The following is a 144,179-nucleotide window of genomic DNA, read 5'->3' as shown; positions in this document are numbered from 1 at the left end:
CCCCAGTGGTTCTGAGGGGATTTCTAATGGTGATGTATTTTGTTCTGAATACAATTGCTCCATGGACACCTTATTTCTCAAAAACCACAAACTTTTATGGAAAGATGTTGGGAAATAGTTATTCCTTAGTTTAATTAGATCGATAGCCAGACAAAGTTACAGGCAGACAAACAAAGACAGAGAGCAAAACTAGAGTTTGGTACAAGCAGAGTTAGAGAGAGACTATAGTTGGAGATATTAATTAACTGAAACATTCTCGATCGTTGATTTCTCTTGGCTGTTGTTGTTTAATTAGCTGATGTTGCTGGAGATGAGTCCTTAAATGGAACACCCGCCTCTTATTCAACACACACGCACGCATGCCTCTCTCTCATTAAATACCAATGGGACAAGAGTGGATGAGAGTCAGTAATTAGCTTGTTAGCCAGAGATGAGCTGCATCACAAATGGCACCCTATTTCCTAACGCTGAAAGTGTCAAATGTACACTATTGTCAGTAAACATGAGTCCCACTGTACTGATGTTAAAATAACACTTTTGAAAGTGTTAAAGATGTAACTCTGTTGCAGTGTTCCCCATTTGACTCTCAAAATGTTCAAAGGAGCTCGAATGTGGTGTTTGCATAGCTCTACTCTAATATGCAACACCTACAGTGTAAAACATAACACTTGATATAGAGTAAACTAGACACACTTTGCTTAGTGTGTGTCGCACCCCCTTGGGTTGTGCCGTGGCGGAGATCTTTGTGGGCTATACTCGGCCTTGTCTCAGGATGGTAAGTTGGTGGTTGAAGATATCCCTCTGGTGGTGTGGGGGCTGTGCTTTGGCAAAGTGGGTGGGGTGGGGTGGGGTGGGGTGGGGTTATATCCTTCCTGTTTGGCCCTGTCTGGGGGTATCATCGGATGGGGCCACAGTGTCTCCTGACCCCTCCTGTCTCAGCTTCCAGTATTTATGCTGCAGTAGTTTATGTGTCGGGGGGCTAGGGTCAGTTTGTTATATCTGGAGTATGTATCCTGTCCTATCCGGTGTCCTGTGTGAATTTAAGTATGCTCTCTCTAATTCTCTCTTTCTCTCTTTCTTTCTCTCTCTCGGAGGACCTGAGCCCTAGGACCATGCCTCAGGACTACCTGGCATGATGACTCCTTGCTGTCCCCAGACCACCTGGCCGTGCTGCTGCTCTAGCTTCAACTGTTCTGCCTGTGATTATTATTATTTTGACCATGCTGGTCATTTATGAACATTTGAACATCTTGGCCATGTTCTGTTATAATCTCCACCCGGCACAGCCAGAAGAGGACTGGCCACCCACATAGCCTGGTTCCGCTCTAGGTTTCTTCCTAGGTTTTGGCCTTTCTAGGGAGTTTTTCCTTGCCACCGTGCTTCTACGCCTGCATTGCTTGCTGTTTGGGGTTTGAGGCTGGGTTTCTGTACAGCACTTTGAGAAATCAGCTGATGTATGAAGGGCTATATAAATACATTTGATTTGATTTGACTTGGCTACACTTTCTCACTGTAAGAAATTAACACCTGCAGATTTACAGCAAATCATTTTGGGCTGTTTTAGCACTAGGGCGTAAAGTCTATTCACATTTTTCATAGGTTGCCTTTTCATGGTAGTTAAATTCTTTACTTTTAAAGGCCTGGGTCTTTCACCCAGGTGAGTTTTAGGGTAAACGTTATTATGAAAATTAAGCTATGACAATATATTACATATATCAAAGCCTTAATAGCCTAGTTTTACCTTAACGCAGTGGTGTTAGTAAACTCCTGGTGTACTGGCCACATTAGTCATGCAAATCACATTATGTTGAGTTGCAAAGGGATGTGTAATTCCTATTCAAATCCAGCCAATTAGAATTCAATAGACATTTTTATTAAGAGAATTCATATAGTTAAAACACGACCTAAAACATTGAAACCGGAACAACCATTTCAGTAACGGGTGCAATAAATATATCTAACTGAATGCAGTAGTTTAGAAACATGTATGTTATTTATCTTTGTGTAGCATAAGATGAATCAATCAATGTACATGCAAAAACACTGATAATAAAAAAAATGTAAAGCTCATCCCGCAGCAGAGCATGCTGGGAAATATGATTGTAATGGGGTGTGGTTTTGATGGGACTTTTTTACTCTCCACAGTGTAAAACAATACCTTTGGTTATTAAAACTAACACTGGGGTTTATTTTACCCACTAAATGTTAATTTCACTATTACAGAATTTACCTCCTGAATCAACACTAAAAATGTTACACTGAAAAATTAACACTGGTCAATTTGTTGTGTACAGAGCAAATTCTTCAGTGTTAAAAAAAAATAACAATTTAACACTGAGTGTTAAATAAATACTGAAAGTGTTGAGTCTGTGGAACCATATAGACACCAGAACAGTGTTAAATTAACACACTGCTAAGTGTAAAGCTTTATTCAAATATTTCCCAGAGTGCCTTGTCTTTCAAGAAAATTGTAAAGGTACCGATCTATTTGTTAGTGACAAAGACGTGGTTGTTGCATACATCCATTTTCATTCCTATTGACTTCACAAAGTAAGATCATAAGTGAATATGTCTCATAGTTTAGTCTTCCTAACCCTGGCACTTCATTGAAGAAGAAGACTACTTTCTAAATACAGGTTGCAGATGAAAAAAAATTCCAAAAGTTGGATATCCCCACACTGCCTGGATTCCAATAGGAACTACACATCACTTTGCAAGCCAGCATAATGTGACTTTCAGGCCTGATGTGGCCAGTAAACCACACGTTTCAGGCCATAATTGTATTGCACTCTCAGAAAAAAGGTTCAGATTTGTTCCTGAAGGGATACAAACACTTATCACTGTATGGGTACCCTGTAAGGTTTTCCATTGTACCCCAGTTCATACCTCAGGCCACATCAGGCCTGCAAGTAGGTTGAACCATTTCAGGTGACTTTCTCAAAATTGGTTTTCCTGCTTCCGTGTTAAGGAAACGAATTTCTGGAAAATTGCAACCCTACCTGCAAATCACATTACGCCGGCTTGCAAAGTGATGTGTAATTCCTATTGGAAACCAGACAGATATTCAACCATTGGAATTTTTATTCACCTGCAACCAGCATTCAGAATGAGTGCTATATTTAGGAAAGTAGTCTTCTTCTTCAATGAAGTTTAATGGTGCCTGGCATTCAATAAATGTTGCATTACCGCCACTTACCAGAATGGAGTATAACGCCCTTATACATTGCTTGAAAATACAAATAAATCAACAAATACCCATCTAACCCTACACTCACTAAAAACCCACCACCCTACTCCAATATTTAAATCTATCTAGTCCTACGGACGGGGCACCACCACTCAACACACCCTGTAAATATTCTGATGTCATGTCTCATACACCCAAATACCTGTCTGCAGCTGCCACCACAACCTACATTTTCTGTGACTTACGTTCCATCCCTCGATCTGGGGCTCCACGCAAGATCTCACCCAGTGGGGTCAAAATGATCACAAGAACGGTGAGCAAAAATCCCAGAACCACACGGGGGGACAAAGTGAATGACCTGCAGAGAACTGGGACCAAAGTAACAAAGCCTACCATCAGTAACACACTACGCCGCCAGGGACTCAAATCCTGCAGTGCCAGACGTGTCCCCTTGCTTAAGCCAGTACATGTCCAGGCCCGTCTGAAGTTTGCTAGAGAGCATTTGGATGATCCAGAAGAAGATTGGGAGAATGTCATATGGTCAGATGAAACCAAAATATAACTTTTTGGTAAAAACTCAACTCGTCGTGTTTGGAGGACAAAGAATGCTGAGTTGCATCCAAAGAACACCATACCTACTGTGAAGCATGGGGGTGGAAACATCATGCTTTGGGGCTATTTTTCTGCAAATGGACCAGGATGACTGATCCGTGTAAAGGAAAGAATGAATTGGGTCATGTATCATGAGAGTTTGAGTGAAAACCTCGTTCCATCAGCAAGGGCATTGAAGATGAAACGTGGCTGGGTCTTTCAGCATGACAATGATCCCAAACACACTGTCCGGGCAACGAAGGAGTGGCTTCGTAAGAAGCATTTCAAGGTCCTGGAGTGGCCTAGCCAGTCTTCAGACCTCAACCCCATAGAAAATCTTTGGAGGGAGTTGAAAGTCCGTGTTGCCCAGCAACAGCTCAAAACATCAATGCTCTAGAGGAGATCTGCATGGAGGAATGGGCCAAAATACCAGCAACAGTGTGTGAAAACCTTGTGAAGACTTACAGAAAACGTTTGACCTCTGTCATTGCCAACAAAGGGTATATAACAAAGTATTGAGACAAACTTTTGTTATTGACCAAATACTTATTTTTCCACCATAATTTGCAAATAAATTCATTAAAAATCCTACAATGTGATTTTCTGGATTTTTCTCATTTTGTCTGTCATAGTTGAAGTGTACCTATGATGAAAATGATAGGCCTCTCTCATATTTTTAAGTAGGAGAACTTGCACAATTGGTGGCTGACTAAATACGATTTATATGCATTTTATAAATATTACAAAAGTGTATAAATAGATCAGATCACCATTTTATTTTTTAAGAATGTGAAATGTCAGAATAATAGTAGAGAGAATTATTTATTTCAGGTTTTATTTCTTTCATCACATTCCCAGTGGGTCAGAAGTTCACATACACTCAATTAGTATTTGGTAGCATTGCCTTTCAAATGTTTAACTTGGGTCAAATGTTTCGGGTAGCCTTCCACAAGCTTCCCACAATAAGTTGGATGAATTTTGGCCCATTCCTACTGACAGAGCTGGTGTAACTGAATCAAGTTTGAAGGCCTCCTTGCTCGCACATGTTTTTTCAGTTCTGCCCACAAATGTTCTATGGGATTGAGTTCAGGGCTTTGTGATGAGATGATCCAGTCATGAGATGTTGCTTCAATATATCCACATAATTTTACTCCCTCATGATGCCTTCTTTTTTGTGAAGTGCACCAGTCCCTCCTGCAGCAAAGCACCCCCACAACATGATGCTGCCACCCCTGTGCTTCACGGTTGGGATGGTGATCTTCAGCTTGCAAGCCCCCCCTTTTTCCTCCAAACATAATGATGGCATTATGGCCAAACAGTTCTATTTCTGTTTCATCAGACCAGAGGACATTTCTCCAAAAAGTACGATATTTTCCCCATATGCAGTTGCAAACCGTATTCTGACTTTTTTTATGGCGGTTTTGGACAGTGGCTTCTTCCTTGTTGAGCGGAATTTCAGGTTATGTCGAAATAGGACTCGTTTTACTGTGGATATAGATATTTTTGTACCTGTTTCCTCAAGCATCTTCACAAGGTTTTTTGGTGTTGTTCTGGGATTGATTTTCACTTTTCGCACTGAAGTACATTCATCTCTAAGAGACAGAACGCATCTCCTTCCTCAGCTGTATGATGGCTGCGTGGTCCCATGGTGTTTATACTTGCAATTGTTTGTACAGATGAACGTGGTACCTTCAGGCGTTTGGAAATTTCTCCCAGGGACGAACCAGAATTGTGGAGGTCTATAATTTTCTTTCTGAGGTCTTGGTTGATTTCTTTTGTTTTTCCCATGAAGTCAAGCAAAAGGCACTGGGTTTGAAGGTAGGCCTTGAAATATATCCACAGGTACACCTCCAATTGACTCAAATTATGTCAATTAGCCTATCAGAAGCTTCTACAGCCATGACATCATTTTGTGGAATTTTCCAAGCTGTTTAAAAGCACATTTAACTTAGTGTATGTAAACTTCTGACCAACTAGAATTGTAATACAGTGAATTATATGTGAAATAATCTGTCTGTAAACAATTGTTGGAAAAATTACTTGTCTCAAGCCAAAACTATAGCTTGTTAACAAGAAATTTGTGGAGTGGTTGAAACATGAGTGCTAATGACTCCAACTCCAGTAAACTTCGGACTGCAGCTGTATTTGTAAGATGATCACACTGTCGGACTGAACACAAATATAGTCATTGGTGGAAACTCTACAATTGTATTAAAAGACAAGGCACTCTGGGAAATATTTGAATACGCCTCTATACTAAGCGGTGTGTTATTTTAACACTGATCTATATGGGTCCACAGACTCAACACTTTTTATAGCTGTGTGTGAGTTTTCTGTGTATGCATGTAAGCCCGGAGAGGCTAAATGTCTTCATGTTAATTAACGGTCAATTACCTTGGGACCGACAGTTACGGCTGACAACATTTCATGACCGCCACAGCCCTAACCCCCCCCCCCCATGCATTTTTCACGCTGAGAGAGTCAACGGAAATTAACTCAACACAGTCGACTAACAACAACACCACACGTTGTTGATTACGCTGTGGTTAAATAACACTTCATTTATTCACTGCATGTGGTGTCACTTTCAATTCCGCTGGTGTTAACCTCAACAGAATCAACATTCCAATATAACATTCACAACACATTTTACAGATTTTAACGTCCGCATCTTTTCTGTGTGGACTATTTCTAACCAGATCCCGCTGTGTGATGTGGTCAAAAGTAGTGCACTATATTGGAAAGAGGGTTCCATCTGAATCTTAACAATGCTTTTCTTTCTCTCCCTTTGTTTGTTTTAGTTACCGTAATGAAGTTGCATTGGGAACATTTGAGATATTAAAAGCGATCTGTGTAATTGTTTGGTTTGTTGAAGGCAGTTGTCTGTATTTCCAACATTAACCTGTGTGTATGTGTTGGGAATATAGTCGTGTGTGTGCATGGGAGGAAGAAGGAGTGTTAGGAATAGAGTTGTGTGTTCATGGAAGGAGTGTGAGGAATAGCAGACCTGCCATCCCTGTCCAACTTTTTTAGAGTACGAGACACGGGCGGCAAATTGGATCACACCTGGTTCGGTTCGGTCCTCTAGGTATTTACAAAACATAAATAAAATATTCATACTAATAAGTACAGAACATATAAATAAATATATGTTTTGTGGAATTAGCACAGATTATCCGTATGTTTATCCCATTACATGTACAGTGTAGGAAGGTGATAATTATCTACAACGTTTTTCTTCACACATGTCCCCAAGTTTAGTCTCTAATGTAGAAGAACTTGTCACCTCTCAAACAGGACCAATCTCTAGGGCCAGCTCACAAATATTGGCTATTTAGACACGGTTCCTAATCAACACTAACAGCAAAATCATTTTGAAAACATAAAAACAAAAACAAATGATGCATTGACACAGACTGGCTACACAAGACTTAAGTAGGCTACCGCAATGCTCAAGTAGGCTACCGCAAGACTTAAGTAGGCTACCGCAATGCTCAAGTAGGCTACCGCAAGACTTAAGTAGGCTACCGCAAGACTTAAGTAGGCTACTGCAATGCTCAAGTAGGCTACCGCAAGACTTAAGTAGGCTACTGCAATGCTCAAGTAGGCTACCGCAAGACTTAAGTAGGCTACTGCAATGCTCAAGTAGGCTACCGCAAGGGGAATCTGACCGCTGTTCACTAGAAGAGTCCCGTGTTTCAGCCTATGTAAAGGTGCCTCTTGTATTTCTTTGCAGCTCATACATCATTTCAGATTTTCGGAATTGAAAAAAATCTCAAATGTATTGCAAAGACATTTTAGAAGCATTACCTCTATAGCTAATACTGGACACGCAATCATTCTTAATCAGTCTTCTAAACTCCCGACTCCAAGAAGTTTATATTTATTTTGAATCATACTTTTATATTGCTTTTTGTGACGTGGATCATAATTACAGTTACAGTCTTGCGTGATCAGGTTGCGTGATCCTCGTAATGTTACGTGTAAAATACAACTAATGAGACGCAGAATTGTATATCACCCTCTCACAAATGCTACCAGTTATTTTTCATATTTGTATGTCATTTCTTTCACTAGCAAATGCGAGTGAAATGCTGGCACTTTAGAGCCCACTGAATGTTATGTCTTATGTTCGCTAAACATTAGCTTGAAACAATTAGTGTTTACCTTTCCACAACACACAGAGTCGAAAAGGGATTCGTCTATATGTTTACGTACAGCTGGCAGTCGGCAAACTCAGCATCACAACAAACAGGAGGAGGGGCAGACTTGGCGTAGCTACATCGAATAAGGATGTATTCATCTCCATGTCCATTGACACAAACTCCATCTATGTCTATGTGCTGTACAGTCGTGGCCAAAAGTTTTGAGAATGACACAAATATACAGTTTCACAAAGTCTGTTTCGTCAGGTTGTATGATGGCAATTTGCATGTACTTCAGAATGTTATGAAGAATGATCAGATTCATTGCAATTCATTGCAAAGTCCCTCTTTGCCATGAAAATGAACTGAATCACCAAAAAAAAAAACATTTCCACTGCATTTCAGCTCTGCCACAAAAGGACCAGTTGACATCATGTCAGTGATTATCTCGTCAACACAGGTGTGAGTGTTGACGAGGACAAGGCTGGAGAGAACTCTGTCATGCTGATTGAGTTCGAATAACAAACTGGAAGCTTCAAAAGGAGGGTGGTGCTTGGAATCATTGTTCTTCCTCTGTCAATCATAGTTACCTGCAAGGAAACACGTGCTGTCGTCATTGCTTTGCACAAAAAGGGCTTCACAGGCAAGGATATTGCTGCCAGTAAGATTGCACCTAAATCAACCATTTATCGGATCATCAAGAACTTCAAGGAGAGCGGTTCAATTGTTGTGAAGAAGGCTTCAGGGCGCCCAAGAAAGTCCAGCAAGCGCCAGGACCGTCTCCTAAAGTTGATTCAGCTGCGGGATCGGGGCACCACCAGTACAGAGCTTGCTCAGGAATGGCAGCAGGCAGGTGTGAGTGCATCTGCATGCACAGTGAGGCGAAGACTTTTGGAGTATGGCCTGGTGTCAAGAAGGGCAGCAAAGAAGCTACTTCTCTCCAGGAAAAACATCAGGGACAGACTGTTATTCTGCAAAAGGTACAGGGATTGGACTGCTGAGCACTGGGGTAAAGTTATTTTCTCTGATGAATCCCCTTTCCGATTGTTTGGGGCATCCAGAAAAAGCTTGTCCGGAGAAGACAAGGTGAGCTCTACCATCAGTCCTGTGTCATGCCAACAGTAAAGCATCCTGAGACCATTCGTGTGTGGGGTTGCTTCTCAGCCAAGGGAGTGGGCTCACTCACAATTTTGCCTAAGAACACAGCCATGAATAAAGAATGGTACCAACACATCCTCCGAGAGCAACTTCTCCCAACCATCCAGGAACAGGTTGGTGACTAACAATGCCTTTTCTAGCATGATGGAGGACCTTGCCATAAGGCAAACATGATAACTAAGTGGCTCGGGAAACAAAACATTGATATTTTGGGTCCAAGGCCAGGAAACTCCCCAGACCTTAATCCCATTGAGAACTTGTGGTCAATCCTCTAGAGGCGGGTTGACAAACAAAAACCCACAGATTCTGACAATCTCCAAGCATTGATTATGCAACAATGGGCTGCCATCAGTCAGGATGTGGCCCAGAAGTTAATTGACAGCATGCCAGGGCGGATTGCAGAGGTCTTGAAAAAGAAGGGTCAACACTGCAAATATTGACTCTTTGCATCAACTTCATGTAATTGTCAATAAAAGCCTTTGACACTTATGAAATGCTTGTAATTATACTTCAGTATTCCATAGTAACATCTGACAAAAATATAGAAAGACACTGAGGCAGCAGACTTTGTGAAAATCAATATTTGTGTCACTCTCCAAACTTTTGGCCACGACTGTAGCTTGAGAATCGGGATGTTGGATTTACTCAGTGGATATATTTTTTATTAAAATGTTTGACTTTTTTTTTTTAAATAGATAAATCAGGCCCTATTCATTTATGCATACTTTTAACTCGAATCTCGTACCTGCGTACATGGACAGAGACTTACGTAGTTGGTACGCAAAATGCGTGCATGTTGACAGGTCTGGAATAGAGTTGTGTGTGTGCATGGAAGAAGGAAGGAGTGTTAGGAATAGAGTTGTGTGTGTATGGGAGGAGGGAGTGTTAGGAATAGAGTTGTGTGTGTGTGCATGGGAGGAGGGAGTGTTAGGAATAGAGTTGTGTGTGTGTGCATGGGAGGAGGGAGTGTTAGGAATAGAGTTGTGTGTGTGTGTATGGGAGGAGGAGGGAGTGTTAGGAATAGAGTTGTGTGTGTGTGCATGGGAGGAGGGAGTGTTAGGAATAGAGTTGTGTGTGTGTGCATGGGAGGAGGGAGTGTTAGGAATAGAGTTGTGTGTGTGTGTGCATGGGAGGAGGAGGGAGTGTTAGGAATAGAGTTGTGTGTGTGTGTATGGGAGGAGGAGGGAGTGTTTGGAATAGAGTTGTGTGTGTGTGCATGGGAGGAGGGAGTGTTAGGAATAGAGTTGTGTGTGTGTGTGCATGGGAGGAGGAGGGAGTGTTAGGAATAGAGTTGTGTGTGTATGGGAGGAGGAGGGATTGTTAGGAATAGAGTTGTGTGTGTGTGTGTGTATGGGAGGAGGAGGGAGTGTTAGGAATAGAGCTATGTATGTGTGGGAAGGAGTAGCTGAGTTAACTGGTCGCAGCACAAATTGGTTTTGGTGGCAGTGGGGACTTTGAGTAAGTGACGTTAGACTGATAGGTCCTTGTCTCAAAAGAAACAAAGAAAATATACATTATATTGAAACCAGTATAAAGGAAATTTTACATTGTGCATCTTATCTTTGGTGTCATAACAATCCTTGGTTCCTGTCTGTGTCTGGTCAAGCGATCGGGGCCTTCCGGAGGAAAATCTGTCAGAACGCCCAGAATATGTTATTTAAGTAGGAGACGGAACCAGTGGGTTTAGATAGCAGTACATAAGGCTCTATGTAAAGAACACCCTTAGGGAGCTCATTTCAGACCGGTACTTATGCATCTAAGTTTGACTGTGACCTCTCCAGCTTGCTGACAATAAATCTAATATTGACTTTAAGTGTCTTATGTAAGAATTTCCACAACACCAGTGTAGACTTAATGTCTCTTGCTGAACTCAGTCTGAAGAAAAGAAAAAAGGAAAAAGGAATAAAAAATAGAGAGGGGAATTGAAAAAATGGGCAGAGATCATACATTTTGAGTTCAGATTTAAAACTCAGTCTGTGTGTGCTTCTGTGCATACGTGTAAGTGCGCGAGTGTGCGAGCGTGTCTTTGTAGCATAGGTAAATGAGTAGGAAACCATCTTGTCTCAGTCAGAGTTCAAAGGGTCTCTCTTCTGTTCCTCTCTGTATCTTTACTGATCTCTGTGTTCTCCTGGGGCACCATTACTGAGATAAGTGGTTGTTCCCTGCTCCTACAGCTGCTGCTCCTGTTCCTTGATCTCCTCTACCTAGCTCAGTGATTAGCGGGGGGGGGGGGGGGGGGGATGGAAAATGAAAGAGGCTGTCTCGGTGGCATGGCTTATTGGAGGTGGGGCTTTCAGATATTTCTTCTTGGCCACCTGCTAGAGTAATGTTAGAGTAAATGTCATTCCTATTCATCATGTTAAGTTTGTATACTGCAAATGTAGAATTTTCTTGAATATTTACGCATATTACATATTCTAATATTATATTAATAACATGACTTAATGATATTACTTAATGATATGACTTAATAATATGACTTAATGATATGACTCCCCGGAATTGTCCCCATCTCTTTTCTTCGGACCGATTAGAGAACAGTGCTAGTAACAGTGGCTTGACCCTGGCTGGCGCTGTTCCCCCTGACTCCCAGAGGAGGCTGCTGAGGATGGAGCCACCAATCGACATGGAGCAGCAAGAACAGCAACAACAACCGCCAGACCACGAAGCAGATCCGGCTGGGATTCAGCAACAACAACCGCCAGACCACGAAGCAGATCCGGCTGGGATTCAGCAACAACAACCGCCAGACCACGAAGCAGATCCGGCTGGGATTCAGCAACAACAACCGCCAGACCACGAAGCAGATCCGGCTGGGATTCAGCAAAGCAGATCTCCAGAGAAGTATGGCCTGTGTGCTGTCTGACCTCAATTGCCTGGTGAAACCCCCAGGGCTACAGAAATCAATTGAAGCCAGTTTCAAGACACCCCAGAAACTAGAACAGTTTTGGTTAAAATACAGAAATGGCTAAGATTTAGCCCTGTTTAACATATTCAAAGCATACCCCCTTTCCGAAACATAATCTGAGGTAGTTACAGAACAGCTTCACAATGAATGCATTCAGGACTATGACATACACTTTTGGTTAAGCAGGTCCGCCACCCTCGAGTCAACTGCTAGGAGGGACCTGGACGAAGGCAACATCTGGACTGGGGCACAAACATTTTATTATGAAAAAGAATTCAACCGGAGTGGTTGGAGACCAGCACCTCTCAAGTACCATCATGCTGGGGGACAACAGGGGCAAACTAAGGCTCATATTATTAGTATTTTCATGTGTACATATGAGACACGCCAACTATATGTATTTTAACCAGTTATATATGATTAAATGTGTAGTTGAATGTCGAAAGCTATCGGCTAACTAGCTTAGCACTAGCCTGACAGTCTATGGTGTTTTGTTACATTGAATATGTATGCATGCCTCTTCTATCATTTAATTTCCTAGTAGCCAGTTTAAAGAGAAAACACTGGTGTACTATTGTAGCCTATGTAACACAAGTGTATTATTTTAGTGGTTTTGGACACCACCACACCATATTTGAATAATGAATAATTAAATGAATAAATTAAAGCTTCTCTCTCTCTCTCTCTCTCTCTCTCTCATATATATATATATATATATATATATATATATATATATATATATATAATTCCAATGGATATCCAGTGCAGGATATGAGTGGTTGTAATGGATGAAAACCAGTGTGGGAATGTGGACTATTTATGATAAGGTTAAGTTTAATTCAAAGAAGGGGTCAGCAACCCAGTCCTGACTGTGGTAGTTCTGCGGGGTTCCTGTATAATTACGTATTGGAGATGAGGGACCTGGCTTGGTGCTATAAACTATGTCCCATCTTACTTATCCTGCTCTTCCATGACCTCATTGCAGCAAGTTCAGGATGGGCAGGCTGAGCCGATATTCATCTTCCAGAATCTCAACGATTACAACCGCAGGTTCTTAGGCCAGCCCAGATCTCTCATGGATCGCCTGCGGGAGGTCCCCACGCTGCAGCGCCACGCCTTCAGGGATACTTCCTGGTTTGGCCTAGTTTTTCACAATGCTCATTAAGAAATGCTAGTGGCCATGTTAAAGATTAAGTTCAGGCACTCATTCCGAATGGTTGAGGTAAGGGTTCGATTTCCATAGTCTATTTGCCAAAATCTAAGGATTTGGATGTCTAACATACTGACATGCAGAGCTCTCTGGGTGAGGGTCTGTCTTCAAGTCTTTAGTGGGCAATGAAGTCCCTTCCATCTATACGATAGATTACAAGCTATGTACAGGTGCAGTCAGGTGGCAGGAGGGGTGGAGTGCATGACACTCCATCCTGGATATGACAGAGTTTGCCTCATAGGTCCAGCAGTTCAACAACTACAGGCAGATGTGAGAAGCAGGAGGATGGCACTCTTCTCATACTGAGTGAAGCCTACAGAGTAATATGAGAGAATGCAATTGCTGAAGTTACGTAGATATTCTAAACAAAGTGTTTTGAATAACTTTCAAGTGTAACAGTTCCATGTAGAATAAACCATACTACACATAATATTGTAGAATCAGTGTTCTGCTAATAAACCATGTGTAAATATTACTCTTGTCTTCCATCTTTTATTGTCATTCCCAGCCGTTAAATATTCTGTACCTATCAACAATTTGTCTGGTGGTGCTGGGACTATCTTGCCAAACATGTCAGCTGTCATGCCTTCCTGTGTGGTGTCCCATATCCCCCCCCGCCCCCCCTTGTAATGACGTGTGTGTAGGTGGCATGGAAGTCAGGCGCAGGAGAATCGAACTTGGTATAAATTGAGTTGTTTAATAGACTTGACAATACTCCATGATAAAAAATACAAGATAAATAAAAGTGGGTACAAGAACCCACTCTCCATTCAGAGACATCAGCATCAAGCCTGTCTGTCAGTCTGGACTCACTCACATCATCTTGCAAGTATTCACTGTAGTGTTTACTGTAGGCTTGGGCAGTCTACTGTAGGCTTGGGCAGTATACTGTAGGCTTGGGCAGTATACTGTAGGCTTGGGCAGTATACTGTAGGCTTGGGCAGTATACTGTAGGCTTGGGCAGTATACTGTAGGCTTGGGCAGTATACTGTAGGCTTGGGCAGTATACTGTAGGCTTGGGCAGTATACTGTAGGCTTGGGCAGTATACAGTATACTGTAGGCTTGGGCTTGGGCAGTATACTGTAGGCTTGGGCAGTAGGCTTGGGCAGTATACTGCAGCTTGGGCAGTATACTGTAGGCTACTGTAGGCTTGGGCAGTATACTGTAGGCTTGGGCAGTATACTGTAGGCTTGGGCAGTATACTGGGCTTGGGCAGTCTACTGTAGGCTTGGGGGCAGTATACTGTAGGCTTGGGCAGTATACTGTAGGCTTGGGCAGTATACTGTGTAGGCTTGGGCAGTATACTGGGCAGTATACTGTAGGCTTGGGCAGTATACTGTAAGCTTGGGCAGTATACTGTAGGCTTGGGCAGTATACTGTAGGCTTGGGCAGTATACTGTAGGCTTGGGCAGTATACTGTAGGCTTGGGCAGTATACTGTAGGCTTGGGCAGTATACTGTAGGCTTGGGCAGTATACTGTAGGCTTGGGCAGTCTACTGTAGGCTTGGGCAGTATACTGTAGGCTTGGGCAGTATACTGTAGGCTTGGGCAGTATACTGTAGGCTTGGGCAGTATACTGTAGGCTTGGGCAGTATACTGTAGGCTTGGGCAGTATACTGTAGGCTTGGGCAGTATACTGTAGGCTTGGGCAGTATACTGTAGGCTTGGGCAGTCTACTGTAGGCTTGGGCAGTCTACTGTAGGCTTGGGCAGTCTACTGTAGGCTTGGGCAGTATACTGTAGGCTTGGGCAGTATACTGTAGGCTTGGGCAGTATACTGTAGGCTTGGGCAGTATACTGTATATACCATACACCGGTTTATTTGGAAATAGCCACTACCAACAATAGCGTTAAAACTATTTATAAAGCAATACATTTTAATATTTGTAGTTACTTTTTAAGGAAATACCTGAGGTCAACTCGGGCAATATGTGAGGACATGAAGCAGTTTTATTTTTGTTTGCATTCGATAGCATATTTAGCTAGCAGCCTCCATGGAATTTCTCTATTATCTCTGGTCTCCACAATCACCGACTACTCCCTTCACAGAACAGAGCAAACTGGCTCTAACAGAATAAAAAGAGGAGAGCTTCATTAAATAGTACCAGCAAAACACCAGTATCAGCATAAACACTGAAGAGGCAACTCCAGGATAATGGCCTTCTGGGCAGATCTCCTTTGTCCAGTGTCTGTGTTCTTTAGCCCAACAATTTTTATTGGCCAGTCTGAGATATGGCTTTTTCTTTGCAACTCTGCCTAGAAGGCCAGCATCCCGGGGTCGCCTCTTCACTGTTGACCTCGAGACGGATGTTTTGCGGGTACTATTTAATGAAGCTGCCAGTTGAGGACTTGTGAGGCATCTGTTTCACAAACTAGACACTCTAATGTACTTGTCCTCTTGCTCAGTTGTGCACTGGGGCCTCCCACTCCTCTTTCTATTCTGGTTAGAGCCTGTTTTGCGCTGTTCTGTAAAGGGAGTAGTACATAGGGTTGTACAAGATCTTCAATTTCTTGGCAACTTTTCACATTGAATAGCCTTCATTTCTCAGAACAAGAATAGACTGACGAGTTTCAGAAGAAAGTTCTTTGTTTCTGGCCATTTTGAGCCTGTAATCGAACCCACAAATGCTGATGCTCCAGATACTCAAAAAGGCCAGTTTTATTGCTTCTTTAATCAGGACAACAGTTTTCAGCTGTGCTAACATAATTGTAAAAGGGTTTTCTAATGATCAATTAGCCATTTAAAAATATAAACTTGGATTAGCTGACATAATATGCCATTGGAACACAGGAGTGATGGTTGCTGATAATGGGCTTCTGTACGCCTATGTAGATATTCCTAAAAAAAAACATTCCCAAACTTTTGAACAGTAGTGTATATTCACTTGTTCATGCGTGGACGGACCAGTCCGGACAATCTGCAATGCCTCTATGTAAATTCACATGACTCTCTCATAACACACACACACAAACACAACATACGTTGCTGCTACAACAAAAAAATGATCTGGCGGCTCAGCCACTTTATACCTTATTGTATGCATATACAGTTGAAGTCGGAAGTTTACATACAAATACATTTAAACTCAGTTTTTCACAATTCCTAGCAATTAATCCTAGTAAAAATTCCCTGTCTTAGGTCAGTTAGGATCACCACTTTAAAATGTGCATCCTTACGTAGACCTAGCCCCACCCACATCCGTTCCACACATCAAAAGGGGTTGGAGGCAAAGGAAAAACAAATAAGTGCTACCAAATATAACAATATGCATTTCATAAATATGACAAAAGTGTATAAATAAGCTCAGTTAGGATCACCACTTTGTTTTAAAAATGTGAAATGTCAGAATAATAGTAGAGAGAATGATTTATTTCAGTTTTTTTTATTTCATCACATTCCCAGTGGGTCAGAAGTTTACATACACTCAATTAGTATTTGATAGCATTGCCTTTAACTTAGGTCAAATGTTTCGGGGAGCTTTCCACAAGCTTCCCACAATAACTCTGTCCTCCTGACAGAGCTGGTTTGAGTCAGGTTTGTAGGCCTCCTTGCTCACACGCTTTTTCAGTTCTGCCCACACATTTTCTATGGGATTGAGGTCAGGGCTTTGTGATGGCCACTCCAATACCTTGACTTTGTTGTCCTTAAGCCATTTTGCCACAACTTTGGAAGTATGATTGGGGTCATTGTCCATTTGGAAGACCCATTTGCGACCAATGGGTCTTTAACTTCCTGACTTCAATATATCCACACAATTTCCCCTCTTCGTGATGACATCTATTTTGTGAAGTTCACCAGTCCCTCCTGCAGCAAAGCACCCCCCAGGAACTCCACCCCCCCCGTTCAGCTGAAAAGGTGGCGCAGGGAATGCAAAAATATTCTTAGAAATATTTAACCTCCACACATTAACAAGTCCAATACCTCAAATGAAAGATAAACACCTTGTTCATCTACCCAGCGTGTCAGATTTTTAAAATGGTTTACGGCGAAAACACAACATATATTATGTTAGACCACCACCAAACCAAAAATCAATCACTAACCTCTTGAAAATCTTCATCAGATGACAGTCATATGACATGTTACACAGTACATTTATGTTTTGTTTGATAATATGCATTTTATATCCATAAATCTCGGTTTACATTGACGCCATGTTCAGGAAATCCTCCAAAATATCCGGAGGAATTATAGAAAGCTACGCCAGATAACAGAAATACTCATCATAAACTTTGACTAAAGATACATGTTCTACATATAATTAAAAAGATACACTGGTTCTTAATGCAACCGCTGTGTCACATTTTTTTTTTACGTTACGGAAAAAGCCTACCATGCAATAATCTGAGACGGCGCTCAGACGTAACAATATTTCTCCGCCATGTTGGAGTCAACAGAAATACAAAATTACAACATGAATATTCCCTTTGATGATCTTCCATCAGAATGTAGTGCAAGGAGTCCTAGTTCAACAATAAATCGTTTTGTTTCATAATGTTCAATTCTAGTGTCCAAGTAGCAGCATTTGCTACCACTTTCAGCTCAAATGCCCAAAAAATGACTTCTGGTCCAGGATAACTTTGCATCAAAACTTCCAAATGACATATTACAGGTAGAAGAAACTGGTCAAACTAAATTCAGAATCAATCTTCAGGATGTTATAATCATATATATATCCAATAGCATTCCAACCAGATCATTCGTTTTCATCTGGGGCTGATTGGAACAGCCGAAGCACTCAAACGCAAACGCGCCTCAACAAAATGGAAATCTTTTGCGACACCTACTACTTTCCTTCCCATTAGGTCAAAGTTCACAGCAAATGCTCCATTACACTTTCTACAGAATGAGGACATCTAGTGGAAGACATAGGAAGTGTTTCCAGATCCATAACTTGTTAGGAAGGGAGGGGGCTATGACGTCAAAGTTGCTCCAACTTTCAGGATTTCAAAACTTGTTTGGAAGATTGCCTGCCCTGTGAGTTCTGTTATACTCACAGACATAATTCAAACGGTTTTAGAAACTTCAGAGTGTTTTCTATCCAATATTAATAATAATATGCATATATTAGCAATTTAGGACAGATTTTGATGCAGTTCACTATGGGCACGCAATTCATCCAAAGGGGAAATACTGCCCCCTATCTCTAACTACAACACAATGTAACTCCAAGTAAATCACACTTCTGTGAAATCAAACTGTCCACTTAGGAAGCAACACTGATTGACAATAAACTTCACATGCTGTTGTGCAAATGCCTTTGTGCAAGGTGGAGCAGGAGGAGCACTGCCAGAGCCCTGCAAAATGACCTCCAGCAGGCCACAAATGTGCATGTGTCTGCTCAAACGGTCAGAAACAGACTCCATGAGGGTGGTATGAGGGCCCGACGTCCACAGGTGGGGGTTGTGCTTACAGCCCAACACCGTGCAGGACGTTTGGCATTTGCCAGAGAACACCAAGATTGGCAAATTTGCCACTGGCACCCTGTGCTCTTTGGGCCCAATTTGGCAATTTTCACTTAGGGGTGTACTCACTTTTGTTGCCAGCGGTTTAGACATTAATGGCTGTGTGTTGAGTTATTTTGAGGGGACAGCTCATTTACACTGTTATGCAAGCTGTACACTCACTACTTTACATTGTAGCAAAGTGTCATTTCTTCAGTGTTGTCACATGAAAAGATATACTCAAATATTTACAAAAATGTGAGGGGTGTACTCACTTTTGTGATATACTGTACATCAATAATTATTTCACCTCTTCCACACTCACTTTACAGAATAAAACAAATTAAATGCTTGTCTTTCATAATTTTAGGGTTATACTTGTCAATGTTTGTTGCTGGCATGTCATACCTAAATTGTCTATTCTTGCCAAAAAACATAATAATAATTTAAGTTATTGGCAATATCAGTGGGTGTTGTGATGAATGAGCCATCTGATTCAATAAATGATGGAGCTGAGTTTGCCTTTTTGCTCAAAATGTAATTTATTGCACTCCAAAGCTTTTTACTATTATTCTTTATATAATTTATCTTTGCTAAATAGCATTATTTCCTTTTGTTCCTTAACATTGTTCCTCAACTGCAGTTTATGATATACCATTTTCTAGCTCTGAGTCTATACTTTTATCCAATGCAAAAAACACAAATCAAATCTTGCTACATAAGACCAAATTGAGGAGATGAGTCCCATTTGGCAAATCTGATCATAACTCTAGCCTCCTGATTCAAGCTTTTATGCAAAATCTCTAAGTGGAAGTAGCAGTGATTGTCTCCACAATGACAGTATAAGTAGCAGTGACACTTTCAATACTGAAGTGGTCATATAAAGTGAATGCTAAGCTACAGGACTGTTTCACTAGCAGGGATAGGAATATGTTCAGAGATTCTACCGATGGCATTAAGGAGTTTACCACATCAGTCACCCCCCCCCCCTTTCATTAATAAGTGCATCGACAACATTGTCTCCACAATGACAGTATAAACATATCCCAACAAGAAGCCATGAATTACAGGCAACATCCTCACTGAGCTAAAGGCTAGAGCTGACACTTTCAAGGATACAAATCTGGACGCTTACACGGAACCCAAACAAGCTGCACGACTGCGCCTTCGTGCATAAATGTATTTTGTCCCCCCCACACCAAATGCGATCACAACACACAGGTTAAAATATCAAAACAAACTCTGAAACCAATTATATTAAGTTGGGGACAGGTCAAAAAGTATTAAACATTTCTGACTATTTAGCTAGCTAGCTGTTGCTAGCTAATTTGTCCTGGGATATAAACATTGAGTTGTTATTTTACCTGAAATGCACAAGTTCTGTACTCCACCAATTAATCCATAAAACGGTCAACCGAATCGTTTAGAGTCATCTCTCCTCCTTTCAGGCTTTTTCTTCTCTTGACTTTATATTGCGATTGGCAACTTTCATAAATTACAAGTATTATCGCCAACGACCTATTTCGTCTTTCAGTCACCCACGTGGGTATAACCAATGAGGAGTTGTCACGTGGGTACCTGTTTCTATAAGCCAATGAGGAGATGGGAGACGCAGGACTTGCAGCGCGATCTGCGTCAGAAATAGAACTGACTTCTATTTTAGCCCTTGGCAACGCAGACGCTAGTTGGCGCCTGAGCAGTGTGGGTGCAATAATAGAATAACACAGATTTCTACATTTATTTTACAACGCGAGCGGTGTAGTCAGCCTGTTATAAGAAATCCAGCTACGCCCTCCGACAAACCATCAAACAGGCAATGCGTCACTACAGGACCAAGTTCAAATCCTACTACACCGGCTCAGACGTTTGTAGGACGTGGAAGGGCTTGCAAACTATCACGGATTACAATGGGAAACCCATATGTGCGCTATCCAGTGACGCGAGACTATCAGATGAGCTATACTGAACAACAACAAAAAAGCAACATGCAACAATTTCAAAGATTTTAAGGAGATACAGTTCATATAAGGAAATCAGTCAATTGAAATACATTCATTAGGCCATAATCTATGTATTTCACCTGACTGGTCAGGCGTGCAGCCATGGGTGGGCCATGGAGGGCATAGGCCCACCCACTTGGCAGCCAGGCCCACCCACTGGGGAGCCAGGCCAAGCCAATCAGTTGTTTTTCCTCACAAATTGGCTTTATTACAGACAGAAATACTCTTAAACACCCCCTGTCAGACGATCCCGAAGGCGAAGAAGTGATGAGGAGGTCCTGGGCTGGCGTGGTTACACGTGGTCTGCAGTTGTGAGGCTGGTTGAACGTACTGCCAAATTCTCTAAAATGATGTTGGCAGCTTATGGAAGAAAAATGAACAATCAATTCTCTGGCAACAGCTCTGGTGGACATTCCTGCAGTCAGCATGCCAATTGCATGCCAACTCCCTCAAAACCTGTGATATCTGTGGCATGTTGCTTGAAAAAACTGCACAAATTGCACACTGCCTTTTATTGTACCCAACACAAGGTGTACCTGTGTAATGATCAAACTGTTAAATCGTTTTTTTGATATGTCACACCTGTCAAGTGGATGGATTAAGAGAAAGGAGAAATGCTCACTAACAGGGATGTAAAGAAATTTGTGCACAGAATTTGAGAGAAATACGTTTGTTGTGCATATTGAAAATTCCTAGGATTTTTTATTTCAGATAATGAAACATGGGGACCAACACTTTACATATTTTTATGTTCAGTGTAAATACCTTTTGTGCTCGCTTCGAGGCTAGCAACACTGAACCCTGCATGAGAGCACCAGCTGTTTCGGTCACCAGTGTGATCACGCTATCCATAGCCAATGTAAGACCTTTAAACAGGTTAACAGGATGCATACTCAGAGAATGCGATGACCAGCTTGCAAATGTCTTCCCTGACATCTTCAACCTCTCCCTGACCCTGTCTATAAACCTACATATTTCAAGCAGACCACCACAGCATCAGACCACCACAGGAAGGACAAACTGTAAAGCAAGCAGACACAATGGAGCTCTAAACCCAGAGGTCAATGTTGGTACTTCCCTGTGGCCTGCTCGCTCCAGGTTAAGGTGTGATCTTTAGTCCCTCCTCTGCTCCTCGTCTAGTGGTCTGATGCTGCGACTGGTGCTGGGAACCGGGATCTGGATTAGTGCTAGGGCTGTTGCTGAATCAGCAGAGGAGAGAAAGGACAACCTGTGGAGCAAGTAGACAAGCAAGGGATCCCTGACCCAGAGGTCACTTGTGTCACTCCCGTGTGGTCCGCTCTCTCCGGGTGACGGTCTGATGTTTGGTCCCTCCTCTGTGCCTCTTCCAGTGTTATTGGAACTGGAACTGGTGTTGGATCTGCAGAGGAGAGGAAGGCAACCGGCAGAGCGAGAATACGCACCTGGTAGCTCAAGACCCGGAGGTCAATTACGGTACTCGGTAATTGAGGGCAGTGGGGCATTGGTGGGTTTGGGATTTGGGTTTGTGCGTAGGAACTGGGACAGGTTCTGAAGAAGTGGCCCCCTTTTCCGCACAGGTTGCGGGGGCGTGTGGAGGTACAGTCTGAGGTGGGATGGTTGTCTATATAGAACTTGCAAATGATGGCTGCGGCCAGGTGGCCCAGTTGAACACAGTTCCTGCACAGGTTAGGCATGCTGTATTAGTGGACGAAGCCTCTGTTGTTTCCCAGGTTGATGGTGCTGGGGAGATGTTGGGCTCCGCCCACTGTGGTTAGGTCTGGTCTTAACAGGACCAGCAGGACCCTCCGAGCCGCTGACTTGAGGGTGGCGAACCTGCTTAACCAAACTTGTATGTTGTAGTCCTGGATGCATTCATTGTGAAACTGTACTGTAACTACCTTGGATTCTATGTTGGAAAGGGGGTTTGCTCTGAGTTTGTTCAACGGGCTGTTGTCTGGTCATTTCTTACTCAGGCTGTTGGTCCAGTACTGCTTCTGGATGCTGGCGGGGGACTGGGGAATCAGGCCACGGTTATGCCACTGTTATGCCACTGTTTTCTTCATCCCCAGTCCTTCAAGTGTTTTTTATTTTTTTTATTTTTTTTTTCCTTTATTTAACCAGGCAAGTCAGTTAAGAACATTCTTATTTTCAATGACGGCCTGGGAACAGTGGGTTAACTGCCTGTTCAGGGGCAGAACGACAGATTTGTACCTTGTCAGCTCGGGGGTTTGAACTTGCAACCTTCCAGTTACTAGTCCAACGCTCTAACCACTAGGCTACCCTGCCGTTGGGTGGTCCATGGGCTGGGGAGTAAGGTCGGTCGCTGTCAAGCCACTGTAACCTTCCATTTTTCTCTAGTCCTTCCGGTGTCGGGTGGTCCGTGAAATAGGGAAACAGCACTAGCTGCGATCAAGCTACTGTTACTAGTACTGTCCCATATGCCTTCGATGGAAAATAAAATATGAGAGAGAGAAAGTGGAAGGACTAAACACCATAAAATCCTTCTGAAGATAAACCAGAGCTGTAAAGAGTGGGTGGGACATAGGGAGTATATTAAAAGTGTTTATTATTTCTTCCATTGGAGAAGTATGTTTCTGCATGTCACCTCTGTCGCTAAGCAGTGACTCATCCTCTCAGCTAGGGTTGTTGCGCTTTAGTTGGATGTCTGCCCGGGAAGAGGCGGGGCACCAGGATCTCTGTGACATTTTAGCTGTAGGCAGCCTGACCCCTTGACCTAGCATGCAAATCAGCTTGTGTGGATTGTTCAAGAATGCTGGTGGTGTGTGGGTGGAACTGATACACTCAGGGCTCTGGGGCTGAACTCCTCAACTCTCCGTCATTTCTTCAACTCTCAACTGGCAAAACCAACTCAGCTAACAACCAGCATTGTCTTCTCAACTCAATATTAACCTGGAAGCAACCCAACTCTCAAACGACACAAACTAACCACTAACAAAAATACTCAAGCGCAAATACAGCGGTTCTAAACATAGGCTACATAATAAGAGTTCCCTGAATACTAGATCAATTCCCAACATATTAGACTACAGTACTCTACAAAAGAACACTGCATCTCAGTTGGTCCAATTATTAGAAGAAAACCAATATGTTGCATCTCTGTTTAGCAGACAGATTTAGGGCAAACATATTGATCTTATACTAATAAGGCCCACATTTGGTGTTTAGTTGAATTGAAGCAATTTTCCTGGAAACAAATTGTGAGTCAGTTTTCTCAATGGGATTTCAGTTTGTCCAGACTTGTTAATATAAATAGGTTCATACAAAGTATGAGTTCATTCAGTGAATTGATTCCCAGATGCCCAGCTGACTCCCAATGGGGAATCAATGAGTTGATTCGCAGATGATTCTCTCTATAATAGGGGAATAAGTAAGTGGATTCATAGATGATTCCCTGTATAATTGGGAATCTGTGAGTTGATTCCCAGATTACTCCCTTTAAAATAGGGTAGTCAAGCACTGGTGGGCCTGCAAAGACTCACAGAGGCCTGTACAAGAGGGTATGTTACGAGAACACTGCATCTATCTATTATCTCCCAGTCATAATACAATCATCTCTGTTGTAATGGGGAATATTGCCTTGCATAACTCACTCACAACCCATTTGCAGAATGAATTGCAGTATTAGGCTCTGCACGTCCCCAGCGGCGAGTGCAGCTCTTAACAATAACAGATTTCATTAAGTTCACTTGTTTACATCCGAGACACCAATGATATGCAAGAGAAGGAGGCAGCCACACAGAAAGACAGGCAGAGGCTCTCACAGTACAGGGCTCAGAAACTACAAACGTGGGCGAGTGAGAAGATGGCCTTTGACACTAAGATCATGTTGATAATCCTTGTGTTTGGCCTCAAGTCACTGCTCAGGAACTGTACAGGCCTGGGTGAGAGAGAGATACACTATATATACAAAAGTATGTGGACACTCCTTCAAATTAGTGGATTCGGCTATTTCAGCCACACCCGTAGCTGACAGGTGTACAAAATCAAGCACACAGCCATGCAATCTCCATAGACAAACATTGGCAATAGAATGGCTTACTGAAGAGCTCAGTGACTTTCAACATGGCACCGTCACAGGATGTCCAACAAGTCAGTTCATCAAATTTCTGCCCTGCTAGAGCTGCCCTGCCCTGCTAGAGCTGCCCTGCTAGAGCTGCCCTGCTAGAGCTGCCCTGCCCTGCTAGAGCTGCCCTGCTAGAGCTGCCCTGCTAGAGCTGCCCTGCCCTGCTAGAGCTGCCCTGCCCTGCTAGAGCTGCCCTGCTAGAGCTGCCCTGCCCTGCTAGAGCTGCCCTGCCCTGCTAGAGCTGCCCCGCCCTGCTAGAGCTGCCCTGCTAGAGCTGCCCTGCCCTGCTAGAGCTGCCCTGCCCTGCTAGAGCTGCCCTGCTAGAGCTGCCCTGCTAGAGCTGCCCTGCCCTGCTAGGGCTGCCCTGCTAGAGCTGCCCTGCTAGAGCTGCCCTGCTAGAGCTGCCCGTCAACCCTAAGTGTTGTTATTGTGACGTGGAAACGTTTAGGAGCAACACCAGATCAGCCCTCAAGCTCACAGAACGGGACTGAAACGCGTAAAACTGTCTGTCCTCGGGTTGCAACACTCACTACCAAGTTCCAAACTGCCTCTGGAAGCAACGTCAGCACAATAACTGTTAGTCGGGAGCTTCCTGAAATGGGTTTTCATGGCCGAGCAGCCGCACACAAGCCTAGGATCACCATGCACAATGCCAAGCGTCGGCTGGAGTTGTGTAAAGCTCACCGCCATTGGACTCCGGAGCAGAGGAGCAGAGTCTCTATGGGGGTGCCACAGGGTTCAATTCTTGGACCGACTCTCTTCTCTGTATACATCAATGAGGTCGCTCTTGCTGCTGGTGAGTCTCTGATCCACCTCTACGCAGACGACACCATTCTGTATACTTCCGGCCCTTCTTTGGACACTGTGTTAACAACCCTCCAGGCAAGCTTCAATGCCATACAACTCTCCTTCCGTGGCCTCCAATTGCTCTTAAATACAAGTAAAACTAAATGCATGCTCTTCAACCGATCGCTACCTACACCTACCCGCCTGTCCAACATCACTACTCTGGACGGCTCTGACTTAGAATACGTGGACAACTACAAATACTTAGGTGTCTGGTTAGACTGTAAACTCTCCTTCCAGACCCATATAAAACATCTCCAATCCAAAGTTAAATCTAGAATTGGCTTCCTATTTCGCAACAAAGCATCCTTCACTCATGCTGCCAAACATACCCTTGTAAAATTGACCATCCTACCAATCCTCGACTTTGGCGATGTCATTTACAAAATAGCCTCCAATACCCTACTCAACAAATTGGATGCAGTCTATCACAGTGCTATCCGTTTTGTCACCAAAGCCCCATATACTACCCACCATTGCGACCTGTACGCTCTCGTTGGCTGGCCCTCGCTTCATACTCGTCGCCAAACCCACTGGCTCCATGTCATCTACAAGACCCTGCTAGGTAAAGTCCCCCTTATCTCAGCTCGCTGGTCACCATAGCATCTCCCACCTGTAGCACACGCTCCAGCAGGTATATCTCTAGTCACCCCCAAAACCAATTCTTTCTTTGGCCGCCTCTCCTTCCAGTTCTCTGCTGCCAATGACTGGAACGAACTACAAAAATCTCTTAAATTGGAAACACTTATCTCCCTCACTAGCTTTAAGCACCAACTGTCAGAGCATTTTACAGATTACTGCACCTGTACATAGCCCACCTATAATTTAGCCCAAACAACTACCTCTTTCCCAACTGTATTTAATTTATTTATTTATTTTGCTCCTTTCCACCCCATTATTTTTATTTCTACTTTGCACATTCTTCCATTGCAAAACTACCATTCCAGTGTTTTACTTGCTATATTGTATTTACTTTGCCACCATGGCCTTTTTTGCCTTTACCTCCCTTCTCACCTAATTTGCTCACATTGTATATAGACTTGTTTTTTTTACTGTATTATTGACTGTATGTTTGTTTTACTCCATGTGTAACTCTGTGTCGTTGTATGTGTCGAACTGCTTTGCTTTATCTTGGCCAGGTCGCAATTGTAAATGAGAACTTGTTCTCAACTTGCCTACCTGGTTAAATAAAGGTGAAATAAAAAAATAAAAAAGAGGAAACGCATTCTCTGGAGTGATGAATCACGCTTCACCATCCGACAGTCTGACGGACAAATCTGGGTTTGGCGGATGGCAGGAGAACGCTACCTGCCGCAATACATAGAATGCATAATGCCAACTTTAAAGTTGGGTGGAGGAGGAATAATGGTTCGGGCTAGGCCCCTTAGTTCCAGTGAAGAGAAATCTTAATGCTAGAGCATACAATGACATTCATTTTGTGGAAGGCCATTTCCTGTTTCAGCATGACAATGCCCCTGTGCACAAAGCGAGGTCTATACAAAACATTTTAGTCGAGATCGGTGTGGAAGAACATGACTAGCCTGCACAGAGCTCTGACCTCAACCCCATCGAACACCTTTGGGATGAATTGGAACACCGACTGCAAGCCAAGCCTGATCGCCCAACCTCAAATAATGCTCTTGTGGCTGAATCGAAGCAAGTCTCCGTTGGAATGTTCCAACATCTAGTGGAAAGCGATCCCAGAAGAGTGAAGGCGCACACACACACACACACACACACACACACACACACACACACACACACACACATACACACACACACACACACACACACACACACACACACACACACAAATACACCACACATTTTATGAGAAAGTGTCCTGAGAATAATAATAATGTCACACACTATCCAACACTTTCTAATAAGACTTTATTCACCTGTCACTGCATATAAAAGCCTGACTCCATTTTCAAAGCGGACCCTTGACTACTGGTACAAATTGTAGCTGATGATGCACCTGGGGAAAACCCACCATGGGATTCATTTACTGTGACACATTTCTACTCACCACTCTCCTCAGACAACCAGGCCTAGAACACATACCGTTAACACATACCGTTAACTTGCCCATTGACTGATGGAGAACCAACCCAGTTAGAGGCTGCAGGGAGGTTGGTTTGATAGAGCTCATTTCAGCCATAAAGAGATGGTTCATGTACAGTGTATTCGGAAGTATTCAGACCCATTTACTTTTTCAACATTGTGTAACGTTACAGCACTATTACATTTTTGATTTTTTTCTTATCTCATCAACCAACACACAATACTCCATATTGACAAAACAAAAACAGGTTCCCCGAAATGTTTGCTAATTAACAAACAAAACTCCCCAGAAATATCATATTTACATAAGTATTCAGACCCTTTGCTCAGTACTCTGTTGAAGCATCTTTAGTGGCGATTACAGCCTCGAGTCCTCCTGGGTATGACGCTACAAGTTTGGCACACCTAATTTGGGGAGTCTCTCCCATTCTTCTTTGCAGATTTTCTCAATCTCTGTCAGGTTGGATGGGGAGCGTCGCTGCACAGCTATTTTCAGGGCTCTCCTGAGATGTTCGATCGGATTCAAGTCCGGGATCTGGCTGGGCCACTCAAGGACATTCAGAGATTTGTTCCAAAGCCACTCCTGCATTTTCTTTGCTGTGTGCGTACGGTCGTTGTCCTGTTGGAAGGTGAACCTTCACCCCAGTCTGAGGTCCTGACAGCTCTGGAGCAGGATTTCATCAAGGATCTCTCTGTACTTTCCTCCGTTCATCTTTCCCTCCATCCTGACTAGTTTCTCAGTACCTGCCGCTGAAAAACATCCCCACAGCAGGATGCTGCCACCATCACCATCACCATCATTTGCAAAGAGCAAATCAGCACAGTTCAGGAAATATAGGAAGAAAGAGGAGGAGGGGGGTATCCACAAAGCACATCAACAGTGATAAAATAGTTAACATGTGTCAGAGACACTGCACAGCATGCACTGCAAAGTGTCAGATTGATTTTTTTATGTATGTTATTATTCCTGTCTCCCGCTTGGAAGGCAATGAATGCTATATTACTATATTATGTAATTATAATAAATAAATCAGAATTCAGATCAGTGTCATATAAAGCTGTTAAATGTATATGATGTGCTCATCACTCTCATCTCTACCTGGGGTCAGTCTCTGTGTGTCTAGCTCATCTCATCTCTACCTGGGGTCAGTCTCTGTGTGTATAGCTCATCACTCTCATCTCTACCTGGGGTCAGTCTCTGTGTGTCTAGCTCATCACTCTCATCTCTACCTGGGGTCAGTCTCTGTGTGTCTAGCTCATCACTCTCATCTCTACCTGGGGTCAGTCTCTGTGTGTATAGCTCATCACTCTCATCTCTACCTGGGGTCAGTCTCTGTGTGTCTAGCTCATCACTCTCATCTCTACCTGGGGTCAGTCTCTGTGTGTATAGCTCATCACTCTCATCTCTACCTGGGGTCAGTCTCTGTGTGTCTAGCTCATCACTCTCATCTCTACCTGGGGTCAGTCTCTGTGTGTCTAGCTCATCACTCTCATCTCTACCTGGGGTCAGTCTCTGTGTGTATAGCTCATCACTCTCATCTCTACCTGGGGTCAGTCTCTGTGTGTCTAGCTCATCACTCTCATCTCTACCTGGGGTCAGTCTCTGTGTGTGTAGCTCATCACTCTCATCTCTACCTGGGGTCAGTCTCTGTGTGTATAGCTCATCACTCTCATCTCTACCTGGGGTTAGTCTCTGTGTGTGTAGCTCATCACTCTCATCTCTACCTGGGGTCAGTCTCTGTGTGTGTAGCTCATCACTCTCATCTCTACCTGGGGTCAGTCTCTGTGTGTGTAGCTCATCACTCTCATCTCTACCTGGGGTCAGTCTCTGTGTGTGTAGCTCATCACTCTCATCTCTACCTGGGGTCAGTCTCTGTGTGTATAGCTCATCACTCTCATCTCTACCTGGGGTCAGTCTCTGTGTGTATAGCTCATCACTCTCATCTCTACCTGGGGTCAGTCTCTGTGTGTATAGCTCATCACTCTCATCTCTACCTGGGGTCAGTCTCTGTGTGTATAGCTCATCACTCTCATCTCTACCTGGGGTCAGTCTCTGTGTGTCTAGCTCATCACTCTCATCTCTACCTGGGGTCAGTCTCTGTGTGTATAGCTCAGTCTCAGCTCTCACTCATCTCTACCTGGGGTCAGTCTCTGTGTGTCTAGCTCATCACTCTCATCTCTACCTGGGGTCAGTCTCTGTGTGTGTAGCTCATCACTCTCATCTCTACCTGGGGTCAGTCTCTGTGTGTATAGCTTAAGTGTGCAGTGAGAGCCTTAAAAAAACAATATCAGACGTAGGAATGACCTGCGATCTGGAAAACAAAAACTTGCAGACATTCTCAACGACATTCTCAACGACAAGACATATGAGAGACCACTCTCTCAGGTAGGTCTCTATTACTACACTCTAAAAATGCTGTGTTGTTTGGTTGACCCAAATGCTGTGTTGTTTGGTTGACCCAAATGCTGTGTTGTTTGGTTGACCCAAATGCTGTGTTGTTTGGTTGACCCAAATGCTGTGTTGTTTGGTTGACCCAAATGCTGTGTTGTTTGGTTGACCCAAATGCTGTGTTGTTTGGTTGACCCAAATGCTGGGTTGTTTGGTTGACCCAAATGCTGTGTTGTTTGGTTGACCCAAATGCTGTGTTGTTTGGTTGACCCAAATGCTGTGTTGTTTGGTTGACCCAAATGCTGTGTTGTTTGGTTGACCCAAATGCTGTGTTGTTTGGTTGACCCAAATGCTGTGTTGTTTGGTTGACCCAAATGCTGGGTTGTTTGGTTGACCCAAATGCTGTGTTGTTTGGTTGACCCAAATGCTGTGTTGTTTGGTTGACCCAAATGCTTGGTTGTTTGGTTGACCCAAATGCTGTGTTGTTTGGTTGACCCAAATGCTGTGTTGTTTGGTTGACCCAAATGCTGTGTTGTTTGTTGACCCAAATGCTGTGTTGTTTGGTTGACCCAAATGCTGGGTTGTTTGGTTGACCCAAATGCTGTGTTGTTTGGTTGACCCAAATGCTGTGTTGTTTGGTTGACCCAAATGCTGGGTTGTTTGGTTGACCCAAATGCTGTGTTGTTTGGTTGACCCAAATGCTGGGTTGTTTGGTTGACCCAAATGCTGTGTTGTTTGGTTGACCCAAATGCTGTGTTGTTTGGTTGACCCAAATGCTGTGTTGTTTGGTTGACCCAAATGCTGTGTTGTTTGGTTGACCCAAATGCTGTGTTGTTTGGTTGACCCAAATGCTGTGTTGTTTGGTTGACCCAAATGCTGGGTTGTTTGGTTGACCCAAATGCTGGGTTGTTTGGTTGACCCAAATGCTGTGTTGTTTGGTTGACCCAAATGCTGTGTTGTTTGGTTGACCCAAATGCTGTGTTGTTTGGTTGACCCAAATGCTGTGTTGTTTGGTTGACCCAAATGCTGGGTTGTTTGGTTGACCCAAATGCTGTGTTGTTTGGTTGACCCAAATGCTGTGTTGTTTGGTTGACCCAAATGCTGTGTTGTTTGGTTGACCCAAATGCTGTGTTGTTTGGTTGACCCAAATGCTGTGTTGTTTGGTTGACCCAAATGCTGTGTTGTTTGGTTGACCCAAATGCTGGGTTGTTTGGTTGACCCAAATGCTGGGTTGTTTGGTTGACCCAAATGCTGGGTTGTTTGGTTGACCCAAATGCTGTGTTGTTTGGTTGACCCAAATGCTGTGTTGTTTGGTTGACCCAAATGCTGTGTTGTTTGGTTGACCCAAATGCTGTGTTGTTTGGTTGACCCAAATGCTGTGTTGTTTGGTTGACCCAAATGCTGGGTTGTTTGGTTGACCCAAATGCTGTGTTGTTTGGTTGACCCAAATGCTGGGTTGCAGGCGTTGGGTCACTTAGTATGGTTGTTTTCTTTAAAAACTGCTGGGTAATTGGTGCTGGTTATTGGTGCTGGGTTGTTGAGCTGTAACAAAGCAGTCAGATCAGAAGACTGGAGGTGTAGTTTAGTAGGGGTTTCAGGCATATATGTTTAACTACCCATGAGAATAAATGTCATTCCTGTTCATCTGTTGTATTGTAAAGTTAGCATGTGTTAAGATTGAGCGTTGCCATTTTTTTTTTACAGATGTACCGGTATATGAATTTCATTTCAACCTTTCTAGTTTAAATACCTGCTGCTAAGTCAACCCAGCATGACATTAAAAAATACCCAACTGATGGTTAAATGAACCCATGTTTGGGTAACCCTAACAACCTCATGTTTGGTTATTCACACTCAACTGACTGGGTTAAAACAACCCATTGTGTGTTTTGTCCAATATTTAACCAGTGCTGGCATACCAAATAACCCAAATGGGCTTGTTTTTAAACCATGCATATTTTAGAGTGTACAAAGGAATAGTTCCATTATGTCAAATAGCTCTATCTATGGCTTAAAACAAGTCATACATAGCGGGGGTAATATAATCAGAAAGTTAATACACCATTGCATGATACTCTCTTACCTAATTTAAATAAGTATCACCTTGTAACCAACATCAGAGAAGGTGTGTTTGTCCAGGGGAGTGGCATATATAGCTAGATAGCTACTCTACTGGTGCCAACATTTGACTGTAGGGTGTCAGTAAATATATGTAATTAAAAGTTTACACTATTCATCGATGGCAAAGATACTTTGTCACCCTTTTCATCTGTGTTTGGTTTTAGCTAGTTACTGGCTCGCTCGGTCTTCAGCCAGCACAGAACAAAAGGGGGGAGAAGGTTTGTTCAAAACTGGCGCAGTTGTCATGGGAAAACATTCATCACTGCTGCTGTGAATTGCATCACAAGAGACATGCCAAATGGGAGATGAAACAATTGACAGCGTTGATGCAATTTCAATGCTGTTTGAGTTGCTTTATGTGTCACCAGATTTTGATGAGATGATTTTACTGCTCACTGCATCCATGTTTTTTTGACATAGGTGTCCCAAAGACCTGTCAGACAAGGCAAGCTCATGAATATAAGCTCCCTGCCCACTCAGCCTGTCTTTTCAAACTTCCTGGTAGTTAGCCATAAGAATTTTTTTTAAATATTCCTATCTGCAAAAAATATTCTGGGTGATATTTTAGTCTCTCAAAAAGCTATTTTACATAGGAATCAGAATGTCTGTTGGGGACCTTGAATTCTCTGAGGTGAGAGCAGTCAGAAGAGGATACAGTGGCACCTAGTGGTTATGCTGGGTTATACACTCATGAGAGAAAAAAGCATAAAGCAGGGAAGATATAAGAGTGACTGTATTCCTGCCTGCATTCTCCCCCAGTTGCAAACACACAGCCACGATGAGATTACATTTAGTTGTATGGAGGACGAAAAGACGATCACCGCGTACAAAACAACAATATCTGAAAACTACAGTCAATTGGGGAATTGGAACAGATTTATGTTCCCACCACAATTTCACCTCCTATAAAATCCCTATTGAATCCTGAGGACCTAATAAATGTGCCCGTGACTATCTCTAGTCATGTTATTAGAAGTGCAGCAGTACTAATGATTGCTGCAGCAGCAATAATATCAGTGATCTTACATTGTGTACAGACACATTTTTAGAATTGTTGAATCAACTAAGCGGCACACTTTAGAACAGCCAACATGTCTATTTTCTCCATTTACATTTGAAATTAATGAATAAATTAAGTCTGTGGAGAAATATGCTGAGAAGCAGAGCATAGTCCCCAAACGAATCAGGCTGTACCCAACAACTGAGAGCATTGCAAGTTTATGATTAGTTTATGGTGAATGTTTATTCCCTCCCTCCATTCTTCCTTCCCCCTTCGTTTCTAAATTTAACACAAAAAAACGTTCTTTATAGAACCAAAAAGGCTTTTACCTCTTGCTTTATATATGAAACCCCTAAAAGTTCTATATAGACCTTTTCCTGAAAAATGACAGTAATTTACTGTAATTCAGTTTCACTCCTGCTGAATACAGTACAATTAATTTTGGAGCACCAAAAACCTTTGGCTCATTAAGTCATTTTGAGGCGTACCTTGCACCAATTAGTGAGAGTGCTGCACCAATTGAAGTGACGTGGTAGTAGTTCCCTACTAAAGCGCACCACCACAAGCAGAAAAAAATAATTAACAATTCAATTCATAGATGAGTGGCAGCAAGTCTTAACTCTTAATGGTTGAGTGTTTTGTTCCCTATAGTCCCTGCTACTTTGAAGTCTTTGTGAAGTCTACAAGTGAAAGTGATATAAAACACCCATACTGCACACATAAAAAGCAAAAGCCACAAGTGTTTTTCATTTGTACTATCAGTGCGTAGTTGGTGCTTTGTGTGCTTATTCAAATGATGGTTTGTATGTACTGTATTGACGCAAAAACACACTTTTTTAACTTCTTAAGGTAAAGGGGGCAGCATTTTCACTTTTGGATAAATAGCGTGCCCAATTTCAACTTCCTGCTACTCATGCCAAGAATATAGGATATGCATATTATTAGTAGATTTGGATAGAAACACTCTGAAGTTTCTAAAACTGTTTGAATTATGTCTGTGAGTATAACATAACTTATGTAGCAGGCAAAACCCTGAGGACTAACCGTTCAGAATTGTTTGTTTTTTTAGGTCTCTGTCTGTTCACTGAGTTCTCATTGGCAAACAATATTTCTTAGGAACTTGTTTTCAGGTCCTACCACTTCCACTGGATGTCACCAGTCTTTGGAATTTAGTTGAGGTTATTCATTTGTGCAATGAAGAAGTAGGGCCATCCTGGAAAAGGGTAAGCTGTTGACAGTTGGTCAAGACTTGAAAACTAACGTTAGTTTCCTCTCATCCTCTATTGAAAACAGATAGACCCGTCTTTAATTTGATCGATTATTAGCGTTTAAAAATACCTAAAGTTGTATTACAAAAGTAGTTTGAAATATTTTGGCAAAGTTTATAGGCAACTTTTGAAATATTTTGTAGTGACGCATTTTGGAAGCTGTTTTTGTCTGGATCAAACGCGCCAAAAAGTTTTACATTTTGAATATATATGGACGGAATTAATCGAACAAAAGGACCAATTGTGATATTTATGGGACATATTGGAGTGCCAACAAAAGAAGCTCGTCAAAGGTAAGGCATGTTTTATATTTTATTTCTGAGTTTTGTGTAGCGCCTGCAGGGTTGAAATATGCTACCCTCTTTGTTTACTGTTGTGCTATCATCAGATAATAGCTTCTTATGCTTTCGCCGAAAGCCTTTTTGACATGTTGGCTGGATTCACAACGAGTGTAGCTTTAATTGAGTATCTTTCATGTGTGATTTAATGAAAGTTAGATTTTTATATACATTTATTTGAATTTGCCGCGCTGCATTTTCCCTGGTTTTTGGCCAAGTGGGACGCAAGCGTCCCCTATACCATAAGAAGTTAATCTACCCATCGTGTCCAATTTCAAAAAGGCTTTACAGCGAAAGCACAACATATGATTATGTTAGGTCAGAGCCTAGTCACAAAAACCCACACAGCCATTTTCCAGCCAAAGAGGAGTCACAAAAAGCAGAAATAGAGATAAAATTAATCACTAAACTTTGATGATCTTCATCAGATGACACTCATAGAACATCATGTTACACAATACATGTATGTTTTGTTCGATAAAGTGCATATTTATATCCCAAAATCTCAGTTTACATTGGCGCGTTACGTTCAGTAATGTTTTGCTTCCAAAACATCCAGTGATTTTGCAGAGAGCCACATCAATTTACAGAAATAGTCATCATAAACGTTAATATAAGATACAAGTGTTATTCCAGAATTAGAGATATACTTTTCCTTAACAACCGTTGTGTTCTGTTATACTCACAGACATCATTCAAACCGTTTTAGAAACTTCAGAGTGTTTTCTATCAAATACTAATAATAATATGCCTATATTAGCAACTGGGACTGAGGAGCAGGCCATTTACTCTGGACAGCTCTGGGCACCTTTCATCCAAGCTACTCAAAACTGCCCCTGCAGCCATAAGAAGTTAAATCCCAGAACAGTTGCCCCTCTTCCACGCCCCACACCACCGTCCACGCCTCCAGCACCAGCCAAGGCCGATGGACACATTCTCTACCCCCCTCCCTCTTTCCATTTCTCTCTACCCTTACCTCCCACTATCACTCTCAGAGAACCAGCACCAGCCTAGAACCTGGAACCATCCACCACAAGAGGGCGGAGGGGGGACCAAAGATCACACTTTCACCCGGAGCGTGCAGGCCACAGGGAAGTACCACCATTGACCTCTGGGTCCAAGGCTCCCTTGTGTGTCTGCTTCCTCCTCAAGTTGTTCTTCATCCCATGTACAGACTCAGGTCCCGACCCAGCACCTGCATCTGCCCCAGTTCCCGGTTCCTGGTTCCTGATTTTTTTTCACGATCTCCAGCACCAACTCTTTCCCTCCAGTCCTGGCCCCAACAAAGGTACCAACCCAGGTTTTCCTGGTCCAAGCCACAACACTAGCACCAACCCTGGACACAGCACAGACCAACCACAATTGCCAATTCCTTAATGAATAATAGACTGACTAAATGGACTGACAGATTTTCTGGATAATTTTTTGTTTGTTTCGTTTGATTGAATGACCGTTTGTTTTTCCTATAATGAATTGATGACTTACTGTTAAAAAAGTTGGAATAACCAAATAAATTGACCTATAATATTAAGATGATTTATTATATATTATAATAACAACGTATACTATTGTTTCCCACCAATGGATTTACATGAGGATTTAGGTTTCTTCTGGAAGGTAATTTTATTTAGTTATGCATAAGTCAAACATGATTGAAATGGAATTCAAGTTAAAAAAGTCTGGACGCTCAAGGCTGTCGGCCAGAGGGAACAACCAGGGCTTAGACAGACAGACACACTTAGCCTGGCCAAGGAGCACTCACAAAACAGTTGGTATTAATATTAGTCATTTTTCATACTTTGGCCCTTATATTTTGATCTGGTTTCCTTCAAATATCATCAAATATTATGATTGTATTTTGACTGTACATGACTTTTAACATGTCATAACTATGCAACAGAAAAGATAAAGGTCAGGGCACTGTGCATGCCAGCCAAGTTCTTTCATACCGATCTCGACAAATCACTTTTGTATGGACCTCGCTTTGTGCACAGGGGCATTGTCATGCTGAAACAGGAAAGGGCCTTCTCAAAACTGTTGCCATGAAGTTGGAAGCACAAAAGTAAGCAGCCCAAACTATGAAAAACAGAAATTTGCAACCGAGAACAGACGATTTTTACATGCTATGCGCTTCAGCGTTCGTTAGTCCCATTATGTGAGCTTGGTGGCTGAGCCGTTGTTGCTCCTAGACATTTCCATTTCACAATAACAGCACTTACAGTTGACCGGGGCAGCTGTAGCAGGGCAGAAATTTTACAAACTGACTTTTTGGAAAGGTGGCATCCCATGACGGTGCCACTTTGAAAGAAACTGAGCTCTTCAGAAGGCCATTCTACTGCCAATGTTTGTTTATGGAGATTACATGGCTGTGTGCTCGATTTTATACACCTTTCAGCAACGGGTGTGGCTGAAATAGCCGAATCCACTAATTTGAAGGGGTGTCCACATACTTTTGTATATATAGTGAATATACTGTATATATACAGTACCAGTCAAAAGTTAACACACATCTACTCATTGAAGGTTTTTTATTTATTTGTATTATTTTCTACATTTGTAGAATAATAGTGAATACATCAAAACTATGAAATAACACATATGGAATCATATAGTAACCAAAACATATATTTTACATTTTAGATTCTTCAAAGTAGCCACCCTTTTCCTTGATGACAGTTTTGGACACTCTTGGCATTCTCTCAACCAGCTTTACCTGGAATGCTTTTCCAACAGTCTTGAAGGACTTTCCATGTATGTTGAGCACTTGTTGGCTGCTTTTTTTTTCCTTCACTCTGCGATCCAACTCATTCCAAATCATCTCAATTGGGTTGAGGTTGGGTGATTGTGGATGCCAGGTCATCTGGTCCAGCACTCCATCACTCTCCTTCTTGGTCAAACAGCCCTTACACAGCCTGGGGGTGTTTTGGATCAGTGTCCTGTTGAAAAACAAATGATAGTCCCATTAAGCGCAAACCAGATGAGATGGTGTATCGCTGCAGAATGCTGTGGTAGCCATGCTAGTTGTGTGTCTTGAATTCTACGTAAGTTACAGACAGTGTCACCAGCAACGTTTCCCCTCAACCCCACCCATTCATCCTCCATGCTTCATGGTGGGAACCACAGATGCGCAGATCATCCGTTCACCTTCTCTGCGTCTCAGAAAGAAGCAGCAGTTGGACCCAAAAAGCTCAACTTTGGATTCATCAGACTAAAGTACAGATTTCTACCGGTCTAATGTCCATTGCTCGTGTTTCTTGGCCCAAGCAAGTCTTTTCTTCTTATTGGTGTCCTTTAGTAGTGGTTCTTTGCAGCATTTCAACCATGAAGGCCTGTTTCACGCATTCTCCTCAGAACAGTTGATGTTGAGATGTGTCTGTTACTTGAACTCTGTGAAGCATTTATTTGGGCTGCAATTTCTGAGGCTGGTAACTCCAATGAACGTATCCTCTGCAGTAGAGGTATCTCTGGGTCTTCCTTTCCTGTGGCGGTCCTCATGAGAGCCAGTCTCATCATAGTGCTCGATGGTTTTTGCGACTGCACTTGAAGAAACTTTCAAAGTTCTTGAAATATTCCACATTGACTGACCTTAGTGTCTTAAAGTAATGATGGACTGTCGTTTCGCTATGCTTATTTGAGCTGTTCTTGCCATAATATGGACTTGGTCTTTTAACAAATAGGGCTATCTTCTGTATACCAACCCTACCTTGTCACAACACAACTGATTGGCTCAAACGCATTAAGGAAAGAAATTCCAGAAATGTACTTTTAACAAGGCACAGCTGTTAATTGAAATGTATTCCCGGTGACAACCTCATGAAGCTGGTTGGGAGAATGCCAAGAGTGCAAAGCTGTCATCAAATTAAATGTTGGCTACTTTGAAGAATCTCACATAGAAACATATGTTTTGTTACCAGATGACTCCATATGTGTATTTCATAGTTTTGATGTCTTCACTATTATTCTACAATTTAGAAAATAGTCAAATTAAAGAAAAACCCTTGAATGAGTAGGTGTCCAAACTTTTGACTGGTACGGTATATGTTAAAATCTGATATCATTGATGCAATTTCAATGTTGTTTGAGTTGATTTGTTGATCATCAAATTTGCTTGAGATGATTTTACTGTAACTGCGTCCAAGTTGCTTTACATAGGTGTCAGTCAAGGTAAGCTTATGAATATAATCTCCCCGCCTTCTCAGCCTTTTCAAACAGCATGGTAGTTAGCCATACTTTTCAGAAGGCCTGTTCAGGACCTTTAGTCACTCTTTAAACCTCATTACAATTCCTGACTGTGTTAGAGAGAGCAACCATCGTTATTATTGTTTTTTTTCCCTCAGTTCGCAGCACACACATTCTTACCTCTATTCCCTGTTCCAAATTACATTTGGGTGTAGTTTATGACAAACAAACAATCAAACGCAGACCATTTGAATGTATGCCGTACAATAGAGAATTATTCTGTGGTCCAAGCACAAATGTACAAAACAAAGCTCTCTTCTTTTCTTCTTAAATTTGCCATTTACTTTCTTATTCGAAAATTACAATGTAGTGTAAACCCTTGACAAACAGCAGCCATTATGCAGCCTGATCTTGTCTCCTACAGTAACCAATTTACACTGAGATTGTGTTATACATTCAGCAATGAGAACTCCGGCAATATGATCTCTATCACACACACACACACACATACATACACACACAGGTCCTAACCGGTATTGTTTTACAGTAAAACACAGGGGCATACACCCCCTGGTGTCAAAGTAGAGCATCACAGACAACAGATCAGAGCACAACAGAGTCAGTACCATGTGTACCTCAGTGTGAGAATAGTCTTTGGGTGATGTCTCCCTTCTTCACTCTTCTTCAGTTTAGCAGTGTACAAGGCAATGCAGTAGGCTGAGGAGAGAGAGAGTAGCTGCCATAGTTTTGTCTCCCATCCAAAACAACAGACCTCTCACCGGTCTCACTCACTGGCACTCTCCTGGAACTCACCTCCCATCGATCTCAGTGCCTGTCGATCTCTCTAAAGTCCCAATCTCATGAGCTGATTTGTGTTCCTGTTAGTTGTGTTCTCTAGCTGTGTTCTCTGTCCAGACGACACAGCTAAACGTATTTGAATTCATTCAAAGTATTTTGTATGTTGTATTACACTAGACTGAACTACACTCCAATGTATTAAGTAACGAGATTCTTTCGAAAGCTGTAATTTGTATTTTCAAAATACAAAATACTTTCTTTATAGCTGGTTCACAATTTTGTGGCCCCCTTTTACATAGTGGTATCACACTATGGTGTGATAAGAGCGTCTGCTCTGTATGTAAAAAATGTATAGTCAAAATGAACAATTGTAAAGCATGCTGAGTATAACTCTAATGAGCTCCGCCCCAAAACAAGGCCAATGACAGTACCCAGTGTGTTTTGCAGTTGTTCATTTTCACGTACAATACCAGTCAAAAGTGTGGACACACCTACTCATTCAAGGGTTGTTCTTTAATTTAACTGTTTTCCATATTGTAGAATAATAGTGAAGATATCAAAACTTTGAAATAAATGTCTTCACAAGGTTTTCACACACTGTTGCTGGTATTTTGGCCCATTCCTCCATGCAGATCTCCTCTTTGGCCTCCCATCCTATTCTAACCACCGCTTTGTATTCATGTTACCTGATGAAATTGCTGTATAATATGATCTTATTGCCATATAATGCACATTCAGATGTCATAAATCAATAAATCAACACTGCAGAACTCTCCATGTCCTTTGCCGTGCCTTGATTGTATTACTGTTGGTGATATCTGGAAATGTGCATGTACACCCAGGCCCATCTACTGTTGCAAGCCCCAATTCTGACATGTGCTTTGATATCTGTTTCACTGATTTCTGCTCTCGTAAAAGACTAGCAGTTGTAAAAGCCTGGGTTTTCTGCATGTTAACACTAGAAGCGTATTACCTCAAATGGATCAATTGGAGGTGTGGGTTTACAGCTCCTGGTTTGACCGTGATCTTGCAGAGTTACTCCACCTCAAGAACTGCATTTGGCGAAAGGTTCGGCACAATCATACTCAGGCTGACTGGCTCTCGTTCAGGCAAAAGAGAAATAAGTGCACTCAGGCTGACTGGCTCTCGTTCAGGCAAAAGAGAAATAAGTGCACTCAGGCTGACTGGCTCTCATTCAGGCAAAAGAGAAATAAGTGCACTCAGGCTATCCGGAAGGTCAAAGTTAGAGAACTTTAAGGAGCAGTTCTCTCTCTGTGGGTCTAACCACAAGAAGTTCTGGAGAAGTTTAAAGACCGGGAGAATAAACCCTCCTCCTCACAGCTGCCCATGTCCCTTAATGTTGATGATGTGGTTGTTACTGACAAGAAGCACATGGCTGAGCTTTTAAATCACCACTTCATTAAGTCAGTATTCCTATTTGACTCAGCCATGCCTCCTTGCCCGTCCAACATTTCCTCATCTCCCACCCCTTCTAATGCGACTAGCCCCGTTGCTCCTCCCTCTTTTTCCCCTGCCCCGCTACAAAGTTTCTCTCTGCAGGCGGTCACTGAGTTTGAGGTGCTAAAGGAGCTCCTTATACTTGACCCTCAAAAAAACATCTGGGTCAGATGGTTTAGACCCTTTTTCTTTAAGGTTGCTGCCCCTACAATCACCAAGTCTCTCTCTGACCTTTTTAATCTGTCTCTCCTCTCTGAGGAGGTTCCCATTGCTTGGAAGGCAGCCACAGTTCATCCTTTATTTTAAAGGGGAGCTGAAGCTGATCCTAACTGTTATAGTCTTATTTCTAATATGCCCTGTTTATCAAAAGTGTTGGAAAAACTTTTCAATAATCAACTGACTTGCTTTCTTGATGTCTATAGTATTCTCTCTGTATTCTCTCTGGTATGCAATATTCTCTCTGGTGTGCAATCTGGTTTCCACTCAGGTTATGTATGTGTTATTGACTTGGCCAAAGCTTTTGATACGGTAGACCATTCCATTTTTGTGGGCCGGCTAAGGAGTATTGGTGTCTCCGAGGGGTCTTTGGCCTGATTTGCTAAGGACCACTCTCAAAGAGTGCAGTGTATGAAGTCAGATCAGCTGCTGTCTCAGCCACTGCCTGTCACCAAGGGTGTACCCCAATGCTCAATCCTAGGCCCCACACTCTTCTCAATTTACATCAACAACATAGCTCAGGCAGTAGGAAGCTCTCTCATCCATTTATATGCAGATGATACAGTCTTATACTCAGCTGGCCCCTCCCCGAATATAAAAAAAAGTTCTACAACATAGCTTTCTTAGTGTCCAACAAGCTTTCTCTGCCCTTAACCTTGTTCTGAACATCGCCAAAACAAAGGTCATGTGGTTTGGTAAGAAGAATGCCCCTCTCCCCACAGGTTTGATTACTACCTCTGAGGGTTTAGAGCTGGAGGTAGTCACCTCATATAAGTACTTGGGAGTATGGATAGACAGTACACTGTCCTTCTCTCAGCACATATCAAAGCTGCAGGCTAAAGTTAAATCTCCTCTTTCACTACAGCTGCAAAACTAACCCTGATTCAGATGACCATCCTATCCATGCTAGATTACGGAGACGTAATTTATAGATTGGCAGGTAAGGGTGCTCTCGAGCGGCTAGATGTTCTTTATCATTCGGCCATAAAATTTGCCACCAATGCTCCTTACATGACATATCACTGCACTCTATACTCTTCTGTAAATTGGTCATCTCTGTATACCCGTCACAAGAACCACTGGTTGATGCTTATTTATAAAACCGTCTTAGGCCTCACACCCCCATATCTGAGATAGGACCACTCTCGCAGCAGCGCCTCTTCAACCTCAGGAGGCTGAAGAAATTCGGCTTGTCACCAAAAGCACTCACAAACTTCTACAGATGCACAATCGAGAGCATCCTGGCGGGCTGTATCACCGCCTGGTACGGCAACTGCTCCGCCCTCAACCGTAAGGCTCTCCAGAGGGTAGTGAGGTCTGCACAACGCATCACCGGGGGCAAACTACCTGCCCTCCAGGACACCTACACCACCCGATGTTACAGGAAGGCCATAAAGATCATCAAGGACATCAACCACCCGAACCACTGCCTGTTCACCCCGCTATCATCCAGAAGGCGAGGTCAGTACAGGTGCATCAAAGCTGGGACCGAGAGACTGAAAAACAGCTTCTATCTCAAGGCCATCAGACTGTTAAACAGCAATCACTAACATTGAGTGGCTGCTGCCAACACACTGTCATTGACACTGACCCAACTCCAGCCACTTTAATAATGGGAATTGATGGGAAATGATGTAAATATATCACTAGCCACTTTAAACAATGCTACCTTATATAATGTTACTTACCCTACTCTATTCATCTCATATGCATATGTATATACTGTACTCTAGATCATCGACTGCATTCTTATGTCACTAGCCACTTTAACTATGCCACTTTGTTTACTTTGTCTACATACTCATCTCATATGTATATACTGTACTCGATACCATCTACTGTATGCTGCTCTGTACCATCACTCATTCATATATCCTTATGTACATATTCCTTATCCCCTTACACTGTGTATAAGACAGTAGTTTTGGAATTGTTAGTTAGATTACTTGTTGGTTATCACTGCATTGTCGGAACTAGAAGCACAAGCATTTCGCTACACTCGCATTAACATCTGCTAACCATGTGTATGTGACAAATAAAATTTGATTTGATTTGATTTGATATCTACTGCAGCCCTCATCCTCCACATACAACACCCGTTCTGCCAGTCACATTCTGTTAAAGGTCCCCAAAGCACAGACATCCCTGGGTTGCTTCTCTTTTCAGTTCGCTGCAGCTAGCGACTGGAACGAGCTGCAACAAACACTCAAACGGGACAGTTTTATCTCAATCTCTTCATTCAAAGACTCAATCATAGACACTCTTACTGACAGGTGTGGCTGCTTTGTGTGATGTAATGTTGTCTCTATCTTCTTGTCCTTTGTGCTGTTATCTGTGCCCAGTAACGCTTGTACCCTGTTTTGTACTGCTACAATGTTGTGCTGCTACCATGTTGTTGTCATGTTTTGCTGCCATGCTATGTTGTTGTCTTAGGTCTTTCTTTATGTAGTGTTGTGTTGTGTTGTCGTTATGTGTGTTTTGTCCTATATTTTTATTTAATTTATTTTTATTCCCAGCCCCCGCAGGAGGCCTTTTGCCTTTTGCTAGACCGTCTTTGTAAATAAGAATTTGTTCTTAACTGACTTGTCTAGCTAAATAAAAGGTTAAATAAAAATAACAAAATATGGACTTGGTCTTTTACCAAATAGGGCTGTCTTCTGTATACCACCCCTACCTTGTCACAACACAACTGATTGGCTCAGACATATTAAGAAGAAAAGAAATTCCACAAATTAACTTTTAACAAGGCACACTTGTTAATTGAAAAGCATTCCAGGTGACTACTTCATAAAGCTGGTTAAGAAAATGCCAAGAGTGTGCAAAGCTGTCATCGAGGCAAAGGGTGGCTACTTTGAAGAATCTCAAATCTCAAATATATTTGGATTTGTATAACACTTTTTTGTGTTATGATTTCATATGTTATATTTCATAGTTTTGATGTCTTCTACAATGTAGAAAATAGTTCTAATATACAGTGGGTGAGACAAAACATGTATTTTTAGCTAATTACGTTTGTAACCAGTTTATAATAGCAATAAGGCACCTCGGGAGTTTGTGGTATATGGCCAATATACCACGGCTAAGGGCTGTATCCAGGCACTCAGCATTGCGTCGTGCCTAAGAACAGCCCTTAGCTGTGTTATGTTGGCCATATACCACACCCCCTCATGCTTTATTGCTTATACATATTATAGTCATAGCAAGTAAGAAGTTTCTAAGAATGTTGTATCTGTTCGGCCGGCTACTTGCAAATGTATTTGAAAATACAAAATACATTTATTCTAATTCAATTTCAATACTTTGCAAAATATATATTTTTTAATTATACCGGGTATTCCAGAAAGCCGAATTAGTGACTAAGCGAGATCAGTCAAACCAGAACTAAGTCAGAATATCCGGTTCCAGAAAAGAGCTTGAAAGAGAGCCTGATCAGAAACCATAGCAACGAATGCTCTGAAGCAAACCCGCTACCTACTAGGTTAACTTGATCTTAGCCTGTCCTGGTGAATAAGTACTGGACTTCTGCGCAAATCGGGTTCTGGTTCGTCAATATGGCCAGTCCCTTCTTGGAAAATCCACTTGACATTGGAGCCTGCATTGTTCATTGTGCTTTACAAAGGGTACAAATTATTGGACCTCGAATACATCATTCATCATTCAGAATAATTAATTTTTTCCGCACAATCAATCAGTATCTGGTCAATTTTCTCAACCCATATATAGCAAATGTAACCCAACACGGTTTCGCTTTGACTGCTATACAAAGCAGAGTTAGGGGGTCCAGCAGTGTAAAGTCCAGCAGAGTTAGGGGGTCCAGCAGTGTAAAGTCCAGCATAGTTAGGGGGTCCTGCAGTGTAAAGTCCAGCAGAGTTAGGGGATCCTGCAGTGTAAAGTCCAGCAGAGTTAGGGGGCCCAGCAGTGTAAAGTCCAGCAGAGTTAGGGGGTCCAGCAGTGTAAAGTCCAGCAGAGTTAGGGGGCCCAGCAGTGTAAAGTCCAGCAGAGTTAGGGGGCCCAGCAGTGTAAAGTCCAGCAGAGTTAGGGGGCCCAGCAGTGTAAAGTCCAGCAGAGTTAGGGGGTCCAGCAGTGTAAAGTCCAGCAGAGTTAGGGGGTCCAGCAGTGTAAAGTCCAGCAGAGTTAGGGGGTCCAGCAGTGTAAAGTCCAGCAGAGTTAGGGGGTCCAGCAGTGTAAAGTCCAGCAGAGTTAGGGGGTCCAGCAGTGTAAAGTCCAGCAGAGTTAGGGGGTCCAGCAGTGTAAAGTCCAGCAGAGTTAGGGGGTCCAGCAGTGCAAGGTCCAGCAGAGTTAGGAGGCCCAGCAGTGTAAAGTCCAGCAGAGTTGCACATCTAAATAGTGGAAGGATAGAATGCATAATCAAATACATTACAGACAGGGTCATTATATTAATTATAACTAAAGTACTTTATCGAGTCAGCCTAAAATACATATTCTTACCTCAAGGCCTCTCGGAAGATGCCGAGATCGTCTCCTCATCATAATGTTCATCCTCCAACATGAAAAGGTTCTGCTGTTGTACCGCAATGTATTCAGTTGATGACCCCTCCAGAATAGTGATTGAGTGGCCAGTGACTGACATAAAGAGATGGAGGAATATAAACATGAGTTAATCTCAGAAATAAAGAGAAGGAGAAGCCTTCATATGGATTTATCTTAACGTTCAAATGTGATAAGGCTACCCTTCATAAACGGGCTCCTGTCCAGGAGGTAGTCATGTATGATAAGCAACCCCCAGCGATGCCTTCCATGATTGGCCCTCCCTCTTTATTTAAATAGGCAAGTCAGTTAGGAACCAATTCTTATTTACAATGACGGCCTACACCGGCCAAACCCTAATGAAGCTGGGCCAATTGTGCACCGAGTAGGACTCTCAATCACGGCCGGTTGTAATACAGCCTGGAATTGAACCAGGGCCTGTAGTGACACCTCTAGCACTGAGATGCAGTGCCTTAGACCGCTGCGCCACTTGGGAGCCATTTTTGAGCCTCTACTGTGGTCCAGGACAAACTCCTCAGCTGGGGTGAACCCTGGAGGTGGAGCTCCCCCCTCCTGTCTTCCTCTGTTCAACCTCTATTTTGGTGGCTGAAGGAATACAGTGCAACAAACAATATAATCATCACAACTGGCATTTAGATCAATCAAAGAAATGTGATGACTTTAATTAGCAAGTTACATGATTTTCTTAGCAGTAGCCTGTGGGCTAGGGGAAACCATGGGTTTCTGCAGGCCCAGAAACTACTTTCCGGGCAAGGAGCCATCTGATTAATATGAAATAAAAACACAAAAAGATCAAGTTGGGGTTATCTGTTGCCAGGTTATTTTGGCACCCCGAGTTTTACAATTAAACACAGAATAGACGCATTGTCCTGAAAAGCACTATACATTCAATACATTATTAATCCTAGCGACATTTGCATTGTGACACAGGGTGCTATACAACTTACAGGCTACAGCCTTGACACATAATATCCCCAGCATCAATAAAAGTGCTCTATAAAAGTGAAAGCATTATTACTAAACACATATGTGTATAGGTATTACATATTGAAATTCTGTCACTTCACTTAGGCATTTACTCTGTCAGTCATGTTCTGCCATGCTCCCTCTCTGGCATTTTCCGCTGCAGTTGTGTTACTTTTTTTGGTAAAGATTTCAAGATAATCCTTGTAGACAGTTATTATCCTTTCTTGTTCTTGAGGTGTAAAATGTTGCGCTCTGTCTTTTGACTCTGTCTATTGTTGTTTCTGTCATTAACATGGGGACCTTTTTGAATGTTGCACAGTTTTCCGATCAACCAACCTGCGATTCACTTAGCCTAATGACTTAAAGGAGAAGCAGCCGTTCTGGAACCAAGAAATCCAGGACTCCCTCATCTGGTTAAGACAAACTAGATATGTTCAGAAAATCCTGAATTTCATAAACCATCTTTCTGGAATACCCCATAGGAAGTCACTGTAGCATCCCACTGACCCGGCTGGTGACCCTTCACCCTCGTACTCATACGCCCGGACAAGGTCGTCCTCATAACGCTCCTTTGACTCCAAAACATTGAACACAGGTTACAGAAGGGGTTGGGAATACGATCACACTTTATTTGGATAGATATTCCATCTGTAGATGCTCTACAAATGGCCATACTATCAACAAACTACAGTGCCTTGTGAAAGTATTCGGCCCCCTTGAACTTTGCGACCTTTTGCCACATTTCAGGCTTCAAACATAAAGATATAAAACTGTATTTTTTTGTGAAGAATCAACAACAAGTGGGACACAATCATGAAGTGGAACGACATTTATTGGATATTTTAAACTTTTTTAACAAATCAAAAACTGAAAAATTGGGCGTGCAAAATTATTCAGCCCCTTTACTTTCAGTGCAGCAAACTCTCTCCAGATGTTCAGTGAGGATCACTGAATGATCCAATGTTGACCTAAATGACTAATGATGATAAATACAATCCACCTGTGTGTAATCAAGTCTCCGTATAAATGCACCTGCACTGTGATAGTCTCAGAGGTCCGTTAAAAGCGCAGAGAGCATCATGAAGAACAAGGAACACACCAGGCAGGTCCGAGATACTGTTGTGAAGAAGTTTAAAGCCGGATTTGGATACAAAAAGATTTCCCAAGCTTTAAACATCCCAAGGAGCACTGTGCAAGCGATAATATTGAAATGGAAGGAGTATCAGACCACTGCAAATCTACCAAGACCTGGCCGTCCCTCTACACTTTCAGCTCATACAAGGAGAAGACTGATCAGAGATGCAGCCAAGAGGCCCATGATCACTCTGGATGAACTGCAGAGATCTACAGCTGAGGTGGGAGACTCTGTCCATAGGACAACAATCAGTCGTATATTGCACAAATCTGGCCTTTATGGAAGAGTGGCAAGAAGAAAGCCATTTCTTAAAGATATCCATAAAAAGTGTCGTTTAAAGTTTGCCACAAGCCACCTGGGAGACACACCAAACAGTTGGAAGAAGGTGCTCTGGTCAGATGAAACCAAAATTGAACTGTTTGGCAACAATGCAAAACGTTATGTTTGGCATAAAAGCAACACAGCTCATCACCCTGAACACACCATCCCCACTGTCAAACATGGTGGTGGCAGCATCATGGTTTGGGCCTGCTTTTCTTCAGCAGGGACAGGGAAGATGGTTAAAATTGATGGGACGATGGATGGAGCCAAATACAGGACCATTCTGGAAGAAAACCTGATGGAGTCTGCAAAAGACCTGAGACTGGGACGGAGATTTGTCTTCCAACAAGACAATGATCCAAAACATAAAGCAAAATCTACAATGGAATGGTTCAAAAATAAACATATCCAGGTGTTAGAATGGCCAAGTCAAAGTCCAGACCTGAATCCAATCGAGAATCTGTGGAAAGAACTGAAAACTGCTGTTCACAAATGCTCTCCATCCAACCTCACTGAGCTCGAGCTGTTTTGCAAGGAGGAATGGGAAAAAAATTCAGTCTCTCGATGTGCAAAACTGATAGAGACATACCCCAAGCGACTTACAGCTGTAATCGGTTAGGGCTAGGGTTAGGATAAGTGTTAAGTTTAGGGTTAGAATAAGGGTTAAGGTTAGGGTTAGGGTTTGTAGATACTTATTTGAAAAGTTACTAATAGTCTGTAGATAGTCTATAGAGCAACTATAGATGTACCATCCAAAGAAAGTGTTACCAGGAATATAACCAGATCCTAATGGTCTCACACCAACCCATATAGTTATTGCAAAAACAATTGATAGCATTATCAAATTGACTGCTGAAATGGCATTCTTTGAAACAGCCTTTTAGACTAAATCTGCTAATGCAATCCATTACTCTGACTAATGTTGGAGTTCGTTTCCTTGTCAATCATTGGCTCATTGGTGAAATTAGCATTATGACAATATATTTAATTAAATCATTCAAAAACCTTTATTAATGCAATTGCAGACAGAAGTTGACAACAGGAACATAACGCATTTTTCAGAGTAAGTTCTGCATCCAAGAAAAGGCCCCAAGCTGTTTTATTAAACGTGAAGTCCAGCCATAGTAATGTCACTGCCTTTTACTTATGAGACCAAAACCATGCCTACTCAACACTAAAGCTCTCGTTTATATAGCTATCTAAAAGCTTAGCAGTAAATGTTCAAGTTGATTTATTACATTTACATTTACATTTAAGTCATTTAGCTCTTATCCAGAGCGACTTACATAGTGGAATGTCTAACTAATCTCTTATCTCTTACACTCAAATCAAATCAAATGTATTTATATAGCCCTTCGTACATCAGCTGATATCTCAAAGTGCTGTACAGAAACCCAGCCTAAAACCCCAAACAGCAAGCAATGCAGGTGTAAAAGCACGGTGGCTAGGAAAAACTCCCTAGAAAGGCCCAAACCTAGGAAGAAACCTAGAGAGGAACCAGGCTATGTGGGGTGGCCAGTCCTCTTCTGGCTGTGCCGGGTAGAGATTATAACAGAACATGGCCAAGATGTTCAAATGTTCATAAATGACCAGCATGGTCCAATAATAATAAGGCAGAACAGTTGAAACTGGAGCAGCAGCACAGTCAGGTGGACTGGGGACAGCAAGGAGTCATCATGTCAGGTAGTCCTGGGGCACGGTCCTAGGGCTCAGGTCCTCAGAGAGAGAGAAAGAAAGAGAGAATTAGAGAGAGCATATGTGGGGTGGCCAGTCCTCTTCTGGCTGTGCCGGGTGGAGATTATAACAGAACATGGCCAAGATGTTCAAATGTTCATAAATGACCAGCATGGTCGAATAATAGTAAGGCAGAACAGTTGAAACTGGAGCAGCAGCATGGCCAGGTGGACTGGGGACAGCAAGGAGTCAACATGTCAGGTAGTCCTGGGACATGGTCCTAGGGCCCAGGCCAGTTGAAACTGGAGCAGCAGCATGGCCAGGTGGACTGGGAACAGCAAGGAGTCATCATGGTCCTAGGGCTCAGGTCCTCCGAGAGAGAGAAAGAGAGAAGGAGAGAATTAGAGAATGCACACTTAGATTCACACAGGACACCGAATAGGACAGGAGAAGTACTCCAGATATAACAAACTGACCCTAGCCCCCCGACACAAACTACTGCAGCATAAATACTGGAGGCTGAGACAGGAGGGGTCAGGAGACACTGTGGCCCCATCCGAGGACACCCCCGGACAGGGCCAAACAGGAAGGATATAATCCAATCCACTTTGCCAAAGCACAGCCCCCACACCACTAGAGGGATATCTTCAACCACCAACTTACCATCCTGAGACAAGGCTGAGTATAGCCCACAAAGATCTCCGCCACGGCACAACCCAAGGGGGGGGCGCCAACCCAGACAGACTGACCACAACAGTGAATCAACCCACTCAGGTGACGCACCCCCCCCCCAGGGACGGCATGAGAGAGCCCCAGTAAGCCAGTGACTCAGCCCCTGTAACAGGGTTAGAGGCAGAGAATCCCAGTGGAAAGAGGGGAACCGGCCAGGCAGAGACAGCAAGGGCAGTTCGTTGCTCCAGAGCCTTTCCGTTCACCTTCCCACTCCTGGGCCAGACTACACTCAATCATATGACCCACTGAAGAGATGAGTCTTCAGTAAAGACTTAAAGGTTGAGACCGAGTTTGCGTCTCTGACATGGGTAGGCAGACCGTTCCACACTCCCCTGCAGAGTTCTGTCTTCACAGTCACACATTTCTCAGACAGTTTCTTCATAAGAGGCAGAGCCTAGAAAAGTACTGTGGAACAATATTAAACCTCATAATGTATATATATTGTTAATCTGTAGTCTAGGACCCTACAAATGTAAGGAGGGAGGGGTTTTATAATTATTATATTAATACAACATAAGCATAATCAATTATTCTAATACATTAAACATTTGGTACAGCCCCCATCATGACCCCTAGGTGAACCCCTTTCACTACATCACGAAAACCAAATCAACACGGATGTCTCTAATGGTTTGCCTTGTCCAGGTAGAGTCTGTTGGTCTTCCAGGTGTGCAGGGCAGATAGAGTAGAGGAAGCCTGGGACTGTTTGAGGAAGGTTGTGTCTGTGAGGTAATTATGTCCCCCGTACTGTCCGGAGGAGAAAAAGCTACTCTGTCCCTTATCTGTCATCTGTTACATGCTCTCCCGATTCAGATTGATTGTCCGCTGACCAATCAGAGGAGGACCTGGAGTCCTTTCTGGTCCAGAAGCCCAACTAGCCCCACCCCTTTCAGGGAGCCATCTGTGTCCACTGCAACACCAGTGGAAGGTGCAATCAGCAGGGCAGCAGATTTCTGACCAGAGATATCAGAGGGTAAGGACAATGATAATGGATGTCCACAAACACACATATCAACAAACACACAATTACACACAAACTCATCAATGATAGATGAGCTAGGCCAGAGGAAAACTGACCCCTTCCTCTCGGAGAGCCTCTGTTTTAGACTTCAGCAACATTTACATTTTCAATTTGCCATCACTAGAGACATCCATGTAGATCTTCACTACCTTAGTGGTGCAGTAAAACAAAAATAATAGACCTGCATATGAAATAGAGTTGACAAAAATGATAGACGTGTAGTATCCTGTAGGATAAGTCATATTAATATCCGATGGTATGTGCAGTCTGCGTAGTGAAGTATTTTATGTAGTAATAAAAGGACACAGGAAGCGGCGCAGGTCCTAATCCAGGCACTTGTCATCTCCCGTCTGGATTACTGCAACTCGCTGTTGGCTGGGCTCCCTGCCTGTGCCATTAAACCCCTACAACTCATCCAGAACGCCGCAGCCCGTCTGGTGTTCAACCTTCCCAAGTTCTCTCACGTCACCCCACTCCTCCGCTCTCTCCACTGGCTTCCAGTTGAAGCTCGCATCCGCTACAAGACCATGGTGCTTGCCTACGGAGCTGTGAGGGGAACGGCACCTCAGTACCTCCAGGCTCTGATCAGGCCCTACACCCAAACAAGGGCACTGCGTTCATCCACCTCTGGCCTGCTCGCCTCCCTACCACTGAGGAAGTACAGTTCCCGCTCAGCCCAGTCAAAACTGTTCGCTGCTCTGGCCCCCCAATGGTGGAACAAACTCCCTCACGACGCCAGGACAGCGGAGTCAATCACCACCTTCCGGAGACACCTGAAACCCCACCTCTTTAAGGAATACCTAGGATAGGATAAAGTAATCCGTCTCACCCCCCCCCCCCTCTTAAAAGATTTAGATGCACTACTGTTCCACTGGATGTCATAAGGTGAATGCACCAATTTGTAAGTCGCTCTGGATAAGAGTGTCTGCTAAATGACTTAAATGTAAATGTAAATGTATCAGATGTGACTAAGTGATGATATGGAATGAATACACATGCGGGGGTAGAGGGGTAGTGGGAGGGATGGAAGGGGGTAGAGGGGTAGTGGGAGGGATGGAAGGGGGTAGAGGGATAGTGGGAGGGATGGAAGGGGGTAGAGGGATAGTGGGAGGGATGGAAGGGGGTAGAGGGGTAGTGGGAGGGATGGAAGGGGGTAGAGGGATAGTGGGAGGGATGGAAGGGGGTAGAGGGATAGTGGGAGGGATGGAAGGGGGTAGAGGGATAGTGGGAGGGATGGAAGGGAGTTTAAAAGGTGATTGACAGTATGAAGAGGGATGGAATTATAGACAAAGGGGATTTAGAAAGTTAGGTAGAGAGAGAGGGGGAATAAAGTTAGAGAGGGCAGAGTGTGTGAGAGAGAGGGGGAATAAAGTTAGAGAGGGCAGAGTGTGTGAGAGAGAGGGGGAATAAAGTTAGAGAGGGCAGAGTGTGTGAGTGAGAGAGAGGGGGGAATAAAGTTAGAGAGGGCAGAGTGTGTGAAAGAGAGGGGGGAATAAAGTTAGAGAGGGCAGAGTGTGTGAGAGAGAGAAAGCAGAAAGATTACAGTGGTATCCAGAGGATAAATGCACCATAAGGATCTTCATCTTTTGAATGTTCAGTGTTCAGACGGTTTCCCTCCATGTATGGTCTTCTCCTGTGTTTACGTATACATTTTTTTAGCCAGGCAAGTCAGTTCAGAACCAATTCGTAATTACAATGACTGTCTACCGGGGTACAGTGGGTTAACTGCCTTGTTCCGGGGCAGTACGACAGATTTTTACCCTGTCAGCTCAGGGATTGGATCCAGCAACCAACGCTCTAACCACTAGGCTACCTACCGCCCCAAAATGCATATAACCATTCTCTGTGCGTGTGTGTGTGTGTGTGTGTGTGCCCTGCAGGGTATTTGTGTGCCTGACAGTGTACAGTATGTGCCTTGCAGCATATGGGAATGTGCCCTGGAGTCTGTGTGTGTAATGCATATGTGTGTTCTGCAGTGTGTGTTTCCTGCAGTGTGTGTTTACCGAAGTGTGTATGCCCTGCGGTATGTTTGTTCTACTGTGTGTGTGTGTGTGTGTGTGTGTGTGTGTGTGTGTGTGTGTGTGTGTGTGTGTGTGTGTGTGTGTGTGTGTGTGTGTGTGTGTGTGTGTGTGTGTGTGTGTGTGTGTGTGTGTGTGTGTGTGTGTGTGTGTGTGTGTTTACAGCATTATTAGCATTCTAAGGTATGTGGTTGTTTAGGGAATAAGCCACTTACTCAGCTAATCTTTCAGTGTTATATCTACACTGAGAGTAAAACATTTAACACTGGTCCAGTGTCTATATGGGTCCACACTTTTCAGTGATAAATAAACACTGCTCAGAGTAAAGCCTTATTTCCATATTTCCAAGAGTTCCTTGTGGAGTTACCTCCCATGACAGCATTTGCTAGTGACAGAGACATGGTTGTTGCATTTATCAATATCAATATAGTCCTGTGGCTTTCCCCAAGTGAGATCATAACTAAATTCAAATTAAATTATTTGACTTTATTTTGAGGGACTATTTTTACCCTAATACAGTGGCCTGACACTCATGGTTTTACAGGCCACATCAGGCCTGCCAGTCACATTATGCTGGTTGGCAAAATGATGTGAAATTCCTATTTGAATTCAGCCAGTGTGGGGATATCCAACATTTTCATTTTTATTCATCCACAACCTGCATTCAGGTTAGGAAGACTAAAATATGAGAATACCTAAACCATGTAAACTGGAACAACTATTTTAGTAACGGGTGCAAGTAACAAATTGGATTAGTTTAGAAAAATGTATGCTATTTATATTTGCGCAGCATAAGACTGCTTGATTATTATTTCTTTTAACCTTTATTTAACTAGGCAAGTCAGTTAAGAACAAATTCTTATTTTCAATGATGGCCTAGGAACAGTGGGTAAACTGCCTGTTCGGGGGTAGAACAACTGATTTGTACCTTGTCAGCTCGGGTGTTTGAACTTGCAACCTTCCGGTTACTAGTCCAACGCTCTAACCACTAGGCTACCCTGCCACCCCATTAATCAAGTAATGTACATGCAAAAAATGTATATTAAACAAACAATTATAGAAATCTACCTGCAATAGAGCTTAGAAATATGCCAACGATGGGCTTGGTTTTGGTTTAACACTGGTTACTAACAATGGAGATTATTTTACACCAATGAGAGTTAATTTAACACATGAATCAACACTATAAATGTTACATTGAAAAATCAACACTAGGTAACACTGGCCAACTGCTGTGTATTTATTCACTCTGGGTGGCACACACAGATGGAGGGTGTCACACACACACTCTGCCACTAAATGGAGGGTGACACACACACACTCTGCCACTAAATGGAGGGTAACACACACACACACACTCTGCCACTAAATGGAGGGTGACACACACACACACTCTGCCACTAAATGGAGGGTAACACACACACACACACTCTGCCACTAAATGGAGGGTGACACACACACACTCTGCCACTAAATGGAGGGTGTCACACACACACTCTGCCACTAAATGGAGGGTGACACACACACACACTCTGCCACTAAATGGAGGGTGACACACACACACTCTGCCACTAAATGGAGGGTGACACACACACACACACTCTGCCACTAAATGGAGGGTGACACACACACACACACACTCTGCCACTAAATGCAGGGTGACACACACACACACACTCTGCCACTAAATGGAGGGTGACACACACACACACACACTCTGCCACTAAATGGAGGGTGACACACACACACTCTGCCACTAAATGGAGGGTGACACACACACACACACACTCTGCCACTAAATGGAGGGTGACACACACACACACTCTGCCACTAAATGGAGGGTAACACACACACACACACACACTGCCACTAAATGGAGGGTAACACACACACACACACTCTGCCACTGAAGAAATTCGGCTTGTCACCAAAAGCACTCACAAACTTCTACAGATGCACAATCGAGAGCATCCTGGCGGGCTGTATCACCGCCTGGTACGGCAACTGCTCCGCCCTCAACCGTAAGGCTCTCCAGAGGGTAGTGAGGTCTGCACAACGCATCACCGGGGGCAAACTACCTGCCCTCCAGGACACCTACACCACCCGATGTTACAGGAAGGCCATAAAGATCATCAAGGACATCAACCACCCGAACCACTGCCTGTTCACCCCGCTATCATTCAGAAGGCGAGGTCAGTACAGGTGCATCAAAGCTGGGACCGAGAGACTGAAAAACAGCTTCTATCTCAAGGCCATCAGACTGTTACACTAACATTGAGTGGCTGCTGCCAACACACTGTCATTGACACTGACCCAACTCCAGCCACTTTAATAATGGGAATTGATGGGAAATGATGTAAATATATCACTAGCCACTTTAAACAATGCTACCTTATATAATGTTACTTACCCTACATTATTCATCTCATATGCATACGTATATACTGTACTCTAGATCATCGACTGCATCCTTATGTCACTAGCCACTTTAACTATGCCACTTTGTTTACTTTGTCTACATACTCATCTCATATGTATATACTGTACTCGATACCATCTACTGTATGCTGCTCTGTACCATCACTCATTCATATATCCTTATGTACATATTCCTTATCCCCTTACACTGTGTATAAGACAGTAGTTTTGGAATTGTTAGTTAGATTACTTGTTGGTTATCACTGCATTGTCGGAACTAGAAGCACAAGCATTTCGCTACACTCGCATTAACATCTGCTAACCATGTGTATGTGACAAATAACATTTGATTTGATTTGATTTGATTTAAATGGAGGGTGACACACACACACACTCTGCCACTAAATGGAGGGTGACACACACACACTCTGCCACTAAATGGAGGGTGACACACACACACTCTGCCACTAAATGGAGGGTGACACACACACACACACTCTGCCACTAAATGGAGGGTAACACACACACACACACTCTGCCACTAAATGGAGGGTGACACACACACACTCTGCCACTAAATGGAGGGTGACACACACACACTCTGCCACTAAATGGAGGGTGACACACACACACACACTCTGCCACTAAATGGAGGGTAACACACACACACACACTCTGCCACTAAATGGAGGGTGACACACACACACACTCTGCCACTAAATGGAGGGTGACACACACACACACTCTGCCACTAAATGGAGGGTGACACACACACACTCTGCCACTAAATGGAGGGTGACACACAAACACACTCTGCCACTAAATGGAGGGTGACACACACACACACTCTGCCACTAAATGGAGGGTGACACACACACACACTCTGCCACTAAATGTAGGGTGACACACACACACACACACTCTGCCACTAAATGGAGGGTAACACACACACACACTCTGCCACTAAATGGAGGGTGACACACACACACACTCTGCCACTAAATGGAGGGTAACACACACACACTCTGCCACTAAATGGAGGGTGACACACACACACACACACTCTGCCACTAAATGGAGGGTGACACACACACACACACACTCTGCCACTAAATGGAGGGTGACACACACACACACTCTGCCACTAAATGGAGGGTGACACACACACACACACACACTCTGCCACTAAATGGAGGGTGACACACACACACACACACTCTGCCACTGAATAAATTCAGCTTGTCACCAAAAGCACTCACAAACTTCTACAGATGCACAATCGAGAGCATCCTGGCGGGCTGTATCACCGCCTGGTACGGCAACTGCTCCGCCCTCAACCGTAAGGCTCTCCAGAGGGTAGTGAGGTCTGCACAACGCATCACCGGGGGCAAACTACCTGCCCTCCAGGACACCTACACCACCCGATGTTACAGGAAGGCCATAAAGATCATCAACCACCCGAACCACTGCCTGTTCACCCCGCTATCATCCAGAAGGCGAGGTCAGTACAGGTGCATCAAAGCTGGGACCGAGAGACTGAAAAACAGCTTCTATCTCAAGGCCATCAGACTGTTAAACAGCCACCACTAACATTGAGTGGCTGCTGCCAACACACTGACTCAACTCCAGCCACTTTAATAATGGGAATTGATGGGAAATGATGTAAATATATCACTAGCCACTTTAAACAATGCTACCTTATATAATGTTACTTACCCTACATTATTCATCTCATATGCATATGTATATACTGTACTCTAGATCATCGACTGCATCCTTATGTCACTAGCCACTTTAACTATGCCACTTTGTTTACTTTGTCTACATACTCATCTCATATGTATATACTGTACTCGATACCATCTACTGTATGCTGCTCTGTACCATCACTCATTCATATATCCTTATGTACATATTCCTTATCCCCTTACACTGTGTATAAGACAGTAGTTTTGGAATTGTTAGTTAGATTACTTGTTGGTTATCACTGCATTGTCGGAACTAGAAGCACAAGCATTTCGCTACACTCGCATTAACATCTGCTAACCATGTGTATGTGACAAATAAAATTTGATTTGATTTGATTTGATTTAAATGGAGGGTGACACACACACACACTCTGCCACTAAATGGAGGGTAACACACACACACTCTGCCACTAAATGGAGGGTAACACACACACACACTCTGCCACTAAATGGAGGGTAACACACACACACACACACTCTGCCACTAAATGGAGGGTGACACACACACACTCTGCCACTAAATGGAGGGTGACACACACACACACTCTGCCACTAAATGGAGGGTAACACACACACACACTCTGCCACTAAATGGAGGGTGACACACACACACTCTGCCACTAAATGGAGGGTGACACACACACACACTCTGCCACTAAATGGAGGGTAACACACACACACTCTGCCACTAAATGGAGGGTAACACACACACACACACTCTGCCACTAAATGGAGGGTGACACACACACACTCTGCCACTAAATGGAGGGTGACACACACTCTGCCACTAAATGGAGGGTGACACACACACACACACTCTGCCACTAAATGGAGGGTGACACACACACACACACTCTGCCACTAAATGGAGGGTGACACACACACACTCTGCCACTAAATGGAGGGTGACACACACACACACACACTCTGCCACTAAATGGAGGGTGACACACACACACACTCTGCCACTAAATGGAGGGTGACACACACACACACACTGCCACTAAATGGAGGGTGACACACACACACACACACTCTGCCACTAAATGGAGGGTGTCACACACACACACTCTGCCACTAAATGGAGGGTGACACACACACATTCTGCCACTAAATGGAGGGTAACACACACACACACACTCTGCCACTAAATGGAGGGTAACACACACACACTCTGCCACTAAATGGAGGGTGACACACACACACACTCTGCCACTAAATGGAGGGTAACACACACACACACTCTGCCACTAAATGGAGGGTGACACACACACACACTCTGCCACTAAATGGAGGGTGACACACACACACACTCTGCCACTAAATGGAGGGTGACACACACACATTCTGCCACTAAATGGAGGGTAACACACACACACACACTCTGCCACTAAATGGAGGGTAACACACACACACTCTGCCACTAAATGGAGGGTGACACACACACACACTCTGCCACTAAATGGAGGGTAACACACACACACACTCTGCCACTAAATGGAGGGTGACACACACACACACACACTCTGCCACTGAAGAAATTCGGCTTGTCACCAAAAGCACTCACAAACTTCTACAGATGCACAATCGAGAGCATCCTGGCGGGCTGTATCACCGCCTGGTACGGCAACTGCTCCGCCCTCAACCGTAAGGCTCTCCAGAGGGTAGTGAGGTCTGCACAACGCATCACCGGGGGCAAACTACCTGCCCTCCAGGACACCTACACCACCCGATGTTACAGGAAGGCCATAAAGATCATCAACCACCCGAACCACTGCCTGTTCACCCCGCTATCATCCAGAAGGCGAGGTCAGTACAGGTGCATCAAAGCTGGGACCGAGAGACTGAAAAACAGCTTCTATCTCAAGGCCATCAGACTGTTAAACAGCCACCACTAACATTGAGTGGCTGCTGCCAACACACTGACTCAACTCCAGCCACTTTAATAATGGGAATTGATGGGAAATGATGTAAATATATCACTAGCCACTTTAAACAATGCTACCTTATATAATGTTACTTACCCTACATTATTCATCTCATATGCATATGTATATACTGTACTCTAGATCATCGACTGCATCCTTATGTCACTAGCCACTTTAACTATGCCACTTTGTTTACTTTGTCTACATACTCATCTCATATGTATATACTGTACTCGATACCATCTACTGTATGCTGCTCTGTACCATCACTCATTCATATATCCTTATGTACATATTCCTTATCCCCTTACACTGTGTATAAGACAGTAGTTTTGGAATTGTTAGTTAGATTACTTGTTGGTTATCACTGCATTGTCGGAACTAGAAGCACAAGCATTTCGCTACACTCGCATTAACATCTGCTAACCATGTGTATGTGACAAATAACATTTGATTTGATTTGATTTGATTTAAATGGAGGGTGACACACACACACACTCTGCCACTAAATGGAGGGTGACACACACACACTCTGCCACTAAATGGAGGGTGACACACACACACTCTGCCACTAAATGGAGGGTGACACACACACACACACTCTGCCACTAAATGGAGGGTAACACACACACACACACTCTGCCACTAAATGGAGGGTGACACACACACACTCTGCCACTAAATGGAGGGTGACACACACACACTCTGCCACTAAATGGAGGGTGACACACACACACACACTCTGCCACTAAATGGAGGGTAACACACACACACACACTCTGCCACTAAATGGAGGGTGACACACACACACACTCTGCCACTAAATGGAGGGTGACACACACACACACTCTGCCACTAAATGGAGGGTGACACACACACACTCTGCCACTAAATGGAGGGTGACACACAAACACACTCTGCCACTAAATGGAGGGTGACACACACACACACTCTGCCACTAAATGGAGGGTGACACACACACACACTCTGCCACTAAATGTAGGGTGACACACACACACACACACTCTGCCACTAAATGGAGGGTAACACACACACACACTCTGCCACTAAATGGAGGGTGACACACACACACACTCTGCCACTAAATGGAGGGTGACACACACACACACTCTGCCACTAAATGGAGGGTGACACACACACACACACACTCTGCCACTAAATGGAGGGTAACACACACACCTCTGCCACTAAATGGAGGGTGACACACACACACACTCTGCCACACACACACACACTCTGCCACTAAATGGAGGGTGACACACACACACACACACACTCTGCCACTAAATGGAGGGTGACACACACACACACTCTGCCACTAAATGGAGGGTGACACACACACACACACACACTCTGCCACTAAATGGAGGGTGACACACACACACACACACTCTGCCACTGAATAAATTCAGCTTGTCACCAAAAGCACTCACAAACTTCTACAGATGCACAATCGAGAGCATCCTGGCGGGCTGTATCACCGCCTGGTACGGCAACTGCTCCGCCCTCAACCGTAAGGCTCTCCAGAGGGTAGTGAGGTCTGCACAACGCATCACCGGGGGCAAACTACCTGCCCTCCAGGACACCTACACCACCCGATGTTACAGGAAGGCCATAAAGATCATCAACCACCCGAACCACTGCCTGTTCACCCCGCTATCATCCAGAAGGCGAGGTCAGTACAGGTGCATCAAAGCTGGGACCGAGAGACTGAAAAACAGCTTCTATCTCAAGGCCATCAGACTGTTAAACAGCCACCACTAACATTGAGTGGCTGCTGCCAACACACTGACTCAACTCCAGCCACTTTAATAATGGGAATTGATGGGAAATGATGTAAATATATCACTAGCCACTTTAAACAATGCTACCTTATATAATGTTACTTACCCTACATTATTCATCTCATATGCATATGTATATACTGTACTCTAGATCATCGACTGCATCCTTATGTCACTAGCCACTTTAACTATGCCACTTTGTTTACTTTGTCTACATACTCATCTCATATGTATATACTGTACTCGATACCATCTACTGTATGCTGCTCTGTACCATCACTCATTCATATATCCTTATGTACATATTCCTTATCCCCTTACACTGTGTATAAGACAGTAGTTTTGGAATTGTTAGTTAGATTACTTGTTGGTTATCACTGCATTGTCGGAACTAGAAGCACAAGCATTTCGCTACACTCGCATTAACATCTGCTAACCATGTGTATGTGACAAATAAAATTTGATTTGATTTGATTTGATTTAAATGGAGGGTGACACACACACACACTCTGCCACTAAATGGAGGGTAACACACACACACTCTGCCACTAAATGGAGGGTAACACACACACACACTCTGCCACTAAATGGAGGGTAACACACACACACACACACTCTGCCACTAAATGGAGGGTGACACACACACACTCTGCCACTAAATGGAGGGTGACACACACACACACTCTGCCACTAAATGGAGGGTAACACACACACACACTCTGCCACTAAATGGAGGGTGACACACACACACTCTGCCACTAAATGGAGGGTGACACACACACACACTCTGCCACTAAATGGAGGGTAACACACACACACTCTGCCACTAAATGGAGGGTAACACACACACACACACTCTGCCACTAAATGGAGGGTGACACACACACACTCTGCCACTAAATGGAGGGTGACACACACTCTGCCACTAAATGGAGGGTGACACACACACACACACTCTGCCACTAAATGGAGGGTGACACACACACACACACACTCTGCCACTAAATGGAGGGTGACACACACACACTCTGCCACTAAATGGAGGGTGACACACACACACACACACTCTGCCACTAAATGGAGGGTGACACACACACACACTCTGCCACTAAATGGAGGGTGACACACACACACACACTGCCACTAAATGGAGGGTGACACACACACACACACACTCTGCCACTAAATGGAGGGTGTCACACACACACACTCTGCCACTAAATGGAGGGTGACACACACACATTCTGCCACTAAATGGAGGGTAACACACACACACACACTCTGCCACTAAATGGAGGGTAACACACACACACTCTGCCACTAAATGGAGGGTGACACACACACACACTCTGCCACTAAATGGAGGGTAACACACACACACACTCTGCCACTAAATGGAGGGTGACACACACACACACTCTGCCACTAAATGGAGGGTGACACACACACACACTCTGCCACTAAATGGAGGGTGACACACACACATTCTGCCACTAAATGGAGGGTAACACACACACACACACTCTGCCACTAAATGGAGGGTAACACACACACACTCTGCCACTAAATGGAGGGTGACACACACACACACTCTGCCACTAAATGGAGGGTAACACACACACACACTCTGCCACTAAATGGAGGGTGACACACACACACACTCTGCCACTAAATGGAGGGTGACACACACACACACTCTGCCACTAAATGGAGGGTGACACACACACACACACTCTGCCACTAAATGGAGGGTGACACACACACACACTCTGCCACTAAATGGAGGGTGACACACACACACACACACTCTGCCACTAAATGGAGGGTGACACACACACACACTCTGCCACTAAATGGAGGGTGACACACACACACACACTCTGCCACTAAATGGAGGGTGACACACACACACACTCTGCCACTAAATGGAGGGTGACACACACACACACTCTGCCACTAAATGGAGGGTGACACACACACACACACTCTGCCACTAAATGGAGGGTGACACACACACACACTCTGCCACTAAATGGAGGGTGACACACACACACACACACTCTGCCACTAAATGGAGGGTGACACACACACACACTCTGCCAATAAATGGAGGGTGACACAAACACACACTCTGCCACTAAATGGAGGGTGACACACACACACACACACTCTGCCACTAAATGGAGGGTGACACACACACACACATTCTGCCACTAAATGGAGGGTAACACACACACACACTCTGCCACTAAATGGAGGGTAACACACACACACTCTGCCACTAAATGGAGGGTGACACACACACACACACTCTGCCACTAAATGGAGGGTGACACACACACACACACTCTGCCACTAAATGGAGGGTGACACACACACACTCTGCCACTAAATGGAGGGTGACACACACACACACACTCTGCCACTAAATGGAGGGTGACACACACACACACTCTGCCACTAAATGGAGGGTGACACACACACACACTGCCACTAAATGGAGGGTGACACACACACACACACACTCTGCCACTAAATGGAGGGTGTCACACACACACACTCTGCCACTAAATGGAGGGTGACACACACACATTCTGCCACTAAATGGAGGGTAACACACACACACACACTCTGCCACTAAATGGAGGGTAACACACACACACTCTGCCACTAAATGGAGGGTGACACACACACACACACACTCTGCCACTAAATGGAGGGTGACACACACACACACTCTGCCAATAAATGGAGGGTGACACAAACACACACTCTGCCACTAAATGGAGGGTGACACACACACACACACACTCTGCCACTAAATGGAGGGTGACACACACACACACATTCTGCCACTAAATGGAGGGTAACACACACACACACACTCTGCCACTAAATGGAGGGTAACACACACACACTCTGCCACTAAATGGAGGGTGACACACACACACACTCTGCCACTAAATGGAGGGTGACACACACACACACTCTGCCACTAAATGGAGGGTAACACACACACACTCTGCCACTAAATGGAGGGTGACACACACACACACTCTGCCACTAAATGGAGGGTGACACACACACACACACACTCTGCCACTAAATGGAGGGTGACACACACACACACTCTGCCACTAAATGGAGGGTGACACACACACACACTCTGCCACTAAATGGAGGGTGACACACACACACACTCTGCCACTAAATGGAGGGTGACACACACACACACACACTCTGCCACTAAATGGAGGGTGACACACACACACACATTCTGCCACTAAATGGAGGGTAACACACACACACTCTGCCACTAAATGGAGGGTGACACACACACACACTCTGCCACTAAATGGAGGGTGACACACACACACACTCTGCCACTAAATGGAGGGTGACACACACACACACACTCTGCCACTAAATGGAGGGTAACACACACACACTCTGCCACTAAATGGAGGGTGACACACACACACACACTCTGCCACTAAATGGAGGGTGACACACACACACACTCTGCCACTAAATGGAGGGTGACACACACACACACACACTCTGCCACTAAATGGAGGGTGACACACACACACACACACTCTGCCACTGAAGAAATTCGGCTTGTCACCAAAAGCACTCACAAACTTCTACAGATGCACAATCGAGAGCATCCTGGCGGGCTGTATCACCGCCTGGTACGGCAACTGCTCCGCCCTCAACCGTAAGGCTCTCCAGAGGGTAGTGAGGTCTGCACAACGCATCACCGGGGGCAAACTACCTGCCCTCCAGGACACCTACACCACCCGATGTTACAGGAAGGCCATAAAGATCATCAAGGACATCAACCACCCGAACCACTGCCTGTTCACCCCGCTATCATCCAGAAGGCGAGGTCAGTACAGGTGCATCAAAGCTGGGACCGAGAGACTGAAAAACAGCTTCTATCTCAAGGCCATCAGACTGTTAAACAGCCACCACTAACATTGAGTGGCTGCTGCCAACACACTGTCATTGACACTGACCCAACTCCAGCCACTTTAATAATGGGAATTGATGGGAAATGATGTAAATATATCACTAGCCACTTTAAACAATGCTACCTTATATAATGTTACTTACCCTACATTATTCATCTCATATGCATACGTATATACTGTACTCTAGATCATCGACTGCATCCTTATGTCACTAGCCACTTTAACTATGCCACTTTGTTTACTTTGTCTACATACTCATCTCATATGTATATACTGTACTCGATACCATCTACTGTATGCTGCTCTGTACCATCACTCATTCATATATCCTTATGTACATATTCCTTATCCCCTTACACTGTGTATAAGACAGTAGTTTTGGAAATGTTAGTTAGATTACTTGTTGGTTATCACTGCATTGTCGGAACTAGAAGCACAAGCATTTCGCTACACTCGCATTTACATCTGCTAACCATGTGTATGTGACAAATAACATTTGATTTGATTTGATTTGATTTAAATGGAGGGTGACACACACACACACTCTGCCACTAAATGGAGGGTGACACACACACACTCTGCCACTAAATGGAGGGTAACACACACACAAACTCTGCCACTAAATGGAGGGTAACACACACACACACACTCTGCCACTAAATGGAGGGTAACACACACACACACTCTGCCACTAAATGGAGGGTGACACACACACACTCTGCCACTAAATGGAGGGTAACACACACACACACACTCTGCCACTAAATGGATGGTGACACACACACACACTCTGCCACTAAATGGAGGGTGACACACACACACACTCTGCCACTAAATGGAGGGTGACACACACACACTCTGCCACTAAACGGAGGGTGACACACACACACACATTCTGCCACTAAATGGAGGGTGACACACACACACACACACTCTGCCACTAAATGGAGGGTGACACACACACACTCTGCCACTAAATGGAGGGTGACACACACACACACATTCTGCCACTAAATGGAGGGTGACACACACACACACACACTCTGCCACTAAATGGAGGGTGTCACACACACACTCTGCCACTAAATGGAGGGTAACACACACACACACTCTGCCACTAAATGGAGGGTAACACACACACACACACTCTGCCACTAAATGGAGGGTAACACACACACACACTCTGCCACTAAATGGAGGGTGACACACACACACTCTGCCACTAAATGGAGGGTAACACACACACACACACTCTGCCACTAAATGGATGGTGACACACACACACACTCTGCCACTAAATGGAGGGTGACACACACACACACTCTGCCACTAAATGGAGGGTGACACACACACACTCTGCCACTAAATGGAGGGTAACACACACACACACACTCTGCCACTAAATGGATGGTGACACACACACACACTCTGCCACTAAATGGAGGGTGACACACACACACACTCTGCCACTAAATGGAGGGTGACACACACACACTCTGCCACTAAACGGAGGGTGACACACACACACACATTCTGCCACTAAATGGAGGGTGACACACACACACACACACTCTGCCACTAAATGGAGGGTGACACACACACACTCTGCCACTAAATGGAGGGTGACACACACACACACATTCTGCCACTAAATGGAGGGTGACACACACACACACACACTCTGCCACTAAATGGAGGGTGTCACACACACACTCTGCCACTAAATGGAGGGTGACACACACACACACTCTGCCACTAAATGGAGGGTGACACACACACACACTCTGCCACTAAATGGAGGGTAACACACACACACACACTCTGCCACTAAATGGAGGGTGACACACACACACTCTGCCACTAAATGGAGGGTGTCACACACACTCTGCCACTAAATGGAGGGTGACACACACACACACTCTGCCACTAAATGGAGGGTAACACACACACACACACTCTGCCACTAAATGGAGGGTGACACACACACACACTCTGCCACTAAATGGAGGGTGACACACACACACACACACTCTGCCACTAAATGGAGGGTGTCACACACACACACACACTCTGCCACTAAATGGAGGGTGTCACACACACACACACTCTGCCACTAAATGGAGGGTGACACACACACACTCTGCCACTAAATGGAGGGTGACACACACACACACACACTCTGCCACTAAATGGAGGGTGTCACACACACACACACTCTGCCACTAAATGGAGGGTGACACACACACACACACACTCTGCCACTAAATGGAGGGTGACACACACACACACACTCTGCCACTAAATGGAGGGTGACACACACACACACACTCTGCCACTAAATGGAGGGTGACACACACACACACACTCTGCCACTAAATGGAGGGTGACACACACACACACTCTGCCACTAAATGGAGGGTGACACACACACACACACACTCTGCCACTAAATGGAGGGTGTCACACACACACACACACTCTGCCACTAAATGGAGGGTGTCACACACAAACACACTCTGCCACTAAATGGAGGGTGACACACACACACACTCTGCCACTAAATGGAGGGTAACACACACAAACACACTCTGCCACTAAATGGAGGGTGACACACACACACACACTGCCACTAAATGGAGGGTAACACACACACACACACTCTGCCACTAAATGGAGGGTAACACACACACACACACTCTGCCACTAAATGGAGGGTGACACACACAAACACACACTCTGCCACTAAATGGAGCTTGACATTTTCTGTGTGCTGCCTGACATTTAGTTTGACATTTCACTTCTTTGAGGCTGCAGAGGTCTGGCTAGGGTTGACACACACACACACACACACACACACACACACACACACACACACACAGGTCTGGCTCTGTCTCAAAAGCCACCCTATTCTCTATATGGACTGAACAAAAATATAAACGCAACATGCGAAAATGTAAAAGACTTTACTGAGCTATAGTTAATATAAGGACATCAGTCAATTGAAACAGATACCTTAGTATGGATCAGAATATGAGTCAGGATCTGGTGTGACCACCTTCTGCCTCATGCAGCGCGACACATCTCCTTCGCATAGAGTTGATCAGGATGTGGATCACCTTCACATTGAGTTGATCAGGATGTGGATCACCTTCACATTGAGTTGATCAGGATGTGGATCACCTTCACATTGAGTTGATCAGGATGTGGATCACCTTCACATTGAGTTGATCAGGATGTGGATCACCTTCACATTGAGTTGATCAGGATGTGGATCACCTTCACATTGAGTTGATCAGGATGTGGATCACCTTCACATTGAGTTGATCAGGATGTGGATCACCTTCACATTGAGTTGATCAGGATGTGGATCACCTTCACATTGAGTTGATCAGGATGTGGATTGTGGCCTGTGGAATGATGTCCCACTCCTCTTCAATGGCTGTGCAAAGTTACTGGATATTGGCTGGAACTGGAAGACCCTGTCGTGCACGTCGATCCAGAGCATCCCAAACATGCTCAATGGGTGACATGTCTGGAGAGTATGCAGGCTAGAACTGAGACATGCATTATCATGCTGAAACATGAGGTGATGAATGGCAAAAAATGGTTCTCAGTATCTCTGTCACGTATCTCTGTCACGTATCTCTGTGCATTCAAATTGCCATCAATAAAATGCAATTGTGTTCATTGTCCGTAGCTTATGCCTGCCCATACCATAAACCCACCGCCATATGGGGCACTCTATTCACAACGTTGATACCAGCAAACCGCTCGCCCACTTGACGCCATAATTCCTGCCATCTGCCTGGTAGTTGAAACCGGGATTCACTCCAGTGTGCCAATGGCCATCAAAGGTGAGCATTTGCCCACTGAAATCGGTACGATATAGAACTGCATTTAGGTTAAGACCCTGGTGAAGACGACGAGCACGCAGATGTTTTTCCCTGAGACGGTTTCTGACAGTTAATGCAGAAATTCTTCAGTTGTGCAAACCCTCAGTTTCATCAGCTGTCTGGGTAGCTGGTCTCAGACCAACCCACAGTTTCATCAGCAGTCTGGGTGGCTGGTCTCAGACAAACCCACAGTTTCATCAGCTGTCTGGGTGGCTGGTCTCAGACAAACCCACAGTTTCATCAGCTGTCTGGGTGGCTGGTCTCAGACCAACCCACAGTTTCATCAGCAGTCTGGGTGGCTGGTCTCAGACAAACCCACAGTTTTATCACCAGTCTGGGTAGCTGGTCTCAGACCAACCCACAGTTTCATCAGCAGTCTGGGTGGCTGGTCTCAGACAAACCCACAGTTTTATCAGCTGTCTGGGTGGCTGGTCTCAGACAAACCCACAGTTTTATCAGCTGTCTGGGTGGCTGGTCTCAGACAAACCCACAGTTTCATCAGCAGTCTGGGTGGCTGGTCTCAGACAAACCCACAGTTTCATCAGCTGTCTGGGCGCTGGTCTCAGACAAACCCACAGTTTCATCAGCAGTCTGGGTGGCTGGTCTCTGATGATCCCGCAGGTGAAGAAGCCGGATGTGGAGGTCCTGGGTTGGCATGGTTACACGCGGTCTGTGGTTGTCATTTAACACCCACGTACTAGAGAGCAGAGACACACTATGACCAGCTAATGATAACTACCACGCTCACTTATCACTGCTGTAACTTAGACAGACATGCACACGCAGGCACACACACGAGAGAGAGAGAGAGACAAGTCTGCCAAGACAAATTCCACACTCAGCTTTCCAAAGTGCTGCCTCTGAATTATAACAGTGTGAGCATATTATATTGGCATCATTAATCTTTCTGTCAGTGTCTCAGCCAGTATCTCAGTCTGTAGTGCTCTCTCACTGTAGCAGTATTTTTGTTTGTGTCAGTCGAGTAAAAGACAAGAATTGACACCCAAAAAAGTGTTGACTAACGGAGTAATAGCATACCCATTAAATAATTGGGAACATACACTATAAACACAAAAGTAGTGGATTCGGCTGCGTCAGTCACACCCGTTGTTGACAGGTGTATAAAATCGAGCACACAGCCATGTAATCTCCATAGACAAGTATTGGCAGTAGAATCGCCTTACTGAAGAGCGCAGTGACGTTCAACGTGGCACCGTCCTAGCCACCATTCCAATAAGTCAGTTCATCATGTTTCTGCCCTGCTAGAGCTGCCCCGGTCAACTGTAAGTGCTGTTATTGTGAAGTGGAAACGTCTAGGAGAAACAACGGCTCAGCCACAGAGACCTATTGGTCACAGATATGTGAACATTTTCATATTTGATTGTAAAACCTTAGAGATAAATTATTGCAATTCAAGATAATCCATAGGATTTACTACAATCCTGCCAGAATGCATGCAGTGCACCCAGAAATGTCACATCTCTGTTGGAGATGCAAAAAAATATAAAAAGGAACTCTATTACATATACTGTGACAAACTGACACCATTTTCATATGGCACCATATGGTGTCTAGGAATTTGTATCCATCCATCTCCACGATTATGTCTGTTATGAAATTGTAACTAATGGTGACCAATATCAACGTTCTGTTATGAAATTGTAACTAATGGTGACCAATATCAACGTTCTGTTATGAAATTGTAACTAATGGTGACCAATATCAACGTTCTGTTATGAAATTGTAACTAATGGTGACCAATATCAACGTTCTGTTATGAAATTGTAACTAATGGTGACCAATATCAACGTTTTGTAACTTAGGTCTAATTGCTGCCAAATAATGTATAGCTATCAATTGGAAAGCATTGTACTCACCGTCAATAACAAACTGGAGGGCTGAACTGCATAGTTACGTTCCAATACATTCTGTGTTTTATAAAATTAAGCAAAACAAATTATGTTTGATATAATCTGGAAACCTTACATTGACCATCATGAGGAGTGTGACATTTTCCCAACAGATCAATAATCAGGTTTGAATTTGATTTGTACACTGTGTGTACAAAACATTAGGAACACCTGCTCTTTCCATGACATAGACTGACCAGGTGAAAGCTCTGATGACTTATTGATGTCACCTGTTAAATCCACTTCAATCAGTGTAGCTGAAGGGGAGGAGATTGGTTAAAGAAGTAGGATTGTGTATGCGTACCATTGAATGGAGTATGGAAGTAGGTGCCAGCCACAATAGTATTGTGTGTATCAAGAATGGTCCAGCACCCAAAGGACTTCCAGCCAACTTGAAACAATTGTGGGAAGCATTGGAGTCAACATGGACCAGCATCACTGTGCTTTCGAAACCTTGTAGAGTCCACGCCCCGGTGAATTGAAGCTGTTCTGAGGGAAAAGGGGGGTGCAACTCAATATTAGGAAGGTGGTCCTAATGTTTTGTACAGTCAGTGTACATGTGTATTGAGAAGAGAGGCAACAGTGTGTTTTTGTGTGTTCATGGACAAGTGGAGGCATGTTGTGGTGTGTGTCACGTGTGGTGGTTGTATTGTTTTTGTGTTAAGTAGTTTTTTTTATAAATAAAAGTAAGCAATACAAGATGTTGTATTCCTTTGTAGCTCCGTTGGTAGAGCATGGCAGTATAGTGGATTCGATTCCTGGGACCACCCTTGTGTAAAAAAAAAAAATGTATGACTAAATCGTTTTAGATAAAGCATCTTCTAACTGGCATATGTTGTATAATTTTAAAGCAATACAGAATAATTGAGCAAACAATTCTCTGAATACTTTGAATTTCGCCTCCATATAGAAAGCATCATTTGATAGACAGTAGAAACCATAACAAAGTGTCCGGTTCGGTAAAAAGCTGAGGGATGGGCCTGGAGACATATAACCACTCTCATATTCGTAGACAGAGCTATGGATGCAGGGACTGAGCATCCATGATATCAACATTTGTTTACATTTTATCTGTTCACAAACATTGGAATTATATTTTGGGTTCTGATGGGATAAGACAGTTGAACTAACCTCATGAGGCATTTATAAGGTAAGTTAAATTCTTCAAGAATCAATGAGTACATATTAACTGCTGATTGCCCCTTTAAGAATCAATGAGTACATATTAACTGCTGATTGCCCCTTTAAGAATCAATGAGTACATATTAACTGCTGATTGCCCCTTTAAGAATCAATGAGTACATATTAACTGCTGATTGCCCCTTTAAGAATCAATGAGTACATATTAACTGCTGATTGCCCCTTTAAGAATCAATGAGTACATATTAACTGCTGATTGCCCCTTTAAGAATCAATGAGTACATATTAATTGCCCCTTTAAGCGATAGTTCACCCAAATTACAAAATGACAATTCCATAGTTCATAGACTGCTTAAGGGCAAGGAAACCAAAATGTAATTTGTGTGAACTTTAACTTTAATTTTGTGGGTTTTAAAACTTCCCATTAGTGCGGCATGAAAGTGTCACTTTTGCACTTGTTTTTAAGAACACAGCTCAATATTGCCACACCTCCCTCAGCGCAAGCGAGCGGTAAATTGCCAAACCTGGCGTTAGGTCTGGAATATGCCAGAGATGGGATCAAGTCACTATTATTTGAGTCACAAGCAAGTCTCAATTCATAAGGGCCGATTCTCAAGTTGAGTCCCAAATAGAACGGGTCAAGACTCGAGTCAAGTCCAAGTTGTGCAAGTCAAAACTCAAGCACAGTAAAAGAAAAAAATGATACATGCAGTGCCTTGTTCAACTACAAATCTTTGTCTATTTATTGAGGCTACCGACAGACCTTTTCATTATTTTGTCTACAACAGATTTCGATATGTAATTGCAAAATAAGGACCTTGTAGCAGTCGTAAGGGCATGAAATCAGCAGACGGCAAGGCAGGTTGACAGGCTCAGAGTGTAGATTTATTTACAGGTCTTGGTGATCCAATGGTGAAAGCATCATATCATACAAAATATACAAGCAGATTTACCAAATAGGTCCTCTGTATCGGGCTTAACCTGTCCAATCTGAACGGACAAAGGTAGAGGGCAAGACAGTGCAGCCTCCCATTGAGAAACCAAATCGAATCTATCCAACAGGAGCTCAAACAGGTAGGCCTACACAATATACTGTAAGCACTTGGCCCCCAGGACCATACAATTACCCAATGATTTTTTTTTTACATGTATTTAACCCTTTAACTTTGTCTTAAAATGTCAAAAATGACCCGCCACTATGTTTAACAGCAGAGAAAACACTCAAAATTATGTTTTTTCAACTTGAAATTTGATGACTTTACCTAGAGTGACCCCAACATTAGAAAAATAGAAATATCGCCTTTGTTCATATTTCCATGAAAGCTTTACACCACCAGGTTACAAAGATTGTCTTCGGGTCATTTTTGACCCGGCAGTTATAAAATCATTTACACACCGCAAAAACAAAAAAGACACAAAAACCACAAAGACACACACACACACACACACACACACACACACACACACACACACACACACACACACACACACACACACACACACACACACACACACACACACACACAATGAGAAATGAAGATTATGTGTGCTACTGATTGAACTCAGACAAAACTGAAACTTTCTTGTGCATGTGCAGCATCTTTCCTCCACAACCCCAGACATGTGACTCAAGTTCACAGACAAAGTAAACACAGTTTCAGACAAAATAAACATGTCTTGAAAGCATTGTTTCCTAGTGGGAAATGCAGTCAGATGCTGTAAAGGTGCTGCAGAAGACAGTCCCCCCAGTTCTCTCTTTTGCTGAAGCCCTGAGGGCACGTTTCAGTGCCCAACAGGTCGTAGATCTGATTTTTTTCAGATGTCCAGGAGGAACAAGAGGAGGGAGGTATCTGAAAAAGAAGATGGGGAAGAATAAAACCCAGAGCATGATGCATCATCTTCAGATGAAGAAGAAATCCCCCGAGCTGAAAGAGAGACATTTTTGTCAAAGAACAGCAAAATAACATGGTGCTTGTTACTGTATGCCAGCAGCATACCACCCTGCATCCCACTGTTAGCTTGCCTCTGAAGCTAAGCAGGGTTAGTCCTGGTTGTTCCCTAGATGGGAGACCAGATGCTGCTGGAAGTGGTGTTGGAGGGCCAATAGGAGGTGCTATTTCCTCAGGTCTAAAGAAAAAAAGATATATATCCCAGGCGACTGACCTGTGTATGGTGCAGTCTTTCAGATGGGATGTTAATAAACAGGTGTCCTGACTCTCTGTGGTCACTAAAGAGCCCATGGCACTTATTGTAAGAGTAAGGGTGTTAACCCTGGTGTCCTGGCTAAATTCCCAAGCTGTCCCTCACGCCACCTAATCATCCCCATCTTCCAATTGGCTATTCCTCTCCCCTGTAACTATTTCCCAGGTCATTGCTGTAAATGAGAATGTGTTCTCAGTAAACTTACCTGGTGCAGGATGGCAGCACAAAATGTCATAAGGATGACCCCAGGGCCCACAAAACATGCAGTTGCCCAGGACATCGCCTCCACGTGTTCATCACACCACCCATTCAAAAAATCATCCTGGAGATGACAAGTTTGGAGGGTTTCTGTAAATATGGAGACAATTGGAAAAGGCTGGATGAGATGGACTTGCATGCTTGCATAGGGCTGCTAATCTTAGCAGGTGTGTATAGATCCCGAGGTGAGACTACATGAAGTCTCTGGGATGCAGAGAGTGGAAGGGTGATTTTCTGTGCCACGATGCCACTGAAAGTTTTTCACACTTTCTCAAGAATGCTACGATTTGATAACTGTGAGAGACAAACTGGCGGCCATAAAAGAGGTCTGGGAGAAGTGGGTGGAGCATCTGCCATACCTCTACAACCCTGGGCCTGAGGTAACAGTGGATGAGCAACTGGTTCAATCAGAGGTACATTTTATTTTCATATCTGTAATGTAAGTGATTTTCACTGTTAATTTTATTATGTATTTCTGTAATATCATTGATTTATGTGATTGTTTTCTGTGACACTGATACTAATTTCTGATGGTAATTTTTTATTTAACCTTTATTTAACCAGGTAGGCCAGTTGAGAACAAGTTCTCATTTACAACTGCGACCTGGCCAAGATAGAGCAAAGCAGTGCGACACAAACAACACAGAGTTACACATGGGATGAACAAATGTGCAGTCAATAACACAACAGAAAAAACGATATACAGAGTGTGCAAATGTAGTAAGATTAGGGAGGTAAGGCAATAAATAGGCCATAGTGGCGAAATAACTACAATTTAGCAACTAAACACTGGAGTGATAGATGTGCAGAAGATGAATGTGCAAGTAGAGATACTGGGGTGCAAAGGAGCAAAAAAATAAATAACAATATGAGGATGAGGTAGTTGGGTTGGCTAGACATGGGCTATGTACAGGTGTAATGATCGGTAAGCTGCTCTGACAGCTGATGCTTAAAGTTAGTGAAGGAGATATAAGTCTCCAGCTTCAGTGATTTTTGCAATTCGTTCCAGTTATTGGCAGCAGAGAACTGGAAGGAAAGGCGGCCAAAGCAGGAGTTGGCTTTGGGGGGTGACCAGTGAAATATACCTGCTGGAGCGCATGCTATGGGTGGGTGTTGCTATGGTGACAAGTGAGCTGAGATAAGGCGGGGCTTTACCTAGCAAAGAATTATAGATGACCTGAAGCCAGTGGGTTTGGCGACAAATATGAAGGGAGGGCCAGCCAACAAGAGCATACAGGTTGCAGTGATGGGTAGTATATGGGGCTTTGGTGACAAAACGGATGGCACTGTGATAGACTACATCCAATTTGCTGAGTAGAGTGTTGGAGGCTATTTTGTAAATTATATCACCGAAGTCAAGGATCGGTAGGATAGTGAGTAAAGGATGCTCTGTTTACGAAATAGGAAGCCAATTCTAGATTTAATTTTGGATTGGAGATGCTTAATATGAGTCTGGAAGGAGAGTTTACAGTCGAACCAGACATCTAGGTATTTGTAATTGTCCACATATTCAGTCAGAACCGTCCAGAGTAGTGATGCTAGAAGGGCGGGCGGGTGCGGGCAGCGATCGGTTGAAGAGCATGCATTTAGTTCTGCTTGCATTTAAAAGCAGTTGGAGGCCACGGAAGGAGTGTTGTATGGCATTGAAGCTCGTCTGAAGGTTTGTTAACACAGTGTCCAAAGAAGGGCCAGACGTATACAGAATGGTGTCGTTTGCGTAGAGGTGGATCAGAAAATCACCAGCAGCAAGAGCGACATCATTGATGTATACAGAGAAGAGAGTCGGCCCGAGAACTGAACCCTGAGGCACCCCCATAGAGACTGCCAGAGGTCCGGACAATAGGCCCTCCGATTTGACACACTGAACTCTATCTGAGAAGTAGTTGATGAACCAGGTGAGGCAGTCATTTGAAAAACCAAGGCTGTTGAGTCTGCCAATAAGAATGTGGTGATTGACAGAGTCAAAAGCCTTGGCCATGTCAATGAATACGGCTGCACAATATTGTCTCTTATCGGTGGTGGTTATGATATAATTTAGGACCTTGAGCATGGCTGAGGTGCACCCATGACCAGCTTGGAAACCAGATAGCATAGCGGAGAAGGTACGGTGGGATTCGAAATGGTCAGTTATCTGTTTGTTAACTTGGCTTTAGAATACTTTAGAAAGGCAGGGTAGGATAGATATAGGTCTGCAACAGTTTGGGTCTGGAGTATCACCCCCTTTGAAGAGGGGGATGACCGCGGCAGCTTTCCAATCTTTACGGATATAGACGATACGAAAGAGAGGTTGAACAGGCTAGCAATAGGGGTTGCAACAATTGCGGCGGATAATTTTAGAAAGAGAGGTTCCAGATTGTCTAGCCCAGCTGATTTGTAAGGGTCCCGTTTTTGCAGCTCTTTCAGAACATCAGCTGAATGGATTTGGGGGAAGCAGAAATGGGGAGGCTTGGTCAAGTTGCTGTGGGGGGTGCAGAGGTGTTGGCCGGGGTAGGGGTTGGAAAGCATGGCCAGCCGTAGAAAAATGCTTCTTGAAATTCTCGGTTATCGTAGATTTATCGGTGGTGACAGTGTTTCCTAGTCTCAGTGCAGTGAGCAGCTGGGAGGAGGTGCTCTTATTCTCCATGGAATTTACAGTGTCCCAGATCTTTTCGGAGTTTGTGCGACAAGATGCAAATTTCGGTTTGAAAAAGCTAGCCTTTGCTTTCCTAACTGCCTGTGTATATTGGTTCCTAACTTCCCTGAAAAGTTGCATATCGCGGGGGCTATTCGATGCTAATTCAGTACGCCACAAGATGTTTTTGTGCTGGTCAAGGGTAGTCAGGTCTGGAGTGAACCAAGGGCTATATCTTTTCTTAGTTCTACATTTTTTGATTGGGGCATGCTTATTTAAGATGGTGAGGAAAGCACTTTTAAAGAATAACCAGGCATCCTCTACTGACGGAATGAGGTCAATATCCTTCTAGGATACCCGGGCCAGGTCAATTAGAAAGACCTGCTCGCTGAAGTGTTTTAGGGAGCGTTTGAGAGTGATGAGGGGTGGTTGTTTGACCACGGACCCATTACGGACGCAGGCAATGAGGCAGTGATCGCTGAGATCCTGGTTGAAGACAGCAGAAGTGTATTTAGAGGGCAGGCTGGTCAGGATGATATCTATGAGGGTGCCCGTGTTTACGGATTTAGGGTTGTACCTGGTAGGTTCCATGATAATTTGTGTGTGATTGAGGGCATCTAGCTTAGATGGTAGGTCGGCCGGGGTGTTACGCATATCCCAGTTAGGTCACCTAACAGTGCAAACTCTGAAGATAAATGGAGGGCAATTATATCACGTATGGTGTCCAGGGCACAGCTGGGGACTGAGGGCAACAGTTAGAGACTTATTTCTGGAAAGGTGGATTTTTAAAAGTAGAAGCTCGAACTGTTTGGGCACAGACCTGGATAGTATGACAGAACTCAAGAATGTGGTCCTCCTGAGCACACTGCACAAAATGGCTGAGATCAGTGATCGTGAGGACAGGAAGCCAGTTATCATCCTGAACTACAACCACAACTAAAGGAGGACAACCTGGACAAGATGATTGGAACTTACAGCTGCAGGAGGATGAAAGCACGCTAGTCATGTTCCATAACATCCTTGATGTGTCCTCAATGCCTTCGTGATATGGAACAAGATCAACCCTACCTGGATACCTGAGAAGTGGAACAAGAGGAGGGTGTTCCTGGAGCAGCTGGGAAATGCACTTGTATGAATGACAGGTTGTTTCTTCGTGAAAAATAGATTTGGGGATTAAAATTCAATGAAGCTGCTTTATTTTAGGGGTTTAGTGAAGGCGGGTGATGTTTTACCCTTAAGACATGGGAAGCATAAAGAATGGGGGAACTACACAAGGGTTATTTTTTGGCCATTAACAATCTCCATATATACTTCCATTAATAGAGCAAAACAACCGACATGTATGTTTTGTTAGAGTCTCACCTTTCCACAGAGGGGTCGCATTAGTGTGAATCCCAAACTGTTCAGACGCTACAGACAGATGTTGGCAGATCGGATGATTTTAGAGTCCCAAGACACTTGTTGGGGTTGTAGAGCAAAATGGAGAACACCATTGTGTTTGTGAGAGTCTCATCTTTCCACATATAGGTCGTTAATAGTTCATAGGCAAACCTTTTGGATGCTACAGACGATTTTGTGAGAAGACCAATTTTTTGGGATGTTTCATGGTCTGACAAACATCTCTTGCGCTCTCTATCACCTTTCACCGCAGATGTGAAAGTGCGACATCGGCGGATGTGGTGGATTGAGACGCAACAAAAACATATCTCTAGATTAATTTCACTAATTCGCAATTTTGGATGAAAATTGCTACTCAGGCCCAGAAGATAGGATATGCACATACAGTGCCTTGCGAAAGTATTCGGCCCCCTTGAACTTTGCGACCTTTTGCCACATTTCAGGCTTCAAACATAAAGATATAAAACTGTATTTTTTTGTGAAGAATCAACAACAAGTGGGACACAATCATGAAGTGGAACAACATTTATTGGATATTTCAAACTTTTTTAACAAATCAAAAACTGAAAAATTGGGCGTGCAAAATTATTCAGCCCCCTTAAGAGGGGTATAACAGAACTGATATGGCAGGAGAAAACCCAAGGAAAATCCAACCAGGAAGTACAATGTTTTTCCATTGAAAGCCTATCCACCATACAAAGACTTAGGACCCAGTTCACGGTCTCTATGGCTTCCACTACATGTGGCCAGTCTTTAGGCATTGTTTCAGGCTTTTACTCTGAAAAATGAGGGAGATACAGAACTTTCAGTCAGTGGCCAGTGGAGATCTCCATTCATCAGCCATGCGCCTGATCGGGAACGCGCGTTTCTCCTTTCCTATTGTTGAAGCTTTTGTCCGGTTGAAATATTATTGATTATTTATGACAAAAACAACCGGAGGATTGATTTTAAACATTGTTTGGCATGTTTCTACTAACTTTTATTGCACCTTAAGCATTCGGATTACTGGACAAAACGCGCAAACAAAAAGGAGGTATTTGGTCATAAAGAGGGACATTGTCGAACAAAACAATGTAACATTTAAAACATGTATTGTCTAACATTGGAGACCTGGGAGTGCCACCAGATGAAGATCATCAAAGGTAAGTGATTAATTTTAATGCTATTTCTGACTTTTGTGACACTCTCCTTGGCTGAAAAATGGATGTATGGGTTCCTGTGGCTAGGTGCAGACCTAACATAATCGCAAAGTGTGCTTTCGCCGTAAAGCCTTTATGAAATCTGACACAGCGGAGAAGTTTATCTTTATTCGTATGTTTAACACTTGTATCGTTTATCAATGTTTATGATGAGTATTTCTGCACTTTCACCGGATGTTTGTTTGAGCCAATGCATTTCTGACCATAACGTAACAATGTAACCTGAGATTTTTTGATATAAATATGAACTTTATCGAACAAAACATACATGTATTGTGTAACATGAAGTTCTGCCATCTGCCATCTGATGAAGATCATCAAAGGTTAGTGATGAATTTTATCTCTATTTCTGCTTTTTGTGACTCCTCTCTTTGGCTGGAAAAATGGCTGTATGGTTTTCTGTGACTAGGTGCTGACCTAACATAATCGCATGGTGTGCTTTCGCAGTAAAGCCTTTTTGAAATCGGACACTGTGGTTGGAGATACAAGAAGTTTATCTTTAAAATGGTGGATAATACTTGTATGTTTGAGGAATTTTAATTATGGGATTTCTGTTGTTTTGAATTTGGCGCCCTGCAATTTCACTGGCTGTTGTCGAGGTGGGACGCTAGCGTTAAACTGACAGATTTTTATGGTGATTTTATTATTATGCTAATTTGATTTCCTTGGGGGCACGGAAATCGTCTTTTATTGTTTCGACAAGCATCGAAGAACTTGCAACCTCTTTTAACCTTTTGACCCTTCATTCAGATGTGTAATTGTTGGCCATCCGGGTAAATTTGAGGCTTTTTGAAACTGACAACTAGCCATCCTCAACAAGGTTGGAAAGTGACAGTGAAGATGAGGCCTCAGAGTCTGATGTTCAAGAGTGTGACATTGAGGAGGTCCAGGGAGAAGACATGGAAGCCTGAGAGGAAGACAGCCAAAGCTTTAGTTTCTAGACTATCATTTTACAGATGTATGTTGAAAACGTTTTTGGGAGATGCGATGGATCATTGGGGATCATTCAATATTCCTTTTCTTTTATTTGTTTAGTGAAATCATCCCATGTGAAGAGTCAACTCATTTAATCAAATTTTAATTTGTAACTACCGTAATTGCTGGACTATAAGCCGCTACTTTTTTCCCACGCTTTGAACCTCGCGGTTTATACAATGACGCGGCTAATTTATGGATTTTTCCCGCTTTCACAAGATTCATGCCACCAAAAAAATGAGCACCGTCACAAAATGTGACGTAAAATCGAGCGCGCTCAAACTTCCCATCATTCTGATTACGGTAGTAATTTTGTCACCCTCATCATGGCAAAGACACAGAGAAATGCATATGATGCAGCTTTCAAGTTGAAGGCGATCGATCTGGCTGTTGGAAAAGGAAAGAGAGCTGCTGCACGGGAGCTTGAGTCGATGATAAGACTTACAAAAAACATTTGACCTCTGTCATTGCCAACAAAGGGTATATAACAAAGTATTGAGATAAACTTCTGTTATTGACCAAATACTTATTTTCCACCATAATTCGAAAATAAATTCATAAAAAATCCTACAATGTGATTTTCTGGATTTTTTTTTCTAATTTTGTCTGTCATAGTTGAAGTGTACCTATGATGAAAATTACAGGCCTCTCTCATCTTTTTAAGTGGGAGAACTTGCACAATTGGTGGCTGACTAAATACTTTTTGGCCCCACTGTATATCCAATTCAAAAAACATCTACATTTAAATAGTATTAATATTCATTTGCATATATTTCCGTTAATTCCCATATATTCCCGTTAATTCCCACGGAAAGTTTCCACCTCTGAATATTCCCCAAAATGTACAGCACAGCTACATCTACATCTCATCCCCTCTTACAGACAGAAACTAAAAAACACGAATTATGTCAAACATACGGTGTGGAAATGGACTGGTGAGACCATTGGAGTTAAAGGACTGCCTAGACACCACAGATTGGAACATATTCAATGACAACATACACAAATACACAGACCGGGTTACGTCCTACATCAGTGTATGTGAGGAGAACTGCATACCATCGGATATTCGGATATTCTATCACACAGCAATGACAAGCCATGGTTCACTGGTGAGCAAGACTAAGATCCTCTATAGAGAGGCCAAGAAAAAGCTACACTCAGGAATTAAGGTACAGAAAACATTAGTACAAAGACAGGCCAGAGCAACAGCTCTCCAGCAACAACTTCTCATCTGTCTGGAAAAGACTGAAACAAATTACCACCGTCAAACCTAAAGCTCCCCCAACAGCAGACAACCCCACACTGCCGAATAAACTAAACCAGTTCTACTGCAGATTTGGCTCACAAACGACCCTCAATCACCAGGGCAATAACCCCCTCCACCTTCCCCTCCTTGCCACTCCTCCACTCTTCTGCCATTCCAGGGACCCCCCTGGCCCCCTCCTTCCCCACAGCCTGTCCCATGCTGCGCTCCCCCTTCCCTCACCCCTGGTAATCACAGAGCAGGTCAACAGACACTTTAAGAAACAGGTCTGTGGACTACGTTGTCAACACTACATCCTCAAACACCTCGATAACTCGAAGCCATATGGAAGGATATTGTTTGTAGACAGGAGCACCGCAAGGATGCGTGCTCTCACCTCTACTCACTCTACACCAATGACTGCACCTCCAACAATGCATCTGTCAAACTACTAAAGTTTCAAATGACACAACTCTGGTCGGCATCATCATCGACGACGATGAGTCTACGTACAGTGGAGAAGATGACCGGCTAGTGGCCTTGTGCAGTCGCAAAAACCTGAAACCCAACACATACAAAGCTGTGGAAATGGTAGTTGACTTCAGAGAACGCCCCTCCCACCATCTCTCCCCCTCAAGCTTGATAGCTAAGCTGTTAGCATGGCTGAAATGTAAATGACTAGGTACCATCATCTCCCTCAAGTGGGGCGACAACATCACAGTGGTCACCAAGAAGGCACACCAGCGGATGTACTACTCACGGCAGCTGAAAAAACACAATCTCCCAGTCAATTACAATCTGGTTTTATGCATGAATTGTTGAGTCCATCCTCACCTCCTCCATCACCGTCTGGTTGGGTCTGTGTCTGCCCGCTGCAAGAGCTTACTGCAACGCATTGCCCAGTCTGCAGAGAAGGTCATGGGCTGCCACATCCATCGAGGTCCTGCACGACTCCAGGGCAAGGAAGCATGCAGCAAAGAACATCACCGACCCCTCCCACCACAGTTACCCCCTCTTTCAAAAACTCCCCTCTGGCAGGCGGTTCAGTTCACTCATGAACAAACCCTCCCTCCACCAGAATTTAGAGACTAAAGGACTATGCACTCTATGCTGCACAAGCCATCTCTGAACTGTAAACCAAATAACTGCACTATACTGCATTGCACTCTGTCAATATCTCTGCATTTAGATATATTCATACTGATACTGTACATTTGTACATCCAGCATATATAAACCATATACCCACTGTACATTTGTATACAGTACATTCGGAAAGTATTCAGACCCCTTCCCTTTTTCCACATTTTGTTACGTTACAGCCTTATTCTACAATGGATTCAACTAATAATCTACACACACTACCCCATAATGGCAAAGCGAAAACAGTTTAGAAATGTTTGTAAAATGTATTAAAAATAATAAACAGAAATACCTTATTTACATAATTATTCAGACCCTTTGCAATTGTAACGGTGTAATTAAGTTGTTAAATGGGTATTATGCCACCTCCTGGTGGATTAGTGTGTTTACATTGTCTAATACATTCAGTGATAAAGGCATGGGATTCTGGGTAATCCACAGCAGATCTATGGAGAATTGCTGTAGGTGAGTTGGAATAAATGGGAGAAACTCCCCAAATACAGGTATGCCAAGCTTGTAGTGTCATACCCAAGAAGACTTGAGGCTGTAATCTCTTTCAAAGGTGCTTCAACAAAGTACTGAGTAAAGATCCTGAATACTTATGTAAATGTGATAATCTGTTTTTTTATACATTTGTATAGGCCAGTGACACAAAATCTCAGGCAGTAACAGCAAAATGTGCAAAGAATCAAGGGGTGTGAATACTTTCTGAAGGCAGTGTATATTGATTTTGATTATATTGACTCTAAATAACATAGAAATAGGGAGAGTTCTTCATCTTTGAACATCGGGTTCAATTTTATCTAGTAAAGGAGAGTCCTTTTATAGGCCTCCTGCAATTGCATGGTATCAATGCACCCAAGTATTTCATATCAAATCGAATCAAATTATATTAGTTACATGCGCTGAATACAACAGGTGTCAACCTTACAGTGAAATGCTTAATTACGAGCACCTAACAGACAGTTCAGTTTAAAAAAAATACGGATAAGAATAAGAGATGAAAGTAACAAGAAATTAAAGAGGAGCAGTAAAAAATTAACAATATATACAGGGGGGTGCCAGTATCGGAGGCCGAGCAGTTGCCATACCAGGCAGTGATGCAACCAACCAGGATGTTCTCGATTGTGCAGTTGTAGAACTGTAGAACCCATGCCAAATCTTTTCAGTGTCCAGAGGGGGAATAGGTTTTGTCGTGCCTGCTTCACGACTGTCATGGTGTGCTTGGACCATGTTAGTTTGTTGGTGATGTGGACACCAAGGAACTTGAAGCTCTCAACCTGCTCCACTGCAGCCCCATCAATGAAAATGGGGGCATGCTCGGTCCTCTTTTTCCTGTAGTCAATCATCTCTTTTGTCTTGATCACATTGAGGGAGAGGTTGTTGCCCTGGCATCACATGGCCAGGTCTCTGACCTCCTCACTATAGGCTGTCTCGTTGTCAGTGATCATGCCTATCACTATTGTGTCATCGGCAAATTTAATGATGTTGTTGGAGTTGTGCCTGGCCGTGCAATCATGAGTGAACAGGGAGTACAGGAGGGGGCTGAGCACGCACCCCTGAGGAGCCCCTGTGTTGAGGATCAGCGTGGCTGATGTGTTCTTACCTGCCCTTACCACCTGGGGGCGGCTGTCAGGAAGTCCAGGATCCAGTTGGAGAGTGTTGGTGTTTAGTCCCAGGGTCCTTAGCTTATTGGTGAGCTTTGAGGTCACTATGGCGTTGAACACTGAGCTGTAGTTAATGAATAGCATTCTCACATAGGTGTTCCGTCTGTCCAGGTGGGAAAGGGCAGTGTGGAGTGACCAGCTATTCAAAGCACTTCATGGCTACAGACGTGAGTGCTACGGGTCGGTAGTCATTTAGGCAGGTTACCTTAGTGTTCTTGGACACAGGCACTATGGTGGTCTGCTTAAAACATGCTGGTATTGCAGACTCGGACCGGGAGAGGTTGAAAATGTCAATGAAGACACTTGCTAGTTGGTCAGCGCATGCTCGCAGTACGCGTCCTGGTAATCCGTCTGGCCCTGCGGCCTTGTGAATGTTGACCTGTCTAAAGGTCTTACTTACATCGGCTGCGGAGAGCGTTATCACACAGTCGTCCGGAACAGCTGATGCTCTCATGCATGCCTCAGTGTTGCTTGCCTCAAAGCGAGCTTAGAAGTTATTTAGCTTGTCTGGTAGGCTCATGTCACTGGGCAGCTCTCGGCTGTGCTTCCCTTTGTAATCTGTATTGGTTTGAAGGCCCTGCCACATCCGACGAGCGTCAGAACCGGTGTAGTACGGTTCGATCTTAGTCCTGTATTGATGCTTTGCCTGTCTGATGGTTCATTGGAGGGCATAGTGGGATTTCTTATAAGCTTCTGGGTTAGAGTCCCACTCCTTGAAATCGGCAGCTCTAGCCTTTAGCTCAGTGCGGATGCTGCCTGTAATCCATGGTTTCTGTTTGGGTTATGTATGTACGGTCACTGTGGGAATGACGTCATTGATGCACTTATTGATGAAGCAAATGACTGATGTGGTGTACTCCTCAATGCCATTGGAGGAATCAAGGAACAAATTCCAGTCTGTGCTAAAAACAGTCCTGTCATCTGCTTCATCTGACCACTTTTTATTGATCTGGTGCTTCCTGCATTAATTTTTGCGTGTAAGCAGGAATCAGGAGGATAGAATTGTGGTCAGATTTGCCAAATGTAGGGCGAGGAGAACTTTATACGCTTCTCTGTGTGTGGAGTATAGGTGGTGAAGAGTTATTTTCCCATGCACGTTTAACATGTTGATAGAAATTAGGTAAAACTGATTTAACCTGCTACGGCTAGACGTTCCGCTAGCGCGAAATTCAAATTCAATTATTAGAAATATTGAATTTTTATAAAATCACAAGTGCAATACACCAAAATAAAGCTTAACTTCTTGTTAATCCAGCCACCATGTCAGATTTCAAAAAAGCTTTACGGCGAAAGAAAACCATGCGATTATCTGGAGGACAGCACCCCATCATACAAACACAAATCATATTTCAACCAAGCAAGTGCGACACAAAAGTCTGAAATAACGATATCATTCATGCCTTACCTTTGAAGATCTTCTTCTGTTGGCACTCCAAAATGTCCCAGAAACATCACAAATGGTCCTTTTGTTCAATTAATTCCTTGTTTATATCCCCAAAATATCCATTTATTTGGCGTGTTTCAGAAATACACCGGTTCCAACTCACCTAACATAAAATTAGCTAATAAGTTGCCTGTAAACCTGGTCCAAACATTTCAAACATCTTTCCTAATCCAACTTTAGGTATCCTAAAATGTAAATAATCAATTCAATTTAAGATGGAATATACTGTGTTCAATAGCGCGCACCAAACAAAAGAGTCCACTTGGCTTGACACTTAGAAAGTACCGTTGTACTTCTTAATTTCTCAAAGGAAAAACATGACTGTTGACATCTAGTGGAAGCCATAGGAACTGCAATCAGGTGCCTCATAAATCTAGTCTCCCATAGAAAACAAATAGAAAACACAGTGTCCCCCCAAAAAAAAATCCTGGATGGTTTGTCCTCGGGGTTTCGCCTGCCAAATAAGTTTTGTTATATTCACAGACATTATTTTAACAGTTTTAGAAACTTTAGAGTGTTTGCTATCCAAATCTACCAATTATATGCATATCCTAGCTTCAGCGCCTGAGTAGCAGGCAGGTTACTTTGGGCACGCTTTTCATCCAGACGTGAAAATACTGCCCCCCATCCCAAAGAGGTGATTTAAGTTTCCCTGCATTGAAGTCCCCGGCTACTAGGAGCTTCGCCTCTGGGTGAGCGTTTTCTTGTTTGCTTCTGGTGGAATACAGCTCATTCAATGCTATCTTGGTGCCAGTCTCTGCCTGTGGTGGTATGTAAACAGCTATAAAGAATATAAATGAGACCTCTTTTGGTAGGTTATGTGGTCTGCAGCTTATCATGACAAACTCTACCTCAGGCGAGCAATGGCTCGAGACTTTCTTAGATATCGTGTACTGGCTGTTGTTTACAAAAATACATAGACAGCCGCCCCTTGCCTTACCAAACGCTATCCTGCCAGTACATTGTATGACCAGCCAGCTGTATGTTGATATTGTTGTCATTCAGCCACGACTCTGTGAAGCATAAGATGTTACAGTTTTTAATGTCCTTTTGGTAGTTTAATCTTCCCAATATCTCATCCATTTTATTGTCCAAAGATTGCTTATTTGCGAGCAGAATTGAGGGGAGTGGGGGTTTATTCAATCGCCGCCTATTCCACAGAAGGCAGCCCGCCCTCCGACCTCTCTTTCTCCACCTCCTCATCACGCAGTTCAATGGGGTCAGGGCCTGTTCCCAATGGAGCCATATATCCTCCACCTCGGGCTCGTCAGAGTTGTGAAAGAAGAAAAAGGATTCTGCTAGTCTGTGGTGAGTATTTGCAGTCCTGATGTCTTGAAGTTCTTTTCGGACATAAGAGACGGTAGTGAAAACATTATGTACAAAAATAGTAAAAAAATAAAATAAAATACAAAGAACGCAGATAAACTATGTATGTAGTATGTAGTATATGTCCCTGTCTTGTCCCTCTTGATAATAACTTCAATGGATCATAGATTTGTCCATTTGTTCTTATAGCTGCTTTGGGGAATTTATACAATTGCTCAATCCAGGAAATAAATACCAGACAAAAACCAAATGGTTTTAAGACATTCATCAAATATTCCACCCTATCGAACAATTTTTCAGCATCCAATGATACTGGCACTTTTGGAATGTTCAATTTTCTAGTATGATGGATGATATTGAAAAATTGGCAGAGATTGTATGAAGACATCCTATTCCGTACGAACCCCGTATGATCTAAGTGAATAAACCTTTGCATTACTATTTCTATGCAAAAAGCAAATACCGTAGCAATGATTTTATTATTCACATTCAAAAGTGATATTATTCGCATGACAATGGATCCTTGTCTTTCTTTTTAAGTAGGGTGATTGTGTCCAAACATAGTTATTTGGGAAGTGCATCTTTCTCTAGAGCTGTTCTGAACATACGTAACATATTGTATGTAGACTTTAGTCATTTGGGAAGAAAGTGTCTATAAAATTGTGTTGAGATATGAGGTAAACTCCTTATGTCCAAGTAGCATTGTGTTGGATCGACATTTTCTTTGTTATTAGCATAGGATGTTTAAGCTTAAATGTGAAGGACAATGGGCAATGTTCCATAATTATTCTAGGAAGGTATTTACATTCAGAAGCACAGTCAATTAAAGAAAAGTTTACAATAAATCAGTAAATGATCAGTCATCTCCACCGTTCACATAGACTCTTTGATATTGTGGTGTGATACCTTACACGTGTTAGGAAAAGGATATAATTTAGTTGATGACTTGTCTAAAGTTGCATCCTGCACACAGTTAAGCTCATTCAACTGTGGGAGCCTGTGTGATGTTCTCTTGGCCCAATAGTAGTGGTATTAACTTTTCCAGGAATTCTTCCATTTCGGTTGTTCCACAGCTTTTGGGGAAATTTATGAAAAAATATTTGAAAGGCGATTGAAGTCCTCCATCCCGTTAAATCTTTCACTAAGCCCCGTAATGTCTTTTTGTTCATCCACGGTTTTCTGCCAGTTCAGTCAAATCAGTTTATATTTTTTTTGACATGATATTTTCTTCATCTGCTTAGACAGTTTCTCATTGCCAGTGCGAATTTCTGTTTGTAGTGTCTCTAAACTCACTTTTGTCTCTATTTCTAGATCTAGTATTTTCCATAACACTCATTTGCTTCATATCATTTCCATCATTTTTTTTTAGTGAAGAAAGGTTATGCCAAACTGATCCCCTTCACCTGACTACCTCACGCTCGCCATACCGGTCAAATAAACTACCTCACGCTCGCCATACCGGTCAAATAAACTACCTCACGCTCGCCATACCGGTCAAATAAACTACCTCACGCTCGCCATACCGGTCAAATAAACTACCTCACGCTCGCCATACCGGTCAAATAAACTACCTCACGCTCGCCATACCGGTCAAATAAACTACCTCACGCTCGCCATACCGGTCAAATAAACTACCTCACGCTCGCCATACCGGTCAAATAAACTACCTCACGCTCGCCATACCGGTCAAATAAACTACCTCACGCTCGCCATACCGGTCAAATAAACTACCTCACGCTCGCCATACCGCCTATACCGGTCAAATAAACTACCTCACGCTCGCCATACCGGTCAAATAAACTACCTCACGCTCGCCATACCGGTCAAATAAACTACCTCACGCTCGCCATACCGGTCAAATAAACTACCTCACGCTCGCCATACCGGTCAAATAAACTACCTCACGCTCGCCATACCGGTCAAATAAACTACCTCACGCTCGCCATACCGGTCAAATAAACTACCTCACGCTCGCCATACCGGTCAAATAAACTACCTCACGCTCGCCATACCGGTCAAATAAACTACCTCACGCTCGCCATACCGGTCAAATAAACTACCTCACGCTCGCCATACCGGTCAAATAAACTACCTCACGCTCGCCATACCGGTCAAATAAACTACCTCACGCTCGCCATACCGGTCAAATAAACTACCTCACGCTCGCCATTAGACTAATATCTGTACTCTGAGAAGTCAGGTACACACACGTAATAATTCGATCCTCTTCCTAATCCCATTTTTATAAAATGGCCAGAAAGCGTGGTTTGTGTGCAAGAGTATCTGATTCCTTCATTAGTCAATAATGAGGGATATAAAAAGGTACCAGACAGGGCTGTGTTGCCCAATTCCATGCTGGGCAGTCAGCCTGTCTACAGGGCTGCCAGTGTTAGAGCTGTCAACCAGTTATCGCTCCAAAATGGACAGATCATTGATCTGTGTGCTACTACTAGCCACTGCTGTCCTGCTCTGCAATACTGCCCCAGTGATGAGTAAGTGTGTCTGTTTTTGTTGGTGGGGGGCACAGTGCCATTCTGTGTGGGCTTGTCATGGTATGTTGTCAGGGCATATTAAACCAGAGGTGTGTACAGACAGATGTAAAGGTTGCACTTCACTGATCCTATACAGGTGGTGGACACTGTACTTGTACTGTGTATCCTCCAGAACACAGGTCTAACATGTGTGTATAAAGAGCATGCAGGCCAAGGAGGCTATGGCTATTAGAGCAAAAGGGTGTATGACACTAAATGAACTAGAGTTTTGTGTCCTATTTGAGATTGGTATGAGGGAAGTGGCATATATAGTGATATACAGCAGATACTTTTGCTGACATTTTATATTTACGTCACTTAGCAGAAACTATCCAGAGCAACTAGGGTTACTTGACAGATATTTCAGCTCGGGATTCGAAACAGCGACCTTCAAATCAAATCAAATCAAATGTTATTTGTCACATACACATGGTTAGCAGATGTTAATGCGAGTGTAGCGAAATGCTTGTGCTTCTAGTTCCGACAATGCAGTGATAACCAACAAGTAATCTAACTAACAATTCCAAAACTACTGTCTTATACACAGTGTAAGGGGATAAGGAATATGTACATAAGGATATATGAATGAGTGATGGTACAGAGCAGCATACAGTAGATGGTATCGAGTACAGTATATACATATGAGATGAGTATGTAGACAAAGTAAACAAAGTGGCATAGTTAAAGTGGCTAGTGACATAAGGATGCAGTCGATGATCTAGAGTACAGTATATACGTATGCATATGAGATGAATAATGTAGGGTAAGTAACATTATATAAGGTAGCATTGTTTAAAGTGGCTAGTGATATATTTACATCATTTCCCATCAATTCCCATTATTAAAGTGGCTGGAGTTGGGTCAGTGTCAATGACAGTGTGTTGGCAGCAGCCACTTGACCTTTTGGTTATTGGTCCAACCACTAGGCTATCTGCCGCCTGGTGGCTGACTAACTTATGGTAATACACTGATTGGACCTCATCATACTGGAACGGCATATGAGTTTTCTGAGCAAAGCTCTGTACATACAGTAGAATAGGCCAACAACTTCTGTGGCCTTAATTAGGATAGTTAACCTGTAATAACTTTTGCAATGCATATCATAGATGGCTTTCATATATTGTATGTTGTTATGTAAACTGATTAGGTTTATTAGCCATTTAAACGTACAGTACTAGATAAGGGAAAACATACTTATAATATTAAACATTTGCACAGTTTTTTTGTGTTTGAAGTTGAGATATCAGAAGCTATCGTCATCTTAGTATGTGTGTGCATGTATTACGGTCAGGAGTTGACCATCAGTGTGGGACGGAATGCTACACGTCCAGGAGTTGACCATCAGTGTGGGACGGACTGCTACACGTCCAGGAGTTGACCATCAGTGTGGGACGGACTGCTACACGTCCAGGAGTTGACCATCAGTGTGGGACGGACTGCTACACGTCCAGGAGTTGACCATCAGTGTGGGACGGAATGCTACACGTCCAGGAGTTGACCATCAGTGTGGGACGGAATGCTACACGTCCAGGAGTTGACCATCAGTGTGGGACGGAATGCTACACGTCCAGGAGTTGACCATCAGTGTGGGATGGAATGCTACACGTCCAGGAGTTGACCATCAGTGTAACATCACCACCTGTTCATGCTGGTGAACATCTGCACTTTGACCTTTTTGTCCTAACTACACTAGAAATTACACTCAAATCAGGGGGGGGGGGGGGGATAGTCTTTCCACTCCATTTTACTTGGGAGCACAGGAACAGACACATTTCCCGTTATTCCTTGCCTAGGCTTACCTACAATTTTCTATCCTCGAAATACAAAGCTCAGACATTACAAAACGGCACAGTTGTGAGTGAATGCATACAGTAGGTTACTTTCGTTCTCTAGGACCATGGTTGGTGTGTTGCCATGTCTGTATTTCTGACCTTGATGGCTGCGTTGTGTCTGGCATAGCAACATAGATGTGCCAATACTTGGCACCAACTGATGGTGAAAAGTGTTACTATTTGTCTATATTGGTGGTCAGTTTGTAGTGTTTGATCTTTGTATACCAGGCCCTGTGTTATGTGTATGGTTGGTTATGACTGTGTTATTGTGTGTGACTGTTCATGGATTGGTATTTGAGTTATATCAATGGCTGTGGATTGTGGTCCAGAACAGGCCCGTTGATGGTGAAGGGTGTACCAGCAGGCTCCATGGCACGAAGTGTCTCCCGACGAGACACCAATGGAATGATCTGGGCACAGGTTGCTAGTAGGTACGGATGCAGATGCACTACTGTTTGGTGTGTACATGTGAAATGTTGTTCATTACTAATATAACATTTACATTCTACTATGTGGACATTTTTAAACCAATTGCATTATTTAAATGGGATTCTACTAATCTAGAAAAAGTTTTCAAACTGTGACAGCACTCTCTCTCCTTCAGAATGACAGATGTGACAAGTACATCATTTGATCTCAGAGCAGGACTTCCAGACAGGGGTGTACCGTGTTGAGTTTGACTCTGAAGCCTATTGGAAGTCTCAGGGAACCACGCATTTTCACAACACTGCCGAATTGAGTACAATCTCTAACCCGCTCAGAGACCTAGTACACAAATGTAGGTTATGTAGCATGATGTAATGCTCTAACTATAACCAGTTTTGTTTTACTATGGTGTCCCCTTTCCTTATAATCACAGGTTGTACAACTGAATGGTTGTGTGAACATTTTGTGCAGAGAAATTCTGTCAAATCTTGTACATCAGTACCACTGGAGTGTAATAAGCAAGAGTGGACATTTGTAATAGAGGAATGTGGCTAGAGACTAGATTACCTTTAGTACTACACTAGTCTTGTCCCCAGACCAGAAAATATCAACAGAAAGGACTCACCATGGAGTAGACAAACCATGTAAACATTTGGAACTAAAAAAAGAGAGAATGATTAGTTGGGTAGAGGGAAAATAAAATGTGACAGTTTAAATCGCATGAAAAGTGACTGAATTGCTTATGACCCCGCACACTGGCTTTGATTCAATAGCTGTTTCTTTGCTACTCTACAAATTTGTTCGTCCTCGGTGAAGAGGTCACAGACCTAGTTGGCCAAAGGTTATCTGCCTTCCTGAATGTTGGTCTGTGGGAGTGAGGTGAAAAAGCAGTACAAACTGATGTGCCGTGTACAGGTGGTGTTCGCGGTCCACGCGGAGGGACATTGTCACAACACCCTGGTCCTGTTGCGGAGTCCCTTCTCCTACCACGGCTGTCGTGATAAACGCACACACACACCTGACCAGGCTTAACAAATAAAGAGCAGGTAAACAACTGAGTGAGCCTTCCTTTGCTTAACGAACACTGCCACACACATTACTACGTAAAGCGGGACGATTGTCTGCACTGGCCAGTTAAGGGATGAGCGTCTCGGAGTAACACAAACTCCTGGGAAGAGAACGCACATGAATGATTTCGCTCAGCTCCCTTCTATAGGCTACTGTGTAGGTTTACTAGTGATAAAAGTGGTTCATTGTAGGGAAGGTGAATCCATGGGTAGCATATACCTGAAGCCTACAGGTACTGTATAATGTAACATGTTATACGCATGTATTAGCCTGTAAGATGTCTGTGTAGGACTATGTATTACTTTTTCAGTGTCCTACTGACAAAAGAAAAGTTGCTATAAAAAGCAGTGGCGAGAGATGCAGAAAAAAGACGTGAGGTTTCAGAGGTGTTTCCCAGAACATGGCAATGAATGTGTTTTATTCATATTTTGTTAACAAAAAAAAAAAACATGACAAAGTCCAACAGTTCAACTCGTCTTTTACTGGCTGTTATACCAAAGATCCTACTGTATACCTCACCTACTGTATACTGCTTTTACTGGCTGTTATACCAAAGATTGTGGAAGATTGACAAGATGGCTAACCGTTCGGTTTCACCATGTAGAAAGTTGTCTGCGTTGTCAGAGGGGGGGGCAGGAACTCTAGCAAAATGAAATTGCTAAACTAGACACAAGAGGCGCATTAGTAGGCGCTACATCGAATTAAGCTAGTTTTTTGGGGCCAAATCGACAGCGTCTACAGTTAATATTTCTATAAATGCATCTTCTGAACAATTTAGTACAAAAAAAAGTCAAATGAATATGCCTGACATTGAACGAGCAAATATATTATTTGTATACCAGATTTGACACTTCATTCCCATAGATTCAAAAGTCACTACTTCCTCTCTGTCATCCTCCACTTCCTGATGGATGGTAGTAATGCAAGAGTCTGCACTCAGGCTCCAGCTATGACTCTGTTCAGACAGAGCAGAGAATAGTGAGAACCGGAGAGCTGAGGATCCAAGAGGATTGTACATGTCATGGTCCAAGCAGCCAGAGTAGAACAGGCCTCTGATTGGACAGCAGGAAAAATTGAATACAGCCAATCATTGATACAATAGACAGACACTTGAGTAGGAATCCTTCTGGAAACCTACACAGCCTGTTGTCATGGAAACTTTGTGCCAGAGCTCCATTCTAGTTGGAAAATAAAAAAGCAAATACACTAACTTCAGTTTAAAAACAATCCAAACCTTTACTGTATCTTTCAACCAAGAATCCAAAGTGAAAACAGTTTAGAAAAAATAAAAATAACTCAAGGCACAAATATGAATATTGCAAAAATGTCATACTATACATTACAAATTATGTAATGGTGAATATACTCATTAGAAAAATTGTATATCTATTTTTGGATATTCGTACAACCAACAGAGGCAGTAGGAGGGGAGAGTAGGGGGGGTCCCTTGCCCCCTCCCAATTGGGCTGGGGGTGTAAACCAAACCACTAGCGACCGGGTGTAGCCAGCACACTGCCCAGCCGCCCCCTAAACTACCCTTCCTTCCATACCTCGCCCCCTACTCCTCTCAGAGGCAATAACAATATGTACAACTCTGAGTTATGTCCCAAATCGCACCCTATTCTCTATATAGTGTACTACTTCTGACCAGAGCCAGTAGTGCATTATATAGGGAATAGGGTTCCATTTGGGACACAGGGAATAATGACCCTAGATAATCTTCAGTGATGGGTGCTTTCTCTAATTCATCTCTTTAATACTCGTCACACTGTTCCCTGAACAGATTGAAAGACAGACTATGACAGGGAGAGAGAACATAAAGAAGCGGAATCCCTTCCAGCGAGTGAGATGCCGGGATCCAGAAAAAGAAGCTACTGACTCAAGAGTGCATCTCTCTGCTACAGTAAATCATAGTGCCCTCAAGTGGGGGGACAGCTTGGCTGCCCATAACTTCTACAGTGTATATAAAAACAATGACAGCGGTTATCCTCTTATGCAAACATCTGTTACCGGGCAAAAGGCATAGCAAAAGAGAAACCCCCCAACCCAGTCCCTAACACTGACCTATACCCAGAGACATATAGGTAACTACCAAAATAAAATAAACACTTGACTAAATGAGGGCTACAAAGTATAGAAAGCAGATGCTTCCATGCAGGTGTGGTTCCTGAGTTAATGAAGCAATTAACATCCCATCAATGTTAGGGTCATGTATAAAAATGCCCAGCTGCCCATTATCAGACACTTGTAGAATCTATGCCAAGGCGCATTGAAGCTGTTCTGGCGGCCCAATGCCCTATTAAGACACTATGTTGGTGTTTCCTTTATTTTGGTCGTTACCTGTATGTTCTGTATATGGCTCTTTTAACACTTACACCCAGATGCCTACTATCAACACTAGTCTATCTGGATGCTGAGACACCATAGTGGAGCTCATGGGAGGAGAATTCATTTAAAAAAAGGGAAGGAAGGAAAGACGAGCAGAGATAAGAAGTGTAGAAGAAGAGGCAGGTGGAAGAATTAGGAGGTATCAGAAGTGGAACTTTGGCACAGTTGACCACCTCCAACAGAATGTCTTATCACTACCGTGTTTACTTTGATTCCGTCTCACCCGATTGGTCAGAAATACACCATTGAGGTCTTATGTAACCGTAGCAAATGTCTGTTAACCAAAACAGACTTGAGCCTGGCACTTTGTTAGCCACTTTAGCTTTGGAGCGAAAATGACTGTAAACATCTTCAGGCCGCTCCTCCACAGCACTACAAGAGTGACGGGACAGAGAGGGCTAGGCTACGTTCCAAATTACCCTACTCCCAATATAGTGTACTACTTTGACCAGGACGCATAGGACTCCAGTCAAAAGTAGTGCACTATATAGGACTCAGGGTGCCATTTTGGATAAACCCCATGTTTGGAGCAGGACAGGAGGTTCCCAGTACTGCAATACTGTGATGGAGAAAACATGGGTAGTTTGAATAGAGCAGTTCTACTTGAGACATACATTTGATAAATCAACATCGCTAGCAAAACACCCAGACAATTTAACTATGCACTGTATGGGCAAAATATATGTAGAAGAGAAAAAACGCTAATAGGTACAAAGAAATTAACTGCTAATCTTGCAGTGCTCAAAACTTGAACAATTTAAAGTATTCATGGCCCAAATTTCAGTCTGTGCCATTCAAGAACAGGGTTAACTGTTAGCTTTAGCTGCTGTTCTTTCATTCTGGCCCCTAAATACCTCACAAGCCTATTAGGACCATATCACAGTTCACACAAACACACCAGCCCAAACCACAAGCTCATGCGCATGGTCCACTTACCTAACACACGAGACGTACACACGAGACGTACATGAGCCACAGACACGTCTGAAACATAATCCTGTGCCAAACACGCTATTCGCACTGTATACACTCCTCCTCCATAATAGCAAACTACACACACCAGAGGAAGATAGAACGACATCTCAGCTTACCATTTAGCAGCAGCAGTCCTTAGCTCTGGTCCAGGGTGTTACGTGTGGCTTGCTGTTGAAGGCTCAGCATCAGAAAACTACACATAACACCCTGGACCAGAGCTACGACAGTCCTTTGAACCCTGGCCTCAATCTGTCTTTCTGTACAGGAACACACTCCATAACGTCAGTTAGTCTATTTTCAAACTGTGCGCCTCGAAAAAAAAAAAAAAACACTAAAAAGGGAAACTGAAAAAGTAAACATCTTGAAATGATCAAATAAATTATGCTTAAAAAAAACATCTAGTAACAAAATAAATCAAGGCATGCAAAAGATAGTCAACCTAAGAGATTTGTTCATTTTAAAGCCAAATGTCCATCTATTGTTACATCTTCCCAGTGAAATGGAAGAACCACTACTCACTCTGTTAAGTCCTTTAAGTCCTCAGGAAGAAGGTAGCTGCCAAAACAAAATTCAAATCCACTGGAATAACTTAACAGGAGCGTTTAAAAGGCCAGATATGTACATACGTGTTCTGTGCTCAAGCTTTTCAGTGGCCAGTATTTACACGTGTTCTGTGCATCATGCGTGTCGGCAGTGCAGCAAAGAAACAGCAAAACGCTCATCGTGTGAAACACAGAGAAGTGATCTAAAACATCCGTTAAAAAAAGGAAAAAATAAATACTAAGAAAATAGATCATATCAGAAAATGTACATCACAATAAACACAAGTCGCCCCCCCCCCCGCTTAGCTCCTCTATTTCCTCCTCTTTAAGGAATATGTTTGAATACATGTTTCACCTTTAAAAAATGACGATGTGCAAAAAAAATTATATAACACGAAGACAAAAATGTCTGTTGGCTCGTAAGGTGATACTGAGACGTTAGAAGTTAAAGCTGTGCTGAGAGATGAGGTCAGAGTCCCAAATGGCACCCTATTCCCTATATAGTGCCCTACTTTTGACCAGAGCCCTAAGGCTTTAATCGAGTTATATATAGCAGTATTTTTTTTACGATATCAATACCTGATTCTACGAATCGATTTGTAAAAGAAAGAAAATAACTTTTTCCCTCTCTCGTAACTGTAGCTAGCGCTAGTCGGCTGTACCTGTGCCAAACCTATTGGATGAAAAATACCATAGCTTGTTCGCCATCTTTTTAAATAGGGATCCAAAAGGTTTTTAGCACTTTCATTTCCCCGACCGATCAAAACTCGTCTTCTCTCTCGTCTCTCTGCAGCAGACATAGACAGTGTACAAATCATTAGGAACACCTGCTCATTCCATGACAGAATGAGCAGGTGAACGCTACGATCCCTTATTGATTTCACTTGTTAAATCCACTTCAAAATCAGTGTTGATGAAGGGAGGAGACATTAAAGAAGGATATTTTAGATCTTAAGGCAACTGAGACATGTATTGTGTGTGCCATTCAGAGGGTGAATGGGCAAGACAAAAGATTTAAGTGCCTTTGAACGGGGTATGGTAGTAGGTTCCAGGCGCACCGGTTTGAGTATGTCACTGCAACGCTGCCGGGTTTTTCCCCACTCTCAACAGTTACCCATGTGTATCAAGAATGGTCCACCACCTAAAAAATATCCAGCCAACTTGACAACTGTGGGCAGCATTGAGTCAACATGGGGTGGCATCGCTGTGGACAGCTTGAGACACCTTGTAAGAGTCCATGCCCCCAATGAATTGAGGCTTTTCTGATGACAAAAAGGGAGTGCAACTCAATATTAGGAAGGTGGTCCTAATGTTTTGTACAGTCAGTATATAGTGAGCAATATATTTTGAATAACAAATGGCAATTTTAAAAAATCAAATAAAAAATAAACGAAAAAAAATTGCTGTACCGAATAGCAATACATATCGGCACCTAAGTATCATTGTGGGGTCCTTGGCAATTCTAGCCTTATAGGGAATAGGGTACCATTTGGGAGGCAGCCAGAGAGCCGTGGTTCTGAGGCGGAGCCTGACACTAAGGCGTTGCAGTAAACATCAGATGTGGGAATAAAACTAATGCTGTCCTTCCCTCCTCATACTGTATTGTGAAGTAGCTCAGTAGCTAAAGCCGGCATGAACACACTGACATGCAGTGACACACAAACACAAAATGTCAGACACACATCCTTGCAAGCACACACACACACAATCACAGAAACATACACAATCAATTGTTCGATTAAACAGACCCTATATGCCCCTTCCTCTCATGTTTTTTGTTGTTTTTTTGAGTAAAGTTTCTTGGCAGCGTTACATGGTGTGACTCCCACCCCCAGCCCCTCTTTGCCCAGCTTTGGGGTACTGTTTGATGCTTGAGGGAGTGTGAAGGGTTTAAGGGGTCAGGTGGGATTCAGAGTTCAGTAGTCTGCGATGGGTGCCAGATCAGGGTGCAGGTCCACGGTGATGTTCTTATACAGGGAGCTCAGAGAGATCTCAGGGGTGTAGTTAAGGTTGTTCAGGCCATCCAGGTGCTGCCTTTCTTTGGAGTACCTCAGCAGCTTGTACCTGCAGAGAGAGGAAAGGAAGGAGGATTAGCTAGCAGTTCGCATTCATACCAGCAGTCACAGCTCAAAATGCCATGATCAAAAGTAGGTCACTGTGTAGGAAATAGGGTGCCATTTCAGGTACAGTCACAGGGAGAGGAGGATAAGCTAGCAGTTGGCATTTATACCTGGAGTCACAGTGAGAGGAGATGAAAGGGGATTAGCCTAGTTAGCGGTTAGCATTGACAGTAATGAATCCAATTATACACACCACCACAGGGATCCTTAGTTAGCGCTAATGACATTGGGGAGATCCATAGTTTGCATTTGCATAATGAAACCAGGAGGATCCTTTAGTTAGTGTAAGCTGATTCATTAGCGTTAAAAGCTGTCTGGAGGAGCTTGTGCTCTAGTTGCAGATGGAAAACCTTTACCCAAAGAGAGAAACTCTTCTGCCCCCTCTCCTCCTCCCTGCATCTCATCTCTGAACATATCCCTCTAGTGCAGAGTTACGATGAGGACTGTAATGCGGATGAGACCTGGTTGACTTGTGTTAAAAGGGACTGTCAACACGGCGAAAGGGACCAACGAATGGAGAGTTAACAACTCAATGCTGGCACAGAAAACACCCACGCACATACAGTAGCACAAACCACTGACACTTGGCCTGGAAGGTAAGCAACTCTTATTCTATCAATCATAGCTCTGTGGTTGCACCAACGCTAGAGTTCTCTCTCTCTCTCTCTCTCTCTCTACTACCTGGCATGATGACTCCCTGCTGGCCCCAGTCCACCTGGCCGTGCTGCTGCTCCAGTTTCAACTGTTCTGCCTGCGGCTATGGAACCCTGACCTGTTCACGGGTTTGCTACCTACCCCAGACCTGTTTTCAACTCTCTAGAGACAGCAGGAGCGGTAGAGATACTCCTAATGATCGGCTATGAAAAGCTGACTTGATGCACCCTTGACAATTACTGTGATTAGACCATGCTGAACATTGAACATCTTGGCCATGTTCTGTTATAATCTCCACCCAGCACAGCCGGAAGAGGACTGGCCACCCCACACAGCCTGGTTCCTCTCTAGGTTTTGGCCTTTCTAGGGAGTTTTTCGTAGACACTGTGCTTCTACACCTGCATTGCTTGCTGTTTGGGGGTTTAGGCTGGGTTTCTGTACAGCACTTTGAGATATCAGCTATATAAATACATTTGTTTTGATAAATGTGAAGTAAAACATGAGAAAGTGCAGATGGCTGGATACAGCGAAAAGTTAAAGGTACTGAAATAAAATAGAAATGAAGTTACTTACTCCTGCCCGCAAAGGTGCATGCTATTCAATCCATCACTGCCCGCAAAGGTGCATGCTATTCAATCCATCACTGCCCGCAAAGGTGCATGCTATTCAATCCATCACTGCCCGCAAAGGTGCATGCTATTCAAGCCATCACTGCCCGCAAAGGTGCATGCTATTCAAGCCATCACTGCCCACAAAGGTGCATGCTATTCAAGCCATCACTGCCCACAAAGGTGCATGCTATTCAATCCATCACTGCCCGCAAAGGTGCATGCTATTCAATCCATCACTGCCCGCAAAGGTGCATGCTATTCAAGCCATCACTGCCCACAAAGGTGCATGCTATTCAAGCCATCACTGCCCACAAAGGTGCATGCTATTCAATCCATCACTGCCTGCATCTGCTCGCCCGTCCAGCATCACTACTCTGGACGGCTCGGACTACGTGGACAACTACAAATACCTGGGTGTCTGGTTAGACTAAACTCTCCTTCCAGACTCACATTAAGCATCTCCAATCCAAAATTAAATCTAGAATCGGCTTCTTATATCGCAACAAAGCATCCTTCACTCATGCTGCCAAACATACCCTCGTAAAACTGACCATCCTACCGATCCTTGACTTCGGTGATGTCATCTATAAAATAGCCTCCAACACTCTACTCAACAAACGGGATGCAGTCGATCACAGTGCCATCCGTTTTGTCACCAAAGCCCCATACACTACCCACCATTGCGACCTGTACGCTCTCGTTGGTTGGCCCTCGCTTCATACTCGTCGCCAAACCCACTGGCTACAGGTTATCTACAAGTCTCTGCTAGGTAAAGCCCCGCCTTAATCTCAGCTCACTGGTCACCATAGCAGCACCCACTCATACCTACTGGAGCGCGTGCTACATCTCACTGGTCACCCCCAAAGCCAATTCCTCCTTTGGTCGTCTTTCCTTCCAGTTCTCTGCTGCCCATGACTGGAACGAATTGCAAAAATCTCTGAAGCTGGAGACTCACATCTCCCTCACTAGCTTTAAGCACCAGCTGTCAGAGCAGCTTACAGATCACTGACCCTGTACATAGCCCATCTGTAAACAGCCCATCTATCTAATCCCCAAACTGGTATTTATAGATTTATTTTGCTCCTTTGCACCCCAGTATCTCTACCTGCACATTCATATTCTGCCGATCTACCATTCCAGTGTTTAATTGCTATATTGTAATTACTTTGCCACCATGGCCTATTTATTTCCTTAACTTACCTCATTTGCACTCGCTGTATATAGAGACTTTTTGTTTTCTTTTGTTCTACTCTATTATTGACTATGTTTTGTTTATTCCATGTGGAACTCTGTGTTGTTGTATGTGTCGAATTGCTACGCTTTATCTTGGCCAGGTCTCAGTTGCAAATGAGAACTTGTTCTCAACTGGCCTACCTGGTTAATTAAAAGGGAGATAGATGAGGAACAGCTGCACTCAAGTAGTAGGATTAACAGCGATCTCTACCGTGAGATTTTTACAGCAAGGGACTGTTGAAGAGATCTTCTGTTGAATCTGACAATTAATCTTAATGGTTGTACAGTCGTCTCAAATAAAACTGTGAAGGACCTCGGCGTTACTCTGGACCCTGATCTCTCTATTGAAGAACATATCAAGACCATTTCGAGGACAGCTTTTTTCCATCTACGTAACATTGCAAAAATCAGAAACTTTCTGTCCAAAAATGACGCAGAAAAATTAATCCATGCTTTTGTCACTTCTAGGTTAGACTACTGCAATGCTCTACTTTCCGGCTACCCGGATAAAGCACTAAATAAACTTCAATTAGTGCTAAATACGGCTGCTAGAATCCTGACTAGAACCAAAAAATTTGATCATATTACTCCAGTGCTAGCCTCTCTACACTGGCTTCCTGTCAAAGCAAGGGCTGATTTCAAGGTTTTACTGCTAACCTACAAAGCATTACATGGGCTTGCTCCTACCTATCTCTCTGATTTGGTCCTGCCGTACATACCTACACGTACGCTACGGTCACAAGACGCAGGCCTCCTAATTGTAACTAGAATTTCTAAGCAAACAGCTGGAGGCAGGGCTTTCTCCTATAGAGCTCAATTTTTATGGAACGGTCTGCCTACCCATGTCAGAGACGCAAACTCGGTCTCAACCTTTAAGTCTTTACTGAAGACTCATCTCTTCAGTGGGTCATATGATTGAGTGTAGTCTGGCCCAGGAGTGGGAAGGTGAACGGAAAGGCTCTGGAGCAACGAACCGCCCTTGCTGTCTCTGCCTGGCCGATTCCCCTCTTTCCACTGGGACTCTCTGCCTCTAACCCTATTACAGGGGCTGAGTCACTGGCTTACTGGGGCTCTCTCATGCCGTCCCTGGAGGGGGTGCGTCACCTGAGTGGGTTGATTCACTGTTGTGTTCATCCTGTCTGGGTTGGCACCCCCCCCTTGGGTTGTGCCATGGCAGAGATCTTTGTGGGCTATACTCAGCCTTGTCTCAGGATGGTAAGTTGGTGGTTGAAGATATCCCTCTAGTGGTGTGGGGGCTGTGCTTTGGCAAAGTGGGTGGGGTTATATCCTTCCTGTTTGGCCCTGTCCGGGGGTTGTCCTCGGATGGGGCCACTGTGTCTCCTGACCCCTTCTGTCTCAGCCTCCAGTATTTATGCTGCAGTAGTTTATGTGTCGGGGGGCTAGGGTCAGTTTGTTATATCTGGAGTACTTCTCCTGTCCTATTCGGTGTCCTGTGTGAATCTAAGTGTGCATTCTCTAATTCTCTCCTTCTCTCTCTCTCTCGGAGGACCTGAGCCCTAGGACCATGCCCCAGGACTACCTGACATGATGACTCCTTGCTGTCCCCAGTCCACCTGGCCATGCTGCTGCTCCAGTTTCAACTGACCTGAGCCCTAGGACCACGCCCCAGGACTACCTGACATGTTGACTCCTTGCTGTCCCCAGTCCACCTGGCCATGCTGCTGCTCCAGTTTCAACTGTTCTGCCTTACTATTATTCAACCATGCAGGTCATTTATGAACATTTGAACATCTTGGCCATGTTCTGTTATAATCTCCACCCGGCACAGCCAGAAGAGGACTGGCCACCCCACATATGCTCTCTCTAATTCTCTCTTTCTTTCTCTCTCTCGGAGGACCTGAGCCCTATGACCGTGCCCCAGGACTACCTGACATGATGACTCCTTGCTGTCCCCAGTCCACCTGACTGTGCTGCTGCTCCAGTTTCAACTGTTCTGCCTTACTATTATTTGACCATGCTGGTCATTTATGAACATTTGAACATCTTGGCCATGTTCTGTTATAATCTCTACCCGGCACAGCCAGAAGAGGACTGGCCACCCCACATAGCCTGGTTCCTCTCTAGGTTTCTTCCTAGGTTTTGGCCTTTCTAGGGAGTTTTTCCTAGCCACCGTGCTTCTACACCTGCATTGCTTGCTGTTTGGGGGCAAAACTGTGGCCCCAATCAGGCTCCCGAGGGCTGGGGCCCCAATCAGGCTCCCGAGGGCTGGGGCCCCAATCAGGCTCCCGAGGGCTGGGGCCCCAATCAGGCTCCCGAGGGCTGGGGCCCCAATCAGGCTCCCGAGGGCTGGGGCCCCAATCAGGCTCCCGAGGGCTGGCCAACTCCATATTAATGCCCATGATTTTGGAATGAGATGTTCAATTAGGGGTGGGAAATTCCAGCCCTCGGGAGCCTGATTGGAGCCCCAGCCCTCGGGAGCCTGATTGGAGCCCCAGCCCTCGGGAGCCTGATTGGAGCCCCAGCCCTCGGGAGCCTGATTGGGGCCACAGTTTTGCCCTAGCCCCAACTAACAAACCTGACTCCAATAATCACCTAATCATGATCTTCAGTTTAGAATGTAATTTGATTAAATCAGCTGTTTGCTAGGGATGGAGACCAAGTCTGACACCAATCAGGCCCCTGAGAACTGGAGTTCCCACCCCTGCAAGGTGTCCACATACCGTTGGTCATGTAGTGTATTTTCATGAATACCACATATAACGAGGACTTCCTGGAGCAACGTTGTATTGAGAGCTAAGCTAATGTGATGTTTGAGGTTAAGTTAGGTAAACATTCTTTGACATGGTTACGGCGCCTGCTATGGACTGCTAGCATGCATGTACTGACCTGCCCAGGAACTGCACCTCTCCCCGGTGGTGGTGTGGGATGGACTTGTATTTACCCATTTCTCCCTCCGGTCTTGTGATGTTCAGACCAGCATAATGTACTCTGAGAGAGAGAGAGGGACAAACAAAGCCTTTCATTAAGTTACCCAATCAGATAACAGATTTGTCTCTCTCAAAACACACACACAGACGCGCACTAACAGACCTGTTCCAGAGGTCGTCGTCCTCTCCTCCCCAGCCCCAGAATGCATTGGGAAAGCCATTAATCTTTCGGAACTGTTCCACTGTGAGTCCACTCACGCCCCCAAAGAACTCACTATATGGTAGTCTGTGGACAACACACACAGCGTTACACACACACACACACAACACACACACCTGTAACACGCGCAACACACTTTCAACACGGACAGAGGGACAGACACAGACAACATAGCCTAGCTTTGCCTGGGGAAAGACTGAGTTTTCAACAAAACGACAGAAAGGGAAAAAAGAAAAAAAGGAGGGACCTTACCAGTCAGTATCACAGGAAAGCAAACAGGTAACAAAGAATGAGTTTGGCTGTGATACAACACACAGACACACAATTATGTTTTCAGACAATTTACCATTCAGTCTGCAAATTTAGAAGGGACACACATAGGCAGACTGGAAACTCTGTTCATAAATGAAGCCTTAGTCCGGGACCAGTGTTTCCCCCGTATTCATTTAGCAGCAGCGCATCGCCACTGCTAAATTGTTGCCGCAAGACCAAAAAATGAAAAATTATTATAATTTTTAGAAATACATTTTCGGGATTGTAGAAACGCTTTAAGTGTAAACTTAAATGACTAAAGTATGTAGAATTATTTTATTATTATATAATGGAGGATTACTGATGGTGCGTGCAGGGTACATGTCCAGAGGTCCCAATTTATAACAAATATTTAAAAAATAAAAATGAGCGTAAGAACAAACCAACCATGACAACAACAAAAAAGAATTCTCTAAGCTACATTGAGAAATATATAGAATTGTAGGAAATTAGCTGGAAAACAGCATTTTGCCATTTTTCCGCCAATTGATTGATTTAAGCCGTGACTTACAGGTACATGTACTTGTCCAGTTTGGCTGCGAAGTGGCGAGGCATCTGACCACAGCCGTAGTAGTTACGGTCGTTCTCTGGGATGTGGTCGACGTCGTGGAACACCAGACAGTCCCAGTCCAGATCCTTCATGGCTTCCAGGAAACCCACATTAAACAACATGGCTCTGTTGAATGGCTGGGTACCAGACTGATGGAGGGAGAAAGAAGAGTTAGACTAACCCTAACCCAAGTTAAACAACATGGCCCTATTGAAGGGCTGGTCCAGTGTTGCATTTCGTCAACAAAAATAGTGACAGAAATATGTGTCATGAGAGGGGCTGCACCTATTTATCAGTGGCAATTGACAAGACTATAAAACAGAATAAAGAGACCCAGAAAAAAAGACCAAACAAAAATTATTTTTCACTTTGCTTGAGGATAATGAGACAAGACTAAAGTATGTCTGTGACTAAAATCTGACTAGTAAGTGAGAGTTTTTGGAGAGCTGTTCAGTGTCCTTTGTTTGGTCCAATCAAAAGCATGCATGACATAAGGCTTCCTTATCGCAATGCGGTAGAAAATAAATACCATGCCCAGGTCATTCATGAGTCACCTCTCTGCCCAGCAACCGTTCTCCAATCTGGCGGCAACAAATCATTGATGCAAATAAGGCACTCGCCATGGCTACTCTCCCGATGGTATAAGCTCCCGGTAGAAAAAGGGTCACTTGACTTATGTCGATTCAAACGAGACCTCATGCAATGTTTCCATGGGAGAAAAGACAGTGTTTGCACCTACAAGATGACATCACTAGACATCTGAAAGCACATTATTCCAACATATACGCTCAGGAAATAAGAGATCGATAATCCTAGCTAATTATCTTGCTGCAACAGAACTTTAATTAGAATATAGCTACAGTATGTCAAGGGGCAGGGCTCCACACCGCAACCATTGTCACATTTTGCGACCCTTTGACTTAGCTGTGCGAGTTACATCTTTTATTGATCGCTTCAGTGAGAGCTAAAAATTCATTACATGGTCATCTCTCACACAAAAAAAGTGTCTCCTGTCTGGTGTACCAAGAAAGCCATTGGTCAACCACAGAACCTGCAGAATGCTGCAGCATGGGTACTGACCTAGACTAGACAGAGAGCAGCACACATTACACCGGTTTTAAGGTCTACACTGGCTGCCTGTGAGTTTTAGAATTAAGTTTAAGATTTTTCTATTGGTTTTTAAATCAATCCATGATTGTGCACCCAAATGCATGTCAGACATGCTTTTAATTTATGTACCCAGCAGGTCCCTCGGGTCCTCTGGCAGTGGCCTTTTAACTATTCCAAAGCCTAGGACCAAGAGGCATGGAGAGGCAGCCTTTAGTTATTATGCCCACAGCATCTGGAACAGACTGCCAGAGAACCTGAGGGGGCCGAAACTGTGGACATAATTAAAATATATATTTTCCTGAGGGTGCTTCTTCATACAGAATCAAAAAGTGTTAAACATATCAAAATATATTTCTGATTCTTCAGATTCCCCCCTTTGCCTTAACAGCTTTGTACACTCTTGGCATTCTCTCAATCAGCTTCATGAGGAATGCTTTTCCAACAGTCTTGAAGGAGTTCCCACATATGCTGAGCACTTGTTGGCTGCTTTTCCTTCACTCTGCAGTCCAACTCATCCCAAACAATCTCAATTGGGTTGATGTCAGGTGATTGTGGAGGCCAATTAATCTGATACAGCACTTCACTCTCTTGGTCAAAATAGCCCTGACACAGGCGGTGTGTTGGGTCATTGTCCTGTTGAAAAACAAATGAAAGTGCAGCTAAGCACAAACCAGATGGGATGGCATATTGCTGCAGAATGCCGTGTTAACCATGCTGGTTAAGTGTGCCTTGAATTCTAAATAAATCACTGAGTGTCACCAGCAAAGCACCATCACACCTCCTCCATGCTTCACGGTGGGAACCACACATGCGGAGATCATCTGTTCACCTACTCTGCGTTTCACAATGGCGTTTGGAACCAAAAATGACACATTTGGACTCAGACCAAAGGACAGATTTCCACTGGTTTAATGTCTATTGTTCGTGTTTCTTGGCCCAAGCAAGTATTTTCTTATCGGTGTCCTTTAGTAGTGGTTTCTTTGTAGCAATTTGACCATGAAGGCCTGATTCACACAGCCTTCTTTGAACAGTTGATGTTGAGATGTGGGTGTTACTTCAACTCCGTGAAGCATTTATTTGGGCTGCAATCTGAGGTGCAGTTAACTCAAATGAACTTATCCTCTGCAGCAGAGATGAGTCATGAGAGCCATTTTCATCATAGCGCTTGATGTTTTTTGCGACTGCACTCGAAGAAACTTTCAAAGTTCTTGAAATTTTCTGCATTGACTGACCTTCATGTCTTAAAGTAACGATGCAGCTGTTCTTACCATGATATGGACTTTTTACCAAATAGAGCTAGCTTCTGTATACCACCCCTACAAAGGAACCTTTAACAAGGCACACCTGTAATTTAAATACATTCCAGTTGACTACCCCGTGAAGATGGTTGAGAGAATGGCAAGAGTGTGCAAAGCTGTCATGGCAAATGGTGGCTATTTGAAGAATCTCAAATATAAAATATATTTTGATTAGTTTAACACTTTTTTTTGGTTACTACATGATTCCATACGTGTTATTTCATAGTTTTGATGTCTTCACTATTATTCTGTGACATAGAAAATGGCAAAAAAATGAAGAAAAACTCTGGAATGAGTAGGTGTGTCCAGACTTTTGACTGGTACTATATATATATAGTGTGTGACACCATGGGGAAAAACATTTATGAAACCAAGTCATAGGCTAATGCCAACAACTGAAAAAGGTAGTGGAACCAGTGACACGGTGTGATTTTAAAGCTGCTGTGTTCTTCTGCGAATTGGGAAGACAATCATGCGATAGGATGTTATGCCCGAAAAATATATGTTGGTAGGACAAGGCTATGTATGTTTGTGCACATCGAAGTCCGTGATTTATGTTAACTATAAGTTAATGAGGCAATAAAAATGTGATGACTAAAAATGTGACTAATAATAAGGCATTTCGTCATTTTGACAATAACTAGACTAAATCAGTATTCAAATAACAAAAATGTGACTAAAGACTAGACAAAAAACAAAAAAAAGTGCCAAAATTAACACTGGCTGAGTCCCAAACTGATAGTGGGGGGGGAGGTCGAAGAAAGCGCAATGTTGTGAGCTAAATCTGTCTACAGCTCATCTTCATCATAGATTCTACATTTCTCACCAGTGGGTGGCAGAGTTGACAAAGTAGTGAGCCCGAATAGGATGAAGGGAGACTAAATGTGCAATAATAACAGAACTTGTTTAAAAGCGGTGTTACCTGCTCGATGACGTAATATGCAAACTGCAGCCTCTGTCTCTGCAGCATGGGGGTGAGGTGCTGGAACAGGATGGGAAGGTGCTCGTAGCGGTTACGGAACGGGATCAGGATGGCCACCTACACAGGGAGCAGGACCGTCAGACACACAGCATTTAGGGAGCAGACAGACCAGAAGTAGAAAATCAAATGCTTCTAATAGAGAAAAGACACTGGTGTATACAAATACGGCTTACAGTTCAATTTCATTTTCTAATAGAGGAGAATAAAAGTAGTAAGATAACTGAACCGCACACATATCTCCTCAGTCATACATGTCTAGTCATTACCTTCCAGCGCGGTTTACAGTCTTTGGGTCTCCAGTGTCCTCCAAAGTGAACATCCAGATACTTAGAGAACTTCAGATCAATCTCCTCCATAGGGATCTGAGTCATGTTGACATCCATAGGACCCTCTGAGAACGTACACATAAACCTTCAGTAAACACACACTGTGGGATTTTAGTCAGTCCATCCAGGATGCATTGCTTTAAAAAGAAAATAGTTGCAGGCAAAAATGCTGGATTTTTCTGCAGCATTTCTGACATTTTGCATGGCCTGTTTTTCAATGTTTTTTTGTCCAATTTGCCACAAAAATGCACTTAAGTAGAAAAATATTTTTTACATGTGGCTTGATTGAACCATTTTTATGCGGTAAAAGTGTGATGAATAGTTCATTACGAGCTCTTTTTCTATTGCAGTGATTTGACAGTTTAATGCGGAAATATATATTTGATTTAACTGTTTTATATAGAAACAAGTGCAGTGATGGTAATTGAGTAATATGGGGGAATTGTTGATTTTGCCCCCAAAAAGTTGAGCCTGGAGGGACTGTTTAAATAAAAAAAAATCCACATCAACACACAATATCCCATAACGACAAAGCTAAAACCAGGTTTTTAGAAATAGAAGCAAATGTATTAACAATTTTAAAAAACAGAAATACCATATTTACATAGGTATTCAGACCATTTGCTATGAGACTCGAAATTGAGCTCAGGTGCATCCTGTTTCCATTGATCATCCTTGAGATGTTTCTACAACTTGTTTGGAGTCCACCTGTGGTAAATTGATTGGACATGATTTGGAAAGGCACACACCTGGCAGTTACACCACTAGGGGTTGACTGCAAGTATATTCAAGCAACTTTTACCGGTTTTATTTTGCGGGACTTACTCTGAAACATACGTGCTTGTGTTACCATTGTCAACTTCTGCCTGCAATTGCATTAATAAAGGTTTGATTGATTTACTTGAAGGTATTGTCTGACTGCTGATTTCACCATTAAGCCAATGATTGACAAGAAACCTACCCCGGCATCCCCAAGAACAGTGGCTTCCATCATTCTTAAATGGAAGAAGTTTGGAACCACCAAGACTCTTCCTAGAGCTGGCCGGCCAGCCAAACAGAACAATCAGGGGAGAAGGGCCTAGGGCAGAGAGGTGACCAAGAACTGGATGGTCACTCTTGACAGAGCTCCAAAGTTCCTCTGTGGAGATGGGAGAATGTTCCAAAAGGACAGCCATCTCTGCAGCACCCCACCAATCAAGCCTTTAAGGTAGAGTGGCCAGACGGAAGCCACTCCTCAATAAAAAGGTACATAACAGCCCGCTTGGAACTTGCCAAAAGGCACCTAAAGGACTCAGACCACGAGCAATAAGATTCTCTGGTCTGATGAAACCAAGATTGAACAATTTTGCCTGCATGCCAAGCTGGAGGAAACCTGGCACCATACCTACGGTGAAGCATGGTGGTGGCAACATCATGCTGTGGGGATGTTTTTCAGCAGCAGGGACTGTGAAATTAGTCAGGATCGAGGAAAATATGAACGTGGCAAAGTACAGAGAGATCCTTGAGGAAAACCTGCTCCAGAGCTCTCAGGTACTCAGACTGGGAAGAAGGTTCACCTTCCATTAAGACAATGACCCTAAGCACACAGCCAAGACAAAGCAGAAGTGGCTTCGGGACAAGTCTCTGAATGTCTGAGTGGCCAGAGCCCGGACGTGAACCCGATCAAACATCTCTGGAGAGACCTGAAAATAGCTGTGCAGCGACGCTCCCCATCCAACCTGAGCGCTTGAGAGGATCTGCAAAGAAGATTAGGAGAAACTCCCCAAATATAGGTGTGCCAAGCTTGTAGTGTCATACGCAAGAAGACTTGAGGCTGTAATCGCTGCCAAAGGTGTTTCAACAAAGTACTGAGTAAAGGGTCTGAATACTTATGTGAATGTGATATCAGTTTTGTTTTTCGTCATTATAGGGTATTGTGTGTAGATTGATGAGGTAAAATAACAATTTAAATCATTTTTAGAATGTGGGGATCTGAATAGTTTCCGAATACACTGCCATTTATCTTCAGATTTCAATGATAACAGAGGAGAAATGGGTAATGCAATACGTTTAACTGTAGCTAAAGTGCCTATGTAGATATAACCGGCATGATAAGCCACACACATCCTACAGGGAGAGACAGAATGAGGAGCGAGAGAAATAGTAAGCGAAAGAGGACGCACAGAGACAGCAAAGAGTAGCTTATCTCATGAGTTACATAATAACATGACCTGATCATAGAAAAATTCAAGATCGGCAGGAACTGCTTCTCACGATGTTAGCTAGCAAAGCTCATGCGCAGAAACACGTCATTGGGTCTAATGGTCGTGTCGAGCAGAACTGAGCATGTGCAGGCCTGTCAAATCAAAAAGGCACCTGCTCGATAGAAAGTTGTTTTTGACCATTTTAACATGTACATTTTGTCACTTTCAGAAGGTTGTAGTAATGACAGTTTCAGCTACTTAAGACATTGGCTCAAATCTGTGTTGTCTTTAGTTTGAGAAAAAAAAAAATACTACTAAGGACACATTTTTCACTCCTCCCAGCGACTTGCCAAACCCCAGCCTGGTCTGTCGAGTCTGCGTCGCAATGCATTCCCGTAAGTATTATGCGTTTGAAAACCCAGTGGTAAAATCCTCTCAGTAGGCAAACTGATGGTTTGAAGACAAGCGTTCTGGTTACTTACTCATAGAAGGTAAGCGTTCTGGGCAGGGGAGGTTCTGGGCGTATGTGAAGTTCTCAGGGAGGTATGCGGTTGGCTGGGACATGTATTCACTGGAGTTACTGCCATCTGGGTAATCTACAGGAACACACAAGACATTCATTTATTTTTTTGATTGATTGTATAAATTACTTTTCTATATTCCCCTTGTAGGGACCTTAGAGCTGGATCATGCTGATTAATAGGTAGTGGAGGGGAGTAGACGGTGTCTCAACCAACATGTGACGAAGTAAAGCCAAAAATCAGAAAAACATATTGGAAGAAAAATAGGCCTAAGCCTGACTGACTCTAGCAGCTAGAGTGAGGGTCATTCTTGGGATGTTTGGCTGCCCATCTCATATTGGTTGAAGAACTGCCTACTCCCTCCACCACCTACTAAAATCAGCAAGATCCCACTCTCTTAACAACCTAAAAGGGAGATGATTGAGATGTCATTTATACTCTCCCCTACATAAATATTTGGACAATGAAGCTACAACTTTTAATTTGGCTATACAAAATGTTTCATAAAGCGACAGTATATCATGCAACATTTTCATAGATATGTTTTAAAGTTTAGAAATTGAGCGATTTACGGATCTAGTCCCCCCTTGTCAAACAGTGCCCTACGGAATTTTTGCACGCTAGGTAAATATGAACAAAAAAAGGCTGATTCTGACCTTTTATTTAAAATTGTTCAAAAACAGTCAGTAGGAAAAAAATATTTAGTTAAAAAAACATTCATTGTCCGTGTGGCTCAGTTGGTAGAACATGGTGCTTGCAACACCACGTTTGTGGGTTCGATTCCCACGGGGACCCAGTATGAAAAGAAAACAAATATGAACATGTATGCGCTCACTACTGTAAAATCGCTCTAGATAAAAGCGTCAGATAAATAACCATTTTAAAAAATGTAAATAAGACTATAATTGGCACCCCAGCATTTAGTACTTTGTGCACCCTCCCTTTGCCAAGATAACAGCTCTGTCGTCTCCTATAATGTTTGATGAGGTGGGAGAACACATAGGAAGATATTTCAGACCATTCCTCCATACAGAAACTCTACAGGTCCTTCAGAGTAATTGGTCTTCACTTGTAGACTCTCCTCTTCAGTTCACTGGGATGGCCATTGCAAAAGCTTGATTCTATGGTCAGTGAACCATTTGTGTGTGGATTTGGAGGTATGCTTTGGATCGTTGTCCTGCTGGAAGATCCAACAACGGCCCAGTTTTAGCCTGCTGGCAGAGGCTGATGGGGTTTGGCCTAAAATCTCTTGGTATTTGATGGAGTCCATGATCCTATGTATCCTAACAAGGTTCCCAGGGCCTTTGGAAGTAAAACAACACAGATCCACCACCATAATTCACAGTGGGGATTAGGTCATTTTCTGCATGACCATGGCTCTTTTTACACCAATCCCACCTCAGGTGTGTTGCCAAAAAGCTCTATTTCAGTCTCATCAGACAATACAACCTGGTTCCAATCCAAGTTCCAATGCCCTTTAGCAAACTCCAGGCACTTACATTTGTGGTTTGGTGACAGCAGAGGCTTTCTGGCAACCCATCCAAAGAACTTGCTGGCATGGAGGTGGCATCTAATTGTAGTTTTGGAGACTTTGTGACCCCAAGATGTAACCAACTTCTGCAATTCTCCAACTGTAATCAGAGATTTTTCTGCCACTTCAACCATCCTTCTCACTGTGTGTGGAGGAAAAAATATATACTTGCGTTCTCTTCCAGGCAAGTTCATCACAGCTCCATTTTTTTTATACATCTGTTAATTATTGCCCCAATAGTGGAGATGGGTATTTTCAGGCATGAAAGCTATCTTTTTATAGCCAGTGCCTGACTTGTGAAGGTCAACAAACTTTTGTCTAATTTCATGTGTTTGTTCTCTGGCCATTCCCATGTTGATGGATGACTAAGAGAGTTTAGCCTGTGTGTCAACTCATATTTATACCCCAGTGAAACAGGAAGTCATGGTTGACCACTTAAGAGCTCCCAAAGAATTAAAAAAAAAGGTATATACATCAATTCTATTTTGTTAATCAGAATTTCTAGGTGTGCCAACAAGTGACACACATGTTTTGAATAAAATTAATATATATTTTTACAATTTTAACTCAAAGGTGAGATTCATATGATATTTTTAGTACAAGATCAAGCTGATACTCAATTTTTTCACAGCTTTTTCTGTTCATATTTACCTAGGGTCCAATAATTCAGGAGGACACTAAGTATTTGGACAAATACAATTATCCATTGCCTATGGAAGGTATTCAGACCCCTTGACTTTTCAACCATTTTTTTTTTTAGATTACAGCCGTATTCTAAAATTGATTTAAATCAATCTACACACAACAGCCCATAATGACAAAGCAAAAACCGGTTTGTAGAAAATTTTGCTAATTTATAAAAACAAAAATGGAAAAAAAAACATGAAAAAAAAACTTTGGCAGTGATTACAGCCTCGAGACTTCTTGGGTGTGACGCTACAAGCTTGGCACACCTGTATTTGGGGAGTTCCTCCCATTCTTCTCTGCAGATCCTCTCAAGCTGTCAGGTTGGATGAGGGATTTGATCGGGATCAAGTCCGGGTTCTAGCTGGGCCACTCCAAGATATTCAGACTTGTCCCGAAGCCACTCCTGCATTGTCTTGGCTGTGTGGTTAGGGGTCATTATCCTGTTGGAAGGTGAACCTTCACCCCAGACTGAGGTCCTGAGCGCTCTGGAGCATGTTTTCCGCAAGGATCTCTGTAATTTGCGCCGTTCATCTTTGCCTCGATCCTGACCAGTCTTCCAGTCCCTGCCGCTGAAAAACACCCCAAAGACATGATGCTGCCAGCACCATGCTTCACCGTAGGGATGGTGACAGGTTTCCTCCAGAAGTGACGCTTGGCATTCAAGCTAAAGAGGTCAATCTTGGTTTCATCAGACCAGAGAATCTTGTTTCTTTAGGTTCCTTATGGCATATCACCAAGCAGGCTGTCATGTAACTTACTGTGGACTGGCATCCGTCTTGCCACTCTACCATAAAGGTCTAGTTGGTAGAGTGCTGCAGAGATGGTTTTCCATCTAGAAGGTTCTCCAATCTCTACAGAGGAACTCTGGAGCCCTGTCAGAGTGACCATTGGGTTCTTGGTCACCTCCCTGACCAAGGCCCCCCTCCACGATTGCTCAGTTTGGCCTGCCAACCAGCTCAAGGAAGACTCTTGGTGGTTCCAAACTTCTTCCATTTAAGAATGATGGAGGCCACTGTGTTCTTGGGGACCATCAATGCTACAGAAATGTTTTGGTACCCTTGCCCAGATCAGTGCCTAGACACAGTCTTGTCTCGGAGCTCTACAGACAATTCCTTCGACTTCGAGGCTTTGTTTTTGCTCTGATATGCACAGTCAACTGTGGGACCTTATATAGACAGGTGTGTGCGCCTTTCCAAATCATGTCCAACCAATATAATTTACAGGTGGACTACAATTTGTAAAAACATCAAGGATGATTAATATAAACAAGATGCATCCTGAACTCAATTTCGAGTCTCATAGGAAACGGTCTGAATACTTTTGTAAATAAAGTATCATTTTTTTAATCGTTAATACATTTGCAAAAATGTCTAAAAACCCATTTTAGCTTTGTCATTATGGGGTATTGTGTGTAGATTGATGAGGAAACATGTTAATTTAACCCATTTTAGAACACGGCTAGAACGTAACAAGTTGAAAAAGTCAAGGGGTCTGAATACTTTGAATACTACTGAATACCTAGCACAATGATTACATCAAGCTGGTGACTCTACAATCTTGATGGGTGCATTTACAGATTGTATTTCAGATTATGTTGTGGCCAATAGAAATGACTGTTAAATCATGTATTTTGTAATCATTTATATTGTAAATAAGAATATGTTTCTGAACATTTCTACATTCATGCGGATGCTACCATGATTACATATAATCTTGAATGATGAGTGAGAAAGTTAGAGGCACAAAGATCATACCCCCAAGACATCTTAACATCTCACGATAATCAATAACATGGGAGTGTATTATATCTATGCCTCTAACTCTGACATTCTGTACTGTTGCCTCATATGAAACATTCAATCTGAAATCCAAAATGCTGGAGTATAGAGCCAAATTAAAAGTTAACTGGTTAAGACAGGAGGTGGAGGGGAGTGGGCAGCAGTTAGATCAACGTGACAAAGTCCAGCCAAAAATCACAAGAACCTCAGAAGGAAAATAGTAGCAACTGCAGTCCCTTTAGTACTTGGCAAGATGGCGCCGACAGAGATGGTCACTTCGCTTTGAATCATTAGGAAATTATGCAGTAGTGTTTTTTATGTATTATTTCCTACATTTTTTGCCCAGAAAATCTTAAGTGTTATTACATATATCCAATAGTTCATCCTGGCTGTAAGAGCAACGTCAACTTACCAACATTACGACCAGGAACACGACTTTCCCGGAGCGGATGCTTTGTTCAGACCTCCATCCTGGAAATTACATCTAATCCCAGAGGGCGACCCAAAACAACATCGCCGCAGAAGTAGACGGAGCAGCCTCCTGGTCAGACTTCGAAAGCGTGCACACCACCCAACGCTTCCGTATATTACTCGCCAACGTCCAGACTCCAGGCAACAAGGTGGACGAAATTAGGACAAGGGTTGCCTTCCAGAGACAGAGATTGTAGCATTCTCTGTTTCATGGAAACATGGCTCTCTTTGAATGTTGTTGGAGTCAGTACAGCCACCGGGTTTCTTCCATGCGTCACGCCAACAGATATTAACATCTCTCTGGTAAGAATAAGGACGGGGGTGTGTGCTTCATGATTAACGACTCATGGTGTAATCATAAAATGCCTTAATTTTGCTGGACCCCAGGAAGAGTAGCTGCTGCTTTGGCAGAAGCTAATGGGGATCCATAATTAATACAAATAACATACAGGAACTAAAGAATCTCTGTCCACCACACCTATAATTCCTTACAAATCAAATGCCGACCATATTATCGCCAAAGATAATTATTGTCAGTTATAATCCCAGCTGTGCATATCCCCCACTCAAGCAGATACCCACAACGGCCCTCAAGGAACTTCACTGGAAAACATATATCCTGAGGCTGAATTTATTGTAGCTTGGGATTTTAACAAAGCAAACTTGAGAACAAGGCTACCTAAATTCTATCAACATAATGATTGCAGCACTCGTGTGGGCAGTACACTGGACCACTCCTACTCGAACTTCCGCAATGCATACAAGGCCCTCCCCCGCTCTCCCTTCGGCAAATCCAACCACGAACCCATTTTGCTCCTGCCGTCCTATAGGCAGAAACTCAAACAGGATGTACCCATGACTATAACCATTCAACGCAAACCACAGCATTTAACCATGGAAAGATGACTGGGAATATGGCCAAATATCAACAGTGTAGTTATTCCCTCCGCAAGGCAATCAAACAAGTGCACCGACACAGCCGGCTACCAAGGACTGCGGGCCTCCCCTCCTTCTCCGTGGCCGATGTGAGTAAGACATTTAAACGTGTTAACCCTGACAAGGCTGCCGGCCCATACGGCATCCCTAGCCACGTCCTCAGAGTATGCACAGACCAGCTGGCTGGTGTGTTTACGGACATATTCAATCAATCCCTATCCAAGTCTGCTGTCCCCACATGCTTCAAGATGGCCACCATTGTTCCTGTACCCAAGAAGGCAAAGGTAACTGAACTAAATGACTATCACTCACTTCTGGTCATCATGAAGTGCTTTGAGAGGCTAGTCAAGGATCATATCACCGTCAATTTACCGTCCACCCTAGACCCACTTCAATTTGCTTACTGCCCCAATAGGTCCAGAGACGATGCAATCGCCATACCACAGCCCTATCCCATCTGGATAAGAGGAATACTCATGTTAGAATGCTGTTAATTGACTACAACTCAGCATTTAACACCATAGTACCCTCCAAGCTCATCATTAAGCTTGAGGCCATGGGTCTCAACCCCACCCTGTGCAATTGGGTCCTTGACTTTCTGATGGGCAGCCCCCAGGTGATTATGGTAGGAAACAATATCTCCACTTCGCTGATCCTCAACACCGGGGCCCCACAAGGGTGCGTGCTCAGGCCCAAGTGTACTCCCTGTTCACCAAATACTGCGTGGCCATGCACGACTCCCAACTCAATCATCAAGTTTGCAGACGACAATCGGGAGCATCCTGGCGGGCTGTATCACCGCCTGGTACGGCAACTGCTCCGCCCTCAACCGTAAGGCTCTCCAGAGGGTAGTGAGGTCTGCACAACGCATCACCGGGGGCAAACTACCTGCCCTCCAGGACACCTACACCACCCGATGTTACAGGAAGGCCATAAAGATCATCAAGGACATCAACCACCCGAACCACTGCCTGTTCACCCCGCTATCATCCAGAAGGCGAGGTCAGTACAGGTGCATCAAAGCTGGGACCGAGAGACTGAAAAACAGCTTCTATCTCAAGGCCATCAGACTGTTAAACAGCCACCACTAACATTGAGTGGCTGCTGCCAACACACTGACACTGACTCAACTCCAGCCACTTTAATAATGGGAATTGATGGGAAATGATGTAAAATATATCACTAGCCACTTTAAACAATGCTACCTAATATAATGTTCACATACCCAACATTATTCATCTCATATGCATACGTATATACTGTACTCTATATCATCTACTGCATCCTTATGTAATACATGTATCACTAGCCACTTTAACTATGCCACTTTGTTTACAGTATATACATATGAGATGAGTATGTAAACAAAGTGGCATAGTTAAAGTGGCTAGTGATACATGTATTACATAAGGATGCAGTAGATGATATAGAGTACAGTATATACATATGAGATGAGTATGTACTCGATACCATCTACTGTATGCTGCTCTGTACCATCACTCATTCATATATCTTTATGTACATATTCTTTATCCCCTTACACTGTGTATAAGACAGTAGTTTTGGAATTGTTTTCAGAATTTGGGCGAGGGCCAATCTTGTGATTTTTGGCTGCCCATCGTGTCATGTTGGTTAAAGTGCTGTCTTGTCTACTACCCTCCTAAGATTGGCGACCCCGTCTGGCTCATCTCCTACCAAACTCACCTGTGCCGTTGAGAGTACTGTTCTTATTGGTGTAGAGTCTGATCATCTGACCAATGGTCCTCACATTATCCCTCAACATGATGCCCTGGGCCTGCACCATGAAGAAGTAGGTGTTGGCTGGAGAGAGGGATTGAGACAGGGAGAGCGGGAGGGGAGGGTGAGGAAAAGGAGGGAGAGACACATAGGAAAGAGAGGGACAAAAGGAAAGAGAGTGCAATCACTTTAGTCTGACTGGTTCAATTACACCCCCCTCACGTACCAGTCCACAACAGTAAATGTGCTGACTGCTCATGTCGTCAGCGTAAAAGCTTTCCCTCCCCCCAGTCTCTTGGCCATAAAGGAACAACCTCAGCACGGTTTAACTCAGTCCTAGCAGCTAACAGTGATGAGACACAGCCATAAAAGGACGGTTTAACTCCGTCCTAGCAGCTAACAGTGATGAGACACAGCCATAAAGGACGGTTTAACTCAGTCCTAGCAGCTAACAGTGATGAGACACAGCCATAAAGGACGGTTTAACTCCGTCCTAGCAGCTAACAGTGATGAGACACAGCCATAAAGGACGGTTTAACTCCGTCCTAGCAGCTAACAGTGATGAGACACAGCCATAAAGGACGGTTTAACTCCGTCCTAGCAGCTAACAGTGATGAGACACAGCCATAAAGGACGGTTTAACTCCGTCCTAGCAGCTAACAGTGATGAGACACAGCCATAAAGGACGGTTTAACTCCGTCCTAGCAGCTAACAGTGATGAGATAAGCGGCAGGAAATCCCGGTCTCTGGCTACGTCCTAAATAGAGACCTATTCCTTATATAGCGCACCTCACCCTATAGGCCCCAGTCAAAAGTTGTGTCTATTCAGGACGCAGTCTCAGTCCCACTCCCATCCTAGAGGCTGCTAGGGGCTCGGATTCATTTAACATTTACCACTACTGCAGCAAAACAGCCAGGGCACACACACACTTCCATCAGCTAAGGTTACAAACCTCATCAGTTTACACACTCACGCATCTCATCAACTCACACACCCATCTTATCAATGACGAACACAGGCACCAAATAAAATTACACAAACTCACACACAGACACCACACACTCCCAGCCCCACACACTGATCTATCAACCATTACAGAGGACCGGTCAAGCACTTAGAGTCCATTACACTGAAACACCAACTAATAGGTCTGGGCGGTATACCGTATTTTCCAATATACCGGTACTGATGCACGGACCGGTATGAGTTTTTACTTTACTTTCTATAATGGTATTTCAATGTTTGCTTTGTTAAATGTGATGTGCAACTCCGGCGTGTAGAATACCATTTTTTACCCCATTTTCTACTGAGTCATATCTCTCCTTATCCTCCTGCATGCTGCTAACCACACCAAGCCCTGACACTAGTAGTAGTTGCTTGACTACTTGCCGTTCATTCTGAATGGTCAGATGGATGCAACAATGTTGGTGACATGCTGCTTCCACAAGTCTTATATAATTACACTATTTGTTTGTGTAACTACTGTCTGCTAGTTTTGTTTTTTTCTTTGCAATGTGTTGCTAAAATTACCTAGCCGCTAATGCTAATCGCTAGCTAGCTGGCTTGCTAAATATACTAAGAGTCAGAGTAGCCATAACTAGCTAGCTAATACTGCCTGGTACCATCGCCTAGATAAGATACCGTTGCACAAACATGCTTATCAGAAAGGAATAGGCTAAGCATGATTATGTTGTTTAGCTAGCGAGCCAACAAAACTTGTGATCTAATATCTAATTAGGGACCCCTGGAAACACTGACCAACACTTTGGTTCCTACTCGGTCAATAATTCCTCCCTGGCTTATTAATTCATTGTCATGTCAAACAACAATGTATTCTAGGCCTACTATATAATTAGAATTGTTATATTTCCAAGATTCCAAAAGTTGACCAATTAATTAAACTAGGACTAGATTTGGCCCATATCATGACGCGTGGCACAGTGTGGAAATAATAATTATTTTTGTTGAGAGTATAAATGGAGAAAGCCCCCATTGAAATCACATAATGTGTGTGTTGCCACCCTTGGGTCATAAACTACTCAAAGCATATTTAGACATTTTATTATTTAACAACTAAATAGTCATACTGTCAAGTGTATTAAAAAAATAAATAGTAATATATTTTGTCCATATTGTCCAGCTCTACCAACTAATACATTCACAGAAGCCTAGTTTTGAGAAGCCTTCTGAGGCTAAATAACCAGATTTCAACCAACATATCTGACTAGCCTGTATCCCAGCAACAGCATAAAGCAAATATCCCCTTGTTACTGTTATTAGAGACCAAATCAGATTTAACAAGAGAGTATTACAATAAAATAAAATTATTAGATTGGACAGGTAGGCCAATCTCAGTCTGAATCACCTAACATTTGCATATCAGGGTCAGTGCTGTGCCCTTTCACCACAACTTGGGTGGTACCACACTTATGTAAAGCAATGCAAAAGCACAGTCCACTGTCACACAGACACACACTCCCGATGAGAAGGTGTGTGTGTGTCATCATACACCACGCTCTCTGTGCTGACCATATCTGACTAATAATGACTGACCAATTGACCATATAATCCAGCATTATCATCTTGTTAGCCTACATAGTGACACTGTCTCAGACACTGGACATACACATCTGATATTAAAAAACAGATACTCGGGAATAATATGGGATATTAAACAGAAAGATAACCTATGGGACTTCCACAGGATATGAAAAAGAAAGCTGGTGTTTGACGGCTCAGAGGATGAAAACGCATTCTCCAGACCTACCGGCCTTCTCAGATATTACTAGGCCTACATTAAATGGTATTTTCCCATGTCTGTCTACTATACTACACATGTAGCTGGCAGTGGTTTACCTTTTTGATGTTATCAAAAACAAACCAATCTAGTCCTAATCTTTCTAGTACTGGTTGAAGGACATACATTTGAAATTTGTTTTTGTTCTCAGACAGTTGTGTCACATAGCTACGCTGTGGAGATGTGGAGGGAGAGATGCCTTGAGCGACAGGTAACTGCCAAAATAAGGGGAACACTTGAGTAAATGAGGGATACAAAGTATATTGAAAGCAGGTGCTTCACACAGGTGTGGTTGCTACTTCTGTGAACTTTCAGTATCGTCCCTCACGACGAAGAGAAGAGAAAATATCATAAAGATACGTGGTCTTTTGGTAACGGAATTACAAGGCAATGTTATTTCAACTTAGAGCGCAAATAAATGTCTGTTCCAGTACTCAAAACAACATTTTTAACCAGAGATGAAAAAATAAATGAAAATACAGTAAAACTACTTGGTAGATGTGCTTTGTGTCCCCATTACATGTGCTTTTGCGGGGCACAACAAAAAAGAAACCAAGCATCACTTTTCCCTAAATTCCCTTCCTCCTCAATGCCACACTCACTAATATGTGTTCTGACCGCTCCCTCTACACACCCGTGCTGAGTGCACACACAAGCTCCTGTTAGAGCACATATGTCAGAGTCAAGGCCCGCGGGCCACATCCGGCCCGCAAGAAGGTTTTTTACGGCCCCTGGGATGATCTTGATTTATTATTAGAACCGGCCCGCAGCAAGCCGGCAGCCCGCAGATCTTTTACACGCACCAATACTACATTTCCCACAATGCAAAGGTGACGCACCGAGCAGTAGGCTGCTTCATTTCAATATTTATTGGCACAGCAGTCGTCAGCATCACAGTAAAATTAACTTTCAGATACCCATCAAAAATGGCAAAACGGAAGGTGGATACTGAGAACCGGGGGTTTCAAACAAGGTGGGAGTCGGAGTATATGTTCACGAAGGTAGCTGGAAAACCTGTGTGTCTTCTGTGTGGAGAAAGTGTGGCGGTACTGAAAGAGTATAATCTGAGACGACATTATGAAACGAAACACGCGGACAAAAACAAGAATATGGACATGGAACAAAGGCTACAAAAGGCAGAGGAATTAAAACGAGGCCTCAAATCTCGACAGGCTCTGTTCAAAAAAGCCAAATCACAAGGCCAGGCTGCTGTCAAGGCCAGTTTTATTTTGGCAGAAGAGATCGCTAAATCAGCCCGGCCATTTACGGAGGGGATTTCATCAAAAACTGCATGATTAAAGTTTGTGACGAAGTTTGCCCAGAAAAAAGGCAACTCTTTTTAAATGTGAGTCTGAGCAGAAACACCATTGCCGAGAGAGTAGACCAGTTGTCCATCAATCTAAAAGAGCAGCTTGTGAAAAAGGGAAAAGATTTTATTGCATATTCCTTGGCTGTGGATGAGAGCACCGACATTTCTGACATTGCCCAGTTGTCAATTTTCATCCGCGGAGTGGACTCCAACCTAAGCGTGACAGAGGAGTTTTTGGCTTTACGTCCTATGCATGGCACAACTACGGGCATGATTTGTATGAAGAGGTGTCAAGATGTGTAAATGAGATGGAGCTGCCTTGGGAAAAACTCGTGGGTTTGACAACCGACGGAGCACCTGCGATGTGTGGACACAGGAGCGGACTGGTGGCGAAGATACGGGAAAAGATGCAAGAGGAAAACGCGACAGGTGAGCTGACAGCTTATCATTGTATCATACACCAGGAAGCGTTGTGCGGTAAAGCCTTGAAAATGGAGCATGTAATGAGCATCATCACGCGCACAGTTAACTTTATCAGAGCCAAAGGTTTGAATCACCGCCAGTTCAAGGCATTTCTGACGGAGTTAGAAACGGAGCATGGTGATTTGCCTTATCACACAGAGGTGCGATGGCTAAGCCAGGGAAAGGTGCTTCAAAGATGTTTCGAGCTTCGTGGAGGAGATTTGTCTGTTCTTGGACAGCAAAGGGAAAGACACAACACAACTCCGAGACGAAATGTTTCTGTGTGAAATGGCTTTTCTGTGTGACATTACGAGTCATCTGAATGCAATAAACTTGCAGCTGCAGGGTCGGGATCGTGTCATCTCTGATATGTACAGTACAGTGAAGGCATTTAAAACCAAACTGACTCTGTGGGAGACGCAGATGCGGAAAGAAAATTTGAGCCACTTTCCCAGCTGCCAGACCATGAAAGAGAAGCTCTCTACCAGTGCGTTCCCGAGCACACAGTTGGCTGATAAAATAGGTATGCTTGCCGCTGACTTTCGACGCCGATTTGCTGACTTTGAAGCACAAAAAGCAGGTTGGAACTGCTCGGTAACCCATTTGCTGTTGACGTGGAAAGCTCACCACCAAACCTCCAAATGGAGTTGATTGACCTCCAATGCAATGATGCACTGAGGGCAAAATATGCGGCAGTGGGTGCTGCGGAGTTCGCCCATTTCCTCCCCGGCACAATGCCCCAGCTGCGCATCCAGGCTGCTCAAACGTTGTCTATGTTTGGCAGCACATACCTGTGTGAACAACTGTTTTCTTTGATGAACCTGAACAAAACATCACACAGAAGTCGACTTACTGCTGAACACCTCCACTCAATTCTGAGGATTTCTTCAGCTCAGAGCCTTACCCCGAACATTGATGAACTTGTGGAAAAGATGGGACACCACCAAGTATCACCCTCAACCTCAAACAAGTGAACATTACTGTGCAATCACATATTTAGAGTTTTTACTCAGTTCAAGTTTAAAAGTTCAAATTTAATATTTGTTTTCACTGCATGTTACTTCTCCTTAAACAAAGTGTTGTTTTTGATTAATAGATTTTTGCACTTTATTTTTTTGTATTTCAATCCAATTATATTTTAAAAATATTTCAGTTGAGTGGATGATAGAAAATTGCTATTATTGTTTTTTCTTTGAAGTAAATTTAGCCCACTTTTGCTAAAATAGAAAATATAGTCTACTGATGGTGCCTTGAATACCGGTTTCTTTCATTTAATGTTCATGTTATGGGGATATTTATATAAAGGAAATTTGTCTTTTGTGTCTGTTGAAAATTAAAGATTACTGACAGAGCCATAAGAAAATATTGCTTTATTTATCTGATCATATTGTAATATATTTGTTAGGTTTTCAGTAGGTTCAATTAGGTTCACTAGACTATATGCGTCATTTAAAAAATTTTCAATGAACATTCGAACAGTCCGGCCCTCGTCTTGTAGCTGATTTTTTTATTTGGCCCTCCGTCCATTTGACTTTGACACCCCTGTGTTAGACCTACAGAAATAACAGACTAGAAAAACGGTGGGATTCCATGCAAAATGACAAGTTATATCACAAATTCAAAGTGGACTGATTAAAGTAGGAAAATACATGTTCCAACAATGAGCTGCAGTTTTGGAATAATTGCGTCCAGTCTACTATTGGCCTAAGCTACTTTGCGAACTGCTAGCGCCGTTTAAAAGTGGTTAGACTAGGCTACCACCCCCCTAAACAGAAAGGTTCCAGACTGAAAATATGAACACAAAAAAAAACAGTCTCAAAGTCAACAGTGAAGAGGCAACTCCGGGATGCTGGCCTTCTAGGCAGAGATCCTCTGTCCAGTCTCAAAGTCAACAGTGAAGAGGCAACTCCGGGATGCTGGCCTTCTAGGCAGAGATCCTCTGTCGAGTGTCTGTTCTTTTGCCCATCTTAATGTTTTCTTTTTATTGGACAGTCCGAGATATGGCTTTTTCTTTGAAACTCTGCCTAGAAGGCCAGCATCCCGGAGTCGCCTCTTCACTGTTGACTTTGAGACTGGTGTTTTACGGGTACTATTTAAGAAAGCTGCCAGTTGAGGACTCAAAACATACACTAATTTACTTGTCCTCTTGCTCAGGTGTGTACCGGGGCCTCCCAATCTTTCTACTATGGTTAGAGCCAGTACACGCTGTTCTGTAAAGGAAGTAGTACACAGTGTTGTACGAGATCTTCAGTTTCTTGGCAATATCATGCATGGTATAGCCTTCATTTCTCAAAACAAGAATAGACTGACGAGTTTCAGAAGAAAGTGCTTTGTTTCTGGCCACGTTTCTTTTTTTTGCTGAGATAGAGATACATATACAGTTGAAGTCAGAAGTTTACATTAGGTTGGAGTCATTAAAACTCACTTTTTCAACCACTCAACAAATTTCTTGTTAAACTCACAGACATGATTCAAACAGTTTTAGAAACTTCAGAGTGTTTCTATCCAAAATCTACTAATAATACGCATATCTTATATTATTGGCATGAGTAGCAGGAAGTTGAAATTGGGCACGCTATTTATAAAAGTGAAAATACTGCCCCCTATACCTTATGTTAAAATCAATCCTCTGGTTGTTTTTGTCATAAATAATCAATAATATTTCAACCGGACAAAAGCTTCGTCAATAGGAAAGGAGAAACAAGAAAGGTGCGGTGCGTTCACCATCAGGGCGCCTGGCTGATGAATGGAGATTTCCACTGGCCACTGATTGAAAGTGGTGCATCTCACTCATTTTTCAGAGTAAAAGCCTGAAAAAATGCCTAAAGACTGGTCACATCTTGAGGAAGGCACAGAGCTCGTGAACTGGGTCCTAAGTCTTTGTATGATGGATGTGCTTTCAATGGAAAAACAGCCTTTCAAAATAGTAGTACTTCCTGGTTGGATTTTCACCTGCCATATCAGTTCTGTTATACTCACAGACATTATTTTAACCGTTTTGGGAACTTTAGCGTTTTCTATCCAAATCTACTAATTATATGCATATCCTATCTTCTGGGACTGAGTAGCAGGCAGTTTAATTTGGGCACTCTTTTTATCCAAAAATCTGAATTGCTGCCCCCTACCCTAGTGAAGTTAAGGACAGCAAAGTCAAGTTATTGGAGTGGCCATCACAAAGCCCTTACCTCAATCCCATAGAAAATGTGTGGGCAGAACTGAAAAAGCATGTGCGAGCAAGGAGGCCTTACAATCCTGACTCAGTTACACCAGCTCTGTCAGGAGGAATGTCAAAATTCACCCAAGTTATTAAAGGCAACGCTATCAAATACTAATTGAGTGTATGTAAACTTCTGACCCACTGGGAATGTGATGAAAGAAATAAATCATTCTCTCTACTATTATTCTGATATTTCACATTCTTAAAATAAAGTGGCGATCCTAACTGACCTAAGACAGGGAAGTTTTACTAGGATTAAATGTCAGGAATTGTGAAACTGAGTTTAAAGGTATTTAGCTAAGGTATATGTAAACTTCCGCCTTCAAATGTATACACACACACACGTGTAATTAAGTCTCATTAAAGTGTGGATTTTCAGGCACATTCTTCATGTCAGCATCGGCTATAACTATATCCTTACTAAATCTACTTGAAAATCTATGGCAAGACTTGAAAATGGCTGTCTAGCAATGATCAACAACCAACTTGACAGAGCTTGAAGAATGTTGAAAAGAATAAATGGAAAAAACTGGAGTGGCTGAGTTGGAAGGTAGGCCTTGAAATACATCCACAGGTACACCTCCAATTGACACAAATGTCAATTAGCCTATCAAAAGCTTCTAAAGCCATGACATAATTTCTGGAATTTTCCAAGCTGTTTAAAGGCACAGTCAACTTAGTGTATGTAAACTTCTGACCCACACGAATTGTGACACAATGATTTAGAAGTAAAATAATCTGTAAACAATTGTTGGGAAAATTACTTGTGTCGTGCAAAGTAGATGTCCTAACCGACTTGCCAAAACTATAGTTTGATAACAAGAAATTTGTGGAGTGGTTGAAAAATGAGTATTAATGACTAACATAAGTGTATGTAAACTTCCGACTTCAACTGTATATCCGTACCTGTTGGATGCAGTGATCACAATATAGTGGCTATATCCAGGAAAGCCAAAGTTCCAACAGCTGGGCCTAAAAGTGTACAAGAGATCATACAAAATATTTTTCTGAGACTCTTACGTGGATGATGTTAGAAATATTTGTTGGTCTGATGTGATTAATGAGGAGCATCCAGAAGCTGCACATGTTGAATTTATGAAATTGCTTCTTCCAATTATTAATAAACATGCACCTGTTAAGAAACTGATTGTTAGAACTTAAGGCTCCATGGATTTATGAGGAACTGAAAAACAGTACGGTTGAAAGAGATGGGGCAAAATGATTGGCTAATAAGCCTGGCTGTACATCTGACTGGCTTACTTAATGCAAATTGAGAAATTATAAGACTAAACTCCACAAAAAGAAGAAACTTAATTATGAAGCCAAGATCAATGGAGAAGAAAAAAAATTCAGTAGTTTAAATTATGGGCAGACGAATTCAATTCCATCTTTCATCGAATCAGATGGATTATTCATCACAAAACCATTTGCCAATTATTCTAATGATTATTTCAGTGGCAAAGTGGGCAAACGTAGGCAGGAAATGCCCATGACAAACAGTGAGCATTTATATCATGCATTAAAAAAAACTAATATTGGAAGCAGTGAAAGTTTGAATTTTGTAAAGTTAGTGTGGGAGAGGTTGAACAATTATTGTTAACAATCAATAATGACAAACCTCCTGGCATTGACACCTTAGAAGGAAAGCTACTGAGGATGGTGGCTGACTCTACAGCCACTCCTATCTATCATATCTTTAATCTGAGCATAGAGGAAAGTCTTTGTCCTCAGGCCTGGAGGGAAGCCAAAGTAATGATGCTACCCAAGAGTGGTAAAGCGGCCTTTACTGGTTCTAACAGCAGACCTTTAAGCTTGCAGCCAACTCTTAGCAAACTGTTGGGAAAAAATGTGTTTGACCAAATAAAATGTTATTTCTCTGTAACCAAATTAACAACAGACTTTCAGCGTGCTTTTCAAGAAGGGCACTCAACATGTACTGCACAGACACAAATTACTAATGATTGGTTGAAATAAATTGATAGTAAGAAGATTGTGGGAGCTGTACTGTTAGATTTCAGTGCAGCCGTTGATATTAGACCATAAACTGCTGTTGAAAAAAAGTGTTATGGCTTTTCAACCTTTACCATATCGTGGATTCAGAGCTACCCATCTAATAGAACTCAGTTTTCTTTAATGGAAGCGTCTCTAATGTCAAACATGTAAAGTGTGGTGTACCGGAGGGCAGCTCTCTAGGCCCTCTTTTCGATTTTTACCAACGACCTGCCACTGGCATTAAACAAAGCACGATTATTGTCCATTCGTGTGGTCCAGTGCTGCAAGGAACGACCTAGTTAAGCTGCAGCGGGCCCAGAACAGAGTAGCACGTTTTGCTTTTCATTGTAATCAGAGGGCTGATATTAATACGATGCATACCAGTCTCTCTTGGCTAAGAGTTGAGAGACTGACTGCAGGAAACATTAATATGTTGAAAATCCCAAATAGTTTGCATAGTCAACTTACACACAGCTCTGACACAGACACTTAACCCACCAGACATGCCACCAGGGGTCTTTTCATAGTCCCCAAGTCCAGAACAAATTCAAGAAAAACGTACAGCGTTATATAGAGCCCTTATTGCATGGATCTTCCTTCCATCTCATATTGCTCAAATAAACAGCAAACCTGGATTAAAAAAACAGAGAAAGCAACACCTCGCGGCACAACGCCTCTCCCCTATTTGACCTAGATAGTTTGCATGTATGCGTTGGTATGTAGGCTACGTGTGCCTTTTTAAAAATTAACGTAGTTCTGTTCTTGAGCTGTTCTTGTCTAATGATATTCTGTATTAATGTCATTCTGTATTATTTTTCATGTTTTGTGTGGACTCCAGGAAGAGTAACTGATGCTTTACCAACAGCTAATGGGGATCCTAATAAAATACCAGCAAAACAATCCAAACCTATTTATTTCACTTACTTGCTGATTCGTTGTTAATTTGTTCCGTTGTTTCATTCTCAACCAGGATTTCATCATACCTGTCAAGCAGTGAAGTTTCAGTCTGTCCGTGTCCTCTCTTCCTGTCCACTGTCACTGTGTCCGTTCCCATCTTGTCCAGCTGTGTCTGTAACATTTCACGTAAACCCGGTTTCTTGTCTGCATCGAAGTAGCGGTCCTTGTACCTAGCATCGAGCACAGTAAAGAGGCTCAGAGAGAACACCACCGAATCGCTTGTTCACAGCATCGAGTACATTTCTAAGTTTCGTAGTTTTGTTGAGCAGGCGTTTCAATGCCATGACAAACGGAATCAAGCCTGCTGCAGATGCAGTTGATTAGCTTATTTCTCAAGTCAGTTGTTTGAATGGCGCTAGGAGTGTGTTCATGTTTCAAACATGTCCTCAAATGCCATTTGAAATGGCAGCAGCGGTATGAGAACCAGCACATTCTTGAGCAATACGGCTTTCCTCAGTACGAAATCCTCGTCAACCCACTGTGCCATCATACTCAGCATGCTCATGGGGCTGGCGTCACTGGTCCAAATGTCAGTCGTGACACCCTTGGCATAATGAATTCCATTATTTTGGCGTTAATGGGTTTCGCATTTGAGTTGTCTTGCTGAAATGTTCGTACTCTTTCAAATGACTGCTCAACTTGTTTAGTTGTTGGAAGAATGCGCTTAGTAATTCTGCTTTTGTTCTGTGTAGCGCTGTATTTTTAGTGGCGTCATTACGTCATCACTTACGTTATATACAGTGGGGCAAAAAAGTATTCAGTCAGCCACCAATTGTGCAAGTTCTCCCACTTAAAAATATGACAGAGGCCTGTAATTTTCATCATAGGTACACTTCGCTTCCGGGTTGGAGCGATCTGGTCGCATCCGCGCTTCGGTCTGCAGGTTGTATAACTTTTTCATTACATTTCATTATAGTACAACGGTCTGATTTGTCTAATCTTAGCAATTTCCTCTTAGCTAGCTACATAGTCGTCGTTGTATCAAAGATAATTGCGTTATTATCGTATTTCGTCGCCCTCCTATCTGCCTAGCAGCTAGCCAGCTAGCATACGTTCACCGGCTACCGTAGCACTGTAGTACTATCACACTCAACTGAACGTCTTGATTAGTGTAGTGTTAGCTAGCTACATAGCTAGCTACATAGTTGTCTTTGCTGTCTTCGTATCCAATATAATTGTGTAGTTTAGAGTGTGTAGTCTTAGAGTGATTATCTTAATTCACCGAGGTTAGCTAGCCAGCTATTGTGTCGTCCCTAACGTAGGAGACACTCCTAGCTAGCCAATAGCCAGCCAACGTCTACTGAATAGAACTTTCGCATTCCGGTCGCATTCCGCGTCGCTCCACAGGTAGTATCACTTTTTCACTTCATTTCATTACAGTCCCAACGGTGTGATTTGTTTGATCGTAGCTAGCTACATAGCTAGCTACATAGCCGTCTTTGTTTCAAAGATAATTGTGTAGTCTAGAGCGATTTTCTAGGTTAGCTAGCCAGCTATTGTCGTTCTCCTAACGCAACGTAACGTAACCAACACTGCTAGCTAGCCAGCTAGCTCCCGATAAGCAGCATTGTAGAAACTTCACACTCAACGGTACGACTTGATTAGGGTAGTGTCAACAACGCAGCTAGCCTACCCCAGCAGTACTCTATCATTTGAATCATTTTAGTCAATTAGATTCTTGCTACGTAAGCTTAACTTTCTGAACATTCGAGACGTGTAGTCCACTTGTCATTCAATCTCCTCTGCATTAGCGTAGCCTCTTCTCTAGCCTGTCAACTATGTGTCTGTCTATCCCTGTTCTCTCCTCTCTGCACAGACCATACAAACGCTCCACACCGCATGGCCGCAGCCACCTAATCTGGTGGTCCCAGCGCGCACGACCCACGTGGAGTTCCAGGTCTCCGGTAGCCTCTGGAACTGCCGATCTGCGGCCAACAAGGCAGAGTTCATCTCAGCCTATGTCTCCCTCCAGTCCCTCGACTTCTTGGCTCTGACGGAAACATGGATCACCACAGACAACACCGCTACTCCTACTGCTCTCTCTTCGTCCGCCCACGTGCTCTCGCACACCCCGAGAGCTTCTGGTCAGCGGGGTGGTGGCACCGGGATCCTCATCTCTCCCAAGTGGTCATTCTCTCTTTCTCCCCTTACCCATCTGTCTATCGCCTCCTTTGAATTCCATGCTGTCACAGTTACCAGCCCTTTCAAGCTTAACATCCTTATCATTTATCGCCCTCCAGGTTCCCTCGGAGAGTTCATCAATGAGCTTGATGCCTTGATAAGCTCCTTTCCTGAGGACGGCTCACCTCTCACAGTTCTGGGCGACTTTAACCTCCCCACGTCTACCTTTGACTCATTCCTCTCTGCCTCCTTCTTTCCACTCCTCTCCTCTTTTGACCTCACCCTCTCACCTTCCCCCCTACTCACAAGGCAGGCAATACGCTCGACCTCATCTTTACTAGATGCTGTTCCTCCACTAACCTCATTGCAACTCCCCTCCAAGTCTCCGACCACTACCTTGTATCCTTTTCCCTCTCGCTCTCATCCAACACTTCCCACACTGCCCCTACTCGGATGGTATCGCGCCGTCCCAACCTTCGCTCTCTCTCCCCCGCTACTCTCTCCTCTTCCATCCTATCATCTCTTCCCTCTGCTCAAACCTTCTCCAACCTATCTCCTGATTCTGCCTCCTCAACCCTCCTCTCCTCCCTTTCTGCATCCTTTGACTCTCTATGTCCCCTATCCTCCAGGCCGGCTCGGTCCTCCCCTCCCGCTCCGTGGCTCGACGACTCATTGCGAGCTCACAGAACAGGGCTCCGGGCAGCCGAGCGGAAATGGAGGAAAACTCGCCTCCCTGCAGACCTGGCATCCTTTCACTCCCTCCTCTCTACATTTTCCTCCTCTGTCTCTGCTGCTAAAGCCACTTTCTACCACTCTAAATTCCAAGCATCTGCCTCTAACCCTAGGAAGCTCTTTGCCACCTTCTCCTCCCTCTTGAATCCTCCTCCCCCTCCCCCCTCCTCCCCTCTCTGCAGATGACTTCGTCAACCATTTTGAAAAGAAGGTCGACGACATCCGATCCTCGTTTGCTAAGTCAAACGACACCGCTGGTTCTGCTCACACTGCCCTACCCTGTGCTCTGACCTCTTTCTCCCCCTCTCTCCAGATGACATCTCGCGTCTTGTGACGGCCGGCCGCCCAACAACCTGCCCGCTTGACCCTATCCCCTCCTCTCTTCTCCAGACCATCTCCGGTGACCTTCTCCCTTACCTCACCTCGCTCATCAACTCATCCCTGACCGCTGGCTACGTCCCTCCCGTCTTCAAGAGAGCGAGAGTTGCACCCCTTCTGAAAAAACCTACACTCGATCCCTCCGATGTCAACAACTACAGACCAGTATCCCTTCTTTCTTTTCTCTCCAAAACTCTTGAACGTGCCGTCCTTGGCCAGCTCTCCCGCTATCTCTCTCAGAATGACCTTCTTGATCCAAATCAGTCAGGTTTCAAGACTAGTCATTCAACTGAGACTGCTCTTCTCTGTATCACGGAGGCGCTCCGCACTGCTAAAGCTAACTCTCTCTCCTCTGCTCTCATCCTTCTAGACCTATCGGCTGCCTTCGATACTGTGAACCATCAGATCCTCCTCTCCACCCTCTCCGAGTTGGGCATCTCCGGCGCGGCCCACGCTTGATTGCGTCCTACCTGACAGGTCGCTCCTACCAGGTGGCGTGGCGAGAATCCGTCTCCTCACCACGTGCTCTCACCACTGGTGTCCCCCAGGGCTCTGTTCTAGGCCCTCTCCTATTCTCGCTATACACCAAGTCACTTGGCTCTGTCATAACCTCACATGGTCTCTCCTATCATTGCTATGCAGACGACACACAATTAATCTTCTCCTTTCCCCCTTCTGACGACCAGGTGGCGAATCGCATCTCTGCATGTCTGGCAGACATATCAGTGTGGATGACGGATCATCACCTCAAGCTGAACCTCGGCAAGACGGAGCTGCTCTTCCTCCCGGGAAGGACTGCCCGTTCCATGATCTCGCCATCACGGTTGACAACTCCATTGTGTCCTCGTCCCAGAGCGCTAAGAACCTTGGCGTGATCCTGGACAACACCCTATCGTTCTCAAATAACATCAAGGCGGTGGCCCGTTCCTGTAGGTTCATGCTCTACAACATCCGCAGAGTACGACCCTGCCTCACACAGGAAGCGGCGCAGGTCCTAATCCAGGCACTTGTCATCTCCCGTCTGGATTACTGCAACTCGCTGTTGGCTGGGCTCCCTGCCTGTGCCATTAAACCCCTACAACTCATCCAGAATGCCGCAGCCCGTCTGGTGTTCAACCTTCCCAAGTTCTCTCACGTCACCCCGCTCCTCCGCTCTCTCCACTGGCTTCCAGTTGAAGCTCGCATCCGCTACAAGACCATGGTGCTTGCCTACGGAGCTGTGAGGGGAACGGCACCTCACTACCACTACTAATTTCGAATTATGGTGGAAAATAAGTATTTGGTCAATAACAAACAAGCAAGAGTCTGTCTCTCACAGACCTGTAACTTCTTCTTTAAGAGGCTCCTCCACTCGTTACCTGTATTAATGGCACCTGTTTGAACTTGTTATCAGTATAAAAAGACACCTGTCCATAACCTCAAACAGTAACACTCCAAACTCCACTATAGCCAAGACCAAAGTACTGTCAAAGGACACCAGAAACAAAATTGTAGACCTGCACCAGGCTGGGAAGACTGAATCTGCAATAGGTAAGCAGCTTGGTTTGAAGAAATCAACTGTGGGAGCAATTATTAGGAAATGGAAGACATACAAGACCACTGATAATCTCCCTCGATCTGGGGGTCCGCGCAAGATCTCACACCTAGGGGTCAAAATGATCACAAGAACGGTGAGCAAAAATCCCAGAACCACACGGGGGAGACCTAGTGAATGACCTGCAGAGAGCTGGGACCAAAGTAACAAAGCCTACCATCAGTAACACACTACGCCGCCAGGGACTCAAATCCTGCAGTGCCAGACGTGTCCCCCTGCTTAAGCCAGTACATGTCCAGGCCCGTCTGAAGTTTGCTAGAGAGCATTTGGATGATCCAGAAGAAGATTGGGAGAATGTCATATGGTCAGATGAAACCAAAATATAACTTTTGGTAAAAACTCAACTCATTGTGTTTGGAGGACAAAGAATTCTGAGTTGCATCCAAAGAACACCATACCTACTGTGAAGCATGGGGGTGGAAACATCATGCTTTGGGGCTGTTTTTCCTGCAAAGGGACCAGGACGACTGATCCGTGTAAAGGAAAGAATGAACGGGGTCATGTATCGTGAGATTTTGAGTGAAAACCTCCTTCCATCAGCAAGGGCATTGAAGATTAAACGTGGCTGGGTCTTTCAGCGTGACAATGATCCCAAACACACCACCCGGGCAACGAAGGAGTGGCTTCGTAAGAAGCATTTCAAGGTCTTGGAGTGGCCTAGTCAGTCTCCAGATCTCAACCCCATAGAACATCTTTGGAGGGAGTTGAAAGTCCGTGTTGCCCAGCAACAGCCCCAAAACATCACTGCTCTAGAGGAGATCTGCATGGAGGAATGGGCCAAAATACCAGCAACAGTGTGTGAAAACCTTGTGAAGACATTTTACCTCTGTTATATACCCTTTTTGTTGGCAATGACAAAGTTTTTTTTTTTGTTATTGACCAAATACTTCCACCATAATTTGCAAATAAATTCATAAAAAAATCCTACAATGTGATTTTCAGGATTTTTATTTTTGTCTGTCATAGTTGAAGTGTACCTATGATGAAAATTACAGGCCTCTCTCATATTTTTATGTGGGAGAACTTGCACAATTGGTGGCTGACTAAATACTTTTTTGCCCCACTGTACGTATGCACATCAGCGTTAAACTAGACATCGGGCCGATGCGATGTTGGCATTTTTAGCTAAAACTGTCCGATTCCTAAAAATGCTCACCGATATATCTTGCATCCCTAGTTAAAACCCATATACACTGCTCAAAAAAATAAAGGGAACACTAAAATAACACATCCTAGATCTGAATGAATGAAATATTCTTATTAAATACTTTTTTCTTTACATAGTTGAATGTGCTAACAACAAAATCACACAAATTATCAATGGAAATCAAATTTATCAACCCATGGAGGTCTGGATTTGGAGTCACACTCAAAATTAAAGTGGAAAACCACATTACAGGCTGATCCAACTTTGATGTAATGTCCTTAAAACAAGTCAAAATGAGGCTCGGTAGTGTGTGTGGCCTCCACGTGCCTGTATGACCTCCCTACAGCGCCTGGGCATGCTCCTGATGAGGTGGCGGATGGTCTCCTGAGGGATCTCCTCCCAGACCTGAACTAAAGCATCTGCCAACTCCTGGACAGTCTGTGGTGCAACATGGCGTTGGTGGATGGAGCGAGACATGATGTCCCAGATGTGCTCAATTGGATTCAGGTCTGGGGAACAGGCGGGCCAGTCCATAGCATCAATGCCTTCCTCTTGCAGGAACTGCTGACAAACTCCAGCCACATGAGGTCTAGCATTGTCTTGCATTATGAGGAACCCAGGGCCAACCGCACCAGCATATGGTCTCACAATGGGTCTGAGGATCTCATCTCGGTACCTAATGGCAGTCATGCTACCTCTGGCGAGCACATGGAGGGCTGTGGGGCCCCACAAAGAAATGCCACCCCACGACTGACCCACTGCCAAACCGGTCATGCTGGAGGAGGTTGCAGGCAGCAGAACGTTCTCCACGGCGTCTCCAGACTCTGTCACGTCTGTCACATGTGCTCAGTGTGAACCTGCTTTCATCTGTGAAGAGCACAGGGCGCCAGTGGCGAATTTGCCAATCTTGGTGTTCTCTGGCAAATGCCAAACGTCCTGCACGGTGTTGGGCTGTAAGCACAACCCCCACCTGTGGACATCAGGCCCTCATACCACCCTCATGGAGTCTGTTTCTGACCGTTTGAGCAGACACATGCACATTTGTGGCCTGCTGGAGGTCATTTTGCAGGGCTCTGGTAGTGCTCCTCCTTGCACAAAGGCAGAGGTCTCCTGATGTACTGGCCTGTCTCCTGGTAGCGCCTCCATGCTCTGGACATTACGCTGACAGACACAGCAAACCTTCTTGCCACATCTTGCATTGATGTGCCATCCTGGATGAGCTGCACTACCTGAGCCACTTGTGTGGGTTGTAGACTCCGTCTCATGCTACCACTAGAGTGAAAGCACCGCCAGCATTCAAAAGTGACCAAAACATCAGCCAGGAAGCATAGCAACTGAGAAGTGGTCTGTGGTCACCACCTGCAGAACCACTCCTTTATTGGGGGTGTCTTGCTAATTGCCTATAATTTCCACCTGTTGTCTATTCCATTTGCACAACAGCTTGTGAAATTTATTGTCAATCAGTGTTGCTTCCTAAGTGGACAGTTTGATTTCACAGAAGTGTGATTGACTTGGAGTTACATTGTGTTGTTTAAGTGTTCCCTTTATTTCTTTTGAGCAGTGTGTATTAGTTAATACACAGCACCAACTACATAAATACACTACAAGACCAAAAGTATGTGGACACGTGCTTGCCGAGCATCTCATAAAAAAATAATAATAATGGGCATTAATATGGAGTTGGTCCCCACTTTGGTGCTATAACAGCGACTACTCTTCTGGGAGGCTTTCCACTGGATGTTGGAACATTGTGGCTGAATGGAAGGAAGTCCCTGCAGCAATAGCATTAGTGTGGTCGAGCAATTAGCCCTGGCTCGCAGTCGGCTTTCCAACTCATCCCAAAGGTGTTCGATTGGGTTGAGGTCAGGGCTTTGTGCAGGCCAGGCAAGTTCTTCCACACAGATCTAGACAAACCGTTTCTGTATGGATGGGGTATCGCCATGCAGAAACAGGAAACTGTTGCCACAAAAGTTGGAAGCACAGAATTGTTTAGAATGACACTGTAGCGTTAAGATTTCCCTACACTGGAACTAAAGGGCCTAGCCCGAACCATGAAAAACAGCTCCAGACTTTTATTCCTCCACTAAACTTCACAGTTGACACGATGCATTCAGACAGGTAGCATTCTCCTGGCATCCTCCAAACCCAGATTCGTCCGTCGGACTGAAAATGGTGAAGCGTGACTCATCACTCTAGAGAAATTGTTTCCAATGAGCCAGAGTCCAATGGCAGCGAGCTTTACACCACTCCAGCCAACGCTTGGCATTGTGTATGGTGATCTTAGGCTTGTGTGCACATACTCGGCCATGGAAAACCATTTCATGAAGATCCCAATTAACAGGCAGAAATGTGACGAACTGACTTGTTGGAAAGGAGGCATCCTATGACGGTGCCACGTTGAAAGTCACTGAGCTCTTCAGTAAGGCCTCTCTACTGCAAATCTTTGTCGATGGAGATTGCATGGCGGTGAGTTCGATTTTACACACCTGTGTGTTCGATTTTATACACCTGTCAGCAATGGAAGTGGCTCAAATAGCCGAACACTAATTTACAGGGGTGTCCACATACTATTGTATATACAGTAGTCGATTGTTTGGTCGTTAGGCTTTTGGTCAACCTAGTTTTTTTTGGAGCAGTGGAAAATATATTAAAATGATTTATGGCACACAAGACACTTGTCTGATTCACACCTGTCTGAGTGGACTAATCCATCGCAGAGGCCGTGGGGATGTTAACACCAGTATTACCAGCAGTACATTTAAATCAAAATCAAATCAAATTTATTTACGTAGCCCTTCGTACATCAGCTGATATCTCAAAGTGCTGTACAGAAACCCAGCCTAAAACCCCAAACAGCAAGCAATGCAGGTGTAGAAGCACTGTTACCTGTTGGTAAACATGATTTCTAATATACACTGTCTGTTCGGTAAGGGTCATTTCTGTTAATGCATTCAATAAATTATTATTACAGTCTTACCGTTATTATTGTAGAACATATGAGTTGGCTGAACAGCACAAACCAATCTGGGACCAGGATAGTTGCCTGGCTGTCTTGTGTTGTCCTGTTCAAAATAGTGCTGCAGAATATTGTATATTATATCAGCACTAGTGGCAGCTGGTGGGAGGAGCTATCAGAGTACTTCCTCATTGTAATGGCTGGACAAAAATTAATGGAACCGAGTCAAACATGTGGTTTACATGTTTTTGATTCAGTTCCACTGATTCTATTCCAGCCATTACAATGAGCCCATCCTCCTATAAACTCCTCCCACCAGCCTCCTTTGAACAGCACTATGTCCATAGCATGATCCTTATGGTCTAGCAGTAGCCAAAACACTGTACCATTCGCAGTGACAGCGTTGTAACTACAGATATCAGCCTGCAGCTGGTTAACCATGTGTAAATAAAAGCTAACACCCTTTTCCTGTGTTGCTTCAGACAAAAGGCCCAATTAATTTTAGCTGCTGATATGCTGTAGGATTTCACCCCTGGGACTACTAATATGCTCAGCAAAGAAACAAACTGTTTCAAGACACGGCTTACTTGGGAAAAGCTGGCATACCCTTGCCATCTTACTAAACATTGGCTGATTGGATTAATGGCATAAACATGGATCTTAATCTAGGTTACCTTGCTCACTCGGTTAATGTGAATATACATATAGGCCTATCAGATGTACACTACCTAGCTACTAAACCACACAACTAGGTGGTTATCAGTGTTGATTATGTGGCTCTACTTGCTGGCTCTGTCAGCAACTCCATATCCCTTCCCACCATGGCATGGTTCAACAGCATGGCAGATATTCATACGAGATTGCTGCTTGTGTAAATTTACTAAGTTAGACCTAGTGAATAATCAGTTAAATCCTTTCCTTTCTGAAATCCGTGTAAGAAAATGAACAACTAAATGAGTTAAACTAGCTTGTTTACTACATTATTAGTAGATGGCTTGTTTCTGAGCAAGGACACACTTTGTAGAAGAGACAGCGCGTGATTGTTCAATGTTGACTAACGTTACAGCAACCAGCTCAATATAACGTCACGTTTTTAAAAATAAAAACAAACATGATATCACCTTTATTTAAATAGGCCACAGTAGCAAGTACTTACAATTTAGCTAATTAACACTGGAGTGATAGATGTGCAGATGATGTGCAAGTAGAAATACTGGTGTGCAAAAGAGCAGAAAAGTAAATAAAACAATATGGGGATGAGGTAGTAATATTGGATGGGCTATTTACAGATGGGCTATGTACAGCTGCAGCGATCGGTTAGATGCTCGGGTGGCATATTGTTTAAAATTAGTGAGGGAAATAAAAGTCTCCAGCTTCAGCGATTTTTTGCAATTCGTTCCAGTCATTGTGGAGAAGTGGAAGGAAAGGCGGACAAAGTAGGTCATTTATCATGCAATCATCCAAATGATTATCTAGCTATATATCGAGATGATAACTAATCGGTTCACTAGTTAAGCCTAATCGATTGTAAACTGATCCCTGGACGATTAGCTATCTTATCTAGCTAGCCAGCAGATCCAACCGGCTTCCTTACAGCTTAACTAGGGTCGGACAACATTCCGGTGTATATTACGACACCGGGGACACGACGCGAGATGTGGCTTGTATTACAAACCTACCTCAACCCAGGGATGAGAAATACGTTGTACTCCGAATTGTCCATTTATCACAACTGTTACACCACGAAGACTGAAAGACTGCTAGTTAAATCAGTCGTTCAATCTAATCCGTGTGACAGTTGATGTGATGGGACAGTTCGGAGTACAAGGCATTTCTCATCCCTGGATTGAGGTATGTTTTCCGAGCCATATCTCCCGCCGGCTCCGCTGTGTCCGAATATACACAGGAATACTGCTGTAGTGGGCATGCGGATCTGATGGCTAGCTATCCAGCTAACTAACGTTAGTTAAATAGCGAACGTTAAATGGCTAACCTAACTAGGCTAGCAGGAAGCTACAGTATTAACTGGCAGAAAGCATCCCCAGTTTCACACTGTACTGTCTATGGCATCCCTGTTGATGTCAATGTAGCTTGCTTGGCACAAGCTTGGATAACAACACAAAATTAGGTGTTCATGTTAAGATAATAAACTCACCTATTCCAGGAGCCACATATATGAAGTAGAGACCAGTCGTAGACATGGAGAAGAAAAAAATGAAGGCCAAAAATGAGCGGTTCGACACCCGCATCAGCCGCTTCCAATTCACCATATTTGCTTCGAATTTACCGATAATCCCATAAAAATATACCGTTTGGATAAAAATAAAATGATATGCTAAAAGTTGATGATATGATCATCCAAAATCAATGCAACGACACAACACGCATCATTTGAGTCGGGGATGCAGCGAAAAAGGCTAATGCTAGGAAGTCATGAAATCCCGTATGGGCGGCTTTCCCCAGTCAAGAAATTTCCAGATCGAAAAAAGCAGGCCTGAAATCAGGCACTGTCAAGCTTCAACGAAACCATCGATCGGGCATACTGAAACCGTTAACTACTGTAGTTACTGACATGAGTAGACCAATAATACTGGCTAAGAATAATCGTGATACTGATCCATGTTTAGCTTGCTAGTTAGATATGTATTTTCACGCCCGGTGACGAAGGTTTTAAAAAAGACCATGGGAACGGGTCTGCACCGCTGCCTCCTCTCATTCAAACCTCAACGATGTTTCTAACACACTCACACTTGGCTACCTACTTCACGAAATCGCTGAACGGAATCCAATAACGGCGAGCGGTTTAGCAGGTATATCGGGCGATTCTCGTTGCACCAAATATACATTTGTGCGGGGATTTTAGAGTGATCACATAAATACATTTGGATTCGTTCAATTTCATTTCTGCTGGTGCTGCAGACATGGTTTCCGGTGGGTGTAAGTAGTCTCTTTCCGTCCGCCCAACCCCCGTATATTTTGTCGCCATGGACACCGTGGGGCTGCAGTAAGGGCCTTTGGGTTCATGGGGTCGCTGCTTCTCTCAAATCATTTATTATGTGTGTGTCTGAAAGTAAGTGGGTCAACAGAAGTGGGAGGATCAACAGCGAAAGGTGTTACACCAGCGCTCTGTAATTGGTCAGACGGTTTTGATTGAGCTTGTTGTTTTTCATTTCTTGTCACGTTTTTGTTGATAAATTCCCTACTGTGTGAAATAAGACTAAAAGCACTAGCTCAGGTCTTGATAGAGAATCACACTGTGCCATTTGAATGTTAACAAAACACACAAACTCACTTATAGCCTAAATATGAAAGTAAAGTAATTTCGACCTACCTAAGTCTATCACATTTTTTAAATGACCAATAAATCATCATTATTAGGCCTATAACCAATGTTAACACTAAGCTCCAGGGTGCGATGCCCCCCCCAGGACTGCTGCACAGAAGAAATATCAGTGTGCAGACAAGCACGAGATTGAACTTCACTCAACTATCTAGAGTTTTCCCCATTAGTTAACACTATCAATGCTTAAATTGATTGTGAAAGTTGTGATCAAATCAACACCATATTAGCCACTTTAAATGCAACATTTTTTGCCTTTACCTCCCTTATCTCACCTCATTTGCTCACATCGTATATAGACTTGTTTCTACTGTATTATTGACCGTATGTTTGTTTTACTCCATGTGTAACTCTGTGTTGTTGTACGTGTCGAACTGCTTTGCTTTATCTTGGCCAGGTCGCAATTGTAAATGAGAACTTGTTCTCAACTTGCCTACCTGGTTAAATAAAGGTGAAATAAAATAAATAAATAAAAATGTGAAATCATACATCTTACAGGCTTTTTGCACATCATAAGCTGCATTTAGACAGGCAGCCCAATTCTGATATTTTTTTCATTAATATGTTTTTAACCAACAGATCAGCTCTGAAAATGCTCTGGTGTGATTGGTTACCAATTACTAATTAACAATTAGTGGAAAAATATCAGAATTTGTCTGCCTGTGTAAATGATTAATGAGGAGCATCCAGACGCTGCACTTGATGTATTAATGAAATTGCTTCTTGCAATTATTGATGAACATGCACCTGTTAAGAAACTGACTGTTAGAACTGTTAAGGCTCCACGGATTGATAAGGAATTGAAAAACAGTATGGTTGAAAGAGATGGGGCAAAAGGAGTGGCTAATTAGTCTGGCTGCACATCTGACTGGCTGACTTAAAGCAAATTGAGAAATTGTGACTAAACTCAATAAGAAGAAACTGTATTATGAAGCCAAGATCAATGATATAAAAATGATGGAAAAAACTTCAGTACTTTAAATGAAATGGGCAGAAAGACAAAATTCTACTCCATCTTTCATCCAATCAGATGGCTTATTCATCACAAAACCATTTAATGTTTCCAATTATTTTAATGTTTACTTCATTGGCAAAGTGGGCAAACGTAGGCAGGAAATGCCAACAACAGAGAGCCATCGTATTCATGCATAAAAATACATTTAAAAAAATGAAAGAAAAGCATTGCAAGTTCAAATTCTGTAAAGTTAGTGTGGGA

General features: G+C 43.5%; 1 protein-coding gene across 3 annotated transcripts; it reads right to left on the bottom strand.

The window, feature by feature from the left end:
* Positions 1-94,294: 94,294 nt before the first annotated feature.
* Positions 94,295-142,572, bottom strand: LOC115145403 (beta-1,4-galactosyltransferase 6-like). Of its 3 annotated transcripts, XM_029686941.2 has the most exons (10): positions 141,779-141,865; positions 130,722-130,865; positions 119,928-120,044; positions 112,782-112,895; positions 110,057-110,181; positions 109,731-109,847; positions 106,362-106,549; positions 105,482-105,604; positions 105,278-105,379; positions 94,295-99,876 (listed from the first exon to the last, which is right to left on the bottom strand). In XM_029686941.2, exons 3-10 carry the CDS (start codon positions 120,025-120,027, stop codon positions 99,729-99,731), a joined length of 1,017 nt encoding a protein of 338 aa, XP_029542801.1. In that variant the 5' UTR covers positions 120,028-120,044; positions 130,722-130,865; positions 141,779-141,865; the 3' UTR covers positions 94,295-99,728. The 3 variants fall into 3 exon arrangements, with proteins under 3 accessions (XP_029542801.1, XP_029542799.1, XP_029542800.1); XM_029686939.2 differs by lacking the exon at positions 130,722-130,865 and having other exon boundaries at positions 141,779-142,572; XM_029686940.2 differs by lacking the exons at positions 130,722-130,865; positions 141,779-141,865 and adding an exon at positions 139,645-139,853.
* Positions 142,573-144,179: the final 1,607 nt, after the last annotated feature.

This window comes from Oncorhynchus nerka, linkage group LG17 (assembly GCF_034236695.1).
Source record: "Oncorhynchus nerka isolate Pitt River linkage group LG17, Oner_Uvic_2.0, whole genome shotgun sequence".
Lineage (NCBI taxonomy): Eukaryota > Metazoa > Chordata > Actinopteri > Salmoniformes > Salmonidae > Oncorhynchus > Oncorhynchus nerka.
The sequence above is the reverse complement of the archived record's forward strand: the minus strand, read 5'-3'. Positions and strand labels throughout refer to the sequence as shown.

Excerpts from the sequence above, each read along its gene's own strand:
- LOC115145403 (XM_029686939.2), bottom strand. The coding sequence starts at position 141,893 with ATGGTGAATTGGAAGCGGCTGATGCGGGTGTCGAACCGCTCATTTTTG. Across the intron at positions 112,896-119,927 it reads CAGTACTCTCAACGGCACAG|ATTACCCAGATGGCAGTAAC; the intron begins GTGAGTTTGGTA and ends GTGTTCCTGTAG. Across the intron at positions 105,380-105,481 it reads GACGACGACCTCTGGAACAG|AGTACATTATGCTGGTCTGA; the intron begins GTCTGTTAGTGC and ends TCTCTCTCTCAG.